The sequence below is a fragment of the Drosophila guanche genome, unplaced genomic scaffold, assembly GCF_900245975.1.
Source record: "Drosophila guanche unplaced genomic scaffold, DGUA_6, whole genome shotgun sequence".
Classification (NCBI taxonomy): domain Eukaryota; kingdom Metazoa; phylum Arthropoda; class Insecta; order Diptera; family Drosophilidae; genus Drosophila; species Drosophila guanche.
Genome location: NW_022995743.1, coordinates 3979651 through 4097450, shown reverse-complemented (window position 1 = coordinate 4097450; position 117800 = coordinate 3979651). Strand labels below are relative to the sequence as shown.

The 117800-nt window shown below is 48.0% G+C and overlaps 14 protein-coding genes, 1 long non-coding RNA gene and 1 other non-coding gene across 28 annotated transcripts; 7 read left to right on the top strand and 9 right to left on the bottom strand.

Annotated features, from left to right (window-relative positions):
- Window positions 1-6148: 6148 nt before the first annotated feature.
- On the bottom strand, window positions 6149-8569 carry LOC117578653 (CCAAT/enhancer-binding protein). The gene has a single exon (XM_034264271.1). The coding sequence runs from the start codon at window positions 7968-7970 to the stop codon at window positions 6594-6596; it is 1377 nt and encodes a 458-aa protein (XP_034120162.1). The 5' UTR covers window positions 7971-8569; the 3' UTR covers window positions 6149-6593.
- A 9535-nt stretch (window positions 8570-18104) lies between these two features.
- On the top strand, window positions 18105-43230 carry LOC117592193 (serum response factor homolog). The gene is made up of 4 exons (XM_034285802.1): window positions 18105-19446; window positions 22802-23050; window positions 42413-42776; window positions 42837-43230. Exons 1-4 carry the CDS (start codon window positions 18796-18798, stop codon window positions 43028-43030), a joined length of 1458 nt encoding a protein of 485 aa, XP_034141693.1. The 5' UTR covers window positions 18105-18795; the 3' UTR covers window positions 43031-43230.
- On the bottom strand, window positions 26002-41618 carry LOC117592196. Its single transcript, XR_004574507.1, has 3 exons — window positions 41606-41618; window positions 36123-36479; window positions 26002-27263 (listed from the first exon to the last, which is right to left on the bottom strand). It is a non-coding gene; the product is annotated as an uncharacterized LOC117592196 (long non-coding RNA).
- Window positions 40891-40964, top strand: Trnan-guu. The gene has a single exon. It is a non-coding gene; the product is annotated as a tRNA-Asn (tRNA).
- Window positions 43231-44770: 1540 nt separating the features above from the next.
- On the top strand, window positions 44771-45797 carry LOC117592195. Its single transcript, XM_034285805.1, has 2 exons — window positions 44771-45198; window positions 45255-45797. Exons 1-2 carry the CDS (start codon window positions 45099-45101, stop codon window positions 45548-45550), a joined length of 396 nt encoding a protein of 131 aa, XP_034141696.1. The 5' UTR covers window positions 44771-45098; the 3' UTR covers window positions 45551-45797.
- Window positions 45798-47027: 1230 nt separating this feature from the next.
- LOC117592192 (muscarinic acetylcholine receptor DM1) lies at window positions 47028-55279 on the bottom strand. 2 transcript variants are annotated; one of them, XM_034285800.1, is made up of 5 exons: window positions 54968-55279; window positions 50531-51662; window positions 50283-50472; window positions 50032-50219; window positions 47028-48658 (listed from the first exon to the last, which is right to left on the bottom strand). In XM_034285800.1, exons 2-5 carry the CDS (start codon window positions 51472-51474, stop codon window positions 47542-47544), a joined length of 2439 nt encoding a protein of 812 aa, XP_034141691.1. In that variant the 5' UTR covers window positions 51475-51662; window positions 54968-55279; the 3' UTR covers window positions 47028-47541. The 2 variants fall into 2 exon arrangements, with proteins under 2 accessions (XP_034141691.1, XP_034141692.1); XM_034285801.1 differs by having other exon boundaries at window positions 50083-50219.
- Window positions 55280-57903: 2624 nt separating this feature from the next.
- On the bottom strand, window positions 57904-68674 carry LOC117592190 (serine/threonine-protein kinase 10). Of its 8 annotated transcripts, XM_034285797.1 has the most exons (14): window positions 68492-68672; window positions 67487-67664; window positions 66673-67200; window positions 66412-66610; window positions 66045-66355; window positions 65841-65981; window positions 65407-65448; window positions 64883-64958; window positions 64498-64823; window positions 62182-64434; window positions 62021-62127; window positions 61825-61957; window positions 59144-59170; window positions 57904-58872 (listed from the first exon to the last, which is right to left on the bottom strand). In XM_034285797.1, exons 3-14 carry the CDS (start codon window positions 66994-66996, stop codon window positions 58723-58725), a joined length of 4089 nt encoding a protein of 1362 aa, XP_034141688.1. In that variant the 5' UTR covers window positions 66997-67200; window positions 67487-67664; window positions 68492-68672; the 3' UTR covers window positions 57904-58722. The 8 variants fall into 8 exon arrangements, with proteins under 8 accessions (XP_034141688.1, XP_034141689.1, XP_034141690.1 ...); XM_034285798.1 differs by lacking the exon at window positions 59144-59170 and having other exon boundaries at window positions 68492-68671; XM_034285794.1 differs by lacking the exons at window positions 57904-58872; window positions 59144-59170 and adding an exon at window positions 59288-60964 and having other exon boundaries at window positions 64498-64817; window positions 68492-68674.
- Window positions 68675-68955: 281 nt separating this feature from the next.
- On the top strand, window positions 68956-70275 carry LOC117592194 (26S proteasome non-ATPase regulatory subunit 7). Its single transcript, XM_034285804.1, has 2 exons — window positions 68956-69321; window positions 69383-70275. The coding sequence occupies exons 1-2, from the start codon at window positions 69147-69149 to the stop codon at window positions 70240-70242; spliced, it is 1035 nt and encodes a 344-aa protein (XP_034141695.1). The 5' UTR covers window positions 68956-69146; the 3' UTR covers window positions 70243-70275.
- A 192-nt stretch (window positions 70276-70467) lies between these two features.
- Window positions 70468-75710, bottom strand: LOC117592189 (sodium-dependent serotonin transporter). The gene is made up of 7 exons (XM_034285791.1): window positions 75402-75710; window positions 75053-75329; window positions 73087-73297; window positions 72575-73027; window positions 72217-72511; window positions 71495-71695; window positions 70468-71431 (listed from the first exon to the last, which is right to left on the bottom strand). The coding sequence occupies exons 1-7, from the start codon at window positions 75576-75578 to the stop codon at window positions 71186-71188; spliced, it is 1860 nt and encodes a 619-aa protein (XP_034141682.1). The 5' UTR covers window positions 75579-75710; the 3' UTR covers window positions 70468-71185.
- A 2621-nt stretch (window positions 75711-78331) lies between these two features.
- LOC117582176 (GPI mannosyltransferase 4) lies at window positions 78332-81323 on the top strand. Its single transcript, XM_034269782.1, has 3 exons — window positions 78332-78569; window positions 78626-80921; window positions 80985-81323. The coding sequence occupies exons 1-2, from the start codon at window positions 78401-78403 to the stop codon at window positions 80566-80568; spliced, it is 2112 nt and encodes a 703-aa protein (XP_034125673.1). The 5' UTR covers window positions 78332-78400; the 3' UTR covers window positions 80569-80921; window positions 80985-81323.
- Window positions 81324-81770, top strand: LOC117592361 (cuticle protein LPCP-23). Its single transcript, XM_034286057.1, has 2 exons — window positions 81324-81329; window positions 81402-81770. Exons 1-2 carry the CDS (start codon window positions 81324-81326, stop codon window positions 81768-81770), a joined length of 375 nt encoding a protein of 124 aa, XP_034141948.1.
- A 269-nt stretch (window positions 81771-82039) lies between these two features.
- LOC117582154 lies at window positions 82040-96589 on the bottom strand. Of its 4 annotated transcripts, none has more exons than XM_034269758.1 (19): window positions 96163-96588; window positions 94076-94524; window positions 92539-92594; window positions 92243-92475; window positions 91982-92169; window positions 91652-91747; window positions 90777-90988; window positions 90462-90618; window positions 86534-87059; window positions 85239-85530; window positions 84880-85133; window positions 83887-84327; window positions 83595-83828; window positions 83374-83514; window positions 83156-83302; window positions 82897-83082; window positions 82676-82759; window positions 82554-82619; window positions 82040-82339 (listed from the first exon to the last, which is right to left on the bottom strand). In XM_034269758.1, exons 2-19 carry the CDS (start codon window positions 94416-94418, stop codon window positions 82318-82320), a joined length of 3678 nt encoding a protein of 1225 aa, XP_034125649.1. In that variant the 5' UTR covers window positions 94419-94524; window positions 96163-96588; the 3' UTR covers window positions 82040-82317. The 4 variants fall into 4 exon arrangements, 3 of the variants coding, with proteins under 3 accessions (XP_034125649.1, XP_034125640.1, XP_034125661.1); XM_034269749.1 differs by having other exon boundaries at window positions 82041-82269; window positions 96163-96589; XR_004573708.1 differs by lacking the exons at window positions 82040-82339; window positions 82554-82619 and having other exon boundaries at window positions 82681-82759; window positions 82834-83082; window positions 96163-96587.
- Window positions 92640-93759, bottom strand: LOC117582185 (NSFL1 cofactor p47). Its single transcript, XM_034269791.1, has one exon. It carries the CDS (start codon window positions 93708-93710, stop codon window positions 92673-92675), a length of 1038 nt encoding a protein of 345 aa, XP_034125682.1. The 5' UTR covers window positions 93711-93759; the 3' UTR covers window positions 92640-92672.
- Window positions 96590-97379: 790 nt separating the features above from the next.
- LOC117592360 (ovochymase-1) lies at window positions 97380-98423 on the bottom strand. Its single transcript, XM_034286056.1, has 3 exons — window positions 98161-98423; window positions 97813-98089; window positions 97380-97760 (listed from the first exon to the last, which is right to left on the bottom strand). The coding sequence occupies exons 1-3, from the start codon at window positions 98421-98423 to the stop codon at window positions 97404-97406; spliced, it is 897 nt and encodes a 298-aa protein (XP_034141947.1). The 3' UTR covers window positions 97380-97403.
- Window positions 98424-99039: 616 nt separating this feature from the next.
- Window positions 99040-99931, bottom strand: LOC117583627 (serine/threonine-protein phosphatase Pgam5, mitochondrial). Its single transcript, XM_034272079.1, has one exon. It carries the CDS (start codon window positions 99891-99893, stop codon window positions 99072-99074), a length of 822 nt encoding a protein of 273 aa, XP_034127970.1. The 5' UTR covers window positions 99894-99931; the 3' UTR covers window positions 99040-99071.
- Window positions 99932-114074: 14143 nt separating this feature from the next.
- LOC117592040 (isocitrate dehydrogenase [NAD] subunit alpha, mitochondrial) lies at window positions 114075-115510 on the top strand. Of its 2 annotated transcripts, XM_034285512.1 has the most exons (2): window positions 114075-114244; window positions 114293-115510. In XM_034285512.1, exons 1-2 carry the CDS (start codon window positions 114137-114139, stop codon window positions 115403-115405), a joined length of 1221 nt encoding a protein of 406 aa, XP_034141403.1. In that variant the 5' UTR covers window positions 114075-114136; the 3' UTR covers window positions 115406-115510. The 2 variants fall into 2 exon arrangements, with proteins under 2 accessions (XP_034141403.1, XP_034141402.1); XM_034285511.1 differs by having other exon boundaries at window positions 114075-115510.
- Window positions 115511-117800: the final 2290 nt, after the last annotated feature.

Genomic DNA, 117800 nt, shown 5'->3' with positions numbered 1-117800 from the left:
CAGTTTCAGCTTCAACTCTCACTCTCACTCTGTCGCCTCTTTCTCCAACGCTGGTGGGGGGCTTGCATTATTCATCCACATCCACGGCCACATTGTTGAGGCGTTTTCAAAGTCTTCCTCTTGACCTTGGACTCAACACGGCAACTTGTCGTTGCCGTTGTCGCCGCTGTCTTGTTGGAAAGCAGCGCCAAAAGCGTGTGCCACAAAAGAAAGCCAAACCACTTTTACTTTCAAGCTCAAGCCAAGACAAGCTCCGAGACTTGCCGGCGAAATGAGGCAATGGCAATGGTCGGGTCTGGTCTTGTGGGCTAGTGGGTCGGTCCAATGGTTTGGCGCCAAAATGTGATGCAGATAGGAAGGAAGCCACAGAGAGAGAGAGAGAGAGAGAGAGAGAGCGGAGGGAACGCATGCAATGAGATGACACAGGAATCCCACACCTTGCGGTGTTCATGATTCATGGGCTGCAACCAGGAACTCATTGAATGATGTCACTCGATCTGTGCTCGTCGTTAATTAACCCACTTTCCAATCAATATTCGTCGTCTTTGATTTCGTTTTTTCACTCTCAATCAAATCAAGAATTTATCAGCATACATCCCACAGAAAATTAGTCCCCTCTTTATTCGTATTATTTTTGGGTACTTGTGCCACTTCCCCATTTATTGAAGATATGAAGATTTTGGGTTGTACGATCTTGACATGCTTCAGCATATGTATTGTACGTACTGTACATACTATAGAACACATGATTTGCGTTCAGTTCACACATTTTTATACTTATACTAATTACATTAAAATGTAAATCATTTGTTTAATTTATTCGTTTTGTTGGCAGCTCTTGGCTTGCCATCTGCAAATGCGATGCAGAAAAGGCACACAGAAATGTGTTGCTCGATTTCATTGTTCTCTCTCTCTCTCTCTGTGGGACGGAATGAACCTTTTTTTGGTGCTATTTTTAAGCGAAAACCAAAAGGTTGGCAGTGAGAGCAAAATATACGCATGGCATGGGATGGCAAAGGATGGGATAGATACATACTAGTCTCTGTGGGTTATACTAAGCAAATGAATGCATTTTAATTTATATTAAATGTTGCACTAGAATATATCCAGAAGTTTCGTACGCGTAAAAAGTGTAAGTGAAATGTGTAGAGCATTATTTAGTGATTTTTGTATCCCACTTTATGGCTCGATCATAAAAATTATAGAATTCCCTTACTATTTGCTACAATTTGTTGTTTGGGAATACTTAAAGACTCTTCGGTCTGGTTTACAGCTGCAGCAACTGCACATGATAATGAAAACTTCTTTTTGATCAGTGCCCAAAGTGCTGACCTACTTAACAGAACAGACATCACGAGGGAACGGGCGGGTGTGGGTTGATGCGTGGGCTGTGGGCTGTGGGGTGTGGGGTGTCGGATGCCTCAAGCAATGGAGAAGTAGACACCGTCTAAACAACAGTGCCACAGATCGCAGTATCCAGACACATTCCACCATTCCATTGGCGATGCACAAACATTTCTCTCTCGTCTCGATTTGACTGCCTTTTCGGTGGGGTACCCTGGGGGGGTATGAGGTCTAGTGGAGTCTATTTTACAGCTGCTGACCTACTTAGCTCAAAGTCAAGAAAAAATTTGTTGCTCTGCTGCTGCTGCTGCTTCTGCTGTGGCATAGAACATTTCTTTCGCAGCGCCCAAAAAGTGAGAAGAAAGAACAAAAATTGAAAGTGAATTCTGTTGTTGGAGTGCTGCAGCGACTGAAGCGACTGCAAACAACTCAGCACTGCCGCAAAAGCAAACACCAGCAATAGCAACAACAACAGCAGCAATTAACAACAATTTCAATTTGTTGTTGTTGCTGACTCGCTTTAAGGGAGCATTCCACACTCGTTCGCACAGACACAGCCACATCTTTGCCCATTTTGTACGCGTTGAGGGCGCAGCTTGTTTGTATTTCCTTGTCGGCACGGCTATGCGTGTGTGTGCTGTAAATGTAAAGGAAAAATGTGTACCAGAAATTAGGTCAATTTGTTGTTGTTGCCTGCCTGCTCGACTGTTGTTCTGCTTGCAACAAGTGTCTGGTGCTGCGGCCCTTTCCAACGGACGCGGGTCTTGCCCTAAGATAAGTTACCGCCTCTGTGGAGCACACCCGACCCACCCCAGGGCCCACTGCCGCAGCTCTGCCAAGATTGATAAAGGCAGCGCTGCTGCGTCCGACGCCAACGCGCAGCTGAAAATAGAAGCGCGCGCGCAGCTTTTTGGAAGAAGTTTTTTTTTTCTTTCCAAAGGGCGCCCCTTGTACATTTTTGACTGCACACACACACACACACACACACACACATTGCTAATCAAGGCGTATGCGTGTGTGTGTGTGTGTGTTGGCGTTGAGATTATTTTCCAGCATATTTTTTTGTTGCTTTTTTATTGTATTTTCATATATTTTGATTGTTGTTGTTGCCGGGTCTCTCTCTCTCTCTCTCCCTCTCTCTCTCTCTCTGGGTGGGTAAAAGTAGGGCAATGGGTCTGTGGGTGAGTGGTTTAGATTTAGTTTTTATTTCTATCTCTTGCTCTCTTCCTCTCTTGATCTTTGCTGTCACTTTCTGGCGCTGTCTGTGGCTGCCCTTGCCGCCCTTTTTGGCGACCGAGTAGCAATAGGAACTGCTGGGAATATCTATCCTGATGTATGCTCTTGGAAACTATATATGTAAGCCTGTGTAGTGTATTGCCATCTTCGTTGTGTTTTTGCCCATCGCTAAGTATCTTTCATTCATTCGCTTATGGATGTTATTTCCCTTTTGGCTTTATCTACACAAACATTCTGTTTGGACAGCGCTGCCCATAAATTCTCCATAGATCTGTAAGACTTTTCACTCCTGCCATATGTAAATAAAGTGCTTTTTAATTGTTGCTGAAGTTTTGTTAGTGTTATTAACTCTCGGTGTTGCACTTTCCCAGCCTACAGATTGCGTAAAGGAAGATGGGAAGATGCCCCTTCAATCTGTGTGCGCCCCTTGGGGGAGGCTGAACAATTTATTTGATTATTTGCCATCTGCGGAGAGACGCCACGCCGCAGAGTGGCACATCCAAATGTCTCCATTTTGCGTGGTTCGCTTGATTTATAACGGAAAATTCGTTTAAGCAAAGCAAAACGCTAAACAATTTTTGTGGGCCACGTTAATAAGCGCAACATAACGAACATAATATCTTAACTTGGTCATCAGGCAGCAGACAGGCGGGCAACAGACAGCACAGCACAACAAAAGAAAAGGCATCTTTAAAAGCAACAGCAACAGCAACAGCAACAACAGCACTCATGGATGGCTATTACATAAGACCCACACTCAGATACAGATACAGATACAGATACATTGAGCCTCTCAGACTCGGCCTGAGAGTCAAGCTGAAGCTGCTGCAGAGACTGCGACTGCCTCCAACATGGCGTCGCCGTCGAAAAGAAAATAGTCAATGTATTGTGGAAAGGAAACAGCAAAGAGCGGGGGGAGCTAGAGGTAGGGGTGAGGTGAGCTGAGCTCCAATGCCCCATTGTTGCTGCTGCCTCGACTGCGGCTGTGGCTGTATTAGATAGTCGGCATAGAAAGTGAAACCGCTGCCGCTCAGCTCCGATCCGTGTTGGCCACACGATCGCCGCGTTGCCAGGCGAATGCCAGGCACAAAAGAGAGGAGGGAACGGGAGCCCGGGCTTTAAATATAAGCCAAACAGCTATTACTCAATCTGTGCTAAAAAGAAAAAGAAATAAAGACAGATAGATGTAGTAGATAGATGCAAAAGATGTAAAGTTAGTCCCACTCTCTGCTTCGCTCTTTCTTGAGGCATGAAAATAAAAATGAAGTAACCCACTTTTTTTCCGCTATGGGTTTTTGTGTTGTTTGCCCGTTGCAGTGGAAGACACACGTAGCAGACAAAGTGGAACTGAAGTGTGAAAGATGGATTGATTGGCAACTGGATCGTGATGGATCTGGATCGGTATCGGTATCGGTATCTGGGAGCTGTGCCCTCTCCAGCTCAATGAAACGGAAAGTAGCGAGGTTCGGGGTAGCATAACTGATGCCACGAATTATGATTAATAAATTAAACGGGGATCCTACTCTTTCATTCTCTAAGCACATGCCGCAACATCCCTTTCATCCCTACCTAATAGCCAAATCCTCCTCTTGATCTATGCGCCGTCAGCCTCGCTCCTCGCTCCTTCCTTCCTCATTATGGCAATTAAAATTTATCAACCTATCGCCTGGCTAGGACACAAACAAAAATCACTGCAAATGGTGCTGCTGTCGCTGCTTGTTGCAGATTTATCACTTCTCGCTGCCGCTGCCTCTGCCGCTGCAACGCGCCGCTCATAACTCATACGCCGCGTATGCTTGGCGCTTAGTTTGGCAGTAATTGTGCGGCAATTTCTGTTCCCTTGCCAAAACGCGATGCTGACGTTGATGCATGTGTGTACATACATAGGTATTTATGTATGTATTCCCCCTTTGAGGGAGCTGCAGTACGGGTCTTAGGCCAACCGCAGACTTTCACCTTAATCCGCTTAGAACCCTTATCAAAGTCGAGCTTTGGTTTTTATGGGGTTTCTGTGGCTACCACCAGACACCCACAATTTCACTTTCTAGGAGGTTACTGCTGCTTGTTGCTGCTGCCGTTGCACTCTAGAGTGCATGCGCAATTAGCTTTCATCAATCAAAGTACTCAACAATGCTCACCAGAGAGCCAGGGTGGGAGGCAACTGACAGGGACAGGGACAAGGACAGGGACTAGGGCTAGAAAAATTGGGCATGCAGGGGCAGCAGCAATCGCCGCAGATGGAAAGAAAGTTTTAGCCACCGCCTTGGGTTTCCTCCACAAGCCATCAAGAAAAGGGCTTAGCCCGAACCCAAATTTACTTTTTTGTGTGTAAGTGATTATCTGCCTCAGGTCTTGGCATTGCAGGGGAGGCTTTCTCTGGCGCGTTAATTTGTCTGATATTTTTGTGTGTTTTGTGTGGCTTTGTACCCGGTACTCAGAGAGTTTAGGGCTACATTAGATTTGTGGTTCAAGTGGGAACGTAACCTGGAGAATGACCATTTCTAATGCGGCATCTTGAGCAGATTGGTTTATTATTAAAGCCAGAATGGAGCCCCTGGCAGTTGCATAAAAGGGTATACAAGTAGTGCTGCGACTTTAAGAAGCGTTGCACAGCGTTCCTCCTCGAGTTGCATTTATTCTGCTTAGCTTTTGTCGTTTATAAATTTGCTTTTCGTTTCGGGTTTGTCTTACTGTCAAATTGTGTCAACACGGCCGCCATGCGATTGTCTGTCCCATCCTCCTCAGACTTCACCCCGCCATCTCGCAGTCCCTTTGCCCCCAGCGCGTGTCTCAGCTGTCGCGCCTGGCAGCCCGAAATGCATTGCATCTTGTGCCTCTCATTGGCCTTCTAGTAGGTCTGTGCGTGTGTTTGTCTGTTTGTGTGATGCGCCTAAATATGGCCGACATTTTATTAGACATTTTTTGGCAGAGCTTTGTTGGGCCAATTACGATTTGTCGGCTAATTTGATCAAATTAAGGAAGAACTTAAACGAGGTCTTGGAAAACGTTTCTTCAGTGCTGAAAAACTGAAATAAAATAAAGTAAGATAATGAAGAACTTCTCTGTTTTCTTTTGTATAGTGTAAATTTTATTTAATTTATTTAGAGTTTGCTTTACAGTTTGCGTTTTGTTGGTTGGTTTTTGTTGTTGTTGTATATTTAATTTATGAATATATAAATTAAAATGAGAACATTGCGTTGGCCTTACAAGTTAATAGCATTCATATCTCTTCCGCGCTCTCCGCTCAGCCACGGATTCCGTATTCCGTATTCTCATCGCATTCGCTAGATTTCTGTTAGTACCGGTGAGGAGGATAGGGTTGGGGATATTTTCTTTTGTTGGGAAAATGATTAAACTTACGCACTAGAGATTTGCTAATGTTGGATCAGTGTTTAAAGCAGGGCCTGGGAGTGGAAGTGGAAGTGGGAGTGATTTGGGGGTAGGGATTGTGGCATAAAGCATTTAGCGCAAAGCCGCACACCATTCAATAAATGTACAAAAATTACAATAGTTAAAAATATGATTTGTGTTTTTGTTTTGTTTTTTTCTCAGTATAAATAGTTTTTTAATTTTTTGTATTTTCCGTTCTCTTTCCTGCGCGTGTTTTTTTTTTACATAAATATTTTCAACATTTTTCTTTGGCTTAACTTTATGATAATATGCATACAGATATAAGATATTCATAGATGTGCGAAATATATGTTACAGTCGTTAAAATTAAGTACAAAAATATTCAATTGTATCTCGGATAAGCAGTGACAACAAAGGGGGGAGGAAAAGAAGTGGAAAATGTACAAAGGAATGCCACAGGTGGGGCAGAAAAAGACAAAGAAGATGCAGAAGAAGAATGATGAATAGTAGAAAAGAGAAGAAAGATTAAAGGATTAAAGTGGTTCTTACATGCTACCCACACAGCATTTTGAATCTTTGATTTGGCGACAGACACACATTCGGACTCATACTCAGACTCATTCACACACACACACACGCACACACACACCTAACACTCACGGCTACAGCGAGTGGTCGTTGGTGTTGAGGAAGCTCCGGCAGACGCGACTCACTTCGGGATTGGCATGGTTCATCAGCTGCATGTAGATCTGTTTGTGCAGCTGCAACTCGTTGGTCATCTCGCCCAGCTGCCGGATGAGCGCGTCCTTCTCCTTGAGCAGGCTCTTGACGCGCTCCTCCACCTCCCGCGACCGCACCTTGGCCTTCTCGCGACTCTTGCGCACTGCGATGTTGTTGCGCTCCCGCCGCCGCCGATACTCCTCGGTGCCCTTGTCCACGTGCTTGTTGCCATGCTTCCGGTGGTGGTTGTGCTGCTGGTGCTGCGACGCGTGCTGCAGCTTGCTGTGCTGCTTCAGCAGGTGCTGGGCACCGGCGGCGGCCGCCAGGTGTGGCAGGTTGTGGTGGGCCAGCACATTGGCCGTGGTCAGATTCGTGAACTGGCTGCCGTTGACGGGTCCGCTGCTGCCGTTGCTGCCATTGCTGCTGCTGTGATTTGGCGTGGTGCTGCCGTTGAGGGTGCCACTGGTGCTGTTGCCGGACAATCCGTTCCCTGCGGATCCATACCCGTTGTACAGCCCATTGCCGTTGGTCATGAAGGCGGCGGCCGCGTTGCTTGCCTGCTGGCTGGCCGCCTCCTGCAGGTGGCGCCGGTACTCCGGATCGATGGGCTCCTCCTTGATCGTGCTCGAGTCGGAGCCCACGGAGCTGTTCTCGTCGCTGGAATTATTGTAGGTGGCGTGCACGGGCTGTGGCATGTACGCCAGTGCCCCGCCCCGCCCGTATCCATGCTGGTTCCTCAGCGTCTGTTGCTGCAGCACCTTGGCCGCTGCGCTGACCATTCCACTGGGCGGCAGGGTGGCGGAGAGTCCGCCCGGACTGGTCACCATGTCGCTGAAGATGCCCAGCGTCTCCGTGTCCCGGAACTGGTCGTCTATCAGGTGCTGCAGGTCCAGCGTAATCTCTTGGGTCGTCAGCTCGTCGAGATCCGTCTGTGTGGTGTACTGCAGCATTTGTTTTTGCAGCAAGTTGTTCACATTGTTGTTGACACTGTTGCTGTTGTTGTTGTTGTTGCCGTTGAGGGCCGCCTGTTGCATCTGATGCATGGCATGCTGCTTCACAAGGAGTGCTGCATCCTGGGACGTATTGTTGTTGGCATCCGTTGTCTGCTGCTGCTGCTGAGGATTTTGCTGCTGCTGCTGCTGTTGAGGATTCTGCTGCTGCTGTTGCTGTTGCTGCTGCTGCTGCTGCTGGGCAGTGGACATCGCCGTCAGTGTGATCTGGCCGATGGTGGCCTGCTGGGGTGGCGGCTTCTTGAGGTCCAGCTGGGCCAGGGTCTGCACCGCATCGGCGTACATCTGTGGCGATTCCATGTTCAGCATTTTAAGTTGCCCGAATGAGGGTAGAATGTTGATGCCTTTTTGCCCGAGAATTTTGATTGATTTTCCGCGAAAGTTGTGTGGGGGGGAATTTAAGGATTATTTTTTCTGTTTTTTTTTTCTTGGCTTTGAGTCCTAGACCATTGCACTGAGGTAAGTTTGTCTTTGGAAATGTTTCTTGTTGGTCTTTAATTTTCACAAATTTTTGTTGTAATTTTTTTTGTCATTTTTTGCCGCTTACATTTTCACTGCAGCAGCCACGCATTTTTGTTTTGTGTTTTGTCGTTGCTTGCTTTGTTGTTTTAGTTGTTGCTGTTGTTGTTGTTAACACTGCACTTCTCCGGCCGCACGCGCTCGAACGACTGAAGTGCCACCGCAATGATGCAACAGATTTTATACGAGACGGTCCGACGCGACTTTGCTTTGGTATTAGAAGGCAGCGGCAAAGGCAAGCTCCTGAAGAACCGTTAGGCTGTCTGGGCCCCCGGAGAGCAAAGAGCCAGAGAGAGAGAGCGTGTAAGAGCGAGAGCTTTTCTTGGCGTTTTCCTGTCGGTTAGAGCGAGCAGCGCGTCCGTCGCTTACAATTGGTAAATTGTAACTGTGACAAAATGCGAACGCGGCACAGTGAAAAAGTCTTTGGCGCAGGCTAAGCAGCCAAGCAGCAGCAGCAGCAAGGCAGCAGAGCCAAAGAAAATGAGAAGCAAACGACGGCGACGTCGACGACGCCAACAACGAAGCCGAAGCACAGCGCGCATGTAACAGCCACACACACACTCACTCACGCACACACACGGAGCCACAAGGCGCAAATGCTCCACGCCATAAAAGCCCCAAAAAATGACGTCGTCGTCGTCGTCGTCTTTACTGCTGCTTGAGCGTCGGCTGCGATGCTTTTACAGCAACTACCTGTGGATGCTACCCAAACGAGAGAGAGAGAGAGCGCCCAGCCAGAGAGAGAGGAGAGCAAAGATCGGCTGGCAACGGCATTTTTTAAAAAGCAAAAGTTTTTCCCAATCACTTTTACTCTCAATGAGAGGGGAAACCCAACAACTATAAATGTATGTAACTGCAAGGCAATTTACTTACCAGACAAGTTGCTGCTGCTGCTGCTGCTGCGACTGCGACTGAGTGCAGGGAGAGTGCCAGCAGAACTGCTCTGCAGAGTGTAAATGATAAGTAAAGGCTACTTCAAGAGGTGCTTTACATCTGTGACCCAATTGCATTCTATCAAAGCTCAAATAAAGGCACATCTTACATCGCAGTTGGGCTCTTGGGCAGCTCTATGCTGCGTGACGTCACAAAATGCGCCTGCAGGTAGCCGAAAGAGGAACAGCAAAGAAAGAAAACAAGAAGGGAGAAAGCTCTCGCTAGTCGCAACTTTGATACCCTTTCAGGTACAAACTTGCTACTAATTATATGATTTGGCTGCATAATTGACTTATTAGCTATGAGGCCAATAGTTTATATTTATAGCTGAGTGCATCAAAGTAAAGATAAATTGAATGCTGAGGCCAGAGCATATCATTGCTTTACACAGTCGGCGGCTATGCCTTCTTCTCGTGGTGGTAAACGAATAGAGTATCAAGAAAAAGAGCGCCAGCTTTGGCACAGAATGCGCTGTTTGTGTCTCTCTGTGCGCTTTCATTTTCGTTTGCTTTGGGAGCAGCAAACAGCAGGGGCAGGCAGTCGAAGCACCAGCAACAACAACATCACGCCCGCATTAACCGGCATTCCCCCGCACCTCCCCCGCTGTAGAGCCCTTCTCACACTCTTTGATTTCTGCCTAGACTTTTGCCTCAGCTCGACAGAAGCTCGTGCTGCAGTTCGGGCGGGGATTTGTTTTGGCGCGCATGCGTGACTGGTCGGTCGGACGGAGGCGTCGCGTCGCAACGCATCGCAGAGCTTTCACGTAATATCGTACGCAGTGTTTTTCTTGTTGTTGTTGCTTGTGGTTGTTGCTTTTGCGTCTTATTAAAATTAAAATCATGTTATGAAATTCATAAAAATTAGCACGCCTCGTAGTTTTGTTTATTTAAATGCAGCGATTTGTAAAAGTTGTCTCTGTCACTGGCTCTCACTCTCACTCTCACTCTCTCGCACACGTGCTCTCACTCTTTCAATCACTCTCCCTCTCTTTCTCTCTCTTGCTCTCCCTCTCTGTTTGCCCATATCTTTCTTCGACTCTCTCCTTTTCCGTTTTCTTTGATTTAGGTCAAGTTGTCGTTTACTTTTTGAAGGTGTGTGCTCTCCGCTGCTCTCCGTTTCCCCTTTGTTTATTCGGATTTTATTAATCATACGCCCCGTGTGCGCTTGTACGATAAGAGCAAATGGCGATGTCGATGACAGGACAGCTCTGCAGCGTCTCATTGTCTATACTCCCCAGCCCCCGCTCTTATCAGTCAAATGATTGCAGCCCATCAGATATATCGATATCGATGACTAAATCAGCGAAGATTGTGCAAAATTTGCCTGCTGCAGCCGCTTCCTTGTACGTGTTGCACAAATGCGTTGCCCTCGTCACTGCACCCTTATTGTTCTAAGGCGTTGCTTATTGCCTCTGTTTCCCAATCATTGATCCGATATCGATGGCTGCTTATCAATTGCTGTGCCTGTCGAAATGCCATATGTAGATGGGGCAAGATCGCCGTCAGCCAACTGATAACTGAGTTCTTTGATTGCTAAATGATGGCTAAAAATATCACAATGGAGAATGTAAGTTAGTTTGGAATTACTGGCCATGGAATTTGATGCAAGATTAGCTAAGGCCTGTGAATTCTTCTCGATTTAGTAACTCAAAGACGTTTATACGAAAAATATCCAATATCAATCAAATATACAAGCTTTTTTTTTGCTTCTGTTTGTATAGAAAACATATTCGCAGAAACTCGACTTCTTCTACATCAACAACAACCACGCGCAATGCACATCAACCTTTGCCACTTTTATTTTGTATTTTGGCAAACGACTGATAAGACTGGCCAAAACAAATACCACAAGCAGACACGATTCAAGTGTGGGAGAGCGTTGATTCGCGTTCATTGCACCCGTGAAAAGAGCTATCTGACACACGCAAAAATCACACAGAAATTATATTTATAAACATGGCCTTAATTGAGAGCTATGGGCAGTGAATTCTAGGGGACATTTCCCACGTGTCCTCTTGCCGAGCCACCCATGGACACTTCCTCTACAACTTCACAGTCAATGTCTGCAGATTCATGGAACATCCGAAATAGAATCCCAAAGCTAACTTCATTTATGAGTGCTTCATAAGTGTCCCTTCAGTGTAAGTGACTAAAGATCAGGGGATCCAATTTTCTGAATTTCCTTACGCTTTCCTGAAATAAACATTCCAACACACGCAGCTTTGGCTAGGGTATCTAATATCTCGCACTCGTTTACGACCTCTTCCTTCTGGTTTGTTTTGGTTTCGGTTTTCTTAGTCACACCTTATCGGCCGCAGTGACGAACGATATCGTTTTGCTACCCCCAAACTGTGTTGTACTTCCTCAAATTTGAACCCGATCGCATTGAACTCGAGTCGAGAGAGTTGGATGACTCGCTGTACATGCTGAATTCTCACGGCCCGGACTTTCGATTAGGCGAAGAGTTCTAAGCAGAAGCAGAAGCAGCAGTAGCAGCAGAAACGACCAATATTCGCCGAAGAGCGGGCAAACACCACTTTCATTGTCGGATCGCGTCGAATCAGCAATTTATATTTATTCATTTCTGTGGGCATCAGCACTTGGCGGCAAAGGGAGCGGCTGGCTTTCTGTGGAAGCAGCAGCAGAAGCAACAGAAGCAAAAGACATGCTCAGAAGCCAAGCCAGAAGACAATCCCCCTTTGGCCAAGAGTTTGAGTTCGTTGAACCTGCTGCATTTTGAATGGTGTTGAGTAGTCGCTGGTTAGGTGGAAATCATCCGAATTTTCATTAATTGTGTTTGAGATTCTACATATTCTTTGTTTCGTCTCACTGCAGGAGTCAATTTAATTAAAATGAAACTATGATCGTTACTTTTTTCCATTTAAAAGTGTACTACTTACATATTCGTTTCGTCTTTTGTTGCTACGTTTATAATATCCAATTTCAAAGTTGCCGCGCACTGCACTTCTTGTCTACGCTGTAAGCAGTGCAGAAGCAGTTCACACTGGCACTGCTTGTACAAAGTTCAAGTGGTTCGATAATTTTGCTGGCGCCATCTACCTAAGCAGTTTGCAAGCTGGTTAGGTGGTGCACTGCTTGTCAAGTGGTTCACTGCTTGTGCTGTGGCGCTAACAAAAAACGAATATGAAATTGCCCGCGTGGGGAAGCTTTAAAAGCGGGAGCCAGATGGAACAAGTGATTCAGAGTAAACATTGCAAGCTGACTGAGCGCAGCTCCCTATTGGAGGAGAACACAAATTATCTGCAGTATAAGATGTATAAAAGGAGGAAAAGTGAAGCTTAAAGTACCTTAAACCATCACTGATCCTTGACCCACAAGCTCGTAGCATTCCCCACCGGTTTCTTTCCTACCTTCAGCTCCTATCAGAAATACTTCAGACAGGGAACGCAGCACAGAAGCCACAACTCATCCTACCTAACTACATTTGGCATGCGATCGATCGCTCGATCGATCTGAGACTGACCCAAGCAGCAACCCAGCAGCGGACTGGTTGACTGGTTGACTGACTGACTGGCAGACAGACTGACTGTCAGAATGCCTGAACGATCCTTGGGGCGAGCGATGGCACGACGACAAACGCATTGATTGAAATAGTTTATTTGCAGGCCGATCGACCCGGGGCCCTGGTCCTGCCATGCCAAGCCATGCCCTACGATTGTTTTCCTTCTCTTTTTGTGTGTGTGTGTGTGTGTTTTGGTTGCTTTCCTCATATTATTTGCGATGTTGTGTTGGCAGAGCGCAGAGATAATGATGACGAGCTGCCAGCCAACAGCCAGCCAGCCAGCCAGGCAGCATCCATGCTCCACCTCCTCCTTCTTTGTGCCTTACCTGAAACGCCATAGAGCGGAGCTGGCCATCCCGGCCACGACTGATTGGGATGCCTTGTGAAGCGACGTGCGCAGAATTGACATTTTGTGTGTGCATTTGTGCACAGTGGGCGCGATAAGGTCGCTGAACGGTTCGAGTCCGAGTCCGAGTCAGAGTCAGAGTCAGAGTCCGAGCTGTATCTCAAGCTGTATGTACGTACGTACCCTCATTGTGTCCTCTGCTTCAGCCCCCACTCCATGCTGCTCTGATTTCCAGGCACAAATTAAAAATGCTCCACAATTGCCCGAGAGATCGATCGATCGACAGCTCTTCGCCAATGGAATTTTCATATGAGCGCTTGATTTCAGCAAAATTACATACTTGTAATTTTCAAGTTGCCAGTGGCCAAGCGGAGTGCCAGGAGAGTTGAAAGCCAGCAGCAAAACGAAACGAAATGCAGCGCAAAAAAGAGCCCAAGCCCCAAGCCACAAGCCCCAAGAATCGCAGAAGTCCAAGAATTTTAACCCCAACGCAAAGACTCGGAGTCGGAGTCGGAGTCGCCGCAGTCTGGCCATGGGTCGGAGATGGAGTCGCAGTCGAAGTTGGACTCCAAGTCGTTGTCGTTCGAACTGATCACTTACGCACATTTTATCACAGCCAGGCTGGAGACATCGCTGTGAGCCTCCAACTCCTTCTGCCTGCTGCCTTGCCATGGCCTGACAATAAGTGGACTTCAGTCTGCGGGGAGTTCTCGAATGGGGCGTACCCTGCACACAGTCTGCTGCAACTGTGGAGACTCCTCCAGGCAGCATTTGTACCTGGCTAATATCCCCTCAATACCCTCTGGTTAGCGGGTAGGAAAAAAAATAAGTTACCGTTCTACGCGCTGAAATTTGTTGTGCCACTCGACGATGCGACGATCAGCAGCTTGGGAGCTGATGTTGCATGCAACTCCTGCTCCGTTGGTTTGCGGCCTGTCTGGGACAGGGGCAGACGTTCCTCGTCTGCAGAGCTCTTGTCAGCACAGAAGCAGCAACAACAAACTATCGATCGCTGGCAATCGATCAAGTATTTCGCGTACATTATCCGAGATGCGTGGGATAATTCTGTTCTAATTTGTAGAGGCAGAAGCAGAAGCAGAAGCAGAAGCAGAGGCCTCGAGCTAACTGACGTCAACCCGAAAGTAAAGAGAGTCCAGAGCCACAGGCCTCCAGTGCCTGAGGGACTGATGAGGCCCACTGTCATGCAAGGCACGCAGCAATCTCGACTTTTGTCATAATTAAATATATTGAGGGAATATTAATGCTGAGCGCTGAAAGCGAGGAAGTTCTAACTGGACAGGAAGGACGGAAGGGCGGGTGGAATGGGCTGAGAGCTTGGCCTGAACTTCCGTCGCTGCTGCACTTGTCACAGTGCCACCAAAGAGGAGTTCCGCGCTGCATGCAAATGAGTGGCAAGCCGGGAACAGGCCACTGCCTGCACAGCCAACTGCTGGCTTGGCCAATAATCAGGTGAAATGGTCACGACCTGTTAATCGTTTTATGATTGTAGCGGTGCTTTTGTTTCCTGTGCCTCAGCCCCAACAGCCGGACACAGTCGGACACAGTCGGAACGGTACTTGCAGCTCAGAGAGAGAAAACCAAAACCAAAATCCAAACCGCAAATAAAGGGTGGTGTCTGCTGCTGCTGCTTTTCCTTTTGTTTTGCCAAAGCCTCAATTTTATTTAAATTGTAACAGACACAACAAATACACAGAGACAGAGGGCAGAGGGACAGGGACAGTTGCCACTGACAAAAGGCATCGCCCCGAAACACCCAAACCCAAACCCAAACCCAATGCCCGTTGGCGAGCCTAAGCTTGAAGCTTCAAGCCTCGTATCCTTATGCGTTATTCATGAGGCAAAGAAACATTGCGATCGCCTGTACCAATTGCCAATTGGTTCGATCTTGACTCCCGACTGCCGACTCTGAATCTGATTCCTGGCTTTGACTTTGACTTGGCGTTGGCGGGGGAGCTCCCGCTCTCTACCTCTCCCTGTGTCTTTATCCTCTTTGGCTTTGGCTTTCTGTGGCTGGGCTAAGTGGCTCATTGTCACCCCAGCGCCCAATTAGACACCTGAGCTCCGAGGCTCCTCTCTTTTTTGGCTGCAGATAGGATGTTCAACTCGCTGAATTATAATAAAGATAATGATCCAGGACCAGCTATGATTAGTGCTGCATTCTTGATGCCTTCGTCTCAACGTCTCATCTCTCTCAACATAGCTCGTCTTGTATCTGCCAAAGCACAAGACAAACGCCAGAAATTTACATATTTAGACTATTTAAAATGCTTTTGGCTTGCTCTATAAATAGTCAAAAATATCTGTGGCTATATCTACTCCGTGTGTGTGTTGGTGTGTTGCTTGCAGCAAATCAAAATCGTAAATGGAACAAACATTTTTTCGGGCTCTTTTTTCTTGTATTTTCGTGAGCTATAAAAATACATTTTCGGGAACACACCGTTTGGGTTGAGCTCTGCTGTCGTTACATTTTGAAGGTGAACTTTGCAGGATTACACAAGCGGAGGAGCAGCAGCAGGAGGCCCTCCCCATAGCTGGCATGGAAGCACGTAAGATGCCCAAGCAAAATGCTCGCAAAATAATTAAGTATTAGAAATGTGCGAGAGAAGAGAAATTCCAGTGAAAATTCAATGGCAAAAAAAAAACACAGAAATACACAACATGTGATTGTATTTGTATTTGTATTTGTTGTTGTTTGTTTGCTGCTGTTGTTCCCAGACAGGCTGACGATCGCCTAGAAAGACAGCCGCTCTGGAGCCAGACGAGACCCGATCAGAGACCAGAGGCTGCAGTTTCAGTGCAGCCAGCCAGCCAGCCAACCAACTAACCAATTAGTAAGCGCTGCACAGAACGCGTCTACAATTGTGAGAACCTTAGACATAGAACAGGCCAGAGTCAGAGGCAGAGTCAGAGGCAGAGCCAGAGCCAGAGCCAGACCGGTACGAAACGGGCCAAAAGCTCCACGCCAGGCCGTGTGAGTATGATGAAATGTCAGCAGCAGGAACAGGAGCTGCACCTTAGGCACTGAGAGAAATGGAGGGCATAATCGTGGCAGCAACTGCACTCTGTGCGCCCCTGGGTTGTGGGAGGATTTTGAGGCACATTTAAGGTAGAGAAATTGCACTTCTCGTAAAAGTTTTCTGCCTCTGGCTGCCCCCTAATATTTTTCTCTGTGGGTGGATGGATGAACCTGAGGACTGAGCACCGAGCACCGAGCACCTCGAACCCAGTTGGCTGCCCGCTGCGTGGATCGAGCCTTATATGAAGCTAAGGCCAGCGGCCAACAGCCAGCGGCAAACGTTCTATTTTGACAGTCATTATGATTAATTTAAATCATTAGGCAGCCCAGGCAGGTAGACAAACCATCGAGGAGTTCTTCTTTTATATTTCATTATAATTAAATGCAAGTGGCAGCGGGGCAGCGGGGCCAACAGCGACATCGAAGACAGACATCAGACATTAGACATCAACTCGGGAGCTGTACTGGGCTCCAGCCTGGACTATTCGCGGAAGAGACAAGCTGGCGACAACGACAACAAGGCAACGGGGCTGGAGCGTGAGTCTGGAAAAGGCAATGATGACCATTTGCAGAATGGGGGAAAATGAAAAATCGAAGCGAGGAATGCATCAGCAGCCAGCAGGCAGCAGCCAGCAGCGGCCAAGAAGTCTCCGCCGAGTGGTGAGTGTATCGATGTACGGAGAAGATGTACTCAAACTCATCCTATCGTATCGCTGGCTATCTGTTAGTCGCTGCACGTGGCACCCCCTCAGTCATCCAAAGAGGGAGGGAGCAGCAGCAGAATTTTCTTGCGAACATCTATTTAAGGACATTGGTGAAATACTCGTACTCCTGTCTGTGTGTACAAGTGGGGCCCACCACGCAAATCCTCTAGAGCATTCTGACCATATTGGCCGGCTCGAGGCATTCCTGGCATACTTGAAGTGTATCGCTTTTTGCCTCTCCCAAGGCAGGGAGTGTGCAGCAGCAGCAGCAGCAGCAGCAGGAGCAGGGAGTGGCAAGGGACACCGAAGAGAAAGGAGCCACAACAGAGAAATTAAAAAATAACAAATTAACTTAATCAGCGGCACTGATAAGCAGCAGCAGCAGCAGCAGCAGCAGCTACTGAGACACACACAAGAAAATGGCGTACAGCCAGAGCCCAGTCGAAATGTAATTACAAAACTCAATCACGAACCGTGGCACCCAAGAGGGGGAGGAGCCACGCTCAGGCAGCGAAAGAGTCGAGGCGCAGAGATCTATGCGCAGGCGGGGTAGCAGTCGGAAATGGGAGAGGAGCCAGAATTTGTATGCATATTGGGTGGGCGTGTCGCTGGCAGCGCCTATGCACGGATAATACACCTATGGCTATGGCTGGTTTCTAATTAATTAAGCCATAAGCACACACCACAGCAGTCCAGTCTCTGCCAGACGATAAATAAATAAAGACGAGCGCGACTCTCTTCAGGCTCGCTCTCTCTCTCTCTCTCTCTTACGACCGAAGCAAAGAGAGCGAGCGATCGAGAGAGAGAGAGAGAGAGAGAGAGACAAACCGGTCCGGCTCCAAGTTTGGATCGCAGCTAAATTTGTCGCTGCGCCGTCGCTGGCCATACGTTGGGATTTATTAAGTATTTTGCAGCCATCTGAAGCACAACGGAGGCAACGATCGATCGCAAGTCATACAGCCCTGCTCCCGACCAAAAACCGAATACGAATCCGAATCCGAATCCGAATCCGATTCCGAGATATCCAAAATCCAAATCGCACACGCACCGCTGGCGGATCGTATTCGTATTAGGCATTAACCACAATAAAGTTGCCACAAATAAAGTCAAACACTCCAAACAAGTGCCACAAAGCAAAAGCAGCAGCAGCAAAGAAGACAAACTCTACATGCAGGCGAGACAATTCCCAAATGAACAGAAAAATATTTACCCTAACTGTAAAGCAACAAGCAATAAAACAACAACAAATAAAACCAAAAACAAAACAAGGAATTTGCTAAGCGATTTGAACAATTGAAAATAAATAAACAATTAATAAAACTCGAAATAAAACCAAACTGAAGCGGCATTAAATTCAAAAATCAAATCAATCAAAGCGGAACACCCAATTTGAAGCAGCAATAAAACCACAAACTCCAGCAACATAGAAAACAAAATCTACCCAAAACAGAACTCCAACTCGCAGCACACACAATTTCGAATAACAAATTCAAATTTTAGCGCCACAGCGCACAGATTATGCAACACTAGGCAGCCGCGAGCCAGTGCATCCCTGGTTCCAGCCACATTGCAACACTGTAGGACTGTCAGCTGTCAACTTTTCAGCGCTGGTGTCCGTGTGTGTGTGTGTACGTGCGTGCGTGTGTGTTGCAGCCCAAAAATTCGCGTTTTAAACTCAAAATTGCAATTGTTAATTGTTAGCTAAATATTTAAAGCAATTGAGCGACGGCCGGCAGCACAGGAAAGCTCAGCCGAGCAGCGACGCGTCAGGGAAACCCGCAATAGGGCCAGCGCCAGCGCCAGGGCTAAAACGCCATCGAATCGCGTTCTGTGTGCGGCGTGCGGTGTGTGTTTTGTGTTTTATTTTTGGAATTAAATACGGCAGCAGGCAGGCAGCCCCGCGATCCGATCCGATCCGATCCGAGCCCGTGAGCAGCATAAAGCAGCGCAGCGCAGCGGAGCAACGGGAAAAAGTGTGCCGCCGCGGCCGGATTTCACAGCAAGGTAGCAATAATAGACGCGCGCGGTGCCTTGGATTTCTACGGCTCCACCGTGGAGAACTTTTACCTGAGAATGGACCCGACGCGAGGTGACTCGCGCTACAACCTAAACTACTCGATGAGTAGTATAGGCCTCAGCCTCGCCGACCAGGCCGATATGTACGGCAATCCGGCGGTGGCAGCCCTCGGCGCACGTCCGCCCAGCGGCGGGCTCCTACAGAGCATGGGCGGTGGCGGAGGTGTGCCCATGCAGCGGCCAAATCCCACAGGCGGAGCAGCACCCTCGCAATGCCAGACGCTGGGCAACAGCCAGACCCATCACAGTCCCCAGCATGCCGCACAGCAGCAGCAGCAACAACAGCAGCAACAACAGCAGCAGCAGCAGCAGCAACAGCAGCAGCAACAACAACAGCAACAGCAGCATCGCGCACTGAAGCGCTCCGGCAGCGACTGCTACGAGGATCATCATCGCTCGGCTGCTGGCGGTGGGTTGACGCTTCAGGGCCTGGACAATTGTGGCGCTGGCGGTAGTGTGGCCAGCGCCGGCGGCGGCGGCGGCGTCGACGACAATGTGGACGGATACAATCCGCTGCCCAATAAGAAATCACCGCCCGCCAACGGCAAGAAGACAAAGGGACGTGTCAAAATCAAAATGGAATACATTGACAACAAGCTGCGTCGCTACACGACCTTCTCCAAGCGCAAGACGGGCATCATGAAGAAGGTGAGTGGGGGAGGTCCAAGCTCGAGTCGCAGTCCAGATCCCACCGTTCCTCTTCTTTCCACTGTGGCCGCTGACTGGGTTGGGTTGGGTTGGGGATGGTTGACATTGGGCCACGTTTCGAGCGCATGTGCAATTAATAAATGCTTCTTCGATTCCTCTGTCCGCATTGTCCAGTGCAGTGAGGACTCCCTCTCCATCTTCCCTTTTCTCTTTCCCTCTCTCTCTCTCTCCCTGCTATCGTTATGCTGCCATTGTGCACAGTGGCTCGAGTAGAATGATCCTCGTGCTGAAAAGTAAAAGCTGCATGTCCAAATGTTACTTCCACCACTGTGCCAGATCAGCTCCAGAACAGTAGCCAGCGATCCTCCTCTGTTCGGGTCTGTCCCGGATCCCACACCACTCTCCAGGTTGCCGCTTTGGCGGCGTTGTGTAAGCGCGGTAGCCCACGATTCCGAATTTCCCTTTGTTTTCGGCTTCATAAAATGTTAATTTGCCGCCGCAATTGCATTCAAAGGAGGCTACCCACAAGTCTGCTTGCCAGAGTCCACAGGTCCACCTTCATCTGTTTGCTGCAGTTGCTGCTCCTCTCCCCAGCAGTTGATGCGTGCTTGTGGATTCTATACCCCCCCGCCATACCCCATTGTCATGCGCGGGCAGCGGACTGCCGGACTGCCGGGCTTTTGGCATTTTCAAATGACCAATTTTCACACGCAAACTTATATAATGGTGCTGCTCCTACTCCTACTCCTACTCCTACTTCTGTGCTGCTTTCTATCCATTTGGCGGTTGCATATGAAATTTTTCACATTTTTGAAATAGACTTCTTTGGCCTCAAACCGAGCCTGGCTTCGATCCGATCCGATCCAAACCGAACACCCGATCAAAATCAGACACAAAAACCATCAACATTGCGCCGCTAAATCACGATCCCAGCACGATCTTAGCCAAAAGACACAAAATCTTATGAAATATTTGACCCAAGTCGCAGGGGGAAAAACAACGCTGCAGCAGCAGCACCAAAAATGAAAGGCAAAGCCATTGAAAGGCAACGAATATTGGAATACCCTTTGTAAACCGACAGACAACGTAGCCCCAAATGACATTCCCTCTTCGCTCTACACCAAAATATTTGACCCCTGGGACATCAGATCTGATCGGGGGTCGCTCACTCATGTCGTTCTTTGGGCTACCTTCCTGGGGGCCTGGACTTATGACAGGCGCACGCCCGAGACCACAAACCCTTGCCACATGCTGAAAAAATATATATAATATTTCGTTTTGGTGACTTTGATGTGGTCCCTCATCGATGTCCAGGGCAATGTCGGACAGTTGACAGGCAGACAATGGGATTTTGGCTTGGCGCTACGGCCACAGCCACATCCATCCAGGATCCCTAGCAACAAATTGCGGCCAATGAACTTGCCGCCAGCAGGGAGAGAGAGAGAGAGAGAAACGCGAGACGGAGATGGAGATGGCAACCTGTTGGCATGCTTTCCACTGGCCAATTTTGGGCATTTTCAGAGCCAGAGCCGCTCGTGGTGTGGCGTGGGTGGTGCGGAGCGGAGCGGAGCGGCACGGCCAAGTACCAAAAATGGCCACAAAAGTGAAAAGTGAGCTAATGTCCGATCAGAAGTGATCTCATTTGTTGGTCAAACTAATTGCGTGGGCCGATCGATGGGAGAGCGATTGAGCCACGGCAAAGGCAGCGAAAGCGCTTCTGCATAATGCAAAATGTCCACACACACACACACTGATCCACGGATCCACACATATGTGTGTATGCTCCACACGCTTTACGTCTCCACCTTAACCATTAAACGTGGCCAAAAGGGCACAAGGCGCAAAATGCCGCCAAAAGGTGTTAAATTGAAATCACGAGGCAGGCCTCAGGCTTCAGGCTTGAGCTTGGCCTGCTCTTGACTTGGCTTGGGAATTGTTTTCGGGGTGCTGCTGCTGCTGCTGCTGCCGCTACCAGCACGGAAGCGTATTGATACACAGGAGCAGTGGCAGAGCACCACCAGCGGCAGATTGTTCACAGATAAGCCGAACCAGAGAGAGGCTCCTCGATGGCTGGCCGGGTCGGCTTTGCCTTTTGGCCACATGCAACAGCAAACAGCCAACAGCGAAATAACCAACAATCGCCTTCTAACAAATGACTCTTGCCGCTCCCTCTCCCTCTGTGTCTCCCTGCTGCCTCCTGCCTGCTGGTCTCTGGGGCTGCCTTGTCCTGTCAACAGATTTCTTACCCCAATCCTCCAATCCAACCTTCTGCTGCTGCTGCTGCTGCTGCTGCTGCTGCCTCGTGTCGTGTCCTTTTGTCTTTGTTCGAAATTCAAATTGACATGAATTGTTGGTGTTGGACCATGGCCCTGGCCCTGGACCCTGCACCTAGGGTACCCATCCTTGGGTACAATCGACACCTACTCAGAACGAGAAACGAATTCAGATTCAGTGCTCCTTTCGGACCGTGTCAATTGTTTGCATTTACACATGTTACACATAAAATTGGCAGCCAATCGGTGTAGCAGCAACAGCAACAGCAACAGAAGAGCAGAGGAGCGGAGGAGCGGAGCAGCAACAGAAACCGATCCCGAATCACAGATCACCAGATCCCCAGATCCGAGGCAGCAACAATGTGTACAACAATTTCATTAATATTAATAAATGTTTGCCCGAAGCATTCGCGTTGGCTGCCTCTTTGCCCGCGCCAGTTATTTATGCGCTGCGGTGTCTGCCACTCCGCTCGCTGCCTCTTGAAGCTCTGCACGGCAAGGCATACAGTCAGCCAGACAGCAACTTTATCGCCTTTATAGTAATTACGAGCTGTTGATAGCCCAGCTTAGGCTACCGTCTAATGTACTCGGCATCGACTCCAGAGACGACCCAGACCGAGGCGGGTCTATTGACTATGGAACTATGTATCTATCCATCGGGATGGTTGCGTGACTCTTGGTGTGGCTTTTGCGTGGGAGAAGAGCAGCACAAAGAAATGGGTTAAGTTGTGTAAGACTCTAAATGTTTCACAGATTCCCCTTTGATGTTGCATTCATCATCGCACTCGTTCCCTGTTGAATCCTTGCTTGATCGACTCCTCACGCTCCCATCTCTAATTGTTGCACGCTTCGTTCTCTGCTACTCGTTCTTATCGCTGCCACATAATCGCATAGTTTGCTTGGGAAATTTATGTGCCGCTGTGGCAACACACGCTTCGACAGTTACCCTCAGCCTCAGCCTCAGCCCCAATCTCAATACCCAATCCCATGCACCCGATAGCAGGCGATACTTAAAGACCGATATCATCGAATACGAGTACTTAACACACGTTTCCCCGTTCCCTCCTTTCCGCTCGTTGCAGGCCTACGAGCTGTCGACGCTGACTGGGACACAGGTAATGCTGCTGGTTGCCAGCGAGACGGGTCACGTCTACACATTTGCCACGCGCAAGCTGCAGCCGATGATCACCTCGGAGGCGGGCAAACAGCTCATACAGACCTGCCTCAACTCGCCGGATCCGCCCAGTGTGGGCGGCGGGGACCAGCGCATGTCGGCCACGGGCTTCGAGGAGACGGAGCTCAGCTACAACATCGCCGATGAGGACTCCAAAGTAAGACAATTGATTTATGGTCACCATGGGCACGCTCATCTCGCCCATCCGCCGGCGCCACCCTCCCACTACAGCCTCGAGCAGAGTCTGATGCAGTCCGGGTACAGCGGTGGCCAGGCCTCGCCCCTGTCCCATGCCCAGGCCTACGGCGGCCATGCGCACCATGCGCATGTGGCCCACGTGCCGCCGCCGCATTCAACGCACTCCCATATGTCGCACACGCATGCGCAGCGTTAGTTAGGCTTTCCGATCCATCAGATTCTCTAGGCAATATACAGATACAGGGACTGGGGCCAATGTGCAGCAGGACTCACATCTGCCATAGGCCAAAGTACCCAAAATTAGTTAGACATCAGTTTAATGTTTAATGTTTTTAGCAGATCCAAAGTGCAGCAAATGGCTTGATCGAATTTCGATCGTACTTCATGGCCAATACGATCTCGCCGCTCGTTTTGTTCTTGTTTTTGTCACAGTGTTTGTGTGTGTGTGTGTGTGTGTGTATTAATTTTACATGTTTTTTTTATTTTATTTCGTATACTAGTCAAGACTCTTACTTAAAGGCGACTGTGCCATAGCCAAGCTACAGCTCTCCCCTGACGATAGCAGGGCAGACGCGAAGTAGAAACGCGAGTACATAAATACATATGTATTATCCCATAGCAATAGATCAATTGTCACGCATACATACAGATGAGAATCAGCTGCAGCTTCTAACCCAGTGCCATTTCTACCACTAGAACCACTAGAGACACATAGCCGAGACTGCTTAAAGTTAGTCCCCTTTTTCTTTCGTACATGTAAAACATAAGTGCAATAATGTAAAATGTAACTAAAAGAGGTAGCCAAGAAGGTGGGACAGAGAGGTACATAAAATATACATAGTTACATTAATGTATGTAATGTTATTAGAAAGAGTCTAAAGAGGTTAAACAAGAGTAGGAGCAGGAGTAGATATTCGAATGCGTCGGCGGCCATTATCCTTGGGGTGTGCGATGAGCGTGCTCTTTGAACTTTTAAGCTTATGCCCGAGAAGTTTAGCTTATTGTTAGAACTATTTATAATGCTCAAGTTATGTTTATTTGAATTGGCTTTCATTTCGAGTTTTAAACTAAAAAAAAACACTAAAAAATTATGCTCAAAATTCCTTCACATGCATCCACCCCACTCACGCTTTGAGCTGTCCTTTCCGCGCTCTCTCTCTCGCTCTATTTACCTCTCCGATTTCCACTAATATTTATTGTATATTTTTATTTAGAAACAAAATTAAAAACGCAGCTCAAAGCTAATTTCCACAACTCAAAAGCAAATTTACATTTAATTTATTATTTAAATTTAATTTGATTAAATACAAAAAAGACAAAAAAAAGACGACAACTTAATTTAATTACAGATCGCATTTCTGTCAAACAGAAAACAGAACAGAACTTCTTTAATAATAGTTAAATTTATTATTTATATGCTAAATGCTCGTGCAATCCGATCGAAATAACCCTAAAACAATTTATGTTGTAAGCGAAACAAAAATATGTTTAAAAAACAAACCACAAAATAGTTTATCCACAATACGTACGTACATAATGAGTATATGCAAATATATATTTTACTTAGCGCAATATTATACATTAAAATAAACAAGCAACAAAAAAACATGATATAAAAAACAAAACACAAATAATGTAAAAGTGCCCGAGTGCTGCCCCCTCAGCTGAGAGCATTTTCCCAGCTTCCAGTTTCAAGAGCAAGGTTAAGTGCGCTAGATAAGACCCCAAGAACCTGCCCTCCTGCCGGACAACACTTCAAAAAGTGTGTAGTTAGAGCCTACACAGAATCTACGCAGTCCACAATCCACCATCCACACTCCACAATCCACACTCCACGCGTAATAATCACCGAATCGGAGTGAGTGGGTAGCCCCCTCTTCGCTCTTCGCTTTTCGCTGCTCTCTGTTAATGAATTTCAGTGTGTTTTTGAACATACATTTTTCTGTTTTTCCTTTCATCATTCGGTTGGGTTGTAAAGAGCTTCCGCTTCCACAATAGACCCCCAGCCACAGTCAAAGCAAAAGCACTGCTGCGGGGGCTTCGATTCCACGTTGTGACGTCATGACAGACAGCGGACAGCGGGCGACGAGTTCATAAATCGATCAGAGCACCCATTGACTCTCTCTCGCTCTCTCTCTCTGTGCGTCGTCTGGCTCGGTCTCGTCTCGTCTCGGCTCGGCTCGTCATGCACCAACAGGCCTCAGCGGCGAAGCTCTCCCCTCTCCACCCCTTTCTGTCTTGGCTTGGCATGCAAATCGCGTTTCTTACTTTTCAATGCCAAAGCTATGGCCCGGGCTCTGGCTGGGGCTCTGGCTCTGGCTCTGGGTCCCGCGTAGGCTTGCGCGATGACGTGTGCCACTGTAAGCTCCGATCTGTCTCCCTCTCTCCCTCTGTCTGCCTCGTGGATTTTCATTCAGTTTGAGACGATGAATGAAAGCCAAAGAGCCAACAAGCCAAAGATGTGGTGGGTGTGACACCAACGCCGGTTCAGGTCATCATTTTGTTGCTGTGTTACTGCCTGCTGGCTTCCAGCAGCAGCTGACTTGACTGATAAAAGTCAGGGCTAGTACGCCGACTGTTGCTGCTGCTGCTGCTGCTGTAGGTCGTTCTGCTTGCCGCCAACTCTTTGTCCAGCCAAGGTTAATTGCCATCATGCAGTGGGCTGTTGTCCCCCCTCCTACTTCTCTTGGCATTTGCCACACATTGCGGGCATATGGATACACATGTATGTATGTTCTGTGTACATATCTGCTCGTGTCTATCAGTCTGCGCGGGTGTCTTGGCCATATACTCGACTCTGCGCCGATTGCCTTCTATGGTCGCTCACCTGCGCATCATCTCCAGCTCGCCCACTGCTTCTACTTCTTCGTCGATGATCCCCCAAAACAACCAGAAAATCTCGCAAGTTTGTTGGCTTTTAATTTCGACATTTAATACATAAAGATTGGAGTACAATTGAAAAGTATACAATGAAAGAGTTTAAAACTTATGTGAGCTTTAATTTGTATTTAAATATGGATTGTCTGTAAAGTTCACTAGAATTTGTTTACCCTTCCTCACGGCACTCATTCCAAGTACATTTGCAGCGCTTTTACTCCACCAAATGTACTCTTTTATTAATCGAAAACTTAAAAGAAAAGTTCCAAACTCCCACAAATAATTTCTATTTTAATTTCCTCATATTTATGTTGTAGTCTAGTTGGGAGTCTGCTGTAAAGTTTTCTCTTTCTTTTACTCTCCCTGCACATTGTCTTGTACTTTTTAGGTACTGCTGCCACCTTCAGTCCCCTTACTTGACTCTGCACACAGCAACTTGTGCCCCCGCTGATTCATTTTGCCAGCGTAGCAGCTCCCGAAGCGATTCCTGTAGTCCTCCGCCTCCAGAGGGAGCACGAGTGCATATCAGTTTGAGAAATTAAAAGCATTTTGCGGTTCCGCTGACTATCGATGCCTGCGTGCCGCTCGAGCCTCTAACGACATTTCAATGATTTGCTGCTGCTTGCTCCTGCTGCTGCTGCTGCGTCACCAAGTTGGCCACGTGCGCAGCACAAGATGCAAGGAGCAGCAGGAGGAGGACAAAAGCATTCGCAATGCTCGTCGATTACGTACGAGGGCGACCTCTGTCAGGCATCGTCCAGCTGTCCAAAAGCCACCAACAACGCAGCCACGCAAAGAATCTTGGCTTTGGGTTAACTTCTCCCTCTCTCTCTCCCTGTGTGTGTGTGTCTTGGCGGATTTTGTGTTTAAGCCGCCGCTGCAAGTTCTAACCGCATGCCGCCACAATGTCCTCTTAATTTCCTAGTCCCCAACGGCAGCAGCAGCTGCGCCTGCGCCTGCGCGCGCGCTCACCACGCGATGATATCGTCCAGGTCCAGACGTACAGCCTCTGCCACATCCACAGCCACAGCCACATCCACATCCATGTCGTCTTCTGTCTGTGCGCTCGTTTTTTAATTCAACTGATTGTACTGCGGCTTCTGGAATTCGGCATTTCTTAAAGCCTCGCGCACACATTGTGCTGTGCGCTGGGGAGCAAGCGCGTTGTCGTCGTCGTCGTCGTCGTCGGCAACTTCTGGCGACTGCTGGCTGCTGGCCCACCACCACCACATCTCCTCCTGCTGCTGCTGCAACTCCTCCTGTTTGGTGGGGCTGGTCGCCGCCGCCTTCGCAATCTGAAAAGGTTAAGAAATGACAATTTGTGAGCGTTTCTTTTACTTTTTTGTTTGTTTGTTTTTGTTTTTGTTCAATTCGTTTTGTTCTTCTCTCTCTCTCTCGTATTTCTTTGTATTGTTTTTTGTTTGGTTGGTTTTTCGTTTCGTTTTGCTGGCCTGTCTCTACTGTTGTTGGCCCTGTTGCTTTCATTGTGATTATTTAAAAGCCTGCACGCTGGACGCTGCCTGCTGCTTGAGCGGACCTTAACGAGGCGCTTTCAGCCTTTCGGGACTCGGGACTCACATTTAGTTAAGCAATTATTGGCTGCAATGCAAACAAATAATGCGTACATTGTGTGCAGACCTCCCTCCCTCCCTGGGACTTGGACTTACTCCAATGATTTTCCAAGTTAATCAAAATTCTTTGCTATCCACGATGAAATCTCAACGACCTTCTCCGCCCAACGGAGCTCCTCTAGCGCCGTCACAGAGCCACGCCCAGTGCAGCAACGCCCATTCAGTGAAGCGTGGCAGAGGCAAACATTTAAGCTCATAGCTCATAGGTTTTTTTTTTCTGTAGCTCTACCAAACCCCCACTTATATAGGCAGCGGCAGCTCCGCTCCACTGGCCATTTTATGGCTGAGAATCTTTAGTATTTTTCTTCATTTCTGTCTGCTGGAGTGGTTGCCTCATAGATGGGATTTACTGTGTGACTTGGGTGCTTCCGTTCCCCCCAAAAAATTGGTATTGAAATTAGGAGGGGCAGAAAAAGCTATTCCAAATAAAATTAGGCAACTTTTCGCTCTCTTCTCTGCAGCAAATTCTGTCAAGTTTTCGAACAAATATTGAATGAAACTTTACCCACTGCCGAGTCGTTCTTTGCAGCTTGTTTGCAGCAGCTACATTTTGTTAAAAGTTAACCAGAAACTTAGGGCCAAACTGTACTTGGTGGGAGAATAAACATTTCAAGTAATAAATTCTAAGCTAAACTTTGAGCTTGAGCTTGAGCTTGGGCTTCGGGCATGGGCGCTGGTGTGTGCCCATCTCCCCCGAGTCGATTCCATTATATAATGAAGCACACGCGGACATCCCACACGAGGGGCAACCAGCCAGCAGTCTGCCCACAGAGCCGTGTGCCGTGCGGCTAACAAAAGTGAACAACAATCGATGTTCAGCTCATTTCCTGCCCACAATCGAAGTCAAATGTTGAAATCCACACACAGTATAATATGTATTGTAGAGTGCTTATAAGCATACGGCTACGCATCCGTATTTGTTCCGAAATGTTCTCTCATTTTGCCAAACGAAAGTTTCGTGGCTCCGTCTTGGCTCTAATGAAAGTGCCATAAATTTTCAATTATACTTTACTGCTGCTGCTTGGAAATTGACAAACTTCTTGCCAGACGTAGACCCAGACCCAGACCCAGACCAAGACCCAACCTTAGTGGCGTCGTCTGATTGGCGCCGATTAAGCAATCCAACGAGGCATCAGCCAGAGTCTCCGCCACTGCCACACTTGGAGGCAAACGGCGACGCAGTTTTTCGTGGCTGCTGCTGCTGCTGCAATTATTTGCGAATTAACATTTATAACACTTGATCCTGTGCGTATCCGTTGAAGAGCAGAAAGTGCTTTGCCTGGGCTTTGCTTACTTTGACGCTTCAGCGCGTTTAAAAAGTATTTTTGTGCCACAACAACAACAACAACAACAGCAGCGGCCCCGGCAGCGGCAGAAGTGGCAGCAACAACGCAAAATATTTTGCCGCATTTTAAGAGGTCTGCGAGTCTGTCCGTCTGTCCGTCTGTCCGCCTGTCCTGTTGGCTGGTTGTATGTCTGTTATGCGGATTCATTGCAACCGCAGGCAGTCACTTGTTGCTTCTGCAGCTGTGGCTGTGGATGTGGCTGTGGCCTGCCACCGATGTTGCTGCCGCTGTAGCGCTGTGCTAAATTTCACACCAACAATGAGCGCGAGCCAACAATGAATGAAAATGACTCTGACGAACAGCGAAAGACTGACTCGAGAGATGAGCAAGCGCAGGAGTTGGCTGCAGACACTTGCCTCTGGCTCTTGCTCTGACTCTTGGCTCTGTGGCTCTGCTCCACTAAATCGATACCTTAATTCAAAGGCACGCCAGACGGCATTTTTGGATAATATACTTCGAGTCCATCCGCTCCACTGAGCGCTGCCTGCCACTGCCACTGCCACTGTCTGTCTGTGGCACGCGTGAGATTTCCTGTCTTCACTTTTTCGAGGATATATTTCATATCGGATTTCAGCCAAATTTGGCTCGTTCTTTTGTCGTAGTTCGGGGGCTGGCCATGATCGGATCTGGATTATGCTCGTGCAACGTGCTTGATCCCAGTGCTTATCGGCCTGGGAATTGTGGCACACAGCCGCAAGACAGTTATTATTGTTGTTGTTGTTGTTGTTGTTGCTGCTGTTGTTGTGCAATGACTTTAAAAAGCTGTTAACATGCGTTGTCATCGCTGCCATATGTTGCACGACAGTGAGCGAGCAACAACAACAAGAACAACAACGACAACGACGGTGGCGACGACCGACTCCTGGTCGCCATTGATCGGCGTTGATCGCTTTTGGGGCCCGGCCTGGCCTGGCCGGGCTCGACTTGTCACCACCTGGCACAACTGCACCAATTTTGTGGCAGTTGCATCAATGCGCTGAACTTCAGACTGGCGGCATGCGTTGATTTCCATGGAAATCTATGCGAAAGTGGAAACGCCAGCGATTTGCGTTGCCCGCAGCGATAGTTATAGCTTCCTCAGTTCACATGTGCCGTCCCTTATTTGGAAGCTTGGTGTATAGCAAAACGCAGCAATTACACATACTACATACTACATGTGTGTGTGTGTGTGTGTGTGTTTGTTTGTGTGTATACAAACCAGCACACAGCGAACAGCAGCTAAAAGCTGAAAGCGTCGGTGGTCGGGCCGTGCCAAGCCCGAGTGCAACATCGTCGCGGACCGTCTCTCGTCTCTCGTCTCTCTCCCAAGTGTTGCGTCGCCACATTGGCTGACTTATGACGAAAATAATTGCTGTCGTATCTCTAGCGTTGCGATCGCGTCATCGTCATCGCCATCGTTATCGGTGCTCATCGCCCAGTGGTCCGTTGCACGCGGACTCGTCGTATGAGTAATCAATAATCATTTTATCGATCATTTTTATGACTATTCCCCCCCACCCAACTGCATCGCTCATCGTTTTCCCTGTGTGTTGGGTGGTCCCCAAATCGATTGCCATAATAATTTCACGCAAATATAGCACACACACACACACACACAGCCGTCCCCCAACTGCTGCTGCAATATTGTAATTTACTTAATTTCGTAGCGCTCGGAGTACGCAAATTTGTTTGCAAGCAACAAAAATTGTAAGGAAAAAACATTGTCTATGCATTAGCTACATGTCCCAGTCGCAGCTCCAGTCGTAGTTATAGCTGTTCTTGTTGTTGTTCTTGTTGTTGTTGTTGCGACTGCGCGGCGGCGTTTGTTTTGCTGGGTTTTGCTTCAATTTGATTTCTCCCTCCCCCCAGTTGCGGCATTTCATATGCAAATTTTGTGCATTTAGAAAGAGACACATAGCATTATCGTTTCTGTTTGTCGGATGTGTGTGTGTGCATATTTAGTGGTTTAATAATTGAACTAAAAAAATGGTGCCCTGCCATGTCTAAATAAGGGAAATCAAATTGCAATTCAAAGTCAAATGGAGGGGAAGCAATAATCTGGCGACATGCTGAACCCCAGCATATCCTCTATCCACAAGTTCCTGGCGTATGCGCAATATTTGCGTAAGTTGCAGCGAAACATCAGAGAGAAATCAGCTACTAGTGGTGCCACCGCCTGCCTGCCTGCCTGCCACTTACGCGACAACGCCTTGACGTGCCCACACGTTCAGTGACAACAACACCCAACAACTTTGCAACATGCCGCAGAAACTTTTTGGAATTTTCTGCTACTGTCGCTGCCGTGTGAGAATGCCCCCCTCACACACCACCCCCCCTGCCCACTGTGTTTATTTTGTGGCTATAGAAAAGCGTTAATAAGCAGCGACAGGGACTGCGAATGGGCAGCCGAAAAATTTATAATGTGGCACGCAATTAATTCACTGCCAGAGCTGCCACAAGGAGGCGCACAAATTATCACACCATTCAAATGACGCTCACGAATTGGGAGTTTGGATCTGCAGCTGAAGGAGTCTTCGTCCAGCGACAGTTGCTTCTGTTCCGATCCGATGCGATCCGTTTTGTTCCGTTCTCTTTGGCGGCAAAACATTTAACAAGCCAGCGGCTGTCCGGCTGTCCGGCTGTGCGGCTACTCGCTCTGTGGATGCCACCTAGAAAGCTCACGCTAGGCGTCCAATTGGCTAGAGCCGACGATCATGGTCATGCCGCATGGTGCCACCAAATGGACAATGGGCAGGCCGAACTGAGTCGATGCCGGACCGGTGGTCCTTTGTCTGTGCCCCCCTCCCCACTGTCGAGGTCTGCTGTCAGTGCTAATTTGTTGCTGCTCGTGGCTCGCGCAGACTGCGAACGGCAGCCACTAAAAATATAGCCATAAATGTTGATCAATAGAGGGAGGAGGGATGCTGCAGGGAAAATCTGCATGTCCTTAATGCTGGCAACGTGCGAGTTTTACAAATTACAAAACGAGCAGCCAGCAGCCGCATTTGTGGCCAGAGACAGACACACATCGTACATACATATATATCGAGTATTTTTCCCACGTCTCATTAAAATTGCAGTTAAAATGCAGAAGCAGGCCAGAGATCGTCTTCGCTGTTGCCCGTTGGTTCTTTTACTTTCTATCATCGTCATCGATTCGAAGACGCAGCAGCAGCAGCAGCAGCAGCAGCCGCAGACGGGAGACGTCCACAGCGTCATTATTGTCAACTCTCAACGAGTTGCCAATCGTCTGTCCCAACTGCCTGCCTGCCTACCGTCTCTAGATTGATGTCTCTGCAGTCAGACAGTCAGTCAGTCCGTCAGTCCATCAGTCCATCTGCACAGCAGCCTCGCCAGAAGGAGGAAGGTGGCAAGAGCCAGAACCAGAATCAAAGGCATAGCCACAGACATGGCCAGGAGCAGTTGGCACAGTTTGCGCACTTTGGCATTTCATTGCCTCTCCTTGGCCCTACTTCAAAATTCGATAACGAATCTGGCAGGCAGCATGGAAAATAAGTCACATTTTGCATCCCAAGTATCCAGGCAGACCAAACGTCCCCATGCCCATCTATTTTTGTCCTTTTGGAGTAAATTAAATAAGAAATAACCATTTCCCCTTTGCTGTCTGTTAATTGAAGACACTTTCAGAGCTACATAAAGTGCAGGAATTCACGTTTTAAATTACTTTTAAGCAATCGAAGCACAATTTTCCTAGGTGTTCGAGTCAAACTGGCTGCAAGTTTTGTAGCCTAAAAGGTTCATGCATAATTCTGTAAAATATCAGACAGCTGTCAAAGCTGTTTTTACACTCGTAAGGGAACTGTTTTGTTGAGAAGAAAGTGCACTTCAGTACATATACATAAATATTTATGTAAGTTAAATGCACATTCAAAGTGCCGACAACTTTCCCTTGGCTAAGAGTTGTCACAGATTCCTTCCAAATTGCTGCTAAGTTTGTGTTAGATAGTTTTAATTATTAATAGATTGATTACTTATGTTGCAAGTTGTTCTATATGTTCTATAGAATTGTCTTGGCTTCGTTCTACTCGCTAATTGTGTAATTCTTGTTTGATTTGACCGCCTTGGCGTTGGTTTCTGCTGCTGCTGCTGCTGCTGCTGCTGCTGCCCACGATGTAGGGAATCGCTGATTGTTTTGCTGTTATTGCGGCTATTGGGCTTTAATACACATTTGATTCTTGTCTGTGTTTGTGTGTGTCCCGCCTTAATTAAAAACTGCGGCCCGCTCTGCTCTGCTCTGCTCTGCTCTGCTCGTAGGAGTTAATTAGACTGCGGAGGTGTACGAGCATGCCACGGCCCCAAGTGGCAATGGAGCGATCTCCGATCCGAAAAACATATTCTATCCAAACCGTTCCGATCCGATGCGATGCGGCGTCGTGTTCGCTTTCAAGTCAAGCCCCAGCTATTAGTCGCTCAATATTACGCGTTTGCCGCGCACACAGCATTGTTTTTATATTTTTTCTTCGCGAGAGAGAGACAGAGAGAGAGGGAGAGATCTTGAGTTCTGGATGGACGATCGATTGGTTGTGTGGGGGGGTGTGTGTTCTGGTGTGGACAAGGCTGCCGCTGCTGCTGCCGCTGCTGCTGCTGTTCACACGCTGCTCATCAACAATTGCTGTCACGAATTTTCCACTCGGCGCTTTTTGCGCGCGCTACTTGTTTGTATTTTAAAATTTATTTATTTGTGCAGCATCCACACGGGCACACACACACACACACACAGGGATCCCTCTGCTCTGCTCTTTCGAGTGGACCGAGCTCCTCCTGGAGCGCACTGAAGAATGCATTTGATCAGATAATGTAATTCGCATTTTAAATTGAGGCGCATTCCCAGTTATACTTCTTCTCACATGCATTTACTGCCCAGCCTGCCTCTCGGCGTTGCCATTGCCATTGCCATTGCCATCGTCAGGAGGAGCAGCAGCTACTGCAGGAGTAGCCCCACAGGCCACTGTCCAGGGTCTGGGCCAGCATTGCGGGCGTCGCATTATTACGCACAAGTAAATCATCGACAACGTCGTAGTCCACGTCCTCATCCACGTCCTCGTCCTCGTTCTCTTCGTTGTCCAGCCTCGAGCCAAGCTCAGACGCTGGGCTTGTTAAGTAATTTAGTTGGCTTTTTTCTGTACTCCCGCTGAACACTGCCCCCTGCCAGTGTTCTGCAATATCTTTTGCTTGATTTTTTTGTGTGCCTATATTGCTGTTGGCATATTTGCTTAAAGACCTGCATTTGATATTGTTTCTGTTTCTATAAATGCAATAAATTGGCATTCAATTAGGGAAAAGGTGTTGTGTGTTCTTTGGTGGGATAACAAGAGAGAGAGAGAGAGAGAGGCAGGGAGAGATCATTCGATCACGATTCCATTTTTATTTGTTTCTCTAATGGAACCGCATGTTAGGCCGAATGCTGATCGTTATTTAAAGCAATCTTTTAAGTTAAAGATGCTAACATTTCCCTGCTGCAAAATGAGTTTCCCAATATTTAAACCCCATTCCGGGACGTTAATCTTTGATTATTCCCTGCGATCTCTAACAAACTGACTTTCCCCAGAGACAATCACTTGATATCAGGCATCAACTCCTAACATTTCCCATCCAATCAGGCATTAGCATATCAGTCAGCAGATCTATAACTCTCTCACACAGACTCAGACACAGAGCGAGAGAGAGAGAGAGCCTCCAGGCGGGCAGTGGGTTGAAGTGGAGATCCATCATACATTGTTGAGGCTTGTGTCCTGCTTTCTAACGATTGCATTTTTGATATTTGTGACACGCAGATTTTCCATCAGTGTCAACAAGGCATTGTTCGGAAGAGAGCCAGAGCCACAGCCAGAGCCAGGAGACGTCAACGTGGTTGGTCCGCCATCGCATGCGACGTCCTGGGCTGCCGCTGTCCCCGAAAAACTGACAGACTCGATCGGCCGTCCGATCGTCATCGATTTTTCAACATCAGACCAAAGTCGGGGCCCAAAACGAGCCCAGCCAGCGTCAGTGGTTGGAGCAGCTAATGCAAAACTGAATGCAGCGCGTACATTTGCATAGACACAAAATTATATGAGAGCCCGGGACCCGGGACCCAGGACCCAGGACCCCGATCAAACGCAGCTTCCTGGTCTTTTTTTGTTGTTGTTTGTTGTTCGTTCGCTTTGCTTTTTGAAATTTATGTACCCACACAATGGGGTAACAAAAACAGTTGTAGGAATCGTCGTCGCAATCGTTGTTGCTGGGAGTCGTCGGTCTCCAGCCTCGAGGCTGTTGGGTTGGTTGGCTGGTGTTGGCTTAAACACCATTCTAGCGGTTCGTTTAGCTTGTTTATTGGCATGAAAATCTATCAAAAATGCATCATGCATTTTATATTTATTATACGTAAATACAAAAATAATGTGCCTGACATTTGACCCGGCCCAAACGACACAGCGTTATGGCCCCATGGCCATATGTTGTCAGAGCCAGAGCCTGCCAGGCAGTCTGCTAGGAAAGTCTCTCCCCTACCCACGTACTTCCCTCTCCAGATGATTATGAAACGGCTTTGTCGGTATGGGGACTATGGGGACTATGGGGATATTCGGTTATTGTCTTGTGGCTTTTGCATTCTAACAACAAATCAAAACGGGCAAACAGCAATCCCAACACTCGCCACTTAAATGCTCGTTTATAATGTTGTTAAAATACAATAAATAGTCGGGATTCGCAGCAGGCGGTTTGCCGCTGCTGCACGCTGCACTCTGTTCCACCTTTTGGCTCCGTTCATGCTGATTTATGAAATGTGGACGCCGTCTTGGCGGTCCCACCAAACGGACTCGGACTCGAACTCGAACTCGAGACTGAGACCAGACTCGGAACGGGCGAGCCTTGAGGCCTCTGACTGCGCTCCGTCTGGGTCTCCAGTCTCCGTTTCAGTCTGAGTCTCGGACAACTTGTGATTGTGGGCCTTTGATTGAGTTGTCGGCATGCTGGGCTATTGTTTGGAGTTCTGTGTGTGGCTTATCTAGCCGCTGGATCACAGCTGTTGGGGGCCAACTGCCACAGCCTTGGCTTATCACACTGGGGTCACAAATCTATATTCTAACTTTGCTGAGCGCTAATCACTTTCTAAAACATCTCCTTAAGTCCGTTCCAACATTTTTCGCTTAGTTTTTACACAATTTTGTAACTTATTTAAGACAAACATAGGACTTACCCATAAGTTAAATGAAATTGCCTCCAGTTGAGTCAGAGATCCATCAACTACTGTCACAGCACAGCCTCGATCGGCAGCATTCGTTCAGCTCTTAGTTTAAGCATTCAAGTCACCATCTTTTCAATGTTCTGTAATTAATTTTCTTCACACACTTTCCAGCTCTTGTGTCTGTTCTTGTTTGGGTCACACTTTTCACATCCTCCGATCGTTCTTCTGCCCGAAGAGCCGAACCACGATCGATGCCATCCAGCAGCGATCCGATCCATTGGTCGTGCGATCCTCGGATCGTCGTGCAGGTCACGCAGACGCAGTTACTCAAAGACTGAATACGTAGCTGCGGCGCATGTGTCTCTTGAGCTGCCGTAGAAACCTGAGGAGAAACTCGTTTTGTGGCGACACTTTTCTTAAGAGCACGAACGCCCCTTGCGACCGTGTGTGAGAGCGAGCAAGCAGATCGGTTGCCAACGCTCTTTGGGGTTCGGCTCTCTTAAGTGCAGCTCTCTCTCGCGTTCGCTCTCTCTCTCTCTCTCTCTCCTTCTCTCTGGGGTTTCATTAGGCAGTTATATTTTATGTGCACATAGCAGGCGACCTGTGGGCGGGACTTGTGGCCGTCGCTTCTGCGTATTAGATTTTATAGACACAGGCTGCGCTCGCTCGCCTGTGACTTGCTCAGCAATTCCATTTTGGGGCCGAGCTCTATATGCATTGGCTGGCCTGCGTGGGGGACAAATGAGCAAGCAAATGAGCGGCAATTTATGTGTGTATCTGCGCTACACTCCACTCTGTAGTATGGAGAGTTCAATTGACACCAACCTGCTACAAAATGACGTATCTCTCGCATGTATTTATTGAAATTTATTCAGTTATATATCTACAACTATATATCTGGATATACTATATGGTTTAGCCAACCTTTTGCTTTGCTTTGGCTGGCTGTAACCAGTTTTCTTTAGCACACTTAAAAAAAGAAATATGAAATCAGCGCTGGAATATTTTGTATGTTATTTCTTCAACGTTTGTGGGCGTGGGCACGCGAGACCCAACAGATCTTTTGGGCTTTTTGTTTTTTTGTGTCAAATGACACAGTTTAATGAAATCCAAAACAATTCTACGATAGACTTGGCGTTTGACTAATGATCAATGAGCACGGCAAGGCAGTCTGAAACTGGCTGCTGGGTGCTGAAACTGATTTTTCAATTAGTTTTGTGACTGAATGCGATTCGATATGTGAAAAATTGTTTTTAATTGGCTGGAAAATGTATAATTTAGTGGGTTAATGCTGTGACAATGCTTAGTTGAGCTCTCAAAGTACTGAATTCCTTATCTTTTGGGCGTATAGACCAAAAATCAATCGCAAACAAAGCTTAAAGTTGGTCCAAAACTTAGCTAAATATCCGAACATCCCATAGTTCCGAATAACCTTTCCAGCAGCCGCTTCATCTGAGCCTGAGCTATCCATAGCTGGAGCTGGAGACATTCAATGGCTGAGTTGGGTTCTGGCTGCTGTTTAATCGCTGTCACCGGCTCCAGATTGCATGGGCAGTTAGGGTGCCCCGTCTGTGGTTTTGGCTAAATCCAGCTAAACATCGAACCAGCTTTGTCCGCGCACCCACATGGGGGCAACCCACAGAGAACTGCTGCAGCTCCTGCTCCTGGAGTACTCGTATTCGTATAATTGCAATTTCCATTCAACTGTTTGTTCGTTTGTTGCCATCTGTGTGTTTGCCCCCCGCCCCGCCCTGCCCGGCATCAATTCATTTGTTTGTTTGGCTTGTTTTGCGGTTGTTAGTGCCCATCATAAATTGCAGGAACTGGGAGCTACAGGGAAGAGGTGGAGGAGGAGCCTGCACCGGCTAATCGGTGGCGTTTCATCTGCGGCTCCGTTGTCCTGTTCTCCAGGGCGCTTGCTTGTTCGCCTGTCGTCGCACGCATAATTAGGCCCGAGGACAATCGTTTCGTTTTGCTCCACTGCAAGAAATGAATGCCATTTTATGTCTGCAACTTAGTTCCTGCCACTGCAACGTCGTGTTGCTTTGGGCGAGTGCAATTTTTCGGTCAAATAATTGCCAACTGGCAAACAATAAGCTCGTTGCTTTTTTCGCCGCTGCTTGGCCTAGGGCAATCGTGGCATCTTAATGCGCAACTGACATTTAAATAGATGCTAATTCCGTCTCATAACTGAACCCACCCATCCCTGAACTAATGAATTTGAACTGTCGCTTTCCCGCTCTCTGAACTCACGACTGACTCTCTTAACAGCACTTCCTGCTGGCCGCTTTCTTTGCGCGTGAATCCGTGTAACCGCAGCAGCAGCAGCAGCGGCTTACACACATCCCAGATATGGCGGCGGCGGCGGCGTCGGCGGCGGGGGGGCAGACAGCGGCAAACAGAAACAAAACTGTGATTTGACCAAAAACAGAAAGCCGGCCAGAAAGCTTGGCGGATATAAACGCTTGAAGACTCCATATTGTGGGATGGCAACAGACCCGGGGCCCGGCCCGGATGCGACAACAACGACGACAATTGTGGATGGCCAAATGGCCAAACTCCAGCAGCAGCCACCAGCTTCAAGCTCCAACAAATGTCTACGCAGTGGAGTAGGAGGTTGTGTGTCTTCTTCTGCTGCTGCTGCTGCTGCTGCTGCTGCTGCTGCTGCTGCTGCTGGTTGTTCGTTTGGTTGTTTGGTTGTTGCTGCTGCTGTTTCGTGTCAACTGGCTTTCGGCTTTCTGGCTTTTGTTTTCACAAGCCGCCCCATATTGCTTGCCCACATGCCCATTCGCCTTAACGTTTCCTGTTGAGAATTTGCACAGAGCTGTCCGCGTGTCCGCTGTCCGTTGTCCGTTGTCCTGTGATTGTGTGATTCCTCCTACAAAATGAAGCAACAGTGGGCTGAGATAGGGACTACACTACAGCTTGTTCTACCACCTAAACCGCTGCAAATAACACACAAAGTTAGACGATAATTTCGTAAATATTCAACCGAAATTCACTCTTTCTTCTTCGAGAACTTCTTGCTGTATTCAAACCACTGTCATGGCCGGCCCCGTGCCGTCGTTCCCTTGGGCAATTGTGCGTTAGATTTAAGTGCTTTCGTTTGCCAGGCTTAATTTGCATTTTTATTTTTATGTTTTCATTGAAAGCGCCAGCATCAATGGAGCCGAGAGCAGGCAGCCCGCTGCTGACTTCAGCACATCTCGGCTGGCACAGAGAGCTGAGAGCTGAGAGGCGAGAGGCGAGCACATTTGGCTATTCCTTTGTTTTCGGCCTTAAGTTATCAGCGGCGGTAGATGTACACGGCATCAACGGGTAGCAGCAGGCAACAGCAGGCAACATGCAACATGCAAAATGCAAATGTTTATTGGCCAAATGCTGAACGATCTCAAACGAGCTAAACTGAGAATGGGTTAACACTGTTTTAGCTGTTTTTCTGTTGCCTCTTGGCAGTTGCCTGTTGTTCCTTCCTTCGGCTTGCAGCGGGTGCTGCTGACTGCCACACAGTTGTCGCCTTTTGTTGTGGCAACAACCATTTTGGTAAAAACAACTAATCAATTGGCAAATGTGCCATCCGTCAATCATTCAGTCAGTCGCACTCCGCTGCGCTGCGCTGTGCTGCGGTGGTGGTGTAGGTCACACGACACCACCACCACCACCACCACCACCACCAGCAGCACGCTGCACGTTGCAGTTGCATGGAGTTGATGCTGTGGCAGCCACCGAATTGACTCGCATTCACTTTTGGGGCAAATAAAATGCCACCTTGGTTGTGAATGTCAGTTGGCCAATTTGAAAATTCATTCATTCAATGCTTTGACGACTGACTGACGGACAGACAGACGGACGGCTCGACTATTGCCAGCAAACATTTATTATTAGCCTTTCCCAAATTGCCTATTTTTGGAGCTGCTGATGGCCACACAGCAGCAGCAGCAGCAGCAGCAGCAGCAGCAGCAGCAACAACAACATGCCGCACATATCACAGCAAGACAAATTTCTATATAATTGCATTTGTCGCAGGCTCTCGAAGCCAGGCAGAGAGCCAGCCAGCGAGGCCAGATCGAACCAGACAATGCCCGGCATTATTTCGATATAAATTGCATGCCATTGGCCCGACCAGTGGCATTCCAACCAACCAATTGCCAACTCTGAGTCCAGGCTCACAACCAGGGCTCAGCTCTCTCAGATCTCTCAGCTCTAATTGTCATTTAATGAGACACGCTCGGCATTTGCGCACGACACACGACTATCAATTTGGCAGGCAGCACCAGCAAGCATCAGCCAGTGCTGGGGAGGGGCCGGCAGGAGCTATCGATGAAACTGTTCCTCAACTTGTCCTCGTCCTGCTGTTGCTGCTGCCTCTCTGTTTTGATACACTGCGCAGGCAGTGCTTTGATTTTGTTTAGTGCAGCAAATTCAAATTGCATTTGCAGTTAATGCACAAACGGTAATTGCTGTGGGTGTGCCAGCCACAACAGTTCCGCCCTCGTGCTGTGCCCAACCTCTTGCCAGAAATAGTTGCAGCGGCAGAGACAGTACCTTAAAAGGAACTTAAAGTATGTCTTAAAACTATCTGAGTTTTCATTTAACATTTCACAGCAAATAATCTTGAAATTCAGAGACAACCCAGCTATTATTTACGCACTAATCAGTTAGTAATAAAAATGAAAAATTATAACCATGTAAACACACCCCAACCCCTATATAAATCAAGCGTGGCGCTTCCCATAGCTCAAAACCTTAATGTAGCGCATTGTCGCTGCGTTTTTCGAGAGCCTCCGTGGCGCAATTGGTTAGCGCGTTCGGCTGTTAACCGAAAGGTTGGTGGTTCGAGTCCACCCGGGGGCGCAAATTTACTTTTTGCCAGTTATTTAATCTTTTTTTTTATTTATTAGCAATTTGTTTGTTTTTAATGTTTTCTTAAATTATATTTATTTCTTGATGCGCTTTGTGTGGCGCATTTTAATGATGTGTTTAACAAAGTGAAATCGTGTGTGTGCTGGCTGTGTGGTCTGCAATTAAATCCGGGCAGTGGGCAGCAGATAAGATAAATAGCAACAAATAACAATTGATGTTTACAACTACTGATTTATGAGCTCATTGAGTGGGGATTTTGTATTTATTATTGATTCCTTCCGTTTTGACTTTGATTGTTGCCAAGCGGCGGACTGGCACTGTCTGTCTGTCTGTCTGTCACTCTGTAACCTCTGCCACACGAGCAGCTCCACTTTCAACAGCAGCAGCAGCAGCACCAAAAGCTGGCTGCCACTGCCTGCCACTTGATGCCACTGAAAAGCCGGCAAGCGTAACAACAGTTGCAAGTTGCTGCTGCCGGTGCTGCTGTTGCTGTTGCTGTTGCTTTTGCTGGCTACTCTTTGCCAAGTATATCATGGCAACTTGGAGACAGTTTGTCGTCGCTGCTTTTGCTAATTAAAATGTCTTGGTGCTGTCACTCAAAAGGCGGTTGTCTGATCCACTGGCCAAGCAACTCGCTGCCAGCAGACACCAACGACACAGCGACAGACAACAACAACGACAACGATGACGGAGACGACGACGACGACGACGACGACGCCCATTTTGGTCAGCGGCAACAATGCGATTTTGCCTTTTGCTGTCTCTGTGGCTGCTACAATTTCATTGGAAGTCTGTGGACGGGGCACGCGGCGTATGCGCAATGCCATTGCGATCTCCCTCGCACAAAATGGCGATCGCATTGTTACAGTTTGCAATTATTTTGATTTATTTTTTTGTGCCAGTACTGCCAGTACTGCCAGTGCCCCTGTCCCTGTCCCTGTGCCTGTCTGTCTCTGGCTCTGGCACTAATCAAAATTAAAATGACGCGAACGATACCAGACAAGGCGATGGATGCCACGGATGATGTGTCCGCTCGCTGCCCACCCCGCGCTGTGCACGTCGCCATCGAGAGTCAGAAATCAATATTCTAAATTCTTTAACGCGTGTGCACATTTAAGGCAACGCCAACTCATTGAGATGCGTGCCGGCGAACAGCCTGGCCAGCACTTATACGCAATTTCGCGCCATATTTGGTTCAAACATATTGGATTTTTTTTTCTTCTCTTTTTTTTGTTTGTCAGGCACTGGGCTGGCATATAGAACAGGCAACACAGACCCCAGAGCAGGCCAGAATGCAGCAGAGCAGAGCAAGACCAGATCAGGCAGCCAGGCAGCAGTCCCCCAATCATCCTCAACTTAGCTCTGGCTTAAGATCAGCATCACCAGACTGTTTGGCCCCACTAATCGAGTGTCTGTATCTTGTTCTGTCTTTATTCTAGGATGATAGATCGCCAACATCGTCGGGCAATGAGTCGGACGATTCGTCGGATGTGGAAATGCCCGCTGAAGTCACCGAGGTGCAGCCAGCCAGTCAGGATGCCAGCAAAACAGAGGCAGCTGCAACGGCAACGGCAACCGCAACGGCAACTGCAGCACCGGCAACATCGGTGGCCGGCTCCAAGCCAATGCCCCCACTAAACTATCAGACTGAGAGCGGTCCGTCGACGTCCGCGGCAGCAACTGCCGGAGCATCGTCAGCGGATAGCAAATATGTCTATCCGGCCGCGTCCTTTGCCAACATACCGCCAAAAGTGCTGAGGCAACTGATACAAACAGGACACTTGCAGCTACACGCTGAAGAGGGTGAGTAGTCCTCTAGGATTAAGTATCCAATAGATCTCACGATTATGTGTTCCCCGCTAGATGGCAACCAATATGTGACAATACCGCTCAGCTCCACGGCAGCCAGCCTGATCAAGGGCAATAAATTAACGGCCACAACGTCCAATCCTGGAGGAGGAGCTGGAGGCGGCGGCGGGGGAGCTTCATCCACTGCTGTCAAGTCGGAACAAACACCCGAGAAGGCAGCGCTGATCATTAAACAGGAATATGACTAGCATCCCGCTACGATCGACCACACTGCTTGCCCAACACTGAACATAGCGTTTATCAGCACTGGCACCAGCAGCAGCAGCAGCATTAGGGTTCTGCGCCAAGTCTATCTAAAGTCTATTTCACGTTCGCCTGCTTACTCTAAGTCAAACTATTACTACTACAAGTATATTCATAAACTATTTTTATACCTATACAAAAAGAAGAGAAAAACAAGGAGAAACCCTGCCAACCCTGCCCAGGCATATCTACACAAATGAAAATGAAGTGAAAACTCTATACGTAAGTTTACAAAATGTTCTGCAAGCTAATGACAGCATCAAATTGAGTTCGATATTGCGTGGAATACAGAACGATAAAGAGAGGATACAGTGGAGGAAGAGGGGACGGGTTGAGGATGTTCCTAAGCCGCAGTGGTCAAGTTGCTTTGTTAATAGTTTATATTGTTTTATGAGACATATATTATTATGATATAAAATACATAAATATATGAAATACTTTTTTTGCACTAAAAAAAACCAATGGAAAATGTTTATTTTTAAGAGTGTTGCAGGTAAAGTTTTAAAGGTTTAAATGTACTTAAATATTGTGCATTTTGCAACACTGTTTATATATTCTTGAGACGTTTGAGAACACCCTTGAATGATGAGAGATTCCACTCAAGAGATGCTCTGCCCACAGGTCCCAGGCAAAAGGAATTTTGTTGCTTAAACATGGCACCTATCGAGGCTTGGCCACGCCCACACACACACACACACACAGCAAGAGTGTGTAAAGAGCTGTGTACATAGGTGTACTGGGATTAAGCGCACCTCTAACAAAAAGCGTTTTTTTTTTCTGCTAGACAAACAGACAAAATGCCTTTTGGTATTTAGCCACTTGATGGATGTCCATGTTGAGTATTTTACGTGTAGTATCTACGAGTATTGTGCAACTGATTGATTGACGACATCATCTTATTGACACTTAACCTAATTAAACGTCGCTCATTGCTTACTAGCAGAGGTAGCAGCCACACACACCGCACTCCACCTGCTACCTGCCTGCGTATGAGTGTCTTGTCAGCCCCGCCTGAAGCGGTTGCGCTTCCGCTGGTTTCGACTGCTGGCACTTTGCATGCGCGATACCCCCCCTGGCCGCAAAAGGCGCAACGTGTGGCACATACTAATGCCACAGTGCTGGTGAGTGTGGACGACCTGGGCGGTGGATTGGCACGCGCCTCGGGCTTCCGCGTGCTGCAAGTTCTTGGCTCTCAGTCTTGGCCGAGGCCTACAGCCGGAAGTTGTTAGTGTTTGGGCCATGGGCTATGTATGGTCAAGCGTTGACAATGGCCAAAACTGCTTGAGACAGTAATCAAAGTGCGCTGGTCAAAGTTGAGTGGGTCACTAAACTTGCGGCGTGGCATGCCACGGCACACATTCAAGTATGGCCATGTCGGGGGAAGTTGTGTCTGCCACCGCAATTAGCGTCGATTGTGGTAAGAGTCAGAGTCCAGAGTTGATTGACATTAGTGGCTTAGACTAGGACTAGTGGGCCCTGTCTGTCTGTGTTCGTCCTGGCCACAGGCAGCACCCACGCAAGCCACATGTGAATATTGATCCTGTCTGTTGCCTGTCCTCGTGCCTGCCCTGTCCCTGTCCCTGTCCCTGTCCCTGGGATTATTATTATTAATGGTCACGCGCGCGGAATTTCTTTTGCATTGCAATTTCTCGATTCTCGCTTCAGTTGGTCGGCCGCTCGCCTGACAAACGGCCGCACACACCTGCCAGTGCCTGGCTACACCAGGTACAGTTTCGCATCGCAGCCCGGAAAAGCTAAAGAAAATCAATACTAATGAGAGCTCATTAAACGAGGTCTTCAGTTGAAGTCTAATGAGTGCGACGACAGCAGGCGGAAATTGAATGTTGAGTGTAAGCAAGCGGATGCAGCAGGAAATCACATTAACCGTGCCACCAGCAGCAGCAGTTGTCGCATCCTTTTGTCATTATCCTTACCTGCGGCTCTGAGAGGTATAAGCGAAGAGAGAGAGCGACACAAAAACGGAAGTCTTAGCCGTAATGCCTTGCGCCTAGCATGGGCTGTTCCAGTACCAAATCCGCTGCAACCTTAGACGACATTAAAGCCCAGCCCGTGTCATCCGGTTCGCACAGTATGGCCAGCCAAAGGGCATATCGTGAGTGCACAAGCGTGTCCCCAATTCATGTCTCACTCTCTCTCTCTGTCTATTAGCTGCCTCGGAGGCCTTTACCGTACCGCTGGACAGTGAAGCGCAGCCGGAACTGCCTCTAAACGAGACCTTGAGACAGCCGCCGAAGCGCATACAGCAGATAATGCAGGAGGCGGCCCACACGGAGCCACCCACTCTCGAGGAGCTGCAGGACAAGCAGCAGCGAGCGGAGCAGCGACGCCAGGAGTTGCTGCAACAGAAGCTGGAAACGATCCAAAAGAATGCACAAATGTTGCTGCGAGGACATGGTGGCGAAGGAGAGGGCCAAACAGAGGTTCAGCCAGAGCAGAGGGAATAATATTGCCCAGCCAGCACTTGCCGATTTCCGCCCAGCCTGCATTTGCCTGCGAAATGAAAGGTTCGCCAGCCTTCGCCTGCCGTCTGCCGTCTGCTTTTCATTCACATGTTTTATTGTTAGCTTTTAATTCATAGATATATGTATGTATGTATTACTCTCTATATATATATATATATATATATCCATAGTGTATTTTTCCAAACAATTAGATTGTATGCAATTAAACCTTCACTCCACGAAACGCTCATCTGCTCACTTTTGCTCATATTTTACTCCCTTTTTGTGTGTGTGTGTGTCGTATCTATGTTATCTATATGTATGTGTGTGTGTGTGTATATATAGTAGATTGGTTTTTGCTCGATTGGTGTTACTATATGCTTCATTTTGTGGATGTGCCTTGTGGTTGGTTGGTTGTAAATCATGTCTCTTGGGTTTGTAGTTTTGGTTTTAGTCACTTGGCTATTTGGTTGCCAGGCGATAAACTCTGTAATTATTACATATCTATAGTTATATATGGGATATAGTATATATATATATATGTCGTTTCCGTATCGTATCGTTAGGTATAAATACGCGTTTGGTGCCACAGTCGACTACAAATGTTTTGCTTTGATTTCAGCTTCGATTTGACACAATAAAAAAGGGTTCCGATCCGTAGTCCATAGTCCACAGATGGGTGTACCAAGTCCATGTATTGGTTGCTTAGACTGTAGTTAGTAGTAGTTTCTATTTGCTTTATTTCATATGCTTTGAATATGCTTGCAATTTTAGTTATTGGAGTTACTTGATTTTGTTGGTGCAGTTCGAAGATACTTCGGAGTTTAATTTTAAATATAGTACGAGTCGCGCTGCTCTATGGGATATGTTGCTCCAGTCGGCGAGTGGAGGCCTCTCTTGATCTGTGTCTATTGCTTTGGGTTTCACTTCGACAAACTCTGGATTTTACGTTGCATTGGTTGTTTTGGTTTCTCTTTGTATCAGTTACAAAAATGTTTTTGTTCCTAGCTTGTTGAACTATGGTGGGTCTCGTTCTTAAAACATACAATTGTAATACATCATAAATAAACGTACTTGAATATACGCAATTACCTTGCCACTGGTTCAATACAAATTTGTTTGGTTTACATTTGGGGGTTGCCTCTTGCTAACCCCTCCACATTGCTTGCTTTATTTCTATAAAAAACTGACTTTCAACCTATCAATAAACGAGCAGAGTACGATCACAATTTCCCCATTCTCCCCTCAAGCTATAGTTAAGAACTAAGTTGGGAATGCAACCAGCCCGTATCCGTATCCGTATCCGTATCCGTTATCGGTAGTTTGAACTTGTTTTAAAGCTTTTTTGGAATGGTTTTCTTTTGGTTTTTTTTAGTTTCCCCCCCAATTTCCTATTCAACATCTAAAGCTTATGCATAGGTTTTATATATATTTCTGCATTGTGTATAATATATAATTTAATGTAATAATAGTCAGATATATGTATTTATGCAATGTACTTTATGTATTGTATGTACTCCAAATCGTAATCCATTATATTTGTATTAAATTCTTTTTGTCCGCCTACCTAAACAGTACCCAACAGAAATGGAAAACCCAAACCCAATTTAAACCCATCTCTGCCATGATCAACGCTCAACTGTTTGGGAATTTGTTTAAGCTAAATATCGAGGGGGTTGCTCGAGTCGAAGGATGAACATTGGGCGCATATCTTTGGGAACGATAAGCGAATCTTTGAAGGACTGAGCAACCCTCCCGAAGCAGTGGTGTGTGTATATATAATATATTTTGTGTATATAATCCAGGGCTAGACATCAAAAAATCAGTACTGCTTGTCAATGGGTCAATAACTAAGCCTATTTTTGGTTTACTTGCCGCACAGTTCCCTTCCTGCACACAACATTTATTGCCACTGCAAGTAGTTTTGTCTTCCCGAGAACTGAATCTTAGCCTAGTTATATCTTGGTGTAGCAAGGGTTTGTGGTGTGTGAGATCTAATTGTAGACGCCACGCACCATGCCCTCGCGGTTTCGTGTGTGCCACTTGCAGGTGAGAATGCGGATGTAGGTGCGCCGAAAGGACGCATTGCACAGGGCATAGCACATGGGATTGATGGTGGAGTTGATGTAGCACAGCGCGTAGAAAAAGTCCCACAGCTCGGCGGGTATGCAGTGCTCCGAGCAGGTGGTCAGTGGCTTGATCAGCACGAGGATATTGTACGGTGTCCAGGTGATGATGAAGCTCAGCAGAATGGCCGACAGTGTCTTGGCGGCCTTTGTCTCTTGGCGCTTCTCCTGTGACTTCTTTTTCTTCTTGGCCGCCGCATTGCGGGCATTCATGAGAGCGTGCTGCCCCGCAGCGCCGCCCCCCGCCTTGCCCAGCTGCTTGGGTATGACCTTGGCATTGAGCAGGCGGGCGTCATGTTGGGCGTGCGACATGCGCCTGCCCAGGGGCAGACTGAACTCGGAGTCTCGTGACGGCAACGGCCTCCGTGTGGCCGCCAGTGTGGGGGGTGGCACAGTGCTGGCTATGGTCGAGGGTGTCGCATCCTCTTGTATCATCTTGATGGAGGGCGCACAATCGGCTTGGCCTCCAACTGGCACAGCGGCTTCTCCTAAGGCTGATGCTGCTGCTGCTGCTCCTCCTCCTCCTGCCCCTGCCCCTGCCGCTGCCCTGCTTTGTGCCGCATTCGATGAGGCTCCGTCCGAGGGCAGGCGAATGAGTATCGTGTAGACCGAGTCCTGGCTGACGGATCTGGAGTTGATGCGATTGATAACCGGCAACGTGCTGCTGCCATTGCCAGCTGCAGTTGCATTGCCATTGCCGCTGGTCGTTCCATTTGCCGTGGCCATGCCTAGGCCCAGGCCCAACCCGATGGCTGTGCCGTTCCCTGTGCCCGCTCCTGCCGCTCCGGCACAGTTATTGCTGCTGTTGTGACTGCCGTTTCCGCTGGCATTCAGCTCCTGCATCTGCGAAATGGAGCTGAGTGGCATGGGGGGACGCGTCAGCGGTGTGGGCGAGACATCCGACAGCAGGATGCTGGGCGGGCGCACGCCGCTCGCACTGCCACCCACCGAGTAGTTGTCCCGCATCACGTTCATCGAGGTGCATCTGTGCGGGACGAGAGAGAAAGAGCATATAGGATGATGTGCCAATGGTATACACACACACACACACACACACACACACACACACACACGAATGCACATGCATGCACACAGACACACATTCACTGGTCCCTAGAACTCTGTGCGGTGTCTGACAGGCAACAACAAGATGGCTGACAGCAGCAGCAGCATCATGGATGGGACAGCGAATGCATTTGCCCAACTAACTGGCACACACACACACACACAGATACAGGATGCTACACACACACACATACAGATAGATAGATAGATAGATAGATACTCATGCATGTTTCATAGTGCGTTGTGGATGGAGGAAACAAGAAGAGCCGGAAATCTGAATCGCAAATCGATTACTCATCGAAACGCTGAGTTGCTGGGGCACGCATCATTTGAGAGGAGAGAAAGCAGAACCACAGAGGGGGGAAACGAGTAGGGGATACACCCCAATAGACACATGTCCATGCAAATGCCCTCGGACATTTCACTTACAACAATTGAAATGGACTTTAATTCAATTTGCAACTATTTGAGCCAACTTGTGGCACATGGTAACTAGATTTACGGCAGCAGATAGCGCAGGGAGCACTCATAAACATTTATCTATTGGCTTTTAGTTGGAATTCCCTAGCAAATTCAGCACCAAAAATGCCCGCAAACTAAATTCAAATTGTTTGGCGCTCAAATTTCCACTGAAAGTGATTCTATTTGGGTATAAAATTAACGTAAATTGGAAAACTGATGTGTGTGTGTGTGCATGCAAAATAATTCAATTTCCACTCGAAAATGAGTTTAATCTTGAAATGAAATTTACTCAAAAATGCAAAATGCGAAATTAATCAACTAAAAATTCGAGGAAAATCGAAGCTTCACTCAGGCAAAAAGCAAACCAAAAAAAAAACACACACACAAAAGAGGCGTGGCAGGGGTGGGGCAGTGCTGAAGAGCTGCAGTCCTGCCGCTGCCATGTTTCAGAGTTGTTCTTCTGTTTGTGGCAGGACTTTGATGGATTTGTGGCAGTGGCAGTGGCAGTGGCAGTTAGTGTTAGTGCAGCCTGAAAGCTTTTTACCAGCCATGGATGTGGCATGGGGCAGAGCAGTGTGAGCAAAGGGAAGGAAGCAAATCCAAATTTATAAAGTGTACGTTTCTGTTGCTGTTTATCTTAGTGGGTGGATTGCTGCTGGTGTTGTTGCTGGTGCGCTCTAAGTGCAATTGTTGCACCCACTGGCAGCATTGTGAGGTGCAAGTGCGGTGCGAGCTGTGCTTGAGGTGCTGTGTCGCTTACACGACAATAGACAATAGACAATAGACTTTAGATTAGATAGATTGATTTTTGATTGGTTTTTTTTGTACTACCTGGAGACGGAGCTTTGTAAAGGAGTTTCAATTGTTACTGGTGTTGCATACCCTAAATCCGATGGCTCCTCCTGCTCGTAGGCAAAGTCGTCGGAGTCCTCGCGCCCGGAATGCCACCACGCAATGCACCACTCCTTGACGCTGCCAAGGCAGTTGTATGGCTTTTTGATTGTATTTGTGCTTTTGATCTGCAAGAGGAAATGGCAAGAGTGAGTCTCAGCTGGGGCAAAGGTACTCGAGGGTCAACCCACGCTTGACTTGCGCGAATGCATGCCATGGTAGCCGGAATCCAACACCATGTTGGTCATGTACACACTCTCCGCATCCGCAGAGCTCTCGGAGCGCGGACGTCGCCAGGTGTCGTGCTCGTTGCCGCCCAATTGGGCAAAGGCCAGCAGTCCGCCGCCGCCTCCTGTGTGATTTACCACCGTGTTCTCGTCACTGCAAAGGAGACAAACTTAGCGGGGAAAGGCATTGTGTGCTTAATGGAGAGACTCACCTGCTATTCGAGCGCTTGCTGGAATCCTTTTTGCCCGCCTGCAAATTGGGCAAATCCTTCTGCCGCTTCTTCGTCTCACGCCAGATGCGCCAGTAGAGGAAACACATAATCGTGACGGGGAAATAGAAGGCAGCCAGGGCCGTGCCAAAGGTAATGTACTGATTGGTGACAATGAACTGAATGTAGCACTCGTCCTGCGGCACTGTGCGCTTGCCCTCGATGTACGGCCAGCTGTAGATCCAGGGCGGCCACAGCAGCAGGCTGATGCCCCAGGCGGCGCCAATCATCACCGCCGCTCGGTTGGTGGTGCGCTTGGCGCGGTACGTCAGCGGCCGCGTGACACTGAAATAACGATCGAAGCTGATGATCAGCAGATTCAGCACGGAGGCATTCGAGGCCAGATAGTCGAGGGCCAGCCAAGTGTCGCAAACAATGGGCCCGAGGGGCCAGTAGCCGAGGATCGTCGTCACCGCAAACAGAGGCATGGATATGGCTCCGATGGCAAAATCCGCAATGGCCAGCGAGAAGAGAAAATAGTTGCTGATCGTCTGCAGCTGTTTGTCAATCTTGAAGGAGATCATCACCATGACATTGCCCGCCACCGTTACCGTGCTCAGAATCGCCGCTACGAAGCCCATGACCACCATCGAGGCGAGCGAGTACCGTGGACCCTTTGTCTCAAAGACCATCGTACCATTCGTGTCATTCCCGTACGGATACTGATCGTACAGACCGCTGGCAGCCGTCGTTGTCAGATTCTCGAGCAGCGCTGTCAGCAGCGTGGTCCCCGTGGACGACAGATGCGCCGGACTATTGGTCGTCGTTGTGGTTGTGGTCGTCGTCGTCGATGTGGTCGTTGTGCTCGTAGTTACGGTTTTAAACAGCGGCTCAAGTATGCTGGGCGGGCCATGGGCGGCCAGGGCCAGGCTCATCACTGGCTCCATGGCAAATGCGTTTCCTCCTTACTCTTTTCGTTAAGCTTCTCTCTGACACTCTCTCTCTCTCGCTCTCGCTCTCGGTTGCGCTCGTTCGCTGTGTGTCCTTGTCCTCTGTGCTTCAGTTTTCAGCTTTCGTCCTTTGCTTATCCTTTTGGCTGCACCCACGCAAGGCGTTGGCCATTTTTCCACTGGCCCTGCAAGCAATAAAAATAAGTGTAAGCAGCGAAACGACGAGGGGATTACCCTAAGTTGGGAATGCCACCAAAAGTTGTTTCAAATTTGTACGCCTCGGAGGACTCCCCTATTCCCACTTGCTTTCTAGGGTATCACAATTTCCCCTTATGCCCTTCCCCTTTTTGCAGCCATTGGACATAAAGCAAGGAGATAGTAAAAGGCGAGAATTATGAGGAGCTGTCCAAAGCGCAGGCCTTTGATATATCCCATCTCCACAGAGCACGAGGGGCTGTGGGGCTGAAGGAAGCGCAATAATATATTTACAATGCCTGGGGCCTGACTCGCTTTGTCCTTGCTACAAAGTGACATTTTCTGTATGATTTGTTTTAATGAAAATGTATATGCAAAGTGTAAATGAAAGCTGCCTCCCCCTGGACACGCCCAGGACATTTGTTGTGTGTGCTGCCTGCCTGCCTGCCTGCCTGCCTGCCTGCCGGATATTATTGTTAGCATGAAGCACAATGCTAAGAGCCACATGCAACAGTCGAGTAAAGAAGTTGGCTCTTGGCTGCCTGTCGTCCCGTGTGTTCCGTGTGCCAAATGCCAGGCAGGCTCCCTCTCCATTCGACGCCTCGACACCCGACACTCGACACTTTGGCACGGAAATGTTCGAGGCGGCTTCCTCCGACACTTTTCAAAACTATTGATGTTGTCACTGAGACTGGGCTCTCTATATATACATATATTCTGCCCCACATGCATGGATCGTCATGTCCTGTTCATTTGGCAGCCATTGTGTGTGAGTTTGAGTTCGATTTGGAAAGTTGTTTAATGAAAATAAGTTACGCATATGCCGGGTGTCGGTGCCAGTGGCAGTGGCAGTGGCAGTGCCAACCGATTGATAGACACTGATAGATACGTTATGAAGTGGCATGGCATGGCATGGCATGGCATGACATGAATAGAAGCCAAGTCCTATGATTGACTGGCATTCAATGGATGCCAGCAGCTTATTTCCTTCATTGTCTGCACTACGATATCGATTACACTCGGGGGTAGGGTGGAGACCCACACAAAAGGGTCACAAAGGAATCATTTTGCCCAATTGAAATTGAAAATTTTCGGGGATTATCTGCAAGGTCAGAACGGATATCAAAGAGCCAACTCATTGGCAGGCCAAACGTTTCAATTAGCCAAATCCAAAAGAGTTTCATTCGATTTCCTTTTGGATAATTGGAAATCTATTTCGTTTAGTTGAAACTCAAATGTGTGTGTTATTTTTTACTCAATTGAACTTTAGTGGAGATTAATTCGTGTAGAGTGTGATTGGCTTTTGGTTGGATTGACTCTCACTATAGAATTAATTGGCAAACTCAAATCGATGTCCAATTAAATGCAGCGCTGCCCAATAAATCAATCAAAAATCTGGTTATTTATCTCAGAGAAACCACAAACACACACACACACACACACACCCACTTCAGCCCATTCGGTGGGGGGAGGACTATAAATCAATTGGGGGAAAACAAGCTAACGGCAAAGTGGGCAAAACCAATGGGGCGCCACAAATTGAGCCGCCATATCGCATTGACAAAACCAGAAATAACAACGTGCTGGCTGCTGCTGCTAAGAAATGAAAAACAAAATCTCAGGACTGCGGCTCGTGCTCTTATGAGGGATTTGAATCCTGGAATGGTTAACCTCTACACACAAAGTAGTTTCACCGGCCAAGTCCAAGCCTGAGTACGTGTTTTGGCACGGGCCACGTCAGCTTATGTTAACCCAGGCCGCAGACAATTGGCAGTAGCTGTACGGGATGGCTGACTGGCTGCCTGTCTTCCTTGCGGGCACATTCAAATTTGTCAGGCGACCGCTCCCTTTTGGCAAATAATCGAATTCAGCGTCTGGTTGCCGTGCCTCGCTTTTTGCTTGCCATAAAAAAAGGATTTATGGATTTATTATCAAATGCGCTGGGCTAATGGCATAAACAAACATGCGGGGTCGGGTAGTCTCACACACACACACACACACGCGCGTGTATGTACTCGTGGAGAGCAACCTGCGGCCCGCGAGGATTTGTTTTGCCATTTATTAAGCTATTTTTATGACACAGCCAAGAGGCTGGCAGCACGCGGCTCCGGCAGTATGAAGTAAATACAGTAGGCAACCGCTAATCAAATCAAATCAAATCAGAATGGGGAAACATTAATCAGCGAAAGTGTCTGCCAGAAATGTCTACAAATTCCTGCTACGAATGAGGAGCATTTAATTGCGGCTAACAATCAATTAAAAGTCTCATCTTAAGTCTTCTGTGACACTGCACAATCAAATATAATCCTGTCTTTTAATAGTTCAACTCTCCGAAACTGATAATCCACTTCAGTGGAAGTTCTTCAATTAACGGATTTCAAATTGCAAAATTTCACTTTTGGACAAACGATTAGATCGGTTCAGGGATTTGCGCTGACAAATATTTCTACGAATATTCTGCAAGGAACAATAAGCTCCCCATGAATGTCCTGGCTTTCCTGCTAATTCGAGATGTATTGGTTTTTAAATGTTTCCGGTTAATCATTTCCTATAGTTTTTGCATACAATTTGTAGCCATTTTTAAGTGGCCAACTCGTTCGTTTTTTTTGTTTTCTCTTAGCATTAAGCGACTTTCCACTGTCGCTCGTGAGTGCTTCATCAGCAGACGGACGCCTTTTATTTGTTCGATGTGGCGGGCTGGGGGGCAGGGCAGGGCAGGGCATATTCGGCTGCTCGCTACATTTTATGCGGGCCCACCTACTTTCACCCACACACACATACACACATCTAAAGGATATACATACGCACCACACCCGCAGAGCAGAAAGCGTTTTTCGTAAGGAAAAGCTGTGGAAAACTAGCTGCATACTTTTGTGCGTGTTGTATGCTGTGTGACCCGGGCCTCCTCCTCTGGTCTATGTTAATTTTTGCGCGAGTTTAATTGCTTGCCACATGGCTGAGATGCTGCTGGCTCACCGGGTCGTGCCAGGACACTCTGCTCTGTTCTGCTCTGCTCTGCTCTGCTCTCTTGTTTGCGGAAATTAAATTGCTGGACTGGCTTTCACCTTATGCTTGGGCTACCCGCTAAGCATATTGCCCCAGGAGTGGAGAGAGGGCAGTGGGTGGGTGGCCGAACCGCGCCCCACCGACCTACTCGCACAAAGTTTAATCAAAACGAGAGCACTGGAAACGGCGTTGGCTCTACTCTGCCGCTGCCGCTGCCACTGCCGCTGCCGATGCCGATGCCCGTGCGAGCATCGTCACTTACACAAACACAAACACTGCTCTGACTTACATGCGCTGCTGCCGCTGTCCTCTCTCTCTCTCTCACTCTCTCTCTCGCTTACTGTCTCTCTGTCTCTCCGTTCTTGTGGATGAAAGTGTCCAGCTGTTGTTGTTGTTGTTGCTCTATGTCTCGCTCGCTTTCGCTCTCGCTCTCTCTCTCCTTCTCTCCTTCTCTAGCTCTCTTTCCTTCTTATTGCTTATTTCGCACGCTCAGCAGCATCGCTGTTGATTTTGGCCATTTGCCGCTCCCAAAAGTATGGTTTGTAATTTGTTGTATTGTGCGCGCACATCTTTGGTTGTTTCGGCTGATTCTGCTGCTGCTTCTACTGCTGCTGCTGCCGGCCCCACACTGTATTACAAAGAGGGTTGTGCGGCGGCGGGGGCTTTTTGCCAATTTTATTATACACAATGCTAGCTGCGACGTCGGCGCCAGCGTCGCCGTCAGCGTCTACGCTTTGACGCTTTGCGTGCCCAAAGTTTCCACATTTAACATTGTAATCAAGTTTATTATTTTTTCTCCTCTCGCACTCTCGATACAACTAATGACACGCCAGGCCCAACGCCACCCACGGCCACTGCAAAAACAGTTTGCTCTTTTTTTTTTATTTGTATTTTACTATTCAATATTTTTGCTAATTTCATTTAACTATTTGCTGTTTGAAATTTCACTAAAGCCATGTAATAAAAAACTTTTGTTTGACGTTGTTTGCACGCGTCCGCTGCGGGGGACGACGACTCCCAGTTGCGGGAGAGAGAACTTTTTGAAGCGCACGTTTCCAAATCTCGTCCGGGACTGAAGCTGAAAATTTCAAGCATATACCTTAACGGTATATCGCACGAGATGAGAGCAAAGCAGAGCAGAGCAGCGCTGCAGCGAAGCCAACGAGAGAGCACGGAGCACACACGAGTGCCAGATCCGGAGCCGATGGCCACTCGGCTCAGCTTTCTTTGTGCTGGAATTTGTGTTTGTTGGGGCACATGCGAGCATCCTCTGCCGACACCCTCGCACAAAGGACGCGCCTCGGCTAATGCGTGGGTGGTAAAAGCGGAAAAATGCGAGACTCCCTCCTGTGTGTGTGTGTGTGTGTGTGTATGTGGCACGTGTGTGTGATTGGGTTAGTGCTGCCAAGCTGCAGTCGGAGCCAAAAACCCTGCTGGCTGAGCAGCATCGAGAAATGGATGAATATGAATGAAACCGCCGCAACAGTCCGTCCAAAGCAGCGGGACGGGTGTTACAGGGGGAGTAGGAGACTAGGAGAGGGCACGGACACACACACGAGCCCCACGGGCATTCCTCAAGCACGCTTCGCCATCTTTGTAGCTCTTCTCGTTGCCTGTTTGTGCTCTTCATCAGCAGCAGGAGCAGCGCAGCTGGTGTAGCTGTAGTCCACTGCCTGCCTCTTCAATGGGACTCTGGGGCGAATGGGGCATGCGAACAAGTGCGGCAGGTTAGTGTGAGTGTGTGTGAAGTGGGCATGCTGGAAAAGCGCATTCTCACATTTCAATTAAATAATACCACGAGATCTTGCAGCTGTTCTTCACCCTGAAATCATTCGATTCGGCAGGGCGTGGGGGTTTAGTCGGACTAGTGTATATAATGGGAAGTATACTGACAGCCAAGACAACTTCTAATAAACCCAACAAGGAGTGCACAAAGTCTTCCTTAATGCAGAGCAGAAGGAATAATATGTGACAGACAGGGGGTCTGAAGATTTTCCTAGATCAACTACAGCGATTATGTGTGTTCAAAATTCGAAACGTTTGCATGTCCAAGTAACTCTCCATTCAGTTTATAATTAAAGTATGTAGCGATGATGCGTTGAGTTCAGTTGAGCCCTTGGGCAATTACTTGGGGGTCCCTCAAGTGCCTTGGCCGTATTAATAGCAACTCATGTTGTGTATAAACTGGACAACAATGGATCTAACGCGCCCTGACATGGCACTGGCACTAGCAGTGGCACTGACAATGGCAGTGACCCCCACCCGGCCCCATCACCCCACGACACACACACACACACACACACATGCGGAAGCCAGCCAGCCCGCACAACCCCCCGGAGTGCCATCCCCTATACCGTTGGGTATGCCATGTGTGAAACTTTGCAGATACCCGCACTTTCTATATGCCAGTCATACGAGAGCATGAGTATATGATATAAAAATACATAAATGGACAATGCAAAAAGGAAGCAGAGCGAACCGAGCAAGAGTTTTGGCCCGCTCGCTGCTCCCTGGGTTGGTGGATTATGTGGGCGGGAGTGGAGAGTGTTCAGGAGTGGGCGCTGATTTGAGGATTATTTCGATGGACTAAACCTGCTGCTGCAATGGAATAAGAGCATAGCCGCAGTAGCATAGCCACTGCAGCCATATGCTGGAATTTTGTAATCGGCACGCGCGCGGGCCAGCACAATGAGGAGGCAAAGGCCTGAAATTCTTCTTCATTATTCTTCGTTATGCCACCACCACCCCCTACAACACTCGACTTGGTAAGGCGTGTGTGCCAAGCGGACACATATTCTCCGAATTCCTGGCAAAGTGTAGCAAGTATTTGTGTTGGCATTTGATTAAAATGTCACTGTTGCAGTTTAGCGTCGCATAAATTGTAGCAGGAAAGTGTTTCCACAAAACCCTGACAGAACAGAGACTTTCTCGGCTTCTGGGAAAAGTAAAACATTCACAACAGAGAAAAGTTCCTGGTTAAACATTCGCAGAAGAGACACTTCTTGGTATTCCATTAACCAAGTGTATTTCAGAGTCGCAAAAGATGCAATTTCAATTTTTCTATCCTTTTTTTATTAATTTTTTTTTGTGGCTATTGTTTTTCTTTTTTTGTTGATTTGTTTAAATTTAAATATGTATATATTTATATAAAATATATAAGCATAAACGTTTACAAATATAAATATATTTTTATCTTTACCCAACGGCCACGCCACGCCTCAGCGCCCATCTTCAATTTCCACACAAGTTGTGTTCTGGAATCCCAACGTCTCACATATTATCGTAGATTTCTCCTTTTTGCCACATTCACTTTTGCAAAAACTTTCTCGTACATCTGTTTACGTGTCTGTCTGTCTGTCTGTGTGATAAAGTTGCATAGTTATGGGATATATTTATATATATATGTATATATTTATAGATATATTTACAATAGCGATAAGGTCAACAAAAAAGAACATTTTCTGGGTGTACATATGTTTCGTTTGTCCAGTGGTTGGGTCTTGGCTTGTGTGTGTGTGTGTGTGACACATCTTTCTGTATAAATATTAAGTAAATTTAATTCTGCTCTCGACGGTTACGTACATTTAACATATTGGATTGGCCTAGGTCTGGGCTCGCTCATACATGTGTTGCATGTACAGTTGGAACGCTAATGAACGCGTGGATAGTGCGGTAATAATAATAATAATAAGTAGTGTAATAATAGGCTAACGTACAATGCAAAAATAATAAAATTAAGCTTATGCATTACATTTTACGACACAAAAACTTAAGCATGACCCCAAGCGCCTCTTTGCCAGGACACACACAAACACATGCATGTCCATCTATGATGTATACATACTTTATGTATACATAGCTACATATATGTATGCTTAAGCATGGAAAGAGCGCTCTTTACCCTGGCGGAAGCCTTAATGGATGGCTGACAATTGTTTTTTTTTACTTTGCATAGATGCTGCTACTGCTACCGCTGCTGCTCTTTCTGTCCGTGTTGCAGCCATTTCCTTTGTTTGCATCCAGCATCTACAATCTAAGCGGTCCTCATCCCTCCGAGTAGGAGCTGAGACTGCTGCGGGTGGACCCAGTGAAATGATCACGCTGCAGTGTGTCCGACGGCATGGAGACAATCAATGCGCCCCCATACAGGGTCTCCATCTCATCCAGCTGCTGGGCGAACGTCTCCTCCAGGCGCTAACCATGCGAAGAAATCAATAAGGTATGAGTAACACATCGAAATCTGTGCCAAATATTTGTTTCTAAGCAACGACATCCACTAGGCTAATTCTCAAATAATAATACAGAAGGAGTTAGAAGGAAAGTTTAGGCTATACAGCGCATGCATTAGTGGGACATTTAGAGTGAAATAAAAGGAGAATATACAATACATAGAATACGCAGTGCGGATGAGAGCTATGAGATCCACAGCTCTTAGCCACACTGCGGGATAGATCAAAGAACTAACCTCTTGTTGCAGCCGCTGCTGTAGTTGCTTTACGCATTAACGAGAAGAGGAGTAGGAGGAGCCGGCAAGAAAAGTTTTGTTTGGATACAGATTTTTGTTTTGTTTTTTTGATATTTTTTGTTTTTTGTGTGTTTTTGGTTTTTCGATAGCAGCGCATTGTCGTGGGGTGTGTAATGGGTTGTGTGTGTACAGTGAAGCATCATGAAAATTGCGATATGGTAATATATATATTTATATTTGTGTGTATGATTATGTCTAGTCGCTAGAGTAAGTAGTAGATGCTAATGTAAATGCTTGGCATGTTTGCTATGCATGGAATGCGGATTGTTTTTCTCTCCTCCTTTCGATTCATCTTTATTCTCATTTGTTTCTGTTTTTGGTTTCTTTTACTAAGTACTCGGATAATACTGCTAGAATGGAGTGCGCGCACATCTCGCGCGATATTATGTGGGGGGATAAAAGTATTCACTTTTCGCTTAGCTGACAAACAAAAAACTAATCAACTTTGGCAAGACACAAATATTATGGCAAATCCGAATGGATGCAGACGATGCTTGGGATGTTGGTTAGGGGAAAAGCTTTCAAATATGCAGTGGTGGGGAGTGTTGTGTGTGTAGTGTTAGAACCAGCACCAAGCGAGAAGGGAGGGTAATGGTAAGCCATCTTGATTGTAAGTGTAGGTGTTAGTGTTAGGAGTTGTATTGGATTGGATTGGTTCGGTTAGTCGCTGGAGTGCATGCATGCAAGGAACTGGCGTGTGGCTCTGATCCTTCATCTCTAGATGGCCGACGCATCCTCATCGAGGCTGAGCTGACGCTGAGTGATCCGTGGCAGCTTGTACTTCTGTGCATACAAATCGCAGTAGAGGTCATCGGAGCAGGCCGCCGAGTCTGCCGAAACGGCGCTGCCATTCTGCCGGCTGTGTCCCGGCTTGACGGACGAGCGCAGATCCGGCTGCACTTCATCCAGGAGAGCGGCTGCCTTGCGGCCCGAGTCGGAGAATATAAGCTCCGCATCGCTGGTGTATTTGCTGGTCAGCTCGTTCATGTTGTACATGGACTGCGCGCTGCTCAGGGAGGATCTGCCGCTGCTGCGGCTCGCCAGGGAGGGCCGCTTGATGGCGAACGAGGTGGAGTGCAGCAGTCGCTTGGTGTGGGCCGTCAGTACAGGACCCTCCAGAATGCGTAGCTCGACGCTGGCCTCCTCGGCGGCCTTGGCATCGATGCGGCTGAATCTATTGCTCACCAGCCCCAAATCGTCTGGCGTCTTCGGCATGGGCGGTGGTGTGGGCGTGCTCTGCTTGAAGGTGCTCATCGCGGGCTTGCCATTGGGCTCCTCGGCACTGTTCAACGGCGGTGTGCTGGTCACCACCTTGACCAGCTCGTTGGTCGGCCTCTCGCTGGTGATGAGCCGCAGGTGACTCTGGGCGGGCAGGGTGGTGACGCTGGCCCGCTTCATTTGCTCAACGAGCATATCCTCATCCTCCTCCAGCACCAGATCGCCCATCATTTGGGCACGTTGCTGCCTGTGCATGATCGGAGTGCTGGGCACGCTGCGGCTCAGATCTGGCGCCGAGCCACGGAAGTTGTACAAACGCCCGGCACTACCGCCCATCATCAGCAGCGAGGAGCGCGAACGCGGCATTTGCTGTGTATCGATGAAGGTGTTGCGCGGCACCAGCCTGGAGGAGCGTTCGTTGAATATGCCCCGCAGCCGCACAGGCAGCTCCACCTCCTGATCCTCGAACTCCGAGCGATTGGACACCAGACCATAGCGCTTCTCGTGCTCATCGATGGCCGTCTTGATCAGCGCATTCACACGCTGGACAGTCGATTGTTAAAAACACATGCAAGACCAATCCCAATGTCGATTTTGGTTGGTTTTTTGTTTTTGTTTGTTGGTTAGTAGTTGGGAAGCACAGCGGTAAGCATTTTTGTTTTGTTTTTTATATATCAGTTATCATATTTTTGGTTTTTTTTTTTGTATTTTTTTAGGTAGTAGTAGGTACAGTAGGCCACCAAAGAGTATGCATTTGCGTGGGGTGTAAAGAGAGAGAGAGAAAAAGTTGAAAAAATAATTGGAATTTGTTTTTCAGCCATTGGGTTTTCCCCGCCAACCGACAATGGCTTAGAGATGAGCAAGACCCCCAATAGCAGTTAACAGTCCCACAAATTGGTTCATTAACCAACTGATGATTCAGTTCTCCCACTTAGTCACAAAAATGTCAATGAATGAGTCACGAATCTAATCGATTTGCGATGATAAAGCTGGCACAAAATGCTAGTTAATGCTCTTAAAAATGTAATCATTTGCTCAACTCTAAACCGCAGACAATTGGCGGAATGCGTCGGATTTGGGTACATTTTTGCAGGGAATTTTTTGAAGGGTTGGGTAAGGGGCGGGATCAATACACAAGACACCAAAATTTCACCTTATACAAATCACCAATATACAAATAAATAATCAGTTACCCAACTTAAATTCGATTTGATCTACTTTTTACAGCAATAAATAAATAAATATAAACACAAAACACCAACAAAAGTAAGGCGAACGGCATTGGCAGAGAGAGAGAGAGAGAGGGAGGAGCCAGCGTTTGGCTCTTGTAGCGACTCTTCAATGGGGAATGGTGGAATGGGTTCAGGGGATGGGAGGAATGGCAGGTTGGAAGGCATACACACCTGTTTGCGTGGCACCAACTGCTCGCGCCACTCGCGTATCTCTGCCTTGAGGCGCTCATCAATCTCCAGCAGCTTGGCATGCTCGTGCTCCACCAGCGCCTTGCGCTTCTCATTCTGCAGCTGCTCCAGCTCCCTGTGGACAAACAAATTGTATAGGAAATTCATTTTCATTCAAGCAACTCCTCGCGAGACCCACCTTATGGCGCTTTCGCGGGTAGCGCGCAGTTCTTCCAGTTGCTTCTGATGTTTAATGTCAAAGCGACGCTCCTCCTGCATGTAGCGCTTCTTCTCCTGCTCTTGGAACTGCAAGTAGAGAATTTTAGTTTAGGTTTTTGGTTGCTCCTGCCGCTTGCCTACCTTCTTCACACGATCACGTTCGATCTCTGGATCCAGATTCGTCGATATGCGCAACGATTCGCGGAACATGAGGTCGCGTGCCTTGCGCTCGGCGCGTATACGCTTGGGCAGGGCGCGCTTCTCGAGCGTCTGCTTCTTGACCATATCCTCCTCCTTGCGCTGCAGCATGCGCTTCACCTGATCGAGCTCCTTCTCGTGTCGCACAATCATCTGATGGCGCTGCATGAAGCAGAGCTCCTTGACGTGCCGCTTCGACAGCTGATGGCGTTCGTGGAGCTGCTTCTCCTCCAGCTCCCACAGCAGAGCCTCTCGCGTGCGCATCGCATTCTGTTTCTGCTGCAGGAAGTTGCGATTGATGGTGGCCAGATGGTCGCGATGCTTCTCGCTGAGACGCCGCAGCAGCAGCTCGTGACGCTCCTTCAGCGAGTCGAGGAAGGAGCGCTCCTTCTCCTCATGGTCCAGCTCCATGGCCGAGCGTCGCTGCTTGAACTCATCCTTGCGCTTGTCTTTGGGAAAGAGATCGACCTCCTGCTTGAGCAGGCGAATCTCCTGCTTGAGGTTCTCGCGGAATATCTTCAGCTCCTGCTCCTGGTCGGAGCGAATGCGCTTCGAGGTCGATCTCAGCTCGTTCTCCTGCGTCTGTTCGGTCTTCTCCACGAGCTGCTTGTGCTGGCGCGCCAGCATATCCATGTCCGCCTCGTATGTCTTCTCCAGCGAGCTGCGCTCCTGCTCGAAGCGTCGATCCTGCTGCTCCTTGGCCATCTGCTCCTTCATATACAGCTCCGTTTGCTGCTTCTTCTCCTGCTTCTGCAGCATCTTCAGCTCGCGCAGCTCCTGCTTACGGAAGTCGTGATCGTCGTAGATGCGCCCATTCTCCTCATCCCCATAGATCACTCGACTCGTTGTGGTGGTCATCTGGACGCCATCGATCTCGAACTTACGCGTCCGCTTGCGCGTCTTCTTGCGCAGATTTCGCAGCTCGATTTCCTCTTTGGTGAGACCACTGGAGCCACCGGACTTGGCCACTGGCGGTGCACGCGTCTTGGGCCGTATCACGACGGCCTCCTCCTCCTCGTCAATGGTCTGCGTGGTGTGGTTGTTGTAGTTATTCATCATGGCCGATGACGGTGGCGGCGGCATTAGCACGCTCGCTGCTGGCTGCTGCTGCGACTGCGACTTGTGGTCCGTCTCGTGTCGGCTGTCCTGACTAGTGTTGGTGCCGATGCTGTCCACATCGGAGCCGCTGATCTGTACCTCTATGCCGCGACGTCCCCGCACCGAACCGTTCTCGCTCAACGAGCTGTCCGGCGAGGTGCGCTTCTCCTGATCGGCGGGCTTGAACCGATTCACGATTATGTTCACATCTTCGGGCACAAGGCCATTGGGCTGCGGGCGCTTGAGCACCTCGTTGCTGCTGTCCTTCACCTTGATGACCTCATCGCCCACAGTGACAACAGACACATGGCTGGTGTCCATTAGCTGGTCGCTGTGATCGTGACTGTGACTGCCCGAGGCCGTGTTGTACGCGGAATCATCGTCCGCAAACGAGGGGCTTACAATCAGCACCTCGCTCTCGTCCAGCTTGCGGGCGTGCACGGTGCCCGGCAACGGTGGTGCAGCAGGGACTCCCGGTGGCTCATTGACGGACAATATCATGGAGGATTGCTTGTGTGGCGGTGTAGTGGCATCGCCCAAACTGTCATCCAGTGAGGGGAAATCATCGTCCGTTGACGATTCATTCAGATGCGTGCTCTTGTTCAAGTCGTTGGACACAATTACCACCTCGTTCTGGGGTGGCAAAGAGTTGTCAATGATGACCGGCGGATGGGTGCTGGTAACCACTGTGATCTGACTAACGGACTCCAGGCTGTTTGGCAGCACCAAATGCTGCGGTTGCGGCTGCAACTGCTGCTGCTGCTGTGGCGGGGCATCGCTGTTGATGGTGATCAGGGAGGTGCTGGAGCTGAGGACAGCATTTGATACACTGCCGCCCGACGAGGAGCTGGAGGAGGCCACCGACTGCACGGATATGATGGATGAGGCTGTGGGCGAGGGTGGCTGCGGCTTCTGTTGCTCCATTGCCTCTGCACCGCCAATGGCCACCTCAATGGCTGATGTGGGTGAGTGGGAGGGTGGTTCGGGCGTGCTGGCCTGCTTCTGGGAAGGCTTTGCATTGGCTGCGGTGGCACCCGATGGCGATGATGTTGTCGATGGTGGTGGCGGCGCTTTGCCTTTTTCCTTTTTGATAAAGTGCTGCAAAAGACAAAGATTCTACAGTGAGTACAGTGCAGTGGGAGAGCAGGGGTTTGTGCCTACCTTTTTGTCCGCTTCGGCAGCAGCAACATCTTCGGATATCTTTTGCAGCACTGCAGCAGGGGCAGCTGCAGCAGCAGCAGCCGGCGGTGGTTGTTGTTGCTGGTTTTGTTGGGCAGAGCTTTGGGGTGGCGCTGGGGCAGGCACTTTGGTATGCTGCGGCGGTAGAGCTGCCGGCTCAGCCAGCACAGCCAGCGCATTGTCCTCCTTGTGGTTTGTTTGTTTGTCTGGTATTGTGGCTTTAGTTGCCGCTGCTGCTGCTGCTGCTGCTGCTGCTGGTTGGGATTGCTCTTTGGAATCCCGCAATATGGATGTAGGTGTACCTGGAACTGTATCCAATCAGAATTAGAACCCAATGTGTGCCACATGAATGCCAGATGCAACTTACGTTTGTCAATGTCTTGGCTCCGCAGCGAGGCAGAGTCATCGTCCAGGTCGAGCTGGAGCGCCGAGTTGCGGGGTTCCTGTTGGGTAAAATAAAAACAAAATTCTCATTAGCATACAATAAATGGGTGGAGAGTGTCCTACTATGCGAGCAACTAACTACAAAGCTGATTTCGGCATGACGATGCTTCTATACCCTGCTGAGGCGTATCTCTGGGGGTAATACAACAATAGACAAGATAGCATTAGAGCTAAGGCTAAGGCATTGTACACCTGTTATCACCTGCTATCATTGCTGCGAGAAACTGATAGCTGATAACTGTTATGGAATGATACAAAAAAGCGTGCAAGATGGAACTATCCAGACTAAAACATGGCTGGGCAGGGACAGGGCAAGGGCGTCAGTTACTGATAAAATAACTAAACTAATTATAGGCCCGTTATCGGAGAAGGAGAAGGTTGCGGGGGATGCAGAGCCGGATGGGTGGGGCATGGTACGGGTTTTTTGCTGTAGAACGACTTACCAACCCTCTGATAGAGCGAGCGCCGCTTCACTTGGCGTTTAAGCTTCTATATTAATCGTTTTTTTGTGTAGTAATTATAAGAAATGATAAGAACAAAAAATATTGCGACATTTTTGGCAGAGCACAGAACGGAAAGGGTAACTCCAAGAATACAAAACAACAACAGAGAGAGAACGAGAGATAAACGAAACGAAAATGTATATAAAAAGAATTTATCGCACGGTGCGAGAATGTTTTGGTTTTTAGTTTTAAGATTTGGTTTTTGGTTTGAGGCAGCGGCGTGTCAGAGAGAACAAAAAGAGAAGAGAGAGAGTGGTTGGAGAGGTGAGATTATATAGTAGATTATCTTGTGTTTCCATTGAACTAGCATTGAACTACGTGGGTGCAGCGCAGTGCAGTGCCAGTGGGCAGTCTTGAGAGCCCTAAAAATACACTCACCTCGGTCTCATCGTCGACCACCTCTTCCACGACCTCGGCCTTGTACTCGAGCAGCAGATCCTTAATGGGCTTGCAGTCCAGATCTCTGTTGATGAAGCTGTGCTGCACCAGCACATCCGATGTGGGTCGCAGTTGGGGATCCTGATAAAGGAAAGATAGAATCAACAATTAGCAACAAACAGAAGGAGAAAGATCATCGCTTACCTTGACTAAAGACTTCTTGAGGAAGTCATTGAATTCCTTGCTCCATCTGCTGGGCTGCTCCAGCTTGGGTGGCTCACTCTTTTGGATTTTGAGCAGCACACGCATCGGTGACATTTCACTATTGGGCGGCTCCATTTGTGCCAGCTCGATGAGTGTTATGCCCAGCGACCAAATGTCCACCTTGTGATCATACGGATTGTCACGAAACGTTTCGCACAACACCAACTCGGGTGCCATCCAATAGGGTGTGCCAATGAATGTGTCATGCTTCTGCATTGTATGTTTATTCTTGGCCGAAACACCAAAGTCCGCTGAGAAGGAAACGCACGTGTAAGCCATAATTAAACTGGCAAATCTATGGACCTACCCAATTTGACGCCACCCTCCATGGTGAGTAGAACATTGCCGGCCTTCAAGTCACGATGAATGACCTTGTTCTTGTGGAGAAACGTCAGACCCTCCGTCATGTGCTTGCAAACGTACGCGATTTGTGGCTCAGTCAATGGCTTCTCCAGCTCCACCATAATGCTGTCCAAGGCCCCACCATCGCAGTACTCAATGAGCATCTAAAGAGGGTTTCATTATGTCGGTTAATATGTCCTTTATGAGATCACTTACGAACACTTACCCACAACTTGTCCTCTAGGGAGAAGGCCTCGTAGAGCTCGACTATGTTGGGATGCTTGATCTCGGACAGAATATCTATCTCGACCATGTGATCGCTCAGGTTCTCCTCATCCTCGAGCGTGCACATTTTGGCTGCTGCAAAGCGCTTCTGCTCCTTGTGCTGGGCCTTGTAGACCTTGCCAAAGGCACCGTCGCCCAGTTCGCCAACCATTTCCCAGAATTCCGCAGGATCCGAGTCCATTTTAATGTTGTTGTAGAGGCGCTTCTTCTTGGCCTCACCCCCGCCGAGGTGAAAGACCTTCTTAAGGTTAGTTATGAACGACATGTTTGCGCTTCTGCTTCTTCGCTTTCGATTCTGATTCGTTCTTCCCCGTTCTCCGCCAGCCAGGTGGCCAGGCAATTAGTTGCTACTTTAGTTGGTCTTTCTCAGTTGGATGATGATTTTATTTTGGCCTCTTCATAGTGCAGGAGCTCGACTCGCGACGGCTCTGGGCGAGAGTCCAACAAGGAAAACTAGATTTGGAGAAAGCTGAAGAGACATACGAGTGTACATGGATGGTTTGTATATTTGTATGCGCTGTGCAGTGCGCGACGTTCATTGATTGATTTTTGCACTTGGCGCACAGACCAGACATCACAGCCAGAGCCAGAGCCAGAGCCAGACACCAGACCAGTGCCAAGTGGCAGCGGCAGCAACAGCAGCAGCAGGTGCTTCAGATCCGCCGTAACGGAGTTGGGCTTTAAATTAGGCCAAACACACTACGGATCCCATCCCCGAGTGACCGCTTAAGCGCCTAGTTTAAACTGTAGCTCACCTTCTATTAGTCGTTTTTGCTGTCCGTTTCTGCTTTTCTGCCTATTGTCGTATCTTCTTTGCGCTGCTGCCTCAGCGAAATAGGCCAAATAGTGGGGATTGTGGGCTTGGTTGGACGGTCCGTCGTCTTCTTTTAACGCTTCTGTATGTTTTATAATTTAATTAGCAGCTCGCGAGCTCTAATATTTGTAGAAAAAACACGTACGAATGGAAGGAAAATGATTACAAACGAGAAAAAGTCAAAGACGTAGACAAAAGAGCGTACAGCGTGCACGCGTGTGTGTGTGTGTGTCTGTGCAGACTCATGTGTTTGTGTTTGTGTGTGTGTGTCTCTCTTTCGGTTTCCAAGTGTTTGTGAGCTGGTCTCTGGGCTTTCGGTGGTTTTCGTCTCTTTCTCAATTTGGCAAAATCTCAGTGAAATTTTAATGCCATGCCCAAAAACACTATGATAACACCGCAATTAACACTAGAATGCAATGCGAAATTTGTGCACACAACACGCGCAGCCACGATTAACAGTTAGAGCAAACGGAGCCAGCGACAGCTCATTGATGATTACGACGAAGCCGCCGCCTGCCACTGCGTTGGATGGGCGTGAAACTGTAGACGAAGGCAGCCACCAATTACCTCATCCGCACACCAGAGAGCGGCCGCACACTCATTCATTGATATCAGTATGACACAGAACCGTACACAGTCGATATTTTATGGCCGGAATGAACTCTTTGGCTTAGATAAAAGCGTGTTTAACTGCACATAATTTGACTGCGCTGCGGTGCGTTGCGTTTTATTTGTATTGTAATTTCTCTCGCGCAACGGCAGTGTGACCGAATCGTTTCACTTGGATGCGCGGTCTGGCAACGTGCGCCAAAAATGGCGTTTAGGTCATCTGTGCTAGAGCAGAGCAGCACTATATTTGCTTTCGCCAAGGGCACAACAGACACAACACTACCACCACACACACACACAGCGCATAGAAAATAAATAATGCCCAAGAACTACGTACTACATTCACTTTTGACGCACAACTGCAGTTGCAGTCTCATTGATGGCTTTGCACATTTCTTTTTGCACCACTTCTTGCTAATTTTCCGCTTTCTTTCTGTTTGCTGTTCAATTTTTTTTTCATGATTTTATTCCGTCGGCAGCGAAGTGGCTCTGCCAGCTAGTGTGACCGCGGATTTATTGATTAAATATACCCATTTGACAACCGGGAATATACTGAAATATTCGTGTGTATAATAGGACATGTAAAATAGGGCTGCAAAAACGTCTATAGTAAGCTTTGACGAATTGATCTTAAGATTGATCATGTTAAATATTTAATATAAGTAAGCTTTCCTTACTAATCTTTGGCTTAAAAGTAAGCATCGGTCAAAGCATGCCTACCAAGTTGGGGTGACTACCAATCGGTCTATTTATGCTATTTCTTTTGGGCCTGGCGGTATACTTTTTTGATAACTCCTCGGTCACACTCGAATGGATTCTGCTTGTCATTTTAGCCTCACAATTTTTGCCGCAAACGCAACAAATCCATTTTTGTTGCCCAAATCTTTGTTCAGAGTTCCCAATTCAGCGGAAAATACAAAGCTCAGCTAAGAGCCAAGCACGCTGTGCGTTAATCAACCTATAATACACCGCAAACTACTAAAGAAACAGAAATGCCGTCGCTGGAGGTTAGCGTAAACAAAGTGATTGTGCATCCGCTGGTGCTGCTGTCCGTCGTGGATCATTTCAATCGCATGGGCAAGATTGGCAACCAGAAGCGCGTCGTTGGTGTCCTGCTCGGCTGCTGGCGCTCCAAGGGTGTGCTCGATGTGTCCAACAGCTTTGCAGGTGAGTGTAAATGAGTCGGGAAAATCGAGAGACTTTTTCCATTCTGTTCTCCCCCTTGCAGTGCCCTTTGATGAGGATGATAAGGACAAATCGGTGTGGTTCTTGGACCACGATTACCTCGAGAACATGTACGGCATGTTCAAGAAGGTGAATGCCAGGGAGCGCGTGGTGGGCTGGTATCACACGGGCCCGAAACTCCACCAGAACGACATTGCCATCAATGAGCTGATTCGTCGCTACTGCCCCAACTCGGTGCTGGTCATCATCGATGCCAAGCCCAAGGATTTGGGTCTGCCCACCGAGGCGTACATCTCCGTGGAGGAGGTGCACGACGATGGCTCGCCCACCAGCAAGACCTTCGAGCATGTGCCCAGCGAAATCGGTGCCGAGGAGGCGGAGGAGGTGGGCGTGGAGCATTTGCTGCGCGACATCAAGGACACCACCGTGGGCAGCCTCTCCCAGAAGATCACCAACCAGCTGATGGGCCTGAAAGGTCTCAACGCGCAGCTGCGCGACATCAAGCAATATCTGCAGCGTGTGGGCGATGGCAAGATGCCGATTAACCATCAAATTGTGTACCAGCTGCAGGACATCTTCAACCTGCTGCCGGACATCACCAACGATCAGTTCACGGGCACCATGTACGTGAAGACCAACGATCAGATGCTCGTCGTCTATCTGGCCTCGATGGTGCGCTCGATTATTGCGCTGCACAATTTGATCAACAATAAGCTGGCGAATCGTGATGCTGAGGAGGGCAAGAAGGCGATTGAGTCTGCGGACAGCAAGGATGCCAAGGACAAGAAGGATAAGGACAGCAAGGACAAGGACAACAAGGATACGAAAGACAAGGATGGCAAGAAGACGGAAGAGAAGTCCGACAAGAGCAAGGACGAGGGCGGCAAAAGTTCCAAAAAATAGGAACGAAAGAAAAAGCGAAAGCGCAAGCGAAAGGGAAAGGGCTGCAGGCATCGTCGTCATCATCAACCATGAAGCAAGGAAGAAAAGAAAATAAATGATCATACATCCCCGCTGCTACACCGAACGGCAACAGTCTATGTAATTACAAATTAAATAATTTAAAAATAAAATTCGTCAGGAGCGAAGCTTTAACGTTCCGTTTTCCCAAATGAAACACTCTTGCGGTTGGTTGGGTCTCTTTGGCTTTTCCCTATTTCGTATAACCGAAATAATAGTTGGAAACAATTTTAATTGAATTATAACAACGAGGAGAACGAGCGTTAGGGAAACAATGTAAATGGCTGTCTTACGATTGTTTCTCTAACCTAAAAACAGGGTGGGTAGCAGGCGTGGGTAACAGGGTGCTTCATGTTATTACATTTTTAGCTACGATTTCTATGAAAGCATTTTACCAACTTAAATGTTGTTTTTCTCACTTACAAACTGAGCTTACAAACTAAATGCAGTTGGAGCACATGAAAACCCCGCAAAATGGCTGCTTTGCGGAGCTCTGACGGAGCTTTCCCTTTCCTTTTTAGACCAACCACTCGCTGGCCAGTGGGAACTTGAGCGGCTTGCAGCTGCTGCTGAGCCGCCTCAGGCCGTAGTTATTGTCCTCGCCAGCAAAGGGCACCGAGCCGAGACCTAAACTATTTTGGCTATGCAAATGCGAGGCTCTATACGTAATAATATCTCTGCCATTTGGTGTCTGGCTGGTCTCCGCCTCGTCCTCTTCGGGGTTCTGGTAGCTAAGATTATTTGTGTGGTAGGAGTGATAGCTATTCAGCAGCCTATTGCTGCCCGTTGGCACTGTCGTTGTTGGTGAGAAGCTTTTACAATTCAAATTATAGATCTTGATCTTGGTGCGATTTGTGTGTATGTTTAGGTGCACGACGTTGTCATGTCACACCGAGGTGCCCTGCTGCCCGGGCACCGCCGAGCCACAGCTGTCGTCCGGCTTGAAGGACTCCTGCAGCCGCTGCCGGCAGTCGCCTTTCGAGGCAAAGCAAAACTTGTAGATGATGTACATGGGTATGCACAGCACGGACGAACAGGTCACGGCCCAGCCCACTTTGTAGCTCCAATCTGGATAGTAATACTCCTCCCCGAGCATCTCCTTGTAGCCCAGAATCGAGAATATAAAGATTGTCTGTGGGGTAGAGGTAAAAGTAAAGATCAGAGTTCCTTCCCTCTTGCCCTGGCTGTTGCTTACCAGCAGAAACACCGGGCTAATGTACGTCCAGCAGATGCGCCAGAAGAGTCCCGGCTTGGAGCCCAGCATCTGTTCCACATCGGAGCTAAAGCGATCCACGCCGTAGAACCAGAACACGCCAGCAGCCTCCACGAAAACCACAAAGAGTATGGCCAGTCCGGGTCCGTAAACATTCAGGAAGTTGACCAGCACAACGCCACCCTGGAAAGCGCAAACACAAAACACAATTGAAAGCTTTCCTCTACCCCTTGTGGCACTTGTGGCACTTGTGGCACTGATTAATGGCTGGGTTGGGGGCCTGGCTGAATGAATAACTTGATCCATTGACCCATAGAATTGTTCGAAGAAGGAGTTGGAGTTGGAGTAGCAAATTACAATTTCAAATTTAATCAGATAAAGTGGCAGGAGAAGGAGCGCAACAGCTAAAGTGTTTGCAGAGCAGCAGCAGGCAGGAGGGCAGAAGGGCAGGCGGACATGGCAAGGACTCTAAGGTGGGTTGCTGTTTGCTCCATCGAACTTGACAGCTGATAAAAATGCATAAGTGTGCGTCGTGAAGATGAACTGAAGGCAACGATAAAAAGCACTTAGACACTCGGGGTCCAAGGGGGATGCCTAATGAGCCGCATATGTATAAGCCCCACACAAACTCACTTGAGCGTTAATTAAACGAATCACTAGACAGGTTACAAGGGCAGCGATAAGCCACAGGTACAGTTACTCACGTAAGTCATTGTGGGCAGCGCACACAGAAAGATAAACACGAGCAGCAGCAGCACGAAGAGCTCACGACGGCGTCCAATTGCGCGCGGATACTCATCGCAGAGCGCCGTTATCATGGCCTCCAGGCCGCCAAAAGTGCTGTCCAGGCCGAGCGTGATGAGCATCAGAAAGAAGATAATGCTCCAGAACACAGAGCCGCTCATCGTGGCAATGGCCTCGGGGTAGACAATGAACACGAGGCCGGGACCCTCCAGGCCAACCTTGTCGATGGAGGTCTTTTGCACATAGGCCATGTAGCTGCAAAAGGAAAAAAAAAGGATAACCAAAGCAATGAGCAAATCCAAATCCCTTAAAACTCACCCCAGAACCGAAAAGATGACAAATCCAGCGAGGAAGCTGGTCAAACAATTGATGGTGCTCGTGATGAGCGCATCCCGATAGCAATTGTTATTAAACTTATTATAACTGGAGAGAGCGAGGAGGGTGCCAAAGCCAGGACCCAGCGAGAAGAAGATCTGCGAGGCAGCATCTATCCACACCTTGGAGTTCTTCAGCTTGTGCCACTCGGGCGTCAGATAGTACTTGATGCCCTCATCGGCGCCGGGCAGTGAGACTCCACGCACGAGTAGAATGATCAGCACGACATAGGGAGCCAGAGCTGTGACCCACACAACCTTGCCGGCACTCCTCACGCCCTTCCACAGCGAGAAGTAGACCAGAACGAAGACACCAAAGACGCAGAGCGCCAGTGTGGGCTTCACGGGACCCATGTAGTCCAGTCCATTGCCCTTGTAGCTCTCCAGCACATTGCGCCTGGGGAGCAGCGACAAGTAGAAGCAAAGTCTGGGCGGAGCACTGCAGAAAAAACTCACTCAAAGAACTCCTTGGCTGGCGATGTGGCCAGCTCCGTAAAGTTCTCACTGGTCACGGGCATGCAGTTGTCCGTGTTCCAGGGATTATCGCACGATGTCCAGGGCAACTTGGAGGTGAATGAGGCAAACAGATAGTACACCGCCCAGCCAATAATTGTGTTGTAGTACATTCCCATGTAGATGTCAATCAGGCAAATGGCATAGCCAACACCTGTGGAGGAAGCAGCAGAGAAAAGATGCCTTCAAAATGGTTCAAACGACTCAACAGGTAATGGCTCTGGCTCCTGCAACTGTCCTGGGAATGGCAATATTCCTGATTGAAAGAGCGATGGAAAACTGATGCGAAATTGGACACGATTCCCACGTGACATTTTGCAGGTTTGTGTCTAACTGCCAGTCTCTCCGAGGGAGCACTCTTTATGCTCTTCAGTTTTCAGTTTTCCACTCCATTTTACTTATGAGGCCAATAAGACACGTCACGTGATTCAGGCTGCTTCAACAGGATTTAATGCCCCAGAGCGGCGCCTCCCCTTTGCTGCCTGACATTTTCCCATTCATTTTGGAATCGTTTTTGTGCTCTGGCAAAGCAAACACTTGTTGAGCAAATGATGACTTGCCACAAAGTGATGTTTGCTGTTCCGCTGAGAGGCGCACAGGCCAGAAGGACTTGGCCTAGACAAGTTTCAAGCGAGTTCTGAAGGGGAGCAAAAGGGAGCTGGCAAATCCATTGGAGCCTGCGGAGTGTCTCCCAAACGAAATTAACAACTTGATATGCAAAAAACTCCTCTCTCTATGAATGGAACTAGAACTTCCCTCTTCTCTCGTTCGTAAATCAATTTTGAGCGAAATTTAATTAGAGCAGGGACTTGGCTTGATTTGGGCTTTTGTGTTCGCTTGAATGGCCAATTAATTGCTGCAACAAATCTTTCGCATTCAGCCCCAACGACTCTCTTATCCAGCGTCCTGTTTGATAATGTCACAGGCACACAATGAGCCAGCCGACTGCCACTGCCACTGGCCCTGCCCCTGCCCCTGCCCGAGCCAAAAAACAATGCAGAATAAATGCTGCTCCTTGGTTTTGGCTTTTTTGTGCGGGTTGCTCTGGCAGCTTAGCCCTCAGATAATATTGCCAAACAGAGCGTGAAGTATCAGACATCAACAACACAGACCAGTCTCTCCTGCCCGCCACATGTCCAGGCAGACTTCACAGACTGTTCACGTTCCTCCGGCCCCACATGTCCCCGTGCTGGCGTATACTTAATTTTTCATTACAAAACACACACACACGCGGACCGTCCCCTCGGGGGTGGGGGGGTTACATCTTGTGCAAATATTGAACGCTTTAATAGATTTCAATATGCAATTTCGTTTTTCATATTTACAATTCATTTCAATTTTGCCATTTTAAAGCGCATTTAAAGCGGGGAATTGCCTTGAGGCTGAGTGTATTATTTTTTTGGGTTTGCTTTTTATCAACGGCATTCGACGTGCCAAGGGGTGTATTAGCTTTGTGCTGGAACGGAGAAAGTACTTTGTTCAGCATCAATAGTCAAGTGTACGACTGTCCGTCCGTCTGTCTTGTTGGATGCCTAGTTCTCAGAGACTGTAAGTGCTACAGCAACTAAACTTTGCACATAGACTCGTGTTATAGCGCACTCAAACAAGTTTTGTTTCCCAATTCGGTTAAGGTATTTTCTGAGCATTTACTGACTGCGTAACGGCTATAAAAGTAGTGACGCGTTTGAGCGCGCCTGACAAAGTTGCTCCTCTTTTTTAGCTGTAGAAATGTGCCAAGAAACCTGCAGGAAACAGGAAGCTAAAACAACATTTCATTAATATGAGTTTTGGAGTACCCTTCGATCCACTTTCATAGCTGATTCTTAATGGATATTAACCAAATACTAAGCCCACTTTTAGTACCTGTCCTTACAGCCTCAAGAATATTTATTAAGCTGCCTTCACTCACCTTTCAGTGCCGGACAGATGCGCTTCCAAATGCTCAAACAGCCGCAGCGATGAAATTGACCCAAAGCCAGTTCCATGTAGAACAGCGGCAGGCCGCCAAAGATGAGGAAGAGGCAGTAGGGCACGAGGAAGGCACCGCCGCCATTCTGATAGCAAATGTACGGAAAGCGCCAGACGTTGCCCAGATCGACGGCAAACCCAATGACGGCCAGCAGGAACTCGGCCTTTTGGCCCCAAGTTTCGCGGGTGCGCTCCGTCACGGAAACGACCAGCACGCGCTGCAGGCAAAAAAAATGGCAAAAGGAATTGCAAACCAAAAGGCTGGGCAGCAAAGGACTCTACGGGCTCACCTCATTGTTGGCCAGGCGCGGTGCCAGCGGATCGGTGACCTTGGCGGGTGTGGCCAGTGTGTCGCCATCGTCCTCGTTCGAGTCATCCTCGTTGTTGGGCGATTCCTTGTTGTTCGTCCAAGGCATGGCCGTGGACCTGCCCGCTGTCGAGGCGCCGAACTCCGAGCTGTGCTCCATCGGGGAATCGGCTGCTTGTGCCTCTGCCTGGGCCTTAGCGGGGGGCGTGGCCGTGTACGCCGATCGCGGCACTAGCGTAGCCAGCCGGAAACGCTACACACGCAGCTCAGCGGGGTGGGTGGGGGGGTGGCCAAGGGCGAAAGGGGTGTGTACAAGGTCTCGTCCTTGCTCCTTGCTGCAGCAGTTTCCGCTCTCTCTCTATCTCTCTCACTCGTTTAGCGCATTTTTCCCCCGTCAGCCTCTGCACGGCGCCGTCGGACTGGAGGATGCGGCGGCGGCGGCTTCGTTGCCCCTGCTGGCCATTAACTGCAAATCGTTAAATGCATTCAGATTAAATGGTTGCCATGGGCTTAAATATTTATTGAGCCGCTCAAGGGTAGCCATGCCCCGGCCCATTCGACCCTGCAACAGTTTCGACTGCGGATTCCCTGCAGTGTCCTTTTGCTGCACAATCAATGTCCCACGGCCCAAAAAAGCGCCACTCAATGTCAATGTTTTAAAGCGCCAAATGACCTCCGCACTATGGTTTTAATCGCTTTGAAATGGGAACCTTCAATTGGCTTCAACTTTGTTTGAAATTTGCAATTGTAGCCCGTAAGGGTTTCACCTTTGTTTTATCTGAGGTCTGCCGACGGCTTAACGTCATCTGATTAATGTTTTTGCCTCTCGTAGATGTAGCTGCCTGACTCGCTGGGGAACTCTTTTTAATTACCATTTAATTGCGATAAAGACAGAGAGCGCGTGTGGCAGCAGATGTGCGTTGAGGTGAGGTGTTAAAATGCGAATTTCGATAAGACAACCCACGAAGGCATGGAAAAACAATTAAAAGAAACTTCGAGGCAAGCAGGAAAGGGGTTGAGTTTTTTAATAAAAATTACATTTAAATTTAAAATATCTAAAAAAAGAGTGTTTTAAATCAAATTAAAAGAAGTTAAAATTAAAATTGTTTAGTTCTTTTGTTGTTCGCTCTCTTCAAAGGAATTTGAATAGAAATTTCTCGAAATCCTTTTGCTGGTTAAGTTCCTAAAACATTTGCGGACTCTCTTTAATGCAATTTTAGTATAAAATGCCATTAACTCTTTTCGTTTGTCATAAGTATTCGTCATAAATCACTTACTCTTTTCTATAAACTTTTATTACAAATTCGTTTCGCTTTTATTTCCCTTGCTTAAGCACTTTTAATACAAAAATCACTTTGAAATAGTTGAAAAAATCTCTTGCAGGTTTCTTGGGTACTCGAATTGAGAAACGCGCGCCGCTTCGCTGGGCCAACTGATGCATCCTGCCGCCGGATGGCTCCTTTTATACGCGCGATGCGCAGGCGGGCGCCACGAAGTCCTCGGCAGGCCGGAGGAGCAGCCCGAGTGCCGCTTCGTGTCTGTTGGGGCGTGGCTGTGCGGAGCCGGACAGGTGGCAAAAGCGTAACTTAAATTGCAACAAACTGTTGCTCATCGAAGCACCCAAGCCACCCAAGCTAAATGCTGCACAAAACTTTTCTTTTCACTAATTTAGTTGACACGACTAAGCGTTGACTCAAAGTTTTGTGTCTTTAGCAATTTAACACGGAAATGGTTGGGTGAGTTTATACATTTGAAACTCCTAAAAGACGTTTAAAAAGCATTTTTATATCTAAATTTTAAATGGTGGGACTTGTGGCTTTAAAAAATGCATTTAAATGTCACTGTTGAGACTTTTTTGGGCTTATTTCTTGGCCCTTTTCCTTGGAAATTCGTGCAGCTTTCAAGCTGTTTACCATTTGCAGAGCTGCTGTCGAGCGATAAAGACTCAAGTTCACTTCCACACAAAATATAAATAGACGTGAATTAAAAATTTGCTAATTAATCGCGCGCGTAGATGAAACTTGGAGCTGCCTGGAGACTGGCGCTGCACTTGGAGACTTTGGAACGCGAACTGGGCAACGCGGACCCAAGACTGGCGACTGCCCATCGACTGCTCTCAAGTAGGTAAATTCAATTTAATTGCTAGCTGAGCGTGCACACGTTTTATGTGCTTGGGGTAGGCAAAAGATCGACAGATCGAGAGATGATCACCCACGAGCCCCACTCGATACTGACTTTGATCTGTTGTGAGCTCCGATCTCTGGCCCGTGTGCCACTCAGACGCTCTGTCTGTCAATGGGCCAACCCAGCACCCAATCGTGTGTGCCTGCCTGCCTGTTGGGTGCGTTTTTGAACTATTTAGCCGCCAATTCAGGCTTGTATAACTGTAAGCCGATATCGCATTTCCTAGCACCCGCAAAACCGCAAACTACGTCATCAGAGAGAGAGAGAGAGAGAGAGAAGAAGCATAATTGGTTGAGTGCGCACCCAAGTGCATTTGATTATGCGAGTGTGTGCTTTTCGTGTATTTATTTAGCAGCTTCGTGAATCAATCAGAAAATTTAAATTCAAATTTACAATGCTCTCAAAACTGTGTGCTTCAGTGGAACTGGTTCCTGTCAAACTATGACATTGTATTACCATGATACGGGACTCTTCAACCCTATTTTATTGGCAAGCCTTATTAGATTGTTTTCTATAAGTTCACCAATCTTGTGTAGAATTGATTGATAAATGCGATAAAATTATAGTTTTAGCGCGGAGACTCCTAAGTGGCTGTTAATATTAAATAGAACATCAAAATCGAGGAATATGATTTAAGACTACGGTATATTTACAGTATATTTTGAAAATGCAAGAGTATATTTTATCGATAATTCCGCGGTCACACTGGTTTCATCCGTACGACCATACCAAAACAAAAAAATAAAAAAAAAGGATTCGCTGTAGAAAAAATAAGCAAATAAGCGTGACGGCAGAGATATGCGCCTGTCCAGACATATTTCGCAGCTTTGGCAGAACCGTGTGCCCACCGACAGACACCTCAACACATATTTCTTCTTTGCGGTGGCGCGTCTGGCTCTGGTTTTCGTGCCGCAGCCTGGATATGTGCATCCCGATGAGTTCTTCCAGAGCGTGGAAGTGATGACGGGTGAGAGGGGCTAAAGCGTGCTAATTGCCATAGATTTATACAATTCCCTTTTGCAGGTGATCACTTTCGGCTGGAGCACACACGCACCTGGGAGTTCAACAACTCGATGCCGCTGCGGAGCATCACCCTGCCGTTTGCGCTGCTGCGCGTCCCCTGGAGCTTCTACGAGTTCTTTGCCATGTACGTGCAGGAACTGTGGAACGTGGAGATAATCACCACCTACGCGTATGTGGTGTTTCCGCGGCTAATCTACACCCTGATCTCGTACAGCAATGACTGGTGTCTGTATCGCGTTTGCCGGCTGTACGGACTGCGCTTTGAGATACGTCTGCTGGCGCTGGGCAGCTCCTGGGTGCTGCTGGTCTTTGGCACGCGCACCTTCTCCAACAGCCTCGAGATGGCCATGTGCTCGTGGCTGCTCTGCCTGGTGGCCGAGTGCATGCTGCGGACCAACACGGTCATATACAAAAAGGAGTTCCTCGAGGAGAAGTACGACAAGGCGGAGTCCATCAGCGAGCGCGTGAAGATCTGGAAGCTGAAGAACGCCCTGCCGCCGCACAACTTCCAGTACATGTTCTCCGTGGCCAGCATCTGTGTGGCTGGCGTGTTCAATCGTCCAACCTTCCTGCTCTTTGGCGCCCCGATGGTCTTCTACTGGCTGCTGCGCGGCATGGGCACACGCAGCGTTACGTTCCGAGACTTTAACCTACGCATCGGACTCTTCTGCCTGTGCGCCCTGCCAGCGCTGTTCGTGTTCATCTTCTGCGACTCGCTGTACTATCAACATCTGACCGTGGGAGAGCTGCACATGATGCAGCTGGGCATTGATAACTTTGTCTTTACGCCCTGGAACTTTGTCAAGTACAACCTGAACTCCGCGCAGACAGCCAGCCATGGCGTGCATCCGTGCTATGTCCATCTGATGGTCAACATGCCGCTGCTCTTCAATGTGCTGGCCCTCGCGGGCTTGGGTGCATTCGCACAGATCCTCCTGCGCTTCTTTCGTGCTGAGTACCAAGTGCTGCCGCGCTTCCAGAGCATCGTGTCGCTCATGTCGGGTGCCATATTTGTGCCGCTCTTCTTCCTGTCGCTCATCAACCATCAGGAGCCGCGCTTTCTCATACCCATAACCTTCCCATTGCTGCTGCTGCATGCCCCCAAGCTGGTCACTGGCTTCAGTGCCAAGTATCCCTTCCAGAAGGAGCATCATCTGCTGCGAGCGTTCTACGATCGGCTGCTCTGCAGCAAAGCCTCGGCCCCGCATCTGCTGAGAATCTGGTATGTGAGCAACGTCGTGCTGACGCTCTTCTTTGGCTTCATCCATCAGGCGGGCATCTATCCGCTGGCCGAGAACATGGCCCATGTGATGGCCACCAAGCCAGCGGCCACGCACGTTCACCTGATGACCTCGCACGTCTACAGTCTGCCCCTGCATCTGGTGAACATTCCCAGCTCCCGCGTGCTCCAGTTCAATCCGCGCACCCACAGCCGCTATCGACGCCAGCGGGACTTCTTCCTGTACGAGTACGGCAGCCAGCCCTTAGACAATCTATTGCACAAGGTGAAGCTGATTAGCGGCAATTGTGAGGTCAAGCTATCGGGACCGAGTCGACTGCGCTACAAGCTCTATCTGTCCATTCCTGCCAGCTTAAGCAGCGATCTCCACGAGGCCTTGGTGCGCTCCAATGCCAGCAGCTATCTGAACTTTGAGCTGCTGCACGTCTTCTATCCACATCTCTCCACGGAGGCATTTCCCCGCATCCAGGGTCGCCATCCCTGCGATGTGGATGCCCCACACTGGTCGCACGACGATCTGCGCGGCACCTGTGCCGTGGAGCAGCCGCCAGCACTCAGCTACTTCTACCTGACGCGCCAGTTTAGCTCCTTTGTGCATCAGTTTGGACTGGCGCTCTACGAGATTGAAGTGCGACGCAAGCGGCCAAGGGAGATTGTGCTAACGACAGCTCCAGCTCGACCGCTGCCAGAAGCTGGCGCGTAGGATTGCACTTTGATTGCTGTGCGGAGTCCAAGAAGTGCCTTAATAATGGAGAGTTGTTGTTGGCTTGGAAAAACACTTTAATTCATTAATTAATAATTAAGATCGAGAGAGAGAGAGACAAATGTACAAAAAGGCGTATAGCAATGGCTTCAAAAGAGTGAAGAAAGTGAACCGAGAGAGAGAGAGAGAGTTCCATTCTAGTCCATTAATGCATAATAATCTCTGTTAATATTATGACGCTAAGCACAAATACCAAAGAATTAATCCATAACTAAATGATAAGAGTGATGCAGAGACGATGGTCAATCGATTCATGACAATAATCAGCGAGGAGGTGGCATACCCGACGCCAGGTGAGTTCTCTGCCCACACAGCAATCAACAAACAATCAGTAATCAGAATTCATTTCATTTCAGTTGTCAAGCGAAAGAGCAGGGAAAGAGTAATCCATTTGACATGGACAGCCAGCGGACATCGATTGCTAATACCCGGCAAACATCGAACGCTGCGGATTCTGGTCACAAAAGGTGCGGCGGCGGCCGCGTTCATTGAACGTTACCATGCAGAAAACTCAATGCGGACGCAATTGTGTTCTAATTTAGATTTCGGTTGTTATTGCCAAGGCCTAAGCCGTAAACCCGTTTGGGCAATGGGGTCCGTCCTCCCCCCAATCACAGATTGGCCTATAAAACGATCGAGCTAATTGGCAAACAGCATCAGTCGCTGACAAACCAACCAAACCCAAACAGTTCAACATGAAGGTAAGCCGCAGGCTGCTGTCCAGAACGATGTTCCATTTTGGCTAACGTTTCCCTCACCATTTCTCCTTGCAGTTCATCATCTGCTTTGCTCTCTGCTTCGCCGTCGCTCAGGCTGGCTTCCTGGCTTCGCCGGTTACCTATGCTGCTGCTCCTTCGTATGCTGCCACCTATGCCGCTGGACCTGTGGCCTACTCGGCACCCGTGACCACCTATGCTGCTGCTGCTCCAGCTTACTCCACCTATGCTGCTGCCGCTCCAGCTTACACATCCTACGCTGCTGCTGCTCCAGCTTACACATCCTACGCTGCTGCTGCTCCAGCCTACTCGACCTATGCCGCTGCTGCTCCTGCCTACACAACCTATGCTGCAGCTGCTCCTGCGTACACCACGTATGCCGCTGCCGCTCCAGCCATCGTCAGCCCATTCCTGAAGAAGAAGTAAACGCGTGTACCGTGGCGTAACTTTTGAAACGATTCTGAACAAGTTTGACAACCAAATAAAGCAAACAATTAAGCGAAACTTTAGCTCCGAGACTGCAATATAATCGTATAGCTACTCCACGACAATCGATGGTGAAGCTGAGACGTAGAGAACCCTTTACCCTTTCAAAGCCTTTAGAAACGATCCAAGCTGCTCGATCTTTTGCACTTCTCACACCTCAAGGCAGATCTTTCAAGGCATGATTTTACTTTATTTATTAAAGGTTTGATACACCTTGTTAAATGCTTAAAACATAATGAAACCCACGCATCGGTGGGTGAGTCTATGGGCTATCTATCAGAAGCGAAATATAAAACAAATTTTGCAAGACGAGACTTAGTTTTAGCCTTAGAAATTCGTGTGGGCACTTAGGTTAGATTTTTTTTAGCTTTTTTTCGGCGCATCGACATCCTCAAAGACCAAGTCCTCGTCTTCCTCGTGCCAGCGCACGCTCAGGCCTCTGCGCCGGGTAGTCAGTTTGGTTGCGGGGAGAGAAAGTTTGGAGATTTCAGAATATATAGGCTTTGTCGCTGTGAACACAATAAGAAAGTTGTGTGTGTGTTTGTTTCGATTGGTAACTGGCACTTTGGTCACTGGCATTTCTTTCGCACAACATCAACAAAAAAAAAACACCAACAAATTAATCAAAACTAAATCAAAATAATAAACAAAAACTCAAGAGACAAACCACAAAAAACAAAACGTCGTCAAACGGTTTACAATGGTTAATAACGTTGGTAGAACCTGTTCATGCCGGGCGCTGGCGGAGGCGGGGGCGGCGGAGCGCTGCGCGGTGGCGTGCGTCGGGCGCTGTAAGAAAAAGGGAATTTGGTTACTCAAAAAAGACATTTGGGCAGCTTTCTTACGCCGCCACATCCGCCTCTAGATGTGCTCCAGTGCCATAGGCATCGCTTTCGTCAAAGTCAAATTCATCGGTGCCAGTGCGTTGGCTGTGGGGGCAAAAGGATAAGCAAAAGGATAAGTCAAGTTTTAATGTAAACTTCGATTTGGCAATGACTTTTACTTATGGCTGGGTGAGAGTTGGAATGGAGCGTGGGACTCGGGTCTGGTACTCGGGGACACTCACAGACGCTGACTCCGCTTGTTGACAATATCCTGCACCGCTCGGGCAGTCAGCGAGACTTTGCTCCTCAAACGCATCGGTGTGCGGGGCATGGGCATGGCTGCCGGTATGTCTGGATTAACGCTCAAGACGGGCGTTACGGGACGACGCACCATTTCGCTGCTAGCTCTATCCGCATTGGTACTACGTCTGAGAGACAGAGTGAGAGTGAGAGCCATGGGACACGCGGGGGCGGTGGCGGGTCGGGGGGCGGCAGACTTACAGCTTCTGTTTAGTACGAAGATTGGAGCGAGTGTCTGGCGGCTGACGGCTGCGTTGCTCGGGACTGACACTGGACTGGACATGCGAACGCCAGCCAATGTCATCGGGTGCCACATCAAAGTCGTACTCCTCGGTGCCCTGCCGCTGACTGTTTTGCGGGGGGAAACCAGAGATCGGCTGTCAAAAGGGGGACACTGTGGGGGCATTCTACAAACTTACAGCGTCGGTGGCTTGATCTTATTTCTGCCCGACTGCCAAACATTGAGAATCTTTCTAGCCTGACTGGTCTCGCGCTCATTGGATGTGGCCCGACTGGGACCACTGGATGAGCCCCAGTTGTCCTCCTCGGGATCGTGCCGCCTGCCGCAGTCCGATGCAAATGATGGAAATGAGTCTGATGGATTGATGCAACGACTCAAGCGAGCTCAAGAAATACTCACAGCTGCTGACGGCTGCGACTACGCACGGGCGTATTGATGGCCGACACCTCACGTCCGCGACTCTGCTCCCGCTCCCGTTCCCGTTCCCGACTATGCTGATCCCGCTCTCTATCCATTTCCCGCTGATTCTGCTCCTGTCGCCGTTGCGGTGGCTGCTGCTGCTGCTGCTGCGGCTGTCTAGTTGGTGTCGAATCATCGTCCAAGTCGAGGGTTTCCTCCGTGGCGGTGCGACGTCTGTGGGAGGGATATCAATTCTTCAGATTAATCTCATTCCCGATGCGGATCTACTTACAGCTGTGGCCTTGCTCGTGCCGTGCTACTGGTGCTACGCTCCCTGCTCTGCTCTCTGCGTGCACTCCTGCCTGTGGCCGACACACTGCTCGTTCGCTGCTTCTTCCTACCGCGACTGTCGCTGCGCTGCTCTCGCTCCCGCTCCCGATCCGGACTGCGATCGCTGCGTCGCTGCCTGCTCTTGCTGCGTGCCTGTGCCGCTTGCATCACATTCAGGCGTGTCTGTATGGTGATCAGATTGAGGCCCACGGGCGTGCCAATGGCCCACAGCAGCAGCGTGAGGAGGATGAAGAAGGTCAACCCATTGACAAAGTCCACCATGTTGCGGCAGAGGAACGTGCGGCTGGCATCGAAGGTGTCGTAGAAGGGTCGGCACTTGGTGGTGGTGTCCCCAAGCTGTGATTCCATTGTGGCGCGACTGCTGGTCAAGTAAGCTTTCAGGCTGTGGAGGGTAAGACCAGAGAAAATACGAAATGGCAGCAGGGGCGTGGCATGTGTTTTGTTTCGTTTTTGCTGCACAAACACAAGGAGAATGCAATCATGCCACTTGGGCAAACTTAATCAAACGATTACGACTTTCAATTATCTGATAAAAGGGGAAAACTATGTGCAGCTCTTCCGCTTCGCTTTTGTAGCAGTTTGTTTGAGTTTTGTTTGTTTTCTCTGCAGCAGCACAACAATGGCACGACCCAAGGTGAATTTACTTGCAAGGTGGCGTCTTCACCACAGGGCAGCAATATCTCTCTCTCCATCACTTTCTAGCGAGTGTCTCGCTCTGCGCGAGGTGAGTAAGGTATTGATCCTGCCCACAGCGGACAACGAACGTCACCTCGTTAGTAAACGCACCTTGCAATTTGGGGTGTGACCGTAACTTTTGGCAAAGAATCTCTGAGAGATTTTTGCAGCAATTAACTCGAACCAACGATGCACATTTGCGTGCGTTTGTGTTTGCCTTTGTTTATAATTTATAATCCCCTTCGTTGGGATGACTCACCGGTCCGTGTAGAGTCGTGTCATGTTGTGGCATATCTCGCCCGCCTTGTTCTCGAGGTAGCCCTGAATGCTCTTCAGATGATTGAGCGTCTGATTCACCTGCTTGGCCCACGGATCCCGCTGCAGTTCGAGCGCCGTCAGATGGTACAGTATTTCATTCTGTAGATTCTCCAATGGCTGCAGAATCGAGGCCTGCAGGCGCTTTGAGCGGCTGCCCAGGGTGGTCATGCGTGATGATGTGGCGACGTCCTGAATCTGAAAAGGCAAAACGGATGGGGAAAGGATTTGTTTTTGCGCCATTTCCATTTGAAATGGAACCTAATCAGCGGCTGTCAGCAGATGGAGTACGCCTGTACGTACCTGTAGGGCTACTCGCTGCATTTGATCGATGAATGTGGCCAAATCCTTTTCGGGCGTGGGCGCACCCACACTGCTGCGATATGTGGTCAGATTGAATGAGGATGTCTGCAGCATATTCTCCAATATGTTCTGTACGGATTGGGTCAGCGAGAGCAGCGTGCGGCCCGACACGGAAATTGCATCGATGGCCGTCGAAACTTTTGGAAATTGTTTCAAATCCGCGATTTTCGTGGTATTCACGAATGCATCCAATTGAAAGACATTGTACGACGCTTGATTTTGTTCGCAGCCTCTGTTTACGGTATACAAAAGTTGCAGTTCGCCAAAGGGAAATACAAAGGAGTCAAAGGAGAGTTGCCTTTGGGCACGGATTTTGTGGGTCTAAAATTGGTGCTACTTTTCGGACACACCAGCTCTTAGCTTACATGCACACACACACGCAGCTTGGGGGGGAGGCTTGCATGCGCATTTTGTATCTGTTCAGATAATTGGAATCGTGCTTAAAATTTGCGGTTACAACTTCTGTGTGTGTGGCAGTGCGTGCATGTGGGTGTGGGTGGGTGCTTGTGGCTGTATTGGCGTTGGCATTGGTATGTTCTTCGTAAAATTGAGTGCCATGTGGCTAGCAAATTTCATTGGGCTTTCAAAACTTTGTGGCTTAGGGTCGGTCGGTCTCCGACTCCGACTCCGACTGCTGCCTGACAGGCCTGTGTACTGTGCTCTCTGCTCTGGGACTGAATGGGATTTGAAGCCGAATAAGTTCTGTAGTCTCTGCAGTCTACAGAGATTGCGTTGTGGCTTTAGCTGTCTGTGTGTGAATTTTGGTCAGTGACAAGTTTTGGCAAAATGAAAGTTATAAGTGGCTGGGGAGTGGCTGGGCAGATAAACACAGAAAGGGATAATCACAGTGGGATCGCTTAAGAGGCTCTTCCAATCATTTGATTAGCATTTAAGGAATTTACAAGTGTTGCCTCGAACGTACATTACATTAATCGAGTAGAACAGTGTGTACACCGCTGGGAAGAACTCTTAATCGATGCGACTGTGTAAGCATTTTTGTTATATTTCTTACGGGGTGGCAATGGTCGCGTTCTCAGGGAACTTTTTGGGCAGGGCGTTCAATCAAAATTACAGGCACGTACAGTATCAAAGTAATTGGATAACAAAATTCGTTACTTCAACGCTGGCTGGCTGGGTACTTTGGTTGTTGGGCTACCTGGGAACGGGAACTCTAAGTTTACACACAGAGATTAATGGGCTGCACCCGGGGTTGGCTGGTGCACTGCGCGACTCACCTGAGCGCGCTGCCTAGGCTGACATTCACAACAGACCGATTGACGCCTGCGGGTCGCAGCAGTTCCCCAATGATGCCCGTCTGGGGCTCGCGGGCATACACATAGCCGGGCTTGTCGAATAGCTTACCCAGCATGTCGTAGTCCTTGTCGTAGAGTGAGCGGCAGAGGAAGACCTCCGTGTTGCCGCCGACGGCCAGCGAGAAGATGCCGTAGAAGGTGAGGGCGATGCTGGCGAGGCAGATGATCAGCACGGCCACGAAGAAGACGACGCCGGACTTGGTGTTCGATTCGCAGAGGAAGCAGCAGTAGGACATTAGCATAAAGAGCATCACCCAGATGATGACCATGGCGGCTATCCAGCCCATGCTCCAGTACATGTCGGCCCACTCCTTGAGCTCATTGTAGGCCGGCTGCAGCGAGGGCCAGGTGCCCTCCAGTCGCTTCAGCACCACATTGATGGCCGACGTCAGCTGCTGTGCATTGGCCGTTGTCCTGTGGCGAATGCTCGACAACTGCTCCAGGGTATCTGTGGGGGAAAGTTTACGCCAATTCAATTAGCATCCATAGACCAGAACCAGGTGACACTAATTAATATTGAGCTTTGCTGTGCCTTGCCTACACATCTCTCCGCTCTCTTATCCGCTTTGTTTCGGAAATTGCATTGTCAGATTCATGGGTTTATTGGATTTAGATACCCGTTACCTGTTACAGTTATGTGAGTGGGATATGGGCTGTGGAATGGGTGGATGTGTGCCATTGATTGAGTTGTACAGTTAAATTGACGCCATAATCGAGTTTGGGACTTGGTCCATGTCCAATGCATGGATTTGTGTGTGATGCTTTTGTGGTGAGTCGCAAAAAAATATCTTGGGTTATTGGGTTATGAACATACGTATTTGTCTTTATTTACAGTACAGCACGGACACTGAAGCCACAAGCGAAAGCAACTGCAAAAAGAAAACACGCAAATACGCTCTTAAATCCTCTCTGCGAAGTTGAGCACTTCATTCAATCACTGCTCTCTTCGCTTCCTCCACTTCTTCAGGTCAGTGAAATGGTTGGGAAGAGAGGATCAAAAATAAGAACTCTTCACTATAAATAGACTTCCCATCTCCGCCCCACCCCAAACTATTCAAGGAAGGTGGTACCAATAACAATTCAAGGCATCACCAATAACAAACATTCTTTGGCAAAGAGTTCTTCAATCCTATCCGAAAGAGTGCTCTCTTAGCGTTCTCTTTACATTTGTCAGACTGCAACAAGAAGCACAGATTGCAAAAACAACAATGCCGCGCTCTTTACGCCCTACTGACATCGCAAGCAATAGGAAACGAGGACCAACGGTAAAAAAAACTCTTCAAAGCTTTTTTCTTGCTGATGATCGCATCGCATCTTCTTCATACATACATACGTAGATTCGAGTACATTCGCAAAATAAACAACACACACTCACACACACAATGTAAAAGCAAAGCCGCTCTCAGTTGCCATCGCCGATTGCAGTCAAATTAATTTGAGTGAAAAGAGAGCAACAGTGACATTTAAGTTACCGGCGCCGACGCGTTTTTCAATTTCGTAGAGGAAAAAATATTAATAAACAGTGGAAAAGTTCTGAAAGTAGTGAAAAAATGAGTGTGATAAGTGTAGAAAGTGTTTTAAAGTAATATCTGCCGGAGAAGTGGTAAAATTTGTGCAAAAACTACGGGAAAACAATGGGTCACATCCCAAGAGTGCAACCCCACGAGGGGAAGAGCTAAAGGCGTTGGCAAAAGTAAAAAAAATATCACAGCAAGTGTGAAAAATAATAATTTCAATGTTTTCTCTGTGCGAAAATATGCCCGAAAAATGACAATTGCGTCGCAGTTTTAGCGATGTCTCCCTCTCCCCCACCCTTTTCAAGTCATAAGAATTCCAGTGGAAAGAGGGCGAGAAAAAGTAACGGGATCGAGCATGGCTCTTAAGTTGTTTTGCTTTTTTTTCTGTGAGAGTGAGTATCAGTGCCGGCGTTGCCAGGCTGGTTCGGCAAAAGTGAGTGGAAAGTGAGTGCAGTGTTAGAGTGAGTTACAAGCAAATATAGTTAAATGCCCCGCAAGACTAAAGAAAGAGCGGAAAATAAAATCTCACTAAGTGTTAAGTGCTAGTGTCGATGGTCATTATGACGGTAAGGAGAGCCGTGCGGTTGCGGCCAAAGTGAGTGCAGTGTAAGAGTGAGTTGAGTGTAAACACAGTTTAATGTACCGCAAGACTAAAGAAAGAGCGGAAAATAAAATCTCACTCAGTGTTAAGTGCAAGTGCTAGTGTTGATGGTCATTATGACGGCAAGGAGAGCCGGGCGGTTGCGGCCAAAGTGAGTGCAGTGTAAGAGTGAGTTGAGTGTAAGCACAGTTGTATGTACCGCAAGACTAAAGAAAGAGCGGAAAATAAAATCTCACTCAGTGTTAAGTGCAAGTGTCGATGGTCATTATGACGGCAAGGAGAGCCAGGCGGATACGGCCAAAGTGAGTGCAGTGTAAGAGTGAGTTGAGTGTAAGCACAGTTGAATGTACCGCAAGACTAAAGAAAGAGCGGAAAATAAAATCTCACTCAGTGTTAAGTGCAAGTGTCGATGGTCATTATGACGACAAGGAGAGCCAGGCGGATACGGCCAAAGTGAGTGCAGTGTAAGAGTGAGTTGAGTGTAAACACAGTTGAATGTACCGCAAGACTAAAGAAAGAGCGGAAAATAAAATCTCACTCAGTGTTAAGTGCAAGTGTCAGTGTCGAGGGTCATTATGACGGCAAGGAGGGCCGGGCGGTTGCGGCCAAAGTGAGTGCAGTGTAAGAGTGAGTTGAGTGTAAACACAGTTGAATGTACCGCAAGACTAAAGAAAGAGCGGAAAATAAAATCTCACTCAGTGTTAAGTGCAAGTGTCAGTGTCGATGGTCATTATGACGGCAAGGAGGGCCGGGCGGTTGCGGCCAAAGTGAGTGCAGTGTAAGAGTGAGTTGAGTGTAAACACAGTTTAATGTACCGCAAGACTAAAGAAAGAGCGGAAAATATAATCTCACTCAGTGTTAAGTGCAAGTGCTAGTGTTGATGGTCATTATGTTGGCAAGGAGAGCCAGGCGGATACGGAAAAAGTGAGTGAAAAGTTTCTGCAGTGTTAGAGTGAGTTACAGAATAAATACAGTTGAATGTCCCGCAAGACTAAAGAAAGAGCGGAAAAAATCTCACTCGGTGTACACTGCAAGTTTTTGTGTCGATGGTCATTATGACGGCAAGGAGAGCCAGGCGGATACGGCAAAAAAAAAAAAGACAATAAAATGTCCCTCAAAACTGATTAAAGCGTGGAAACAATAAATATGACATTTACCGCAAGAATTTACAACAAGCGGAATATGTATGACATTTGCGTTTGTTTCTCTTTGATTTGAAACAGAATAAGAGAACATCAAAAGAGAGAATATCTGATGGTGAGTTTGCACCATACTCTTTTTATATCATAATTGTTCTTATTCTTATTCTATTCTGTATAAATATTTCATGAATTCATTTATCCTTTAATTATACACTTATTTTCCTTGTTCTTCCCATTTTTGAAAGTCGAAAAATGCATATATTCAATCATTTTCAGAAAAAAAATCCACCATTTCTACATATCTATCATATATTTTCTTCCTATTATACAAAATAGTCTGGGGTCTATTTGGGTCGCTTTAAGATATTTTATGTTCTTGTGCCTTTTCTTCTCCGGTCTCTAACTCAGTCAACAGTGCCATCCATTTGTTATTAGGAAAAATCAATTCGTATTTCGTGATAAGTATCGATTAATGCAAAATTATTAAAAAATCAAATTAACAATAGAGGGATGCGTCGGCGACCGTGGGGGCTTCCCCGCTTTTGTCTTATATTTTTATTATTTTACTTTATTTTGATTGGTTTACTCACAGTTCCGCTCATATGCCGTGTCATGTTTAACTTGTTGCGGGAAATTGCTGAAAATAGAACGTGACACACCAACTTCCGATGTCAGATTTTTGACAGTGGCACCAAATTCAATTTCGCCCAAGTAGCGCATACGGAAGATGCTCTGGTCCTCTTGCAGCTGACAAATTCGTTCATTGTGTCCAGGAAATGAGAAATGGCGGGGCAAAATTAGAAGAAAACAAAACAGAAAAAAGAGAGCGATGAGAACGATGATAAATAAGAGCAGAAAATTATTTAAACCTTTTAGAAAAGAGAGAGAGAGAGACAAAGACTTACAGTTTTCAGGGCATCGACGACGCCGTTCTCTTCGAAGCTGCGTATACGCAATGTGTCGCATAGCGGCCGGTCCCTGTACGTGCACTGGCGCTGCAGCACCGACAATTGTATCTGCAGCTCCTCCATGCGTGCCGTTGCCTCCTGGGAGAGCTTCAGGGCTCGGCCGACAGTCTCCTGCAGCATGAGGACGCGATAGATGAGCTCCGCATTCGCTGACAGCGACAAATGTACGAAAATATTATTATTTCGACTATTATTATAGCATATTTATTCGGCCATGAGGCACGGAATCGGGTGCTGGGAACTGGCAGTGGGGAATCGGGAACCGGGAACCGGGAGACGGGATCAAAGAAGACTGATTCAAAATTGCACATTGTGCTCGAAGGCAAACATAATGGAGCTGTCATCTTGCCATTTGTCCTGTCACCCGGCTGCAAAGCTTATTGGCGCTTTCATGGGTTCTTGTGGCAGCCGGAAATGCCTCCCACCGCCTGCATTCTCCCACTCCAATTCAGTCTCATCAATTGCTTTGCTTGTTTAGCTTGAGCACATCTACCAACATAAATGAATACACATTTGTGGGCTGCTTATTCCCATTGGGTTGAGGTACAAATTTAAATTTAAACGGGTTGACCCGAAACCGCAAATGAAAGGTCAACCACCATTTGGCTACGCCCTCTGAGTGCGAGAGCGTTTTAATTTATTGGGTGCTTGTTTATTGTCATGTTTGTGCAACATGACCGCAGCTAGGCCTGCATGGCCATCGCAGGCATTTTCATGCCACAATGAACAATGGAATTTGGGTCAAGTCCGCAGCCGGACAATCGCAACTGGACCAGGGGGCAGGGCGGTTAGCACTTAACCATAATACTCACCCAGGCTAAGTGTCGTCAATGAATCATATGCCAGCTCAAGGCCAGTGTGTGCAGATATTTCCGCTTGAATCGGCTCACCGAGTAGAACATCCACGTCTGTGGAAGAGTGCACACGGCATACAGTAAATATATCAGTATTTTTTAGCACGAAATTCATGGGAGGACAAGGAGTAGAACCACGACAATAACTCAGAATGCAGTGCGGATAAAGTTTTAGCATAATGCATGAATCGAATGCTATAAATGTGCTCGTGGCGAGGCGACACAAAGTTGGCAAGAAACTTTTATGACGCCTCTAATCCAGGGCCATCGCCACAATCCTCGACTAACCTTCCAAGTCTTTGACGACTCTCTCAACGGAAACATGAAAGCCATTATCCAGTTTGTGTTTGATCTGCAGATGTGTGTCCTTGAGAAAGACCTCCACATCGTGCACGGCTGACTTTACCATTTCGGGCGTCATCTCGATGCCAGCGGAGAGTCGGCTATTGGCATAAAATATGCTAAGGTCGCTCAGCCTGCAAAATAGCCATGAAAAAGTCACTCCTTCCCCGTCTTGTCTCCTGCAAAACCTTCCATCCGCAGACTTACGTGAGCAGCACAAAGATGATCCAGAGTGTGACCAGGCCGGCGCTCTTGCGGCACCGCAGACTCTCCTCCAGCGCCTCGTCGCGTATGTGAACGGGTGCCCTGCGTATGTGGTCCACCTCCTCCTGGGTGGCACGGCGGCCACAGCACCAGGCACAGGTGGCGATTAGCGGTACCAGCGCGAGGATGGCAAAGATGCTCATCAGGCCAATGAAACCGGATTCGATTTTGATGGCCTGAAAGGGTAGGTTACGGTTAGACTTGAGTTTGTTTTCTTAGCCACAGAACCTTGGACTTACATTCGAGGCAAAGTCGAGCAGGCTGACATTTTTGTGTAGAACATCGCGTATGGAATCTGCAAATATTCGATTTGAGGAAATCTTTAATCAAATGCTAGGAAAAAAGGGGCTAAATTCGCTGTCTATATTCAGATTTAGTCAAGATTCACATCAGAAAAGTCGCTGAAGGATTGCTCGGGCTGTGCCTCGTGCATGTGTTGGATGATGACTACATTGCAAAGATTCGCCTCGTTCAGGGTGCGGACATCCGTCTCGTCCAGCTGTTGGCGGGGAAAGCTCGTCATCAGCACGAAGCTGCGGTGGGAGTACTCGGGTCGGGCCAGGCGGACGTAGCGGTAGAGATCGCCCACATTGTGGGTGGGATTGAAGCGGGCCGAGATGCGGCTGCCATCGGAGAGACGCAGCTGGACAGTGGTCATGGCTGACCTCTCGTCGAAGTTCAGTCTGCCCTCTGCATGCTGCTCCTGGCGCCTGTCCAATGACTCCGGTGGCGGAGTTATATCCAAGTGACTCGAGGGATTGCCCAGCGGGCGCCCTGAGCCCAGAAACTGTTTGCGCGTAAAATGCCTGTAGGATTCGTTGGTGTGATCCTGGACACTCAGCTCCAACCTTTGGCCCAGAAGCAGCATCTCCGGGGGGAAGTCCCCGCGCAGGATGGAGCGCAGAAAACGTTCATTCTCCGGCACATCGTACAGCCGGAGCGAGCCACCGTCCACGGAGAAGCCCTCCGACCAGAGATTCAGCACCACAATCGTTTGTTCGCTGTCGTTCTCCGTGTTCTCCGTGTCCGAGTCCTGAGCTGGGCGCCGTGGCGGCAACGGATTGATCGGATGAGCGCTGCCCAGACGCAGGCCTTGCCCCCAGGCACGCATGCTGCGGCTGCTGTCCAAATTGGTCAGGGCCGGAGTGGAGTTCTCGATGCTGACACGTTTCTCCGACTGGACTAGGGTGTTGGTGGAGCTTGCGGCAAAGTTATCCTCGGTGCCATCATCCTGCTGGTCTGTGCTGGACGTTTCAATGGCATTGCTGCTGCCCGCGGCCGTGTCCGACTCGTATGTGCAGCTGGCCCGCTCCAAGGCCCAGTCATTGGCTGTCAGATAGTGACGGGCAACATCCTCCTGCACGCCATACTTTTTCATAAAACTTTGTAGCAAGTTCTCCTCATTGGACATTTGGCAATTTAGACAGAGATTCAAAAAAAACAAAACATATTTAGCTATGGATTTGCTGGCTATAGACAGGCCGACTCTGACTTTGGTCTGCTTTCGAGACAACTTCTATTCTTATATCTTACAGCTGTGTATGCTGTAAGCTTGGTCATGGATACGCCCAATCAGGCACCATCCTTAGCATGCTTAAATTTCTGAACTGAAGGTGGAACCACCCACTGTTGAACCCTCACACAAATGCACTCGGAAAATGATTTTCTCGTTTACAGACCTAAACAAAGCGAGTCCCTTGGGCGATTTTCTGAACTTGCTGATAGGTTTTTCTCTCAGTGAATGGCTGGGCACACATGGCAGGGGGCAGGACTTACCGAGCGGCAATTCTTCGGGCGTGATAAGCGATAAAAATTCACTAACGTAGGTGAATATAAATGGTCCTGGCGCTATGTCCATGCCCGGTATGCTGTATGTAAAAAATGTGCCCGGCGTGGTTGTTGTCGGCGTCGTTGTTGTGGCTAATGCTATGGTTGTTGTTGCTGCTGCTGCTGCTGCGATACTCGCCAGTGCCGATGTGGTGGGTCCGCCTGCTGCTTCCACCAGAAGAGCTGCGCCCACTGCCGCTGCTGCTGCTGCTCCTGTGGCTGCTGATGATGACGAGGACATAATTGTTGTTGGTGCGGCTGGCGGTGGCAGTGTTAGATTACGCTGGTCCATCTTCGCTGCCCGTTTGTCGGAAATGCTTGTGTGCTTGTGGGGGCGGTGGGCGGTGGGCGGCACAGGCCAGGCCAGGCCAAGCACGAGACCTCCTTCAGGCGCTGTGCTGTGAATGAATAAATGAAGGCAGCAGGCCATATGACCATGAATATCACTCACCAACACACACAGAAACGTACGTGTGTGGCTGGGGGAGGGTACCACAGAGGATGTTGTAAAATATTTTTGGAATTTTATGTTCCAATTATGCATTCATATTGTACGTACATACATTTATGTATTTGGTGTGTACATATGTGCACGTGTGTGCCTGTGTGTGGCATGGCCCTACTGGTACTGGTATTACATGTGGCAGGGACAAGGGACCGGGACCGGGACCGGGAAAAGTCCTAGCAACTTGCAAGGAATATGTGACATCTACCAAATTAATGAGTATTGCAGCAGCCTGAGGAATTTTTGCCATTATTTTTAGCCCACAAATGAATTTAGTTTGGGACCGTAAATTGCTTGCCCAAAGAGGAGAGAGACCCAACTTTGGGCTTTAGTTTATTACGAATGGGAGAATCTTTACATTTTGATTGCTTTAAATAGCTTTCCCCTGAAAGACGCCTTGGATTAAGTTTTGTTGTCACTTTTTAATTTCATTAATTGTTTGTTTCTTTTGCTGTCTTTGAGTCTTTTCCATGCTGTCAACAAAAAACCAAAATGAAACGAAAACAAAAAGTTTCTTTAGCTACAACATAAAGTGTATATCAATGGGTAATGACTTTCAGTCACACTCTCTTTCTCTTTCTGTCTCTTTGTTGCCTCTCTTTCTCCGTCTTCTGTGCTGAATAGACATCTCTCTTGAGGGCCGAAGTGCAGCTACCCATGGAAGCCCCACAAGTTCTGCGGGGCGAACTCAACTCATTTGTTTTCCTTGACAATATCTACGTATTGGCAGCGTACGTACGTACCGCTTTGCCGCCTTTATCGTCCATTCATGCTACTGGCCACTGGACACTGGCCACTGGCCACTGGCCACTGCTAATTGCTCTGCCCTGGGATTTACACTGTCCGGCGGAATTAGAACAAACCCATGGCGCTGTGCAGCAAAAGTTAAACAGTCTTGAGCCCGAAAGTGGGTCATTAAAACTCGATACCCCCCGCTTGGACTCTCTGTCTGTCTGTGTGTGTGTCTCTCCCCCATGTGCGATTATGTTAGCCCAATGGACACGAGTCAAGGCGCTCGAATTTGCTGTCCCAAGCTCGTTTGAAGGCAACTCGATACGCAATGTGCTGAAAGGCACAAGTCGCACCGCCCCGCCCAAGTGTTGTCGCCCATTATCTGCTCATTGTGTTGTGCTGCCACTAACGCTCTCTGCCATGGGGTTGGCTTGTTAGAAAGATATTAGTAAAAGCCGTTTTATGATAGCACTCCAAGTATTATAATGCGAGGTGGCAGAGTTCAATGCATTGGGTCACATACTCCTACTCTTACTTACGTAAGAGCTTTTCCCCACAGCTTACAGTGGAGTTATTCGAGTGGCAGAAGCAACTGGTAAACGAGTAAAGGAAATAGTTGCAGCAGCAATCAAAGTGCATTGGTTTACAAATGCAAATGGGTGGCGGAATAGAAGGAAAATACCTGCCGTCTCGTGATTATGAAACCTTAATGAGGCTGAACCTCAACGCTTCAGATTTCGCCAGTGTGTGCGCCAGATTCGATTAATTAATAAATTGCACGGTAAATGAACATACGCACCTCGGTTTGCCTTCCTAATTGCTGATTGATTTCCCCAATCGAAGTGAAGTTGCACATACAAACAAACACACACACACACACTATTGCACACGCTCTCTATGCGGCTTTTGGGGTCACGTTACTTTATTACGAGGTCATGTTTTTAATTAAAAGTTATTTAAATTAGAATGCAATTAGTTTGATACGTAAATATATCGCCAGCTCGCAGCGGTATTTATGTGTACATTCCGTCACGGAAACCCAAAATTATTTCGAATTTGGACTGCAAACACTCGCACACCTCATGCGGAATTCATTAAGTTTTCCATTTAATTTTCATGCACAAACACAAACACTTGTTTATTTGTTTATTTAAGCACACTTAGGATGGGCGGGTGGTATGCGTATCCTGGCGCAACAATTCTCTAAGCAATTGAACACACAAAGCCTGACGAGCGCCGTCAACCGACTGAACAGCGAAAAGTGTTGCTGGCACCCAATAATCGTCGTAAAAGAAAACTTAGAAATTTTTCTCTGTTTTACCTTTTTGCAGCGAGACCAGACCAGACCAGACCAGACCATCATGTGTGGTGAGTTTCCACAGCAAAGAGAGAGGGGTGGAACCTTTTATCACAAGCAATTGAACCCCAGACTATGCACTATGATCTCTCAGCACTATCGATTCTGCGTAGTCTTCCGACATTTATACTGGCATCTTTTTTGGTTGGGAGGCAAAACGCTTTGAAAGTGGAATTAATAGTTTGGGGCTCTCTCTCTCACTGCCATAAGTACTTAGGAGCAATTTCGCAGGTTTTGTTTGTGTTGGCGGCTGGCGCCTTGAGCTTTGCATTAAGTAGACTTTGTTTTAAAGTTGCATGAGCTGCAAGCGCCCTGGCAAAGTTTTTAGCCCAACATCGTCGGAGTGGAGCGTAGCAGATCTGAGCTGTGTGCTCTCACGTTTGCCTCCCCACGGCATCTTACTCAACATATTGTCAGAGTGGGAGTGGGGATTGAAAAGGGGGTGGAGCGGGTGCGGTGGCACAACATCAACAGCGTTGCGCCGCCAATGCCTCGGTGGCAGCCGGCTCTGACTGAAATTCAATTTGCTTTTGATTTATGCATTTTCCCAGAGAATTGCACGGCAGCCTGAAACCGTTTTCAGACTTTAACTCGGGAATTTTTATCAAATATAAATGTTGACATCCCACTGACGGGGCAGCACCCGGTTTCAACTGGGATTGTGGATCCTTTTTTTTATTGTATTATGAGCTGCTGATCAACAGGGAGAGTAACAGCAGCGTGGCAGCCGGAGAGAACCGATCGTTTGCCTCTCCTGTGAGTGCGAGCACCGTACCCTTGATCCACTTTTCGTGGTACGAATAGTTTGTAAACTTCAAGGCTTTGCCGCCCTCGCAGAGATTGGAGCCACCAATGATGCCAGCCAGCCAGTCGCGGCATATCAGCGGTCCACCCATATCGCCGGGACAGAATGCGCCAAAGGAATCGGCCTCAGCGCACAGATGTCCGCGTCTGTTGTACGATGTAACCTTGCCCTCGCAGAAACTATGATTCCGAATCATCACCTCCAGATAGATGATTACATTTGAGTAGGGTCCGTGCTGTAAAGGAATAGCTGGAGGAACTAGTAACAATCTCTGCAGATGTACGTACCGGATAGACCTGACCCCAGCCCATGGTGATGCAGTGCATGCCCTCGGTGGCACGGGAGCGGTGCCGCATCAGCATGGGCCGCACATTGATCAGGTTGCTGGGTATGCGCTTGCTCAGTTGGAGCACCGCCAGATCGTTCTGCTTGTAACGTTTGTACTCGGGATGCAGCACCAGACGGTCCACGCGACGGCATTCCTCAATCGCGTAGAAGCCCAGCCGCTGCGTGTTGCCAAACACGACGAGCAGTGAGCGCGGGTTCATGGCCGCCTTGAACCAGCTGTGTGGCAGGTGGTGGAGCAGGTTCAATGCCTCATCTGCGTTTCTCTTACCTCACACTTACACACTTACTCAGTGACGCAGTGGGCGGCAGTCAGCACCGCCCGACTGCTGACCAAAACGCCGCTGCAAAAGTGATTGTCGCCACGATATTCAATATAGTTGAGGGTTCGTATGGAGACAATGTGCCTGATCAGAGTCCCACTGTCCGGTATGTGGCCACCGGTGATCAGCATCTCAAATGTTTTGTCATGCAGCTCGGCAAAGACTCCCCGGTCGGCCGCGGTGTCCGAGCTCCAAAGGGATAGCCCCAAAATGAAGGGAATTATTAGCATTTCCCCCCTAACAAAATGACAGAGAATCGATACGTCAGATTTGAAGAGTGAACTGCGATGGCATGGCTTTACCCTTACAGAAATCTTCCAGAGAACAAAGGCACAGCCCGTGCCTGGCAACTGCCAATGCCCCGCTCAAATTCAATTCAAATTGTGAAGGTTGGGATGCAAATTGAATAAAACGACAGGAGCAAGCCAGAAACCAAAACCAGAAACCAGAAACCGAAACCGAACAACATCGGGGGTACAGGAACAATAACCAAAATTAAAGGCGCACTAATGAGCAGGAGACAAAACCCAAAAGAGTAGCAAAAATGTGGCAAAAGGGGGGCGAGTGGTCTGGCATGCAGCAACGCTCCGTGACCGCCGTGGCCACTGGATGTTGCCTGCAACCAATGCCAGATGCGAACGACAGTAAAGTGATGTTGGCCAAAGTTAAAGTGGTTTTTGCAACAGTGCAGCTGCAGCTGTAGTTGTCGTTGTCGTTGCCGTTGCCAGACACCCGAATGCGGCCCAAAATGTGCACGAAAGTCACGTTTCTGGCCGGTGAGAGTCTGTATTGGGTGAGGGAGGGTAACACATTGTACGGATGCAAATGATGTGATGCATTCGAGCTCTATTTTTCACACAGACATGATTTAATCAGGCTCAGCCGCGATTCTGGATCTCCTTTGGAGGCTTTAAGCCCGAGTCTCTGCTGCAGCGACTGCTGATCTGCTGCACGGGCATGAAGCCCGAATCGCCCATGAAGCGCAGCGATACGTAGCCCGTTGGGTGGACAGTCAGCCAGGTAATGGAGCCGTGATTGAGACTGAGCCGTGTCCAGGCTTCAGGTGGCAGCTGCAGGGCACGCAGGATCACATACCGAATGACATTCGAATGGCAGACGATCAGGAGGAACGATTCGCGCTCCTGGTCGGGCGGGGCACGGTAGAAGTAGCGCCTGAAGGCAGCCTCAATGCGGGGTCCATCCCGGCGAATGGATTCCTCCAGCTTCTGTCTGCGCGCTTTCGATGGGGGATCCGCGAGATACGGCGCTCCCTCTCGCAGCTCATCCGTGTGGACTACGCTGCGGGGATCAAAGTTCAGTTCTTTAAGGATAATCTCCGATGTCTGTTGGGCACGCGTCATGGTGGAGACCACCACCTGGTCCCAGCTGATGTTCCACTCCCGCAGTCGCTTGCCCGTCAACTTGGCCTGCCGTCGTCCGAGGTCTGTGAGCTGATCGCCGGTTGCCTTCGACTTTTTGTAGTGTCCGTGCCTCACCATTATGATGTGTCGCGAGGCCTTTGATTTCTGTCCCGCGCTTACTTGCGCTGCCATGGGATTGCCTTGGTCCCAGTCATTGTTCCAGGCCTGACCCTTGGTGTCCCCAATCGCAGTTCCTTCTTCCACGCAGCTCGAACGCTGGCGACCGATTAGCCAGAGGCTCGTGAAGGTGATCAGCGAACGGAAGCGAAGATTGTGCATGGTTTTGAATCGATAATTTTATTTGTTTCTAACTGAAAAGTCAACTAAAACAGTGTCAGTGCTGCTGTGATGGGAATCCACTCGTGAGAGAGTGGAGTGACAATTATCGGCCAACAAGTTTTTGTTCCTTCAATTGGCTTTTCTTGCACTGAAAGTTTATGCAGATCCTTTTATCCTAGAGCTTCCGCTCCCGCTCCTGCGACCAGTCTTGATTAGCATTTGTTGGAGAGAAGTGGACTCTTGAAAGGTTTTTGGTTTTCGCCAAGTTTTGTGTCAAAGTTATTTCACCCTTGGCTGGTGTATTTGCTGCAGCAAGTTTCGAGCAAACTTTGCAGCACCCTCCACAATCAGCCGGCAAAGGAGGCGAATAAGTCAGCCCAGGTGTTGCCTTCGAAGGAAAAGTGCGAGAAGCACTCGACTGGGATAGTCCGGAATACTCGACCTGTCGAGCATCCTTTACCGCTGTACATTCCATGAAACCGAAAGAAAAAGGCAACAACTCATGAATGAATACCCTTGGCCAAGTTTCTGCTTCATTTAACCATCGTCATCTTGCTCGTTCTCGATGAGAAAATGTCTGGGATTCCACAAGTGGCTCGACTGACCGTCGAGGGACTAAAATACTGTTGGCCGTCAGATTTGCCCTAATGAAGTTCACTGGAAGTTTTGACAGAGCTGGGAGCTGGTAGCTTGGTGGCTGTGGGACTTCATCGATTGGTAACCACATAAAAATTAAATTAAACCAGTTTCCTGGACAGCTTAAGCCGATGCACAGGCTCGGGCATGTAATGACATCGTGGCCAGCCCCCAACCACATAGTAACTCTTTGGCGTTCCAATCCTTGGGCTTCTACAAGTTCTTTACCGTGTCGCATTCCCTCCCACTTCACACACACACACACACACACACACACACACATATCCTCCGTGTGGCCTTGTCAGAACTTTTCTTCTTACGGTGCTGGGCCGTTAAAATAAGCCACTTGAGGTTACCATAAAACAGATCTCGCATTGTGCACTGGCTGTGGCTCTGTCCTAGAAATGTGCGGCTTACTGGAGCAAGGTGTTGGCACAAATGTGTATGTGTGAATGGCAGTGGCAGCGTGTGTGTCCCTGGCTCTGAATAGCTGGCAAGTCAATTTAAAGTTTTATTCATGTCGGAAAGAGCTTCATTGAGCAGCATAAATGCATTGAGATATATGCCTTCAGCTGTCCAACGGGGTGCTAAGGTTTAATTTCAAACTTAATTTGCAAACTTAAAGTTGTGAGTGGGGTAGTGGGGTAGCAGCAGGTGAGAAATGATTTACCCAAGAGGATGCGACTGGCAGACGGTCGAGCCTTTGGGTCTCCATCAGATGGCCTCAGAATGGAGTTTTCGTTTGAGCCTGGAATTCAATTAAAATGTTTGCACTTAATTACACCTATGGCCATATCCGATTGTTTTGCCTTTCTAATTAACAAAAATATTTCATTTCCACTCGCTTAGCAGGGGAATTGGCTGTGCTGTGTCCTGCTCCTGTCTGTCCCTGCATAGGGTTCTCCAGCTCAATCTCTGTCCAGCTCCGCACTTGGCTGTAGTTTATGTTTTTCAATTTCAGCAAGATTAAACTGAAACGAGAAGAGCTATTAACCTAATAATCCCAAGCCGTCTGCCAGCCGAAAACTGGGACACTAATGGAATGGGAATGGGCATGGAAATGGGCAGTGCTGGGCCGTTGACACCATTTCCTTTTTGAATTTTGCAAACAAATTTACACGAATTGGATTAATATTATGATGGCAATTTGCAAAAATGTCATCCCTCAAGCTGGAGAAACGAGCAAGCGGAAATTTCTCATTGCACAAAGTGGAGCACCGCCATGCAGGCATGCAGACTGACCAGAGCCGGAAGGGGGTCCCTACAGCCACCCACAGCCACAGCCAGAGCCACAGCCGCACCCGCTCAGTCCTTGGGCATAGTCCTTGGCATCAATTGTGCTCCTGTGCAACGTGGAATGGAGAGTGGCATCATCTCCTTATCTCGGCCGCCCATAATTATGGTGTACATCTTGGCTGGACGCCCCGCCCTGTCCCGCTCGTTCTTGGCATCCTGCTGCAGGATGTTCAATTTTCGCTTGCCTTTTGCGTCGCTTTGTCATTTTGATTTCCTTATTTGGATTGCCGCGTACTCCCCTGCCCCTGCCCCTGCCCCGTCGTTCCATTTTGCATGGCTTTAAGTGGCCCCACAGGCCTCCGCCATGAAGCCATCCCGAAGCCCATTACTCGACTAGCGGCTGTGACTGGGCTAGCAAATTATCTTGTGGCAAAATCAAAAGTTTTCCGCTTTCGCTGGAACTGGGGAAATGGTGTCAAGGACACAGAATGCTCGCGGTTGCTACCCACTGCCGAGGCGGCAGATTCAAGAAATTATTGCGGAAACGGATAGCAGAGCCCGCAAACATTGTTTAACTTTCATTGCTGCCCGCCCGCTCCCACTGCTCCACCGGCTGGCTTGTGCGCTCTCAAATAAAACACACACAAAACAGCAAAAACACAGCGAAAACAAATTGAAAAAAAAAAAACAGCACACAAAAAAGGAGAAAAACGGAAAGCAAATTTCCAATGAAAGCCAAGTTTTGCAGCTCTTGTTTGACCTTGCGCTTTGTGTGTGCTCCTCCGGCACAGAGCACCAGCATCAGCACCCAGCATCAGCACCCAGCACCCTTGAGGTCTTGAAGTTTTTCTGGGGAGCAAATATTGAATTGGCAGAGTTGAAAATTTGCGTCGGTATACAGCAAATACTTACTACTTAACTATTTGCGAATTTACGATGCGGCCGATTATTTCACTTAGATTTTTCATGTTTAACTAATGATTTCAGCACTGCCGCACTTGTATATTTATATTACGAATTTTATTATGATTATTTCCTTATGTAAATGCTCTGCTGGGGAGGCCAACTTTATGCTTTCTGAGTTAGCCACAAAGGAAATGGCATTTGAACGTTTTAAGTTCCATTTGTAATGCATCTCTCAGGGCTGTGTTGTAAGTTGTAAATCTTTTGGTATATGGCAAAAGCGACACGCTTTGAAATGAAAATTGCTTGTAGTTACAAGAGGAAAAGAAATGCGACACCCAGACACCGGAAACCGGAGAGTGGAGAGCCAGAGGAGAGCTTACAATGCGACTTGAGTCACACGCACACACATGCCACACTTAATAGCTCATACGGCCCTGTTGGTCCTTTGTTGACTGCCCTCGTTTGTTTACGGTTTAGTGGATTAGTCCTGAAGAGAGAGAGGGAGAGAGAGAGAGTGAGAGAGTAGGGAATAAAACACAACAGCATCCTGCTAAAAATAAACAAAAATAAAAACCAACTTTGGAAAGAACAACAACATCAGCAGCAGCGGCAGCGGCACCATCCAGTGTTGGGGCAATTTGTTGCCTCTTTTGAAGTCAAACAAATCTGCATAAGGTAGAACCCGAAAGCTGTAACAATTTATGGCCAAGCAGCAAAACCAACAACAGGCCCAAGTCGAGTGGGTTTTTCCTCATACATAAATTATGTATTTGCCGCCTGCTCTTTTCTGCTTAAGCTCTGTGCATTTTGCAGTTACTTTTCTTGGCTGTTCATATTTAATATGATTGTTTTTATTTGTCTGGCTTTTCTAATGGAAATGCAATTACATTGCACTTTAAAACTAATTGCATTTCGACCACTTTTTGTGGTTTCTTTGATTTTTGCAAAAGTTTCAATTAAAGTGCATTCCACAGAGCAGTGGTTCCTCCTCCTCCTAGCCGCACCCCACAACCCAGCCATATTTTGATTACTCGGAAAAACTTGCTCATTTCATGATTTTCGGTCTCTCCCTCTCTTGAAAAGTTTTGTCTAATTTAATTTGTAGGCTCCGTCGCGTGGCTGCAGCAATATTCATCATGAAAACTTGCAAATGAAACCAAAGCTGGGACTAAGCATGGCTCATAAAATATTTAAATAAAAGAGCATATCCACAGATTGCCATAGAGATCAAAGGCTTTGCATCAGCTGGGACAACGTTCAGAGACGTGGAACAATTTCAGCACCCGAAAAATGCAATAAATATTCATATTTAACTATAATAATTCATCCATCTATAGTGCCGTCTAAATCAAGGGACTAGTCGGGCAAAAAGTCGACTACGTTTATGGTCGGGCAATTGAACAATTCGTTTGGGGTAGCAGGCTGCCTGCCTGGACATGGACATGGAATGTGGAATGTGGAACCCACTGCATTGCCGTTCATTGGTCTTTATGGTTGAATGGGAATTCAAGTGGTACTTGCAACTGTTTTTACACCATATGAAGTGGTTATATTCGCTTTTCCTCCATTATTTCAACATTTCACGTTCATTATACATTTTGTCAGTAAACCTTAACATTTGCACTAAAAGCGTTCGATTTGGTAAAAGTTTTAGTGGAACTTTAGAGAAAGTTTTCGAAGCATTTGTATAAGCTGCCAGCCAGTGCATTGAATCAATGTGTAATCCAAAATTCGTGTAGTGTGCATTCGTGTGGGTTTTCAGTTTGAGTTTGAGTTTGAGTGTTTTATTATCGATTGAAACATGTTTGTCGATTGTAGATCTTATGCATGAGTGCACTGCCAACGACTAGGAGAAGTATGCACGAGTTTGTCCAGGGTAATTTATGTCAAACGAAAAACATTTAAATATATTTTGTTTTGATTTAACTTTGCAATTTTTTGCACTGATTAGATCTATCGTTTGCATAAATATATCCATAAATGTATACAAACCTACCAAGAGACTTACATTTATCGCCCATTAAAATGAATTTTAAGGTTTTTATTGAGCCCGAAAGTTACCCAAAAACGTAAGTTTTAATTAGCTAACCCAAAAAGAGAGAGAATGATATTGCCAAAGCCACACATACCGTACGTTCATTCGAAGAGAGAAAGAGCCACAAGCAGCGTGTAATTACGTTTTACAGCAATTAAAAGTCACAAAAGTTTGGCTTAGTCAACTGTTTAAAATACTGAAATCTTGGCCGCGGCGCCATGACGGCGACTTGCTGGGCTTTCGCTTGCTTTTCTCTCTCTCTCTCTTGCTCTTGTCCTGTCCCACTCTTTGTCTGTCTATCTGTTACGGTGCCGACATTTTCTGGCTCTTGGCCATGCCCGGGGAGCCCTGGCCGGAGTTGTGCAATGTCAGCTACGCCATTTAGCCTTGTCACATTATTTTGCTTATTCCCACAGCCCACAGCCCACAGCCCACAGCCCACAGCCCCTGCTGCACACACTATGTGTGGCCGCTCCCTCTCTCCGCTGACTGCTTCTACTCGATTTGGTCAGCTTTTCTGGGTCCTAATTGTTGTAGTAATCGTTGTGCTCTGGTGGCATCGGGAACCGTGGCAACCATCCGCCATTCATTCATTCATGGTTATCCATTTCCCCCGACCTTCTGCATTCAGATTTTCGGTTTCTCTGCCGCACCCGCAATGTCATCAGGAGTCTGGGAGTCGACCGACGCCCGTCTTAGAAGTCATCAGCATTATCAGTCGTGCCCATGTGTGGGTGTACGTCCTGGTCGCTAGGCACTTAATTTTAGTTTTCGGTGCAGTGCGGTTCACTGGAGTCTGTCTGCAGGCCGTGTGATGCTCGCTCTCGGATGGGCTTCCGCGTGTCTCTGTGTGTCCGTTGCCCCATGTTTTTGCCACTTTCTGCGCTTTACAGTGGCGTGGCGCACTTTAGTACTTTGCATCGGATGTTCCATTTCCTACTTTTCCCCCAAGGCCCACACACACAAACAAACATACACACATGCAGATATCTTTTGGAACATCTAAAGCTTGAAATTTAAGCATTTAAAATACAACTGAAAATACATTTTCCCAACAAATTCATTCTACGAATATATTACATCTATGCCTTGGGTGTTTGTTTATTCCTTCTTCTGGCTAAAATGGTGTTTCCCTCAGTGCACTGATGAGTGTAGGCCATAGCTATAGATATTTGCCCCTAAACAGATTTTCTAATTCAGCCAGCAACATCGATTCGGGTGATTGAATGGCTGGATGGGCAAGGGAATGTGTCGAAAGGACCACTGACTGTCTCAGCACCTCCTTTTACCTCCTTTGTTTCATTTGCATTCGCCTCAATTATGCCGGGTTCTACATGGCAGTTCACTCGCTTCATCAAGATGTATAAAATATGCAAATGATTTCAGTTTCAAATTGACTAAAATTTATGTAAAGTTCCCTCTTCTGCTCAGCTCTGTTCTCCGCCATTCGCCGAAGGAGTGTTGTGTTCCAATTGCCAGCTCGCTGCATTGTGTTGTGAAACTGTTATACAGAGGAAACACAGGCACGGGCACCGGGCGAAACAGTTGGCAATGAAATGGGTAAACTTTGGGAAGAATCGGGACAAATGGTAGCTTTAAGATACTCTTCAGTTACAAATATTGTACCTTTTGGCATCTGTACTTACTGCTTATTGCAATACTGGGTACATGGAAAAAGCCTCGTTAATAGTCTGAGAAAGTGGTTGCATCGGGTATACCAGCAGCAACAAGCTTTTCTTCTCTCTTTTCTTTATTACATTTCCTTTGCTACTTCCTCCTTTCCTTCTCTTGTTGTTCCCTGTTTATTCTCATGCAAATACTTCACACTTATTGCGCGTTGCTGTGGCATCCGTGACATTCTCTGGCCACTCCCACACCCGCCACACTGTTGGGAGAGTCCCAGATACATGCAGTGCAGCAGCTCTCTTGGCTGTCCTTGCCGTGTGTCCTGTGCATAATGCGCCCAGTATAGTGATAAAGGAGCAGCAGGCAAAAAAAAAAAACAAAAAAAACTACCGCCAAAGAAAAAGGCGCTGGGGGAGCCTTTGTTTAAGTCCACGCGAGAGCCGTGGAGACCCACTCGCAGCTACCTCTCTGGTTCTCGCTCTCGCTCTCGCTCTCGCTCACTCTCTTTCTCGCTGTCTCCCCCTCCTTCATTCGAGGTCCCGTAACAATTTGTACGCCTCAGTGCGTGCGCATTTCTGGGCACTTAAGTTTCTATACAGAGCCCATCGCCATTCTCCCCAGTGCCACGATTTCCACCGTTACTTTTTCCTCTTCCTTTTGGGCTTCCTTCCTCTGCCTTCAGTTCCCGAGTCAATGCTTAATTTTTGCCCTAACGAACTCTCCTCTGCTCATCTTTTTTTCTAGTCTCTTTTTTTCGCATCTTTTTGTTTCCATCTAGTTTTCCATTGAACATTTTATAAATTGCGACTATTTTGCATTTCTCATTAGAAGAGCGAAAGGATCCGCCCAAGCTCCCATTCCCCCCACCACTGATGAGTGCAATTAGCAATTTGCATAATAAAACTAAGGAAATTTTCATTTTTATTATAGTTTTCTTGACTTTTTGTGTGCTGCTGCTTGCAACATAACAGCAAGTGGCAAGCTGGCAAAACAATTTTCATTAATAATAAGTGGGATTCTGTTTGCCTGATTCTGATGCCTCTCCATGATTTAAGGCTGACCAAAAGTAACCCCTTCAATCCTTTCGAGTCCCACAAAAAGGTAGATATCCTTTTGCTATGTGAAACTGCTTCCAAATTTAATGAAAGCGGCATTCAAATGGAAATTTGTGAAACCCCCAAACCAACGAAATGTCTTTGATAGTTGCACATCCTACAAATGGTAAACATATACATTTACGACTTTGTGTAGAGAGTCCCACATCCCACATCAGATGTCAGGCCATATGCATATTTTTGGGGTTGCTCTCGACTGTTTTGCTTTGTCATGTCGGTCACGTGGCCCGCTCACTTTTGAATAAATTTGCGCACAGATTTTGGACACATCCACAGGTTACGCTGGCTGCTGCTCCTCATGGCAGGCATTCACGCCTTACACATAATGGCATAAATAATGTACATACCCATCAGATGGTGCTCCAACAACCATAACAATAATAGCAACAAACAATCCAGACGCAGGAGCTAACCGGAGCTAGTGCCGGAGCTGGTTGCCACAGACAGTGTCGTGTCAGAAGATGCTCGTTATGGTATAAGCAGCATAATATTCTGTAATTATGGCAACAATTTATGCCTGCCTGACTGCCTGCCGCCTGCTGTCTTCTGTCTGCTCCATGGCCCATGTTGTCCAAAGGATTCACGTGTGACTTTCATTCAGTTGGCGGTAATTAACCCTTGTGCTCGGTGCAACGCACTCTCCATCTCCATCCCCATTGTAATCTTAATTATAATTATTAATTTATATCCCTTTATTCTTTATGCTTTATGGCTTTGCTTTTGTTGCCAATGTGCAACACCTGCAGGCTGCAGGCTGCAGGAGAGGGAAAATGCTTTTCTATTTGAATCTTTTTTCTTATTTTCTCAGCTCAGTTTTCATGTAATTAAATCCATTAAAAGAATCTTTTTAATTAGTCTCATCTATGGGGATATTATCACATTATAAGCTGCCATTATACGTTCAGCAATTTGCATAGCGCCAGTCCAGGATGTGCTCCAGACTCCACATGCTACAGAGAAAGCCAGCTGCAAGAAGGAATTTATTTCTTAACAGCCTTCGATTTCGATTGTCTGCAGTTGAAAACTTTACACCGACAAACTTTTGCTTGTTTTTTCCCCCCAGACAGTTGTTGAATTCTCTGGTAAATGCAATTTATCCACCAGTATTTCTTACTTTAATTGGAATAATTGACCAGTGGCCAGTTGCTCCAGTTTTCTAATGCAATTTGCGGTGGGGAAAAAGTTGTGTTCTGTTCTCTTATATTAATACAATCATTATTGCAATCAATGTAGCCGCATGCTTTGCAATTAGGGGCGTGGCATCAGCACTACAGCTCGGGTTTTTCAGTCACGTTCCGGGGCCAGAACGTTGCCATTCCTCTGACAAAGTAAGCCAAGTTTCTCCATTTCAGCCAACTGTGTGGCGGCAGGCTGTGGGTTGGGGCCACTCTGGAGATGTTCTTAGAAGCAGCGCTGACTGCAGCGGCAGACAGACGAGGAGACAGGAAGTGGCCGTTGCATAAAAACTTGTTAAAATTTAATAATTTATGGCCCTGGCCCAGACAGTGAGTAGCCGTGGCCAAATGTGTAGCAGGCGGAAGAGGCGGACACGTAGGGGGGGGTGGGGTTTGGGGGTGGTAAAGCTGAGAAAGCAAGTAATAGACGTCAGTTTTTGCCGTGCGCGCTGCTGGTGGGCTGCAGCATGAAATTGGCTCAAGTTTGTCCAGCCAGGACCCGCATCCTGGAGCTGGACTGACAGCCGGCAGCAGTGGGTGGGACTGGGAGCGGGAGTGGGAGTGGGAGTGGGAGTAGGGGAGTGTCCCGCTGTCCTGCAATTTTCGGTGTCTGCTAAAATTGCAAAACACTTGGTCCACGCCCTCTGTTGTTTATGCAAGAACCAACTAATATGTAGCTGTAATTAAATTTTTTGACGTTGTCTTTGCCTTGTGCAGGAAACTGTCCTGTTGTGGTCCTTGCTCCTCGTCTCGTGTCTCCCGGCCGCTGAGTTATGAGCAGGCTAAGAGCTCCATCTACCTGTCACTTGGCGCACAACGTGTTGCTGTCCATTTTGCCGCACTTGATATAAATTGACTCGGCCAAGACGCTGCCAGCGAGTCGAGTCAGAAGTTGCTTTCGCGACAGCAACGCCTGCAACGTGAGCAACATTTTAAGTTGCAGGATGCAGGACATGTACCCTCCAGTGCGGGTGGGTGGTGGAGGGAGTGTTAATGGTTGGTAAACCAATTAGCAGCGACTGCCGACAGGCCAAAGGCTAAAATGTGATATTTAATCAAGTTTGCAACGTGAAACCGAACAGCCATAGCACCTGCACCTATTCTTTGGTTTAACCTGAGGGGACAAAAAGGGCTGCCAATGATTTATTTCAGTGTCTGGCAAAGTGTGCGGGTGACAGTAATCCAGGATTTAAGTCGCAGCCCCAGCCGGGCATCCGGTCCATCCGCAGCCCGAGTAGCGGGGCGAAAATGAATTATCCGTTTTGTATGGAATCAATTTATGTGAAGCTGCAGGACATGCACATCCTTCTTCGCTGAGATATGCAGAGCAGCACACGCGGGGAGCAGCTGGGTGCAAAAACAAATGACACTTCGAAGCATATTTTTGTTCTTTAACTTGAAATTAATTAACTTTTGTGCTCCTCTCTGTGCGTAACGTGCACTGGTCCGTGCTGTCGCGTCAGTTGGTCGTTAAAAAATATCCAACAATATTTAACTGTCAGTATTCGCGACTTTTTATGCTTCGACGAACGCATAAACAAACCGCACGACGTGCCACAATTCCACAACTCCCTCAATACGCGCAGTACTGTGACTGGAATATATGCATATTCCATTCGTATATGCCACTGGATTTGTGTGTACTTTAGTGGCCATTCATCCATACATTCGATGGCTCCATTAGCAACTCTCTAACAAAACATTTAATACCGAGATTAGCCCATAAATCAACACTCAATGCCAAATATCCGTTTGTTTATTTACTCGCATTTTATTTACTTTTCCATAATCGCTCTCTGCTCTGTTTTTGACCAAAGGTTTGACAAACAGTCGAACAGAGCTAATCAATCCCAAAGACAACAGGCAAATATTTGGCCCAGCTCGATTAAAAATGTTTATTTAATCCAGACAGAGTCCCCCGTTCTCCCAAGAGCACTCCCCTCATTCCCCGGAATTGTTTTGTCAACGAAATTGAGTTTCTGTGGCCTGCCACAAAGTAAGTCCACTCGAGTAGCCAACCGACTGGTTTGTGGTGAAGGTAATAATAATCGTATAAAATAATTTTGATAAGCACTTTTAATCGCCGTTTAATTGATTGTGTTTCTTCGACAACTGGTTGACAATTAAATGCTTGATTAAAGAGCCCTTGGACACAAGATTGATTTATTTGGCACTCAAGACTTGAGGGAATTTAATCACAACAATTCAAATATATTTCCCCAAGCGACCGACTAATCAAAGTTTTAATGAATAAATTGAAACGTTTTCACCTTTATCCTCTACGTGTGAGTGGGCAAGGAAAGGTTTTACTTTGAAATAAAATATGCATTTAAATCAAATTCGATTTTATCGATTCTTTCAACACATCCGCATGGAAATTGTTTCCATATAGCTATGGGAATGAATACATTTTTGTATCCGTGCACTTTGCCATAAATCAGTCTTTAGTATTTCTATTTTCAAATGGCATGTAGAAGAGTGTAGCAGAGTGTAGCAGAGTGTTTGTGTCAATATTATATGAAATAAATGCCGCTCAATTGGGATCAGAAAATAGAAGCAAGCATTTAGCCCATTCGGCGCTCAATTAATCATTCAGTTGTGGTAAAAACAAGTCCCTGGCCAGGCACTTGGCCAACGGTTTTGGGTTTTTGTTTTGGGTTTTGATTGTTATTTTTGTGCAGCTATAAATAATACAATATTGCCCAAATCCGTTGGACATCCAGTTGGACCAGGGGATTGTTTGCCTTGGCCCAGTGCATCGCTCAGCTACGTGCGTGCTGGGATTGCGTTTTTGTTGTAAAAGCGATTCGAACAGGTGCCTGTCTTCCCAGGCTTTTACCTGCATCTCGTCTGGAATTAATGGGCAAGGGGAAGCGGAGTTCGATACAGATGCAGGGGCCAAACCAGAGCCAAACCAAACAAAGAGGAGGAGGAGCAGGAAGACGAATGCAAATTGCGCTGTCTGCACAGGATTCTGTTTGCATAGCGATGACGATGACGAGGACGCATCTTCGGAGCCACCTTGGGAGTCGATAACTTGACTCTGACAGAGATCCCCGAAGCGAAGCCAGAGTAAACGAAGTGTAAGGCAACGAGAGAGGTGAAGGAGAGCGGGCGGAGGTCAAGGGTCAGAAGGAGCAAATGTCCGAGTATGCAAATATTGAACGAGACAATCAAATATGCAACAGGACGAGTATTCTGGTCGTTTTTTCATTCCTTTCTTTTCCTTTCCTTTCGGTTCTTCGTCCTGCCTGACCTGGCATTAAATTTCGTAAGGGGGGAACCCCCATTGACAAAAGGGTTGCACGTCGCCCGACTACATAAACAGTGGGTCAGGCAGTGGCGAGGGACTTCAGGATATTTATACGTTCGTTTGGGTGAAGATTTGGGTGTGAAAAACTTTCATTTTTGGGCAGAGGCCTCTCGGTTGGGGCTTGACCCCTGGGAAAGCCTTAAATCAACATTCAGCCCCGGGAAATGATAAAGTTTCTCCCTTTAGATATATACATATTATTCATGAGTGAGTCCAGAGCACAGCCAATCAGAGGCCATGGGCATCATAATTTTCCATTCATCGGGGGTACAGTAACAGACAAAGACTCGCTCAAGATAAAGCTTTAGTCATTCATTTAGTGGCCTTAATGTGTTCGCGATTCGCGGATAACTAAATCGGAGTGCACTCAGTTGCTTCTCTTTAGTCGTAAAAGGAGACACACACACACACACACACACACACACACGCATACAGCCATGGCTTATCGAGTATGCAATCCCAGAGATGTGGCACATTCACTCGCAGATCAGATTGCACGTGTGCGAGTGGCTCGATGGGTTTCAATGGGGTTCACAGTTGAAAAGTAATTCACTTGTGCGGTTTTCCCTTTGAGCTTTACCCGCAAACACACACTGACACTGACACTGACACAATAATTGTATGCACTTGAGAGCACACACGCACACACACACAACATGTAAATATGCGATGCACTTGTATTGTTTTCCCTTGCCAGCCAACGGACTCTTCCAGTAATGATTATTGCTCTACCATTCTGTGGGTAATGTTTGCAACATCTTTAAACGTTTGCCAAGTGCCACAAGGTGGGATGGGGAAACAAGCGAATGAAAGTCACGAACCAGCATAGAGAGCTCCATGGCTGCTGCTTCTAGGCTGTAAAGTTGATTATTGAACGATTTAAAATGAAATTTATACGAAGCAGAGACAACAATGAGTTCGGGTATAATGATAATTTACACATTGACAGTGAGAAACCATTTCAGTTGGCACTTGACACATGCCCGAATTGAATGTGCCAATCAGGCAGTCACATCCGTAAAGGCACACACACACACACACACACAGAACACACACTCCTTTGTCTACCAAAATTTCACCTCTGTCCTCGTTTCGATTTAACTTTCAATTTACTGCACAATGAACTCGAAGGCCCGGGCTTAGGGGTTAATAATAGTTAAAGTTCACACACACACACATTGTGTGGCACAGTGGCGTTGCAAGTTGCACTTGCACTTGCACTTGCACTGCCACTTGCCAGTTGCCAGTTGCAAGTTGCTTTTGTTGTTGGCACAAAATGTTTACACGAACTTTTCTAAGTTTTTTGGCCATTCATTGGGAGCGACTTTGTTGGCCAACTGCACTTTGTTGACTTTTATGGCCAGGAAGCTGTCAATATTGAGGCCAAACGCGATAAAATATGATAGTAAACCAGAAGCAGAGGCAAAAGCAGAACTGGAGACAAACACATTACGCATTACATTACAGAGCAGCGAGATTCTGGCTCCTGCAGAAGTGAACTTGCTGAAAGGTGCACCATAAAATTTGTCGTAAAAATAAAGCCTGAAATCAGCGAGGAATCCGCGTTGTCTTTGCAGCTTTTGCGCTTAATTTATAATTCTTAAATTGTAATCAGCACTGCCTCCGATTAATTACTGCATATTTATATCAGAATTTATATCACTCTCTCTCTACTCACCTGTCACTGAGCCCTGCCTGTGTGCCATTCCCTGTGGTCTGCTCTTAATGGTCTGCTCGATTTTAATGGGCGGCAGTCCAGGGCCCGGGCCCGGCCCCGGGCTCCTGTTGTGTGAAAAATCACAGGCAACGCCTCATAATTGCCACGCCCACGTTGTGGTGAAAACATTTGTCTGTCGACAGCAGTTGTTATTTTCCACCCCACAGCCGTTGACAAGCCATTTGTCAGCTTTACACAGAGGGTCCGCAACCCACTGACTGGCCCACCACTGCGGCCAGGTATCACAGATTAAGGGGGAGGGAAGGGCGGGGCATTGACCCACTTGCAACCACTGCCAAGTCATATTTTAACCACAAAGCCAATGCCGTGAATTGGAATTCATGAAAATGACCATCGATATGCTGCCAAAACCATTTGTGGCCAAGAAATTCAAAAGTCAAACGAACACATGAACAGGCACACCTTTTGATGTCAGACTTCATATCATATACAGAATGAATATTTATAGACAAAATTTTATATAATGAACATTGTGCGAAAGCTGCGAACGGGCCAGCAGCGGGCAGTCCTCGGGCTTTGGCAACGTTGTGCATCGAAGGATCAGTCGAAGAATCCACCGAAAGACCAGTCGAAGAATCCACCGAAAGGCCAGCCTCTGAATCAGTCCAAGGACCAGTCAAAGAATCAGTCAAAGGACTGCGGTGAGCTGCAGGCGAGTAATGTTTGCGGCAAGAGTCCTAGCAAATCAGGGGATTCCTCCAAGGGTACAGGCAAAACATCCGACAAAGCCAAAGCCGCTGACAAACGCAAAAAGGTGACCATGATCGATGGCGATGGTGTGGGCCCCGAGCTCACGAAAGCCGTGCAGGAGGTTTTCTGTGCGGCCAAGGTGCCCATCGATTGGGACATCTTCCAAGAGCATCGAGCGCCGGACAGCGAGGAGTTGTCGCCGCAGCTGCTGGAGTCGCTGTGCGGCAACAGAATCGGCATAGCCGGACCCATCAAGAGCCACCTGTGGGCGGAAAAGCTGCGCAAGGTGCTGAACCAGTACGCGTACGTGTCCGTGTGCAAGCACCTGGAGGGGCAGGAGTCGCCGTACGGCAAGTTCGACTGCGTGATCGTGCGGGATCAGTTCGAGGGCGAGTACTCGGGCATCGAGCATCGGGTGGTGCCCGGCGTCATGCAGACCATCAAGGTGAGCACCTTCGAGGGCTCCACGCGCCTCGCCAAGTTCGTGTTCGGCTACGCGCTGCAGGAGAAGCGCCAGAGGATCACGGTGGCCCACAAGGCGAACATTATGCAGCTGACCGACGGCAACTTCCTGGAGGCCATGCACGCGGAGGCCGACAAGCATGTGCAGGAGGTGCGCTTCGAGGAGCGCTACCTGGACACGGTCTGCCTCAACATGCTGATGCGGCCGGCCACCAACGATGTTCTCGTGTCCTCCAGCATGTACGGCGATGTCATCAGCAACATTGGCGGCAGCATGATGGGCGGCATTGGCATGTGTCCCGGCTATGCGGTCAGCCCCAAGGGTCAGCTCTACAACTGCCAAATCACGCCGCGCGACGACTTGGCCGGCAAGGATCTGGTCAATCCCACAGGCTTTCTGCTGGCCGCCGTGCTCATGCTGCGCGAACTGAAGCTGCACGATCATGCCGGCAGGATACAGTGCGCCATAGAAGCGCTGTACAAGGACTCGAAGCTACGCACTCAGGATCTGGGCGGAGAGGCCAAGTGCTCGGAGTTTGTGCACGCACTGTGCGAGCTGCTGAGCAGCCAGGATGGGTGAAAATTGGCAGATCTTTCGCTCAGTGTACAACAATTAATGGACGGGGACAACCCATAACAAAATAATTATATTCAGAGTGCCCGATAAAGCCATTGCTAAATTGTACTCTCTATTTTGCAACTAAATAGAGTACAGTTTTTCACTTAACGACTGGCTCGTGCAAAGTGCAACTAAAAGGCATCGGGAGAGGCTTATATGGGGAGGACATTGTGATAATTTGCTGGGGAAATGGTGCACCGAACTAAACACATTTATAATATGTAATTACCTCGCATTTAATTCACTCCTTTCGCTGCTGGTGGGGCGGTCATAAAAGTCGCCATCACTTGGCTATCGCCTGGCAGTCGTATATTTATATGGTCCTCCCAGACCAGTCCAGTGCAGTGCCTCGTCTTCGTGCTGCCCCACGAGAATGCTGGCTGCAGCGCATTTCGACAGATTTATGGCCGTGCGGCATTAACCGCCACAGATGCCAGATGCAGTTTCCTTTGCCCCTTTGCCGGTGGGGCTTCCACTTTGGGCCCCCTCTACTTTTTCGGCTCTTAATTAAGTTGCATTTCGAGTCCTGCCACGTGCTGTGGAGCGGGGCAGAGCCTCGGGTGCACTCTCTGATAATAAAAGCACATGTTGACATCTGCCCACAGTGTCAGGAGCCCATTATGTACCTATTTGGAGGCTATGGTGGATGTCCCGAGCGGTTGGGTGTCGCTGCCTTTGCTCCTGGCATGGCTATGGCCATGGCCCTTGGGAAAAAGTGGTGCTGGGGGCTGGGGCTGGGGCTGGGGCTGGAGGGAATACCGCTTTTAGTGCCGCTTAAGCTTTTTACACATTTTCGTTTATGGTTTGTGTCGTTTCACTGTGTGTGTGTGCCACTGTGCCGCGCCCCACCAACCGCATACTGGATGCGCCCAGGACGTGCTGTCAAGGCTGCGCCTATTAGCCTTTGGCACTCCACGCCAGTAAGAGTATCCTTTTGTTTTTTCTTAAATTGGAATGTCATAAAAGTGTATGTTTGCTTATTTAAAAATCATCCCAGAGTAAAAGGAGAAGCAACAAAATGGGCAACGTATTGTTTTTCTGTTGCTTCCTTTTGAGCCTTGGTCCCTTATCCGTTGTCCTTTTCTCAGGCTGCTCAGGCGTTCCGACTGCTCCTCCTCCTTTGTCTACTTGTGCTGCATGTTGCTGGCTGCTGGCTGCTGTCTTCTGGCTGGTGGCTGGTGCCGCCCTTTCGTATCTGGTGTTTGTCTGCGTCGACTTCCGTTTCCGGTTGCACGCTCGCCATTGCCTCGGCCCTGCTTTTTATTACTTCTGGCCTGCACATGCTTCTTCCCGGCCTGCACGTTTCGGTTCCCTGTTTTGTTGACTTTTAATGGATTTTTATTAAAAGCAAATGGGCAATGCAGCAGCATGGAAATGGAAATTCAACTCATGCCATGCCATGCCAAGCCAAGCCAGGCCAAGCCAAGCAGCCAGCAAAGGAGCATAGAAGAATGCTGCTGATTGCTCTTTGCATTTCAGATGGATGCTGCAGGATGGAGTTGCAGATGGAAATGCCAATTCAATTTCAGGCCCAAGCTCAAGCCATTGTGCTGCTCTGCATGGCAGTGGTAGAGTGACGAATTTCAAAGATACGAAAACATATTTCAACGACACATAATTGGGTATTTGTTGGGTGTTCCACTGTACTGTAATTCCCTTCCTGTCCGATCTGCCTGCGCGCTTATTTATTTCTTTGTTTTGCCACCTTTGACCTTTTTCTAGAACCTTTTCTCATCGATTTTTGTGTTTCCACTCGGTTGGAGGTTTGTTTGTTTCCTGCCAAGGCAACGAACTGCCAAGTGAAGACTTTCAACAAATATAAATGCGGCAGCTCCTAATGTACCCCCAGCCACGACTCCCCCACCCATTCGCGCAGACAGTAATTCGGCCCGTGGGCATTATTTGCACAGCGTACTGATAACAATGACCTTGACTTGATCCTGGAGTGGTGTGGAGTGGATTCCTGGCAACGGGTTGAAGTGATTTGATTTAATCATCGACTGTCGTAGGCCCGGACAACCAGCCAGCCAGCCAGCCAGCGACTGGTAATGAATAATTCATTACCGTTAAAGGATTCAAATCGCCTTGGAGCCGACACAGGCTCCCTCTTCGACTCGCGTCGGTGTCTGAGAAGTTTATTAATTCGCGAATCCTTTCAACTAATTTAATATCTTTGCATTTTAATTGACTTATCAAATCTGTTGGCCCCAAAGCCATAAATTAACTAAAAATGGGGTGGAAATTAAAGTCTAGAATTTGGACATATTCAGACTCGGAAAATTCTGCACTTTTCTGGTTACAATCGAGGGGGGGGGGGGGGGGGGGAAGAAGAAAAAAAAAAAAAAAAAAAAAAGGG

Coding starts and splice junctions, on each gene's coding strand:
- LOC117582154 (XM_034269749.1), bottom strand. CDS start 94,418: ATGGACCAGCGTAATCTAACACTGCCACCGCCAGCCGCACCAACAACA. Junction 92,476..92,538: donor TGCTCGACTTTGCCTCGAAT/GTAAGTCCAAGG, acceptor CTACCCTTTCAG/GCCATCAAAATCGAATCCGG. Junction 84,328..84,879: donor ACACGACTCTACACGGACCG/GTGAGTCATCCC, acceptor TACCCTCCACAG/CCTGAAAGCTTACTTGACCA.
- LOC117592194 (XM_034285804.1), top strand. CDS start 69,147: ATGCCGTCGCTGGAGGTTAGCGTAAACAAAGTGATTGTGCATCCGCTG. Junction 69,322..69,382: donor TGTGTCCAACAGCTTTGCAG/GTGAGTGTAAAT, acceptor TCCCCCTTGCAG/TGCCCTTTGATGAGGATGAT.
- LOC117592195 (XM_034285805.1), top strand. CDS start 45,099: ATGGGCTGTTCCAGTACCAAATCCGCTGCAACCTTAGACGACATTAAA. Junction 45,199..45,254: donor GGCCAGCCAAAGGGCATATC/GTGAGTGCACAA, acceptor TCTGTCTATTAG/CTGCCTCGGAGGCCTTTACC.
- LOC117583627 (XM_034272079.1), bottom strand. CDS start 99,893: ATGCACAATCTTCGCTTCCGTTCGCTGATCACCTTCACGAGCCTCTGG.
- LOC117592040 (XM_034285511.1), top strand. CDS start 114,137: ATGAACATTGTGCGAAAGCTGCGAACGGGCCAGCAGCGGGCAGTCCTC.
- LOC117592360 (XM_034286056.1), bottom strand. CDS start 98,423: ATGCTAATAATTCCCTTCATTTTGGGGCTATCCCTTTGGAGCTCGGAC. Junction 98,090..98,160: donor GCCGCCCACTGCGTCACTGA/GTAAGTGTGTAA, acceptor CCTGCCACACAG/CTGGTTCAAGGCGGCCATGA. Junction 97,761..97,812: donor GCTGGGGTCAGGTCTATCCG/GTACGTACATCT, acceptor ATTCCTTTACAG/CACGGACCCTACTCAAATGT.
- LOC117582185 (XM_034269791.1), bottom strand. CDS start 93,710: ATGTCCAATGAGGAGAACTTGCTACAAAGTTTTATGAAAAAGTATGGC.
- LOC117592189 (XM_034285791.1), bottom strand. CDS start 75,578: ATGGAGCACAGCTCGGAGTTCGGCGCCTCGACAGCGGGCAGGTCCACG. Junction 75,330..75,401: donor CGCGCCTGGCCAACAATGAG/GTGAGCCCGTAG, acceptor TTTTGCCTGCAG/CGCGTGCTGGTCGTTTCCGT. Junction 73,298..75,052: donor CATCTGTCCGGCACTGAAAG/GTGAGTGAAGGC, acceptor CTTCCTCCACAG/GTGTTGGCTATGCCATTTGC.
- LOC117592192 (XM_034285800.1), bottom strand. CDS start 51,474: ATGGAGCCAGTGATGAGCCTGGCCCTGGCCGCCCATGGCCCGCCCAGC. Junction 50,220..50,282: donor TGCATTCGCGCAAGTCAAGC/GTGGGTTGACCC, acceptor TTCCTCTTGCAG/ATCAAAAGCACAAATACAAT. Junction 48,659..50,031: donor TTACAAAGCTCCGTCTCCAG/GTAGTACAAAAA, acceptor CGTCCCGCACAG/ATGCACCTCGATGAACGTGA.
- LOC117592190 (XM_034285792.1), bottom strand. CDS start 66,996: ATGTCGTTCATAACTAACCTTAAGAAGGTCTTTCACCTCGGCGGGGGT. Junction 66,611..66,672: donor CCCTAGAGGACAAGTTGTGG/GTAAGTGTTCGT, acceptor AACCCTCTTTAG/ATGCTCATTGAGTACTGCGA. Junction 64,824..64,882: donor GAGCCAAGACATTGACAAAC/GTAAGTTGCATC, acceptor GATTGGATACAG/TTCCAGGTACACCTACATCC.
- LOC117578653 (XM_034264271.1), bottom strand. CDS start 7,970: ATGCTGAACATGGAATCGCCACAGATGTACGCCGATGCGGTGCAGACC.
- LOC117582176 (XM_034269782.1), top strand. CDS start 78,401: ATGCGCCTGTCCAGACATATTTCGCAGCTTTGGCAGAACCGTGTGCCC. Junction 78,570..78,625: donor GAGCGTGGAAGTGATGACGG/GTGAGAGGGGCT, acceptor TCCCTTTTGCAG/GTGATCACTTTCGGCTGGAG.
- LOC117592193 (XM_034285802.1), top strand. CDS start 18,796: ATGGACCCGACGCGAGGTGACTCGCGCTACAACCTAAACTACTCGATG. Junction 23,051..42,412: donor TCGCCGATGAGGACTCCAAA/GTAAGACAATTG, acceptor TCTTTATTCTAG/GATGATAGATCGCCAACATC. Junction 42,777..42,836: donor GCAGCTACACGCTGAAGAGG/GTGAGTAGTCCT, acceptor GTTCCCCGCTAG/ATGGCAACCAATATGTGACA.